The sequence below is a fragment of the Terrapene carolina genome, unplaced genomic scaffold (assembly GCF_002925995.2).
Source record: "Terrapene carolina triunguis isolate 2854851 unplaced genomic scaffold, T_m_triunguis-2.0 Scaffold714, whole genome shotgun sequence".
In the NCBI taxonomy this organism is placed as follows: Eukaryota; Metazoa; Chordata; order Testudines; family Emydidae; genus Terrapene; species Terrapene triunguis.
The window spans coordinates 16,392,866-16,531,284 of NW_020665065.1; the positions used below are offsets into that span (position 1 = coordinate 16,392,866).

Here is a 138,419-nt window from a genome sequence, read left to right on the forward strand (position 1 = left end):
GGGTTGGGGGGAGGGGTGTGTGTGATTATTTAATGCTTTTTTAAAAACTAACGATCCATAGGTTAAATCCATTTAATCACATCAGCTGAAGATTTCCTCCAACCCAGTCCCTTTAACCCACAACAAAAGCCTTTTTAACTATCTCCTCTTTGCAGTTACTCTTGATATTTATCAAACATGTTCTCTCCCTCTTGGTTTGATTTTCTCCCCTCCTCCCCCCATGGGGAATTTTAGCCCCTGTGTTGTAAGCACCCATCTTCCCACCTCATGTGGGTCAGTCCAGGGGTTGGCACTCTTGCTGGGAATGTAGGGGTACTTGCATTTTGGATGGGGTAACTTGCAGGGAGAATTTGAATGATGTGGGGAAGCTGTGTATCTCTTGCAAGCACACAAGCAAACTCCTCTTTCCCAAAGGTGGAGGAGAGACCAAGCCAACCTGCCTTTGAACATGAGCCCCTCCCTTGTTATGGCTACTTTGGATTTGAGGACAGAAGTTCAAACCTGTCCTGAAAATGAATCCCCCATTAGTGACCTAGATTAGGCCCCTTCTTGACTCAAATGAGCTCACCTTCTTTGGAGGTGTGGGGGTCTTCTCTCTCCTAAAAGAAAAGTGGGGAGAGGGGAATTCATGCACTGCGAAAAAAGCTGGCTGGGATCTTTTGAGCACCCACGTTTTGCTTGGTTCCTTCTTTATTTGGGGAAAGGGAAGTCCTTTGAGGGTGGAAGGGAGGGAAGTCTGGATATTCCCTAGACCAACAGAAGAAAAATAAGCCTCTCAAATGTTCTATAGGAAGGATTTCAATGTCAAACTTACCTTGGTCACTAACAGAACTCTTTCCCCCTAAAAAAAACCCCCCAGCCCCTTAGTTTTACTGTCATGTGAGTGAATGTGCTTTGCTGGGAAGTGGGGTACGTGATCCATTTATTACATGTGCAGGCAGACATTGATGTTAGAGAGGAAGAGGCTCTGCTTTTATCACGAAAGAGAAATCGTGATCTTTATTTGAAAGACCGTCCCTCTCTGGCTGGGATGCCATTAGAGGAGCCCAGCTTCCTGAAAGAAATGTACTGGCATTGGAAGCGGGGAGCTTCCCCCGAATTCTTCAGCTAGAGAGAAAACATAATGCTACACTTATTTGCAGTGCTGTAGCCTTGTTGGACCCAGGGTGTGAGACAAGGTGGGGTGAGGTAATATCTGTTATTGGACCAACTTCAGTGGGTGAAAGAGCCAAGCTTTGGAGCTCCATAGACGGGTGGAGCTGGAAGGCTTGTCTCTTTTACCCACAGAAGCTGATCCAGTAACAGATGGGTAAGAGGGAAGATCTTGCCCATGCTCCCTGTCTGGTATTGGCCTTGCTCTCTGTCTGGGAAGTGTGTGGGGCAGGGGGCTGCATTAGGGGATGTTATTACAGGGCAAGGGGATTATTTGTTTGGAGAGACACACTGTTAAGCGTTTTGAGGTTCCCGCCTTGTCTCTGGCAGTGGCAAATTAATCTGGGGGGTGGGGGAAGGAGAGGAGGCAGGCAGTGCACATGCCCAGTTGCTCCCAACCCTTTTTTCTTTCCCTCCCATCTCCCCAGGACGTGGGGGAAGCCCTGCTACTGTAGCAGGGGTCGGGCAGGCACTGCGCATGTGTGTGTTCGTGGTGTTTCCCCTCCCCAGGATGCAAGGGAAGCCCTACTCCCTTGTAAAGGCAGAAGCAGGAGAGAGGTTGTTGCGCATGCCCAGTGTGTTCTCTCCCTTCCCCCTCCTGTCTCACCAGCAGGTGGGGAAGCCCTGCTTGTATAAGGGGCAGAGGCAGCAGAGAACTTGATTAGCATTGTTGCCAGCCACACTTCTCTTTTTGTCTTTTGTCTGGGGCAGACCTGTTTGCAAGGAGAGAGGCAGGGAGCTGGAAAGGGCACAGAGCTGTTGTGGATCCCTAATTAAAATGGTCTGACTAATTAGAAAGCTCCTGACTTTTGCAACCCCCCAAGCATCTGGAATAAGCTGAGCTGTTCTGCTGAAGCAAGCACTGATCTTAAGAAACATTTGTAATCTTCTCTCGCAAGAAACAGCATGTGAAAAACCACTGAAGTCATGACTCCTCCATGCTGCGTGGATTAGGCTGAGTGGCCTGCGTTATAGTGATCAGTTTTATAGAACAGCCAGAGTTTGCTTGGCGCAGAATAAATAAGATGCAGTCCCTGTCCCCAAGAGTTTACAATCTGAACCATGCGGGTGGACCCTTGTGCCCACGTGCAGCTCCATTGAAGGCTGTGAGCATAAGAATCCACCTGTGCTGACCCAGATGCATGACTGAGACTTAAGGTTAAAAAAAAAAAGAGCGAGAAAGACAAGGGGAAAGGGGATTGGCGCAACAAAATGGAGAGTAATTTGAATAATGTTAATGTGGTTACTTAGGCTTGTTATGAAAGGATCTTGGCAGTTTCTGTTTTAGTTACTGTACATTTTTGTTTGCAGTTATGAGCAGAATCTTCCTTACCCCTGGGATCTTGATAGAAACAGCATGTCTCCCATGAGGCTGTTCAGTAAGCAAAACCTTAAACACATGACTGACTTGTTAACATTGCTTCTGCAACTGCGTTTAGCCTCTTCATGATGTTGCATTTTCATTTTTATGGGGGGGCGGGGAAGGGTCCCATGTTCTGGACTGCCATCTGTGCAGGTGGCTGGTGCCAGCTACAATGTTAAAGACGTTGGTAATAGCAGAAGTGTCGGAGACGCCATGAACAGTCGGTCTGGGTTTTGTTTGCTTCCCTTCGACTGACCAGTTAAGCGTGGAAGTGTTTAAAGTATTTGTTGGTCTAGTAGATTTTCTCCTCGTAGAACAGAAGCACGTGCCAGACTGAAAGGTTAGTACAGTGCAGACTATTTTAAACCTCCGAAGACCATCCATGACAAAACTTCAGAAGAATATTCAAAACTGCCTCCAGTCTAAGCCTTTGGGTTGTCATGAGGCATCTATTTAAACTTCCAAACATGCAGGAAAACTGGGGCTTTGGATCTGCAGGTGCTTGGCTTCTCTGAAAATTTGGCCTAAAGTCTCCGCAGATGCCATGATGCAAAGGCCAAACTTGGCCAGTGGGTCTTTGATTTTCCCCGTGGTAATCATGCTCTAACTTGTTTGGATCTTGTGGATAAAGCCAGCTTTCAGTGTTCGACTTGTGGGGAAGGGAGTAAGCAACGGGGAATGGTTTTACTTAAAAACAAGCAATGGAAAATGTTTTGCTCATTCCTTTTGAAGTAAAAGTTGCTTCTGCATTGTCATGGCTTGGTGACTTCTTGTCTTGTATGTTAGGAGCCTTGGAAAGGGTGGGACCCATCCTACAAACACCTTCAGCCTGCTTTGCCAGTAAGGTCTAAGCTTTGCTGTTGCACGCACGTGTAAGTCTATGATCTTTGCCTGAGCTGACGGAATGTGTTGTAACAGTCCCTTTGCTCTGATCAAGCAAGTGATGTTGGTCATTTAGTGGGGATGCAAGCTCAATGCTGCAGTGAGATCACACAGCGCTGTAGTGTAACTTGTGCATTCAGGGGGTTCGTGAACTCTGGGATGAACCCACAACATAAGCCAGATTTATTTACTTGCCCTGTTTTGTTGCTGATTGCAATAATACACTCGCTAATGGACAAGCACCTTTAACACCCTTTCCTTGTCTAAAAGATGCAGCCTCTCAAGTGAGTCTGTTAAAAGGTTGAACATCAACCTTTCAAACATCTTTTTTTCCCTTAAGATACAATTCCAAAGTAATTTTACCCTGGAAATCCCATTTTGCTGATTGAAGAAGGCTCCGTATTTCTCCCCACCCCCCCTTCCATCACATCCTTCTTAGCACAAATTACGTGACTAGGATCTAAGTAGGCAGCAAAGATCCAAAGAGTGGGCTTAGGTTAGCGTACAGGGAAGACTTCTTTTATTGCTAAGTAAATCTTTGGTATGGTCTTTTAACCTGGACAATACTGAACGTTCTGGGCTTGGCAGCTTCCCTCCAGGGAAATTTGACTCCACTTCCAATGGGTTGAATAGCTGTAGCTTGTTTTTGCTGCATTGATGTATTCTTCCCATAGCCATTGTACGGCATCTTGTCATCGTGCCTGTCCTCGCAAAAGAAAAGAAAAAATCCAGACCAAATATTATTAATCCCAACTTTATTAATAAAGATGACAGTTAACTCTGAAAACGTGTCCAGTTTCCCAAGCCAATGCATCAGCTGTGAGAAGCATCTGTAATTACTGCAGTGTATTACATTTAAAATAACTCTTTTATTAGCATGATTCCAATTGCCCTATTTCTAAAGTAGCTGCAGTGTCTAGATTCTGATTGTGTGATGGAGCAGAATATCTTGGTATCTGAATAAATAAATGGAGATATACCTATCTCATAGAGCTGGAAGGGACCCTGAAAGGTCATCGAGTCCAGCCCCCTACCTTCACTAGCAGGACCAAGTACTGATTTTGCCCCAGATCCCTAAGTGGCCCCCTCAAGGATTGAACTCACAACCCTGGGTTTAGCAGGCCAATGCTCAAACCACTGAACTATCCCTCTCCTCTGAGTGATGTGCTAGCCACGTCATTCAGTACCATACCGTATCTCCATCGTTCTCAGATGTGGTAGCGCATCAAATACTCAATTGATTTGAGTAGACGTCCTATGGGAAACAGCTGCTAGAAAACAAGTTTTTCTCCTTTTCTCTATTTCCTGATCCGTTAGGCAGACCAGGAAGTTGTAGGAGTAAAGTCAGTTTAACCTACAGAGGGGTTTGCCTCAGGAAGCAGTTCCTTTTTCTTAAGACAGATGCTTTGATGTAACATGTATCCCGGAAGCTTAGGCTCTGGAGTCCCTGCTGCAGAACTAAAATTCGTGGCCTATCAGTTAAAAGAAAGAGGAGACAGAGAAAACTGGGCGTGATCTGAAATAGTCGGAGCATTTGAAAGGCTTGTGGTTCTAAGCGCTCTGATAAAGATCTTTACATAATTTAAATGGAGTTTAGGTGGCCTTCTTGTCAGATTCTTGTGCTGTTTCTCTTCCCTTTCACAGGTATCTGTGTAAACTGAACACTCCCTCCCCTACCAGCTGTTTGTAACAGAACTTATGCTGTAATGTTGGCTTTTAGCTGTGTACTTGGGAGCAAAACCAAATGGAAACACGATTTCCCCAGCCTTGTAAAAGTCAGAGGCCATCCTTTGAAGCGTTCTCTTGTGTGCCATGCTATTTTAGTTTGTAAGTTGCCAACCAAAGGTCAGAGTGGCGTCTTCTGCGGTTTTATATTATCAGTGATTACAAACATAATGGCTGGGATGTTCAAAGGAGCCTTAAGGAGTTAAGCCCCCAGCTCCTATTGTATTTCAAGGCTGGTTAGGTGTCTTAAATACCTTAGCTCCTTTGAAAATCCCAACCAATCACTTAAATTTAAGCTCTAGAATTCTTGTTCCCACTCTTATTTTTTTAAACCTTCTTAACGTGGGTAAGTTCAGCCCTGTGGAGTGGGGGATTCATTCGCCTTTGTGAGCAGCCCACGGACAGCATTGCAGGATGGATGATGCTGGCTTTTGTTTTCTGAGCTGTGTGCACGTTTGGTGCAGAAAGGGCTGGATTTTTCAGAGGTGCTGAGTACCCACCTCTTCCATAGGCTGCAGCTGGAGACATGTAGGCCCCGTGCTTGAGAAAATCAGGCCCACAACTTTGAATCTGGCTATGCTATGTCAGCTGTAAAGGGTCCGATTTTTAAGAGTCTGGGAACTGGAGAGTCTCTGTTCCTCAAGGAACGTGAGGCTCTGAAAACACTCAGTTGGTCCTTTAGTTGCCGATTGGTTCAGAATAAGTGATCTGGCTAGAAAGCCTGCTTTCTTGCCTTTGGGGGCTGCCAGGAAGTGCTGTGGGGCGCGAATGGTGTTCCTGAGAGCAGGAGTGCTGTGTGGTGATGCCTCGGAGTGGGGGTGAGATGGCGGTGGGCTCTGAAGGGCGTCCCATCTTGACTAGTAGGATGATGGTCACAGTGGTAGGCCTTGCTTTGGGAGAAGAAGGGCTAAAGTGTAGTGGGCTGCCAGAATAAAGGGGGGTGAAGGGAAAAGGTCCCCGACGTTAATGAAGGTTTGAATCCTGTGCAAGGTGTATTTGATTCAACTCTTTGAACAATTGAAATCTTCAGCCTTAAGGAGCTAATATGTACAGTACAGGGTGTTACATCTGCTGTATCCTAATGTCTCTAGCCATCACCTTTCTAATGGCCATTCAGTTTTAGGTTTTTTTTTTTTTTTTTTAAACTGTAGGCCACTTTTATTGGCGTTTATCCTCTCTCAGTACTATGAATGTAACTTGCAAATACCTCTACTGATCGGTAGTTGCTGCAATGCATTTGGTGCTAATCTTCACCAGATTTTGTAAAAGAAAAATCAGTCTAAGAATAAACACTAGGTATAATTGTGGTGCTACACGCCACCATGATAGTGCGTGCAATAAAACACTCCGCGGTTGCCAGGAGCATCTAAATGACCAGTAGCAATACTAACAAACTGTTCGGTTTCATGCCGCCTCCTCTCCCTGTGTGCCGAAGTAATTGCAGAACACTTGCAGTTCCTGTTTCCCTTTCCTGTGTGCTGAGCTGATTGTTTCTTTTTACACCTGGCAGAAACTCGAAGGGTCCAAGTGCAAGGGGCAGCTTCTGATATTTGGAGCAACCAACTGGGACCTGATTGGCCGTAAAGAAGTGCCAAAGCAGCAAGGTAGGAGAAGCTAAGCAATTGATGCGTCTGAGTGGCCCATTGTGGATAAAATGACAGTATTAATGATATGTCTGCACTGCAGTCAGGAGGTGTGATTGCGGCTGGTGTAAGCATAGCTGAGCTGGCTTTGATCTCATGATACGGTCTCGCATGATATTCTTATCGACAAACTAGGCAAATACAATTTAGATGGGGCTACTATAAGGTGGGTGCATAACTGGCTGGATAACCGTACTCAGAGAGTTGTTATTAATGGTTCCCAATCCTGCTGGAAAGGCATAACGAGTGGGGTTCCGCAGGGGTCTGTTTTGGGACCGGCTCTGTTCAATATCTTCATTAACGACGTAGATATTGGTATAGAAAGTACGATTATTAAGTTTGCGGATGATACCAAACTGGGAGGGATTGCAACTGCTTTGGAGGACAGGGTCATAATTCAAAATGATCTGGACAAATTGGAGAAATGGTCTGAGTTAAACAGGATGAAGTTTAACAAAGACAAATGCAAAGTGCTCCACTTAGGAAGAAAAAATCAGTTTCACACATACAGAATGGGAAGAGACTGTCTAGGAAGGAGTACGGCAGAAAGGGATCTAGGGGTTATAGTGGACCACAAGCTAAATATGAGTCAACAGTGTGATGCTGTTGCAAAAAAAGCAAACGTGATTCTGGGATGTATTAACAGGTGTGTTGTGAGCAAGACACGAGAAGTCATTCTTCCGCTCTACTCTGCTCTGGTTAGGCCTCAGCTGGAGTATTGTGTCCAGTTCTGGGCACCGCATTTCAAGAAAGATGTGGAGAAATTGGAAAGGGTCCAGAGAAGAGCAACAAGAATGATTAAAGGTCTTGAGAACATGACCTATGAAGCAAGGCTGAAAGAATTGGGTTTGTTTAGTTTGGAAAAGAGAAGACTGAGAGGGGACATGATAGCAGTTTTCAGGTATCTAAAAGGGTGTCATAAGGAGGAGGGAGAAAACTTGTTCACCTTAGCCTCTGAGGATAGAACAAGAAGCAATGGGCTTAAACTGCAGCAAGGGAGGTCTAGGTTGGACATTAGGAAAAAGTTCCTAACTGTCAGGGTGGTTAAACACTGGAATAAATTGCCTAGGGAGGTTGTGGAATCTCCATCTCTGGAGATATTTAAGAGTAGGTTAGATAAATGTCTATCAGGGATGGTCTAGACAGTATTTGGTCCTGCCATGCGGGCAGGGGACTGGACTCGATGACCTCTCGAGGTCCCTTCCAGTCCTAGAATCTATGAATCTATGAATCTATGAATCTGCAGCATCGCCTCCTGATGGCAGTGTAGACATACCCTTTAGGTGACCAGCCTGATGTCTGTTGCTTGTCTCTTTTTCTACCGTCCCCATACCAAAAACAGTCAGTCACACTCTGAACATCTTTTCCATAGTCAGGACTAACCCCTCTGAAAGGAGGAAGCTGCAGTCTTAAAACTGACATTCTTAGGATAGCCACATGACCTGCAAAGGAATTAAAATTCCAAACCAGTATCCGTGAGAATTGTGGTTTGCAGAAAGGCATTGTCCAAGCTAGAATCTGCCTATCGCCAAACTGTCGGCGTGCAATGAGATCGTTAATCACCAGCAGTAGACGTCATCACAGTGTTGTCTCATCTGAAAGGGGGCGCCATGAGCGGTATATTCCCCCATTGTACCATGCTGCGGGTAGTTGTTCAGTGCCAGCTCAGAGGGAAGCGTGCCGCTGACATCCCTTCCTTGGAGATCTCCTGGTCCGATTTTCGACAAGCTCAACCATGCGGACTCTTAACAAGCGTCTCTGCCGAAGACACAGTGACCACAGCTTAACATCTGTGGGATCTGTGAGGATGGCGGCCTATGGTGTTCCCTCTAATTTTTCCCATCCATGTGTGGAATGAATTTTGTTATGTGCACCAATGTGGAGGTAATTGTGACGTGGTGGGGGTGGGGCCGAGGGGTTCGGCGTGTGGGATGCGGCTCAGGGCTGGGGCAGAGGGTTGGGGTGCAGGGATGTTAGGGCTCCAGCTGGGGTTGCAGGCTCTGGGGTGGGGCCAGGAATGAGGGGTTCAGGGCTGGGGCAGGGGGTTGGGGTGAGGACTCCGGCTGGAGGTGCAGGCTCTGGGGTGGGGCCAGGGATGAGGGGTTTGGGGTGCAGGAGGGTGCTCCAGGGCTACAGCGGAGAGAGAGGACTCCCCCCCAGCTCTCTCTCCCTGTAGCAGCTCCGGGACTGGGGCTGCAGGATAGGTGCTCCTCCCCCGGCCCCGCAGGTCTAGGTCGTGCCTGGGGGAGGGCCAGGCTGGCCGTGCCTGGGGGAGGGGTGCCCCAGCTGTGGCAGGTTGGAGACTTGGCTAGCTTGGGGCTGGGGGAGGCGCGTCTCTCCCCTGGCCACGGCAGGTCCCCGAGCAGGTTCCCTGAGTGCCTGCATGGCACTAAATAGGCTGCTGCGCGGCCGCGCAGCTTACAGGGAACTTAGGCGACCTAGAATATTTCATGGATGCCAAACAGCTTTCACTTTGGCACTTGTTAGAAAGTTAGGACAAAGCTCCTGGAACACAGCTCTGCTTTAATGCACATTCCCACCTTTTGCTTTCCACCGTAGCATGTGGGGCAATGCTGAGTGGAAACTTTTCAAGTCCTAAAAGTTCAAGGGCCGGTCGAGGAGTGAGTGGGGCAGAGGGGGCCTATCTGAGTGGTGCGTCAGTGCCAACTATTCACAGAGAGGTTCGCTTCCCTTTTCTCCAGTCTGTACAATGTGCCTATTCTCAGCCAGCAGCAAGTGGGCCTGATCCTACTATTGCAGTGGTTCTTAACCTTTACTGCAGCCTGCACCTCTTTGGGTCTCAAAATATCTTCTCGCACCCTGTCAAGGCTCCTTCCCCACTCTGAACTTTAGGGTACAGATGTGGGGGCCTGCATGAAAACTTCTAAGCTTAACTACTAGCTTAGATCTGGTCCGCTGCCACCACTCCCAATGTGCTAATTCCCTTCCCTGGGTAGCCTTGAGAGACTCTTCACCAATTCCCTGGTGAATACAGCTCCAAACCCCTTGGATCTTAAAACAAGGAGAAATTAACCATTCCCCCCTCCTCTCTCCCACCAACTCCTGGTGAATCAAGATCCAACCCCCTTGGATCTAAAAAAACAGGGAAAATCAATCAGGTTCTTAAAAAGAAGGCTTTTAATTAAAGAAAAAAGTAAAAATCATCTCTGTAAAATCAGGATGGAAAATAACTTTACAGGGTAATCAAACTTAAAGAGCCCAGAGGACCCCCCTCTAGCCTTAGGTTCAAAGTTACAGCAAACAGAGGTAAACACCCTAGTAAAAGGTACATTTACAAGTTGAGAAAACAAAGATAAAACTAACACGCCTTGCCTGGCTGTTTACTTACAAATTTGAAATACGAGAGACTTGTTCAGAAAGATTTGGAGAGCATGAATTGATGTCTGGTCCCTCTCAGTCCCAAGAGCGAACTCCCCCCAAAAACAAAGAGCACAAACAAAAGCCTTCCCCCCACCAAGATTTGAAAGTATCTTGTCCCCTTATTGGTCCTTTGGGTCAGGTGTCAACCAGGTTACCTGAGCTTCTTAACCCTTTACAGGTAAAAGGATTTTGGAGTCTCTGGCCAGGAGGGATTTTATAGTATTGTACACAGGAAGGCTGTTGCCCTTCCCTTTATAGTTATGACACACCCCTTCTCAAAAATCGTTGAAGTAGGTCAGTTCTTTAAACCTAGATATAGCATAACTATAGAACGAGAGAGAATTTGTTTGTATATTACAGTAATCGTTAAAAAATGTATAAGGTTAATAAATACATAGGTTTGATGAAACAAAATAGTTGTACTTACGTGCCTGTGCTTAATTTGTTTTTTCGATGATTTACCTTCTAAAAAAATCTGGCATGTCTCGCACCCCCAGAAAGGGCATCTCGCACCCCCAGCGGGTGTGTGCACCCCAGGTTACGAACCACTGTACTATTGGATACTGGGATCACTGTATCTTGTAAAACTGTCAGGTGGACAGGCACTCCTACTGACTCCAAAAATTCATATCCATGATCAGTATCTAATCACAGAATCACAGAATATCAGGGTTGGAAGGGACCTCAGGAGGTCATCTAGTCCAACCCCCTGCTCAAAGCAGGATCAATCCCCATACAGATTTTTGTCCCAGATCCCTAAATGGCCCCCTCAAGGATTGAACTCACAACCCTGGGTTTAGCAGGCCAATGCTCAAACCACTGAGCTATCCCTCCCCCCATCTAGCCCGAGAGCTATTTGAAGCCAAATCTACGACATCAGTGCTTTGCTGGGCAGCTCTCTGTTATTGTGGTTAGATGACTTAGAGGGCTCCTGTGGGGCTTCTTGCTTCTTCATGTGAAGTTATTGAATTTTAGGTGTCTGTATTTGCAGCATAGCAGATCCGTGGCCACTTATTTGTGAAACACCGTTTGATTTTTAACAGCCTCTGAATGTTGTCAGTATATAGCTGTGTGTATCGCTTATTGGCATGCCTTAGGAAAGAAGAACAAGTGATGAACAAGAGCTTAAAATATTTCTGGTACTTAGAGTTGTTTTGGGCGTGAAATGATAGGAAGGCAACAAGAGCAAGGTGATTAGACGAAGAAACAGTGGCTGAGGACTTACCCTGGTTTGACCATCTGGGGGGAAACTTGTTTTCTAAAATGTTACAAAAAATAGCTGGCGGGGGGAGGGGGGGAGAAATGTGTGCTTTCCTTAATTATAAAATGTTTAGACTTAATTATGTAACCTTGTCGATATGTGGAAGAGGCCACGCTTTCTATGAAAGACAACGCCAGGGTCCATCTATGTACTGATGGCCTGATTTCCAAAGTTGTTTAGCACTTCTGAATATCAGACCAGGCATTCGTTGAAATAGTCTCTTTAAAGACTTGTGGAATTGGGTTCTCAGTATCACGTGAGACTGAAGGACAAAGACACCTTCTCCACTGACCTTGAGAACTCGTAGCCTGTCTGTTATCAGAGGCTGCCCCCTTGTCTCTACTCAGACAGCTGCTCTTTGTTTGGCCTCTCTCTTAAAGGCAAACTGCACCTATTGTGTTCAGCCCAGGAGTCTAAATGTTCAAAGGAAAAAGCATTTCTTGCTCTGGAAAATGAGGAACTGTGTGGATTTTTTTAAAATCTGTAATTCGTTAGCGTTTCTGAACCTTGTACTGAAGACAGCCACTAGCCTAGGACTTGAGAGACCGGGGTTTGAGTCCCTGCTGTGCCACAGACTACCTGTGACACCTTAGACAAGTCACTTAATCTCTCCGGGCCTCAGTTCTGTGTCTGTACAATGGGGATGAAAGCCCTGCCCTTCCTTATGTGGGGGGGGTGGGGTTGTGAGGATAAATGCATTAAACATTGGGATGCACTCAGATGCTGTGATAACAGGGGCCATAAAGTGCCCCAGAATAGCTAGATCAGAGGTGGGCAAACTACGGCCCGTTGGCCACATTGGGCCTGCAGGACCGTCCTGCTGCTCTGAGCAGAATGGTAAGAGGGCGCGGGGGTTGGATAGGAGATTCTGGGGGGCGGTCGGGGGACAGGGAGGATGGGGCGGAGGTTCTGGGCGGGGGCAGTCAGGAGATGGGTAACAGAGTGTTGGATAGGCGTGGGAGTCCCGGGGGGCCTGTCGGGGCGGAGGTGCAGATAGGGGTCAGGGCAGTCAGGGGACAGGGAGCAGGGGGGAGTTGGATGGGGGTGGGGTCCTGGGGGGTCCCGGGAGGGGGCGGTCAGGGGACAAGGAGCCGGGGGGGAGGTTGGATGGGTTGGGGGTTCTGAGGGGGGCAGTCAGGGGGTAGGAAGTGGGAGGGGGCAGATAGGGGGTGGGGGCCAGGCTGTTTGGGGAGAGACAGGCTTCCCTACCCGGCCCTCCATACAGTTTTGGAACCCCGATGTGGCCCTCAGGCCAAAAAGTTTGCCCACCCCTGAGGTAGATCCTGCTGATGTTCAGTGATGCTGACGGCGTGGAGAGCTGTCTGTGGGTTAGACTTTCCAACAATGGCTTGCCAGACCATGAGAACTCTGCTATTCAAACAAATGACTGATTTTTCTGACTGCTAAACGAACATGAAAATGGGTTTATAGTCTTTGGAGTATGGGGATCTGCAAAGCAAAGGTCACATGACAGCACCTTTCAGCAAGGTGGCTGCCTCCAGTAGGCTCAAAAATGACAATTGTTGCTAATCATTTATAATATTAATAATACCTCGCTTTTATCTCATCCCTGTACCTCACAGTCCTTACAAAGGAGGTCAGGATCATTACCCCCATTTTACAGATGGGGAAACCGAGGCATGGAGAGGGGAACGTGACCTGCCCAATGCCACCCAGCAGGTCAATGGAAGAGTCAGGAATAAGATCTGGGTTCTCCTGAGTCCCAGTCCAGTGTGTCCACAGTGTAACTTCTCCCGCCATTGAGTCCTGGTAACAAGTGATTCTTACCTTTTGGAGTCAGACTGTTGGACTGAGGAAAATCAGCATCACTTTCTGTTGTTGTTTATTTCATGGTAGTGCCTAGTGGATCCAACCAAGATCACAGCCCCATTTTGCTAGGTGCTGTACAGACACCTAGTACGAGACGTCTCTGCCCTGAAGAGCTTACAGTCTAAATGGAGGAGACAGACAAAGGATGGAAAGGGAAATAGGGGCAGAGGGAGATGAAGCAACCCTTGCCCAAAGACACACAGCACATCAGCGGCAGAGCTAGCAATGGAACCCAGATCATCTTAGGTCCTAGCCTAACGCTTCTCCATCTAGACCATGCTGCCTTGGTTATAAATCTTTTGTTATCATTTTGACTACTGTACTGTCTCTAGAGCCTCCAAATTGAGTCCGGTTGAGATGTTCAAAGTCAGTTAGGGCAGGGTTTCTCAATCTGTGTGTCGGGACCCAAAATCGGGTCACCAAAATGCTTCACAGGGTCGCTTGGCAGCTCCTTTGGCTCCTGTCCCATGAGGGTGGCTGGGCTCGCCTCCTTGCTCCAGGCAGCACAGCCCCTGGGGTCCAAGCGCCACTCAGGTTTGGCCCAGCTGTCGTGATGATGGAATCCGGATAGGCCAAATTGGAGTGAGTGGCACTGCAACCCCACGAGCCAGGTCACAACCGGGGCCAAACCTGAGCGGCGCTGCAACTCCAGAGGTTGCAACACCCGGGGCAGAGAGCCAAGTCGAGCCAGCCCCACGGCACAGGAGCCACCACTATGGGGTGAGTGCCAGGCAGGACCCAACCCCCTGTGGGGGCAGGATCTGACAAAAACCACCCCAGGGCCTAGCCCCCCCCCCCCCCCCCGACTATTTACTCGGTTGTGATAGACCATAACCATTTACAAATGGGTCCTGAGCTCAAAAAAGTTGAGAACCCCTAAGTTAGGGGATTTAGGCACACAGCTCCCACCAAATTTAACTGGAGTTGCGTAGTTAAATGCACTAGTTGGCTCTGTGAATTTCGAGTGCAGCAATTAACAGACTTCCTCCATCCCAGCTAGTCAGGACAGTTAGTGCAATTCAGTAGACACTGACAGATGTAAGCCATACCAGAGGGAATTAAAAACCACAGTTACACTGCATTCCAGAGTTGTTAGCAGATACACCCTTTTTCAATGGGGTAAAATAGACCAGTCCTGCTTGATTTCTGTCATCCGAGATAAGCACGTACAAACCACTCCTGTTGTTTCTCCTCTCCACGTTTGTAACACACTGGCCGTTGCTGCATATGTCTAGTTTCACTACCCCAGTGGTAAACGGCATCTTGAAATAGAGACGATTCCTCAAATAATTAAAATGGGGAAAAGTGCTTACCTCCGTAATCTCAGTCATTCAACTTCTTCTTTGCGTTAATCCAGTCTGCTCTGAGTCCTCTTCCTCCAAAGTGCTCTGTTCAGTGGCATATCCTCTATCACGCCACGTGCTAGCCTGTTCCCTTACGGCATCCCACCCCTTTTCTTTGTCGGCCTCTGTCTTTTTTCCTTCAATCTTGATCTGTTGGACTCTAATAGCCACAGGTTATTAGGAATGCACTTTACCTGACCAAACCATCTGAGCTTGCAGTCCCTCATTTTTTCTTTGCTGAGTGTTACTTTTAGCATGTCTCTACCATGCACATTCCTCCCGTGGTCTTTCTTGCTTACACCACTTATCCATCTTAACTTCTTGTGGAACAGATTGTTTGCTCATGTTTCTTCTGTTGCGTAACACTTCGTGCCAGACATTTAAAACTGGATGAACCACCGTTTTTAAGGCTTTCCCTTTAATCTTCCTGTCACATACGACACCACTTATCTCTCTCCATTTGAGCTGTGGTTTATTATCTACCTCTAATTTTGTCCTCCGTTTTCCCATTTTCCCAGAAGCTGGAACCCAGATACTTGAAACTTTGCATTTTTGAGATTGTCTGCCCATCTGGTTTCAAGGATAATTCTTCAGTGTTCATATTATTGAAATCACATACCATATATTCTGTTTTTCCTCTGTTAATTTTGAGCCCCTGTCTCTCAAACATCTCTGTATTCATCAATATCCTCTTCTGTGCAGTGAAGAGAAAGATCGTTTAGAATATCATCCGCAAACAAGGTGAACCAAGGTGCCTCTTTCTGCGGGTATCCAGGACAAGTATAGACAGCAGCAGCAGCATTCAACGTTTGTAGCTAAAACAAACAGACATAATAATTGGTAGCTGCCATTATTGCAAACTGCCAGCCTCTAACTAACTCCTCTGTGGTATTCAGTCCCATTTCACACACAGACTGCAGAGTTTGTGACTAGGAAGCCCAACAACAAACTGCCAAGTTCTGCCGTGCTTTGCACACTTACAATGCTGTCAACTAATGAATTAAGCCTCATAATACCCCTGTGATGTGGTGGAAGTGTTTAAAAAAAAAATACAATGACAAAGCATTTAAAAGTGCATGGAATTGCTTGGAGCCCACTTATTGTAAATCTAAATAATACAGTGTCGTAACTACAGTGCTCTGTGGTGGTAGATCATTGGCAAAGAAGGCTAAAGGCATAAAGGAAGATGGATCGAACAAACAAGATCTAATATGCATAGAGTGGAGTGTGTCCATCAGAACTCCGTTTGTAGGTAGTGCACTTCATCAGTCGGAGGCTCTCATTCCTGATGCTGAATGCCTCAGCTATCATTGAAGTCGGTGGGTGCTGGATACGTCGCAGGATTTAACCCTTTGTTCCTTATGTGTAAAATTGGACAATCTGGAGGTATCCAGCAGGGTGCCGTGAAGCTAAACTCACTGATGTTTGCAAAGCACTTTGAGATCCCCGGATAGAGATGCTGTATTACAGCCCCGTTATACTTATGGGGAAAATTAAGTCATGAAGGATCAATTGACTCCTGAAGTCATTTAGGTCACTCAGTATTTTCAAGCCTCATTTTGTGGTATGGTCAAAGCCACCTAAGTAGGATGCAGGTAATTGGAACAGTGACTTTAATTGGTTCACTGAGGTCCCCCATTCTTTCTCTAGCTCTCTCGCTTTGTCACGGTGCCTGTAATTTCTGGGACTGCTTTGTTGGGTGGCTTTTGGTCTAATTAACCTCTCAATAGAAATCAGCAGTGTTAATATGACTCTGAAAGGTCACAAATCTCCTGCGGTCCTTTCCCTCTTCCTGTCTCATGTTGACCACCAAGAATATCCTGTAGCGTGACAGAACAGTGAGGTGAACGTAAGATGTCAGTGGGCAACTGAAAACTATTTTGGATTTCTGTAATAGCAGTTACATAAAATAGAACCACAAATCAGCTGAATGAGGTGAGTTGCAGGAACTGCGTAGGACAACCTTAATTTTGGATAAACTCTCGGACAAAACTGAATCCACAAACCTGTCCCTATTTAAATGGGTTTTCTGTGTGGACAGTGACTTGTTAGAGATGATTTTAGTGCACTTGCTGCTGACTTCATGTAAGACTTGTCTGTATTCCGCTTTCTCTACAGTGGCTTACCGTAACCTGGGCCAGAACTTGTGGGGGCCTCACAGGTATGGGTGTCTCTCAGGGATTCAGGTACGGACTGTGGTTTCGGGACCATGTGCAGCTCATAGTCTGCTCATCACCACAGAGGGGAAGCTCTGGAGCTGGGGTGAGTAGTAGGCATAAACAGTATGTATCAGTAGCCCTTAGATAATGAATCAAGTAAAGATATGGCTGGCATAAAGGAAGGCAGTGGTCTCTGCCCAGCTCTGAATTGCAGCAGACTCCTAAGATTATCAGCTGTCTGTATCAGAAGTGCTGAAAACTTGGTTCCCTGGCTTTTGCCCTAGTTGAAACAGTTCAGTGGGGGCGGATTAGATCTTTGACAGCTAGTGGGTGACTTGCCCCTTGCTGTATCTTTGTGAATCTCAAGGAGACTAGTTCAGATGCACTATGCACTAGAATGGTGGTTCTCCACCTTTTCCGTATCACGGCTCCCACGCTACAACTGGCAACGCTTGAAGGCAGCCATAAGGAAAGGGAGCATGGTCACGACCCGTTGAGACCTGTTGCTCTCCCCGGGTTAGGAACTTGTACACTAGGCAAGCTCTGCTTGGGAAGGATGGAGGAGTCGATCAAGTTCAAAGGGTGGTTTCTCCTAGTGTGAGGTCTTTCACAACTGAGAAGGAGCACAGTGCAATGAGCAGGAAAAGGGATCTGAGTCTCTGTAGTATGGTGGTCACTGGGTCATGCGTGTTTCTGTGCACGCTTCTCTCTAGGTCGTAACGAGAAAGGGCAGCTGGGGCATGGAGATACCAAGCGCGTGGAGGCTCCCAAACTCATTGAAGTTCTCAGCAACGAGGTGATCGCATCAGCAGCTTGTGGGCGGAACCACACGCTCGCTCTGACAGGTAGGGGAGGCTGCTGGGAAGGAGGAATTGGGCTTGGGCTATCGATCTCCCTACAGGACACTGCAGAATACTGGGGCATACAGGGAACTGGTGCATCAAATACTGATCCTCAGGAAACGCACAATGCACCTGGGAATGAGAGAGAGAACCTCGGGCTAGGTGGTGATGGAGGATGGAGTCTTTCGGTGCTATCCTGGCCCCATTGAAGGTAATGCATGTTTTTGTTTCAATGGGGCTGGGATTTCACCCTTACTCTTTTGCTCCCGAGGCTAACAGAAGCTGATAGGGTCTTGGAAGCAGCACATTCAGCCCCTGGTGGGTAGCGAATGCCTTGGCTTGTGAAGATATGCAAAGGGAGTCCTTGGCAGAGAGCTCTGTTGCAGGGTCTTGTAGTCGAAGGGACCCTAAGGAATATGAAGTTTATTGAAGATGGTCTCAGTCTTACTCCACTTCTGAAACTTCCATCACTGGGCACGAAGGGAAAAAGCGAATTTAGGTTTGTCTGCATGGCGCTGCACTCTGGACTATGGGCGTGTGAATTGTAGAGGGCTCTAAGGGCCCTTTGTAGAGCCTGCTGGCACAAACTAAAAGATAACTAGTGCGCATTAATGTTTCAAATGGGACTACGCTAGTGCCTTTTAGTTCATGCCAGCGGTGTCTCCATGGGGCAGTTAGAGTGAGCCATATGAGAGTGCTCTACGTTTCATACCACTGTATAATGTAAACAAGCCCTTTGTCTTGCTATTTAGGACGTAAGACATGGCCACCTATGCATAGTCCTCTCCAGGAGATGACTGTCTCGATAGCAGTGCTATAAAATGGTGATTATGCTGCCTTGTTGCTAATTTCTCTTACTGCAATACATTCCTTCTCCGGGCTGGTCTGTACTACAAAGTTCTGTCTGCTTAACTACATTGCTCAAGGCTGAGAGAAATTTCACGCCCTGTGTGATGTAATGAAGCCAACTTTAGCCCTGGTGTAGATGCGGCTAGGTCAACAGAGTTCTTCCGTCAGCCTCGCTACTGCCTCAGAGAGGTGGATTTGCTACAGTGACCGAAGAGCCCCTTCCGTCGCTGGCGTCAGTGTGTGTGCTGCTGTAGCCTTCCTAGTGGAGACATACCCTGAGATTCTGGATGGCTTAAAGCTTGTCTATGTGGGGGCCTGGCCTTCACTTAAAAGTTAGGCTGACATGGGTCAGGGCTGTGAAAAATCCATACCCATGTCCAGAATTTGGTGACCCGACCCCCACAGTAGATGCAGCTGTGTTGATGGAAGAATGTTTCTGTAGATGTGTTTGGGGAGGTTGTGTTCCTACACTGATGGGGGGGAAAACCTATTGTGGCAGCGTAGGCTGTGTCTACACTATAGGGTTAGGGCAGCACTATGCTACAGAAGCACCCGGGAAAGTTAATCCAAATTAACTAAAACTGTGAATTTAAAGTGGATTTGTTAAACTGCATTAAACTGCTGTGTGGAGGCTCTTATTCAAAATTAAAGTGGCCTTAGAAGGGAATTAAGATAAACCAAATTAAGGCCATGTTAATTCCAAATAAGAGTGTCCACCCGGGTTTAATACGATTTAGCTAATCCACATTAAAATTCACACCTTTAATGAATTTCAAATAACTTTCTTGAGTGTCCCTCTGTAGACAACTCTAATGTTTAAGTTATAGCACTTGGGGCAATATGCTTTAATTTAGCATGGTGCATTGCCATGATCATCTCAAGTCTGTATTAATGGTTTTCCAGCAACTCTGCATTAACATGGAGGTTTAAACTTCTCCCTTCACTGCCCCACCTCCTCCTTCCCCCTGCATTTGTTTCCCTCTTGTTCCAGAGAGTGGCTCTGTATTTGCATTTGGAGAGAATAAGATGGGACAGCTTGGTCTCGGCAATCAGACGGATGCAGTTCCGAGTCCCACTCAGGTACTTCTAATGCTCTTCTTTGGGTTTCCTCTGTCCGTCAACGGGTTCCTTAATTTCTCACGTCCTGGCTACTGCACTGGTGACCATTTTGGGGCCATATCAGTCCTTAAAACCAAATTGCTTGGACGTGGTTCCAATAAGAGGAGTGAAGGGTGGGGGGAGACATGGAATCTTCATCCAGAAAAAAAATTTCTGCTGTATATTTTCTTCTGTTTGTTATTTACTGACTTGGAAAATAAATAGCATCACATCGTGTATTTTGTCTAGTTGCTGGACAAGTGGAAAAGCCCTATCCAAACTGAAGATTATACAATATTACCTGAGTCAGTTTAAATCTGATGTCAGACGTATAGCTGGCCAATATGGATGGTCCAAACAGTTTTAAAGCCTCTCTACGTAGTCTAGAACATACATTTTAAAGCCAGAAGAGGCCGGTGTGATCATCTAGATCTGGGTGGGCAAACGTTTTGTCCCGAGGGCCACATCTGGGAATAGAAATTGTATGGTGGGCCATGAATGGTCACAAAATTGGGGTTGGGGTACGGGAGGGGGTGAGTGCTCTGGCTGGGGGTGTGGACTCCGGGGTGGAGCCAGAAATGAGGAGTTCAGGGTGTGGGAGGGGGCTCCGGGCTGGGGCAGAGGGTTAGGGTTGGGGTTGGGAAGGGGTGCAGGCTCCAGCTATGGGTGCAGGCTCTGGGGTGGGGCTGGGGATGAGGGGTTTGGGGTGCAGGAGGGTGCTCCAGGCTGGGATTGAGGGGTTTGGAGGCCGGGAGGGGGATCAGGGCTGGGGCAGGGGTTGGGGCGTGGGGAGAGGCTCAAGGTGCAGGCTCTGAGTGCTGCTTACCTCAAGCAGCTCCTGGAAGCAGGGGCATGTCCCTTCTCCAGCTCCTACGCGGAAGCGCGGCCAGGCGGCTCTGCACACTGCCCCGTCTGCAGGCAGCGCCCCTGGAGCTCCCAGTGGAGCGGGGCCATTGGAGTGCATAGGAGCCGAGCAGGGGCCGTAGTTTGCCCCACCCCTGATCTAGATCCTCCCGTAACTTTTAAGCGTGGTTTTAAAGTGTTGTTTTCCCCTCAATGGCCAGGCAATCCAGTGTTCAAACAGCTCCGCTATTAGATTGGTCCCTGGTGTGGCTGGGGGCTGAAAGCATCCCATGTGAGTTTTTGGACCACCATAAGTTGAATTTTTGGTAGACAGGCTCTCAATTTTTCATATCACAAAGTCAAAACAATGGTCAGACTGGTTGCCTGTGGAGGAGATTACCTGTTTCTTAGCCATCCCACTCTTGTCTTGGAAAACAAAATGGATCAGAGAGGAGAGTTTTCACACCTTGGACTGGAGATTAAACCGAGCCCGCCGCTGCCTTATAATCACTGGGATCCATTCTCTTATGGGTCTGGGCTGAAGACGCAAGAGCCAAAGGGTGGCAAAATATTGCCCCAGTGCATGAAGTAAGTGAAGAGAACGTCTAGCTGAGGGCAGAGTGGAAGTTTAGCCGAGGAGCTGTCCTAAGAAACGCTTACAGTCTGTCTACACAGGAGCTGGCGGTGCAGTTTCCAGCTCGAGTAGATATAACCTACTCTAACTGTGATGGAGCTGGTGTGCTAAAATACAAGTGTAGCCCCCGTGGTGCAACCTAGCCACCTGAGAACGTACCTAGCAGCTCAGATGGGATTGTACTCGAGGCAGCTAGCCTCTCCCACCAGCTGGCCGCACGTCTGGTTTTAGCATGCTGGCTTGATCAGCGCTAGCGTGGGATGTCTCCTCAAGCCAGAACTTACACCCCCCAGCTCCAATGTAGACACACCCTCAGTTCCTATTTTCTCCTTCTCCCTTCATATTTTTGTGGGTTACTTAGTGAATTGACCATTTCCCAAACCCCCTTTTCCCCAATATTGGGGCAGTTATTTAAACAACAGGCCAGGTTTCTTCGGTTAGGTTTGCACAATTTTGCATGTAAATTAGTACCCACTGAACATAGCCACTTGGTGGATGCAAACGTACTGCTTAACTGTACATGCAAATCCCTGATTTGCCTAGGTAATTTGGGCCTGGTATTTGCACACGTGTCGGAAAACAACTGTGCGCTCCTTGAAAGCCTAGCCATATATTTGCTCTGGGAGTCTGGCAGTGCTCACTGGCAGCCTAGAAGGGGCACTTGGGTCACTCTGTTTCATCTGTTGCCAAATGCTACTGTTGTCTCCTTCCTTTGTAGATAATGTACAATGGCCAACCTATTACCAAAATGGCCTGTGGGGCTGAATTCAGCATGATAATGGACTGCAAAGGAAACCTCTATTCCTTTGGGTGCCCTGAATATGGACAGCTGGGTATGATGGTTTATTTTTTAAAGGACTATCTAGTTTTAATGACAGCGGACTTCAAATCCAGCCTGAGACAGCCACCAAGCTTTTTGTAGACTGGCATATTGGTATAATCTAAACAATAATGGGGGGGCACATCTTATCTCAGTCCCCTTCCAGAGGGGATGGTGGCCTTGTGTTTAAAGCCTATGATCTGGCTTCTCTTCTCTCTGCTCTGTTTGTATGACATTGGTCAATATGCCTCTCCTTTCTATGCCTCAGTTTCCCCAGGTATACAGTGAGTGCTTCTAGACTGCCTCACATGTGGGTGGTGAGGCTTAATTTGCCAATATTCGTAAAGTGCTTTTGAGATCTTCTGATTGAAAGGGAGAGAGAAGTGTGAGGCGGCGGTGTTACAATCAAACAAAAGCTGTTGCCCCTGGAGTGTCCATAACACCCCCGCCCCCCATTTGGAATGCTAGACTGTGTAGCCTGTCAGTGCCGCAGAAATGACAATCTGCCACTGTGCATCCAGGCAGCGTGTTCAATTATGCATGAGCTGTACTTTATCTGGTTAATGTCTAGTAGCTGTGATCTACAGAGCAGGGAGTGCGCATGCTTTCCTGCGGGAGAAGCTTTGATGCAGCCCCGGGGTGCCTCTTCTCGGAGGGTGGTGAGGATTTCCTGAGCAGGTTGGAAGGGTCTCGGAGAGTATGTCTGCACTGCAAGAAAAGACCCCTGCCTGGCCCAGGTTAGCTGACTCCAGCTTCCGGGGTTATAAAATTGCAGTGTAGACACTCAGGCTGGAGGGTGGGGGAAAGTCTCAGAGACCGGGCTCCAGCCCGGGCCCAAATGTCTACACTACAATGTTTAGCCCCATGAGCCCAAGTCAGTTGACCTTGGCTCAGGGACTTGGTGCCGTGGGTTTTTTATCGCAGAATAGACATACCGTGACGTGCCGGAGGTGCCGTTTCCTGACAAAATGGGGAATGACATTAAATTGCCTGTAGGGGAAATCAGGTGGAAATTCTTTATAAATGGGAAAAGTTCCAGGAGTAGCTGCAAAGAATTCCTCCTCCTTTGCCCTTAATGAGAGGGGAAGCTCTTTGGGGAGGATCTGTCTCTTTGTTCTGTGTTTGTACTGTGCCTAGCCCAGTGGGGGCCCGGGCCACACTAGGACTCCTAGGTGCTACTGCAGTACTCATAATAATGGCTGTGTGTAGTTAGAAGTATTCCACGCCGCCCTCTTCAGCAGGAATATAAGGTTAGCACAGAAACCGTTACCCTGATGCGTGTAGTAATTTAGAGTGGTGCTCCTTATCCCATGGGTCATGGGATATCTGTTCAAGAGAGTTCCTGCTGAGTTACTGGGTGGCGTGGGCCAGGGTAGCCGGCCACGCAGAGTTCCTTTTCACATCTCCGTCTGCCCTACAACAGGACACAATTCCGATGGGAAGTTCATCGCCCGTGCTCAGAGGATAGAGTACGACTGTGAGCTGGTGCCCCGTCGCGTTGCCATCTTCATCGAAAAGACAAAAGATGGGCAGATCCTTCCTGTCCCTAACGTGGTCGTGCGAGATGTGGCCTGCGGTGCTAACCACACGGTAAGGCGGGGATTTCACCTGGCAGTCTGAAGCACTGCCCGCAGCAGTGCTCCGCAAAGAAACCAATTCCCTATCTAGCATTGCTCAGCGGCAGTCATTGGGATTCTGCTGGGGGCTGACAGAAATTGATTTGATGAGTCCCCCTCAATTTGCTGTACGTTCCACATGCAGTTAATTCACTCCTGGTGACTGGCAGTTACGTCGTCTCTTTACAAATGACTTTGATTCGTGCTGGATTCTCAGTAATAGTGACAGAGCTGCACTGAACAGATCTGTTCCAGTGCCAAGAATTTTCAGAGTTCCAGGAGTTTTGGATTCGGAATCTTGGTTTGTCCCATCTCTAGCCAGAAGTTATACTAGACCTAGTTGAAAACTTTCCCGCATGTTTATCCTCTAAGGCGTTAAAGCCTTCGGTGCTCTCTCTTCGCTTCTTTCCATCAGCTATAACTAAGGGTATACCGACGCTTGGGCCAGGGGTCTGATTCCCGGCTTGAGGAGACATACTCACGCTAGCTGTGATTGAGCTGGTGCATTAAAAATAGTGTCGCTGCAGCAGTGTGGGCGGCGGGGCAGCTGGCTGCCCTGAGTAATGTGCCTGTGGTCTCGGATCGGCACATACTCAGGGGTGCTAGCGCATTCTTCTGCTTGTCCTGCTGCAGCTACGCTCTGCTTTTGGCGTGCTAGCTAGGAGCTGGGGGGGGGAGAGTCCAAGTGCAGACGTACCCCGAAAGTATGTTGATTCCAGCCTTAAGGCTGTAATCCCGTGTCTGTGGACCATTTGCAAGATTTTAACCCATGGTGTAAAGGTTTGATCACAACTTTGTCTCGGTGCATGTTGAAACTTCTCTAGGGACAGTTGGAGTCAGACACCTTTTCTCAGAATAGGTAATTCACGCAGTGGAAGGTCGGGAAATGTGCTGTCCGCTGACACAAATCTGTAATACAGGCCGTCATTTGCACAAACCTTCTGTTTCTCCCTGCCCTGCTTAGGTTTTGAGTCCAGTCTTGGCGTAATCAGATTACGACTTTAGTTTGCGTGGGAGGTGTCCTAATCCAATTTGAGTAGTTTGATCCCTTAACATTTAGGGGTTTGAAATGTGTAATAATAGATTAAAAATAAACCCCCTCCAAACCTGAAAATCCACTCGGTAATAGCTTGCTGAGAGACAGACAGGCTTGTTAAGCAAATAATGGAGGGAAAGATGAATGTGTACCCACAGGATACCTGAAGTATAAATGGCTTTTCCAGTTAAGCAAATAATGGAGGGAAAGGTACATGTGTACCCACAGGATGCCTGAAGTATAAATGTCTTTTCCAGTTATTGTTACTGAGATGTTTTATCTGACTGAAGCTGCCATGTGACTTAACTCCTCTAGTACTGGAGGCCACATCATGGGTGGCAGCTAATTTCTAATTGTTGTGTAAATGCACCAGGCAAAGTCTTGGTATTTTATTGCCCATTGTTGAGTAGCTCTGTGTAGAGCAGCACAAAAGCTCTGAGCGGGAATCCTGGGGGAGGTGGCGGGGTCCTCATCTTGTTTGCTCTTTCTCCAGTTTAATCAATATCGGAGTATGAAATTGACAGAATTACCCAGCTGTCTAGACACCTAGCCCTTTTTGCTTCTGGCTTTATTACTGGAGGAGAGGAGTGGGAAGACATGTGACTTAACAACAATTAAGATAAGAGTGGAAAAATGGAATAGTTGGCAGAGACAATAGTGGAATGTCCTTGTATTACGTGCATCATCTCAATGGTTGCAGCCCCTGCAGCATAGAATTTGCCATAGATTATCTTTAAGCCTCTGACACAGCTGCATTTGGTCGTCTGCCAAGATCTGTAGAGCAGAACCAATAATCCATTCTGCAAATAGCTGCATGGTGGGGAGACGTCTTCCTGTGTCTAAACCCAAGTCCATGTCACCATCTGTCCCTTTGCAGCTTGTTTTAGACTCCCAGAAGCGTGTGTTCTCCTGGGGCTTTGGTGGGTACGGCCGGCTGGGCCATGCCGAGCAGAAGGACGAGATGGTGCCACGGCTGGTCAAGCTCTTTGACTTCCCGGGCCGTGGGGCGGCTCAGATCTATGCCGGCTACACCTGCTCCTTTGCTGTCAGCGAAACAGGTCAGTTGCCCCGTCTTTCTTTGCAGATGGGTCTTGGCACAAAGCCATCATTCTGCACAACGTCTGTTTTGTGAGAGCCACGCTCCAATAGACAGCCTTTGTCTCCATTCAGAGAGAGCTCACTTATGAATCCTCCCAGTATCTTTAAAATAAACCCTGGAGTGATCGACCAGCATGTGTTACATCGTCTCTGCAGATCCTTTTCATAGCGTCCGTGCATGTGCGTTTCAAACGGATTTCTGTATCCGAGAATATCTCAGAGCCTGATGTTGGTTTGTTTGCTCTGTTTTGCAGGTGGTCTGTTTTTCTGGGGAGCCACAAACACCTCCCGTGAGTCAACCATGTACCCCAAAGCAGTGCAGGACCTCTGTGGCTGGAAAATCCGCAGCTTGGCCTGTGGGTAAGTGACCGCTTTTGCTCCCAGAACTGGGGAGGTGGGAACCGTTGCCCACAGCTTGCCTAAATGATGTCGTAGAAGTAGTGCTGTTAGCTGGCAGATCCAAATACAGAAGGGACTGATAGTAGGAGCAGTGAATCTGGCCCCATGAAATGGCTCCTACTGACTAGTTATATTTACATACACCGAGATCTGATTCGATTATCCAGGCCTGGGGTCCAGCTCTGCTTGGTGGATCCAGGCAGTGGTGTTGAGTTGGTTTGCTTTTTGACCCTGTGGTAGGGGGAAAGCTTCTGGATACATAGGGTGGGTATTCTTAATAGCACTAGAGAAGGGAGGGAGGCCTGAGTCCTGGTTAAAGCAAGGGCGGAGGGAAATGGCCCATGATAAATGACTGTCTGGGTGCAAATCTCTCCTCCTAGAAAGGTTTGTTGCCTTGTCCTGTGCTGGGAGGGAGCAAACATCTTTGTTTAGATTCATGATGGAGAGTGGAGAATCCATCATGGGATGTCTGATCTTCCAGTTCCCGCTGTGGGGTTGGGATGATGGGTTTCGTGGTGAGGTTGCGTGATTTGCTGCAGTCAGCTGGGCGTGGGGGAGAAACTGTCGAATCTTTAAAAGAGACCAGGTGGGTGAGGTAGTGTCTTTTATTGGGCCATCTTCTGTTGGTGAGAGAGACCAGCTGTGGAGCTTACACAGAGCTTGTCTCTCTCACCAACAGAAGTTGGCTCTATAAAGATATGAGCTCCCCACCTGGTCTCTCTAATATCCTGGGACAGCTCCAACGCTGCATACAAATCTTTAAAACCTCTTTAATGATCACTTGATTTGATCAGAGTATTCTAAAATCTCAACCATTCTCCAGCACTGATTGTAGCACTCCACTGTGTGTGTGTGGTGGGGAGGGGGTGCTATTCAGTGTTTCTAGGTTGCTTAGAGGATGCTTCTGCTTGTATTAATGGGAGATTTGTGAACAGCTTGAGCCTTTGGCTAGAGGTCCATGAGAAATAGAATAATTTCATCTCCTCCTCACTTTTTTAAAACCTTCTTTCTCCAGGAATCCTTCCTCCTTGGTCTCCTATCCTCTTCACCCTCTCCCTTATCTGGCCTGTTGTCTCATGCCACACCTATCTTTGTCTTGTCTCTCTTTGACTGCAAGCTCTTCAGAGTGGGGAACTTCAGGATCTGTTTGAAAAGTCCCCCCGTAAATCAACTGTAACTAATTTTACTATGCTGCAATGAAGAAACCTAACACATGACCTCCAAGGGCTCTGCAAACTTGTAGAGTAAATCTTTACACTAGGACTTAAAGATTTCTTTCCTCACTCTCTCGACCCAGGCATTCCCCTGCATGTTCTGTCGCTAAAAAGCAAGCAACTTCTGATACGTGGGCATTCATTCAAATGAACATTGATCTCTGACTTGCCTGATTGCCGTTTGAGTAGGAGCATTGTATTAGTGGACATGGGAAGGGAATCCCTTTAAGACCTAATGTTTGTTCAACCTCTCCTTGATTTTCTGTTAAAGGTTTTTATCTTGAGTATGTTACAGGGCTTCTCTCGACAAATTTATTGGTGGCCTCAGAGTGCGGCCACCAACTCTTGCTGGTGGCGGCTCTGACAAACCTGGCTCTCTATCCCTGCCTCCCGTGCCCTTCAGTGAGAGCCCGGCCCAGGGAAGGCGGGTCAGGAACTCTCTCATGCCCTAGCCAGGTGGGAGCCGGGGAGCTGCCCTGGGGACTGAATGCCCTGGCAAGAGCCACCTCCAGCGCTGTGCACACCGGCCCCATACATCTCGAGAGGCGCTGCCCAGAGCCTCTGAGGAGGCTGCGTGGTGCAGGGTGCCGATCCCCGCTAGCAGTGCCAGCGCAAACGCCAAGGCAGCGCTTCTCGCTGCCCCTGGTTACAGCTATTCAGGAGCAATAGCTGGGCGCTGCAGGGGGGGGCGCTGCTTTGCCCCCGATCTCTGCCAATGCTTTGGAGCCACACAAAAATCCGCTGGTGGCCGCATTTGAGAAATGCTGCTTTAGGGAATGAATGATTATGGGGATCCATTTAGGGGCGGGCCTCTGACTTCAGTGAGGCTCCACAAGGATCCACCCACCCACCCAGGCAGCAGGATCATGCCTTGCAGCACTTTGGGAAGCAGCTGGACCAGGGTTTGCCCCTGAGCAAGAAAGCATCCAAAAATACTTGGGGAAATTCTCTTGTGGTACCAAGCAGCCAGTTGGCACGGGAAATGTAACTAGCTGGTGGGGCTGCTGGGGGCGGGCGTGAAGGCAGATCGTGTAGCAGTAACAGCCTGTGTACCTGTTTCAGGAAGAGCAGTATTATAGTGGCTGCAGATGAGAGCACAATCAGCTGGGGCCCATCTCCGACCTTCGGTGAACTGGTAAGAAGGCAGCTGGGGACTGGCACAGAAACCCTAGCCAGGCTGGTCCGGTACCAGAGAAGATAAGATTGCAAGCAAAGAGATGGGTGAAAAACAGCTTTGCAAGCGGACTGTTGTAACCCTGTGATCGCGAAATTAGTGGGGTGTTATATTTTTAAATGATCACTGTCCTGCTTCATTTAGTTACTGAAGGGAATTTTTTTTCCCGTTGCACGTGTTGAAAGGTTCGCTTGGAAGATGCAATGATAGGTAATTTACACAGAGATGAAGTGTTACACAGAAACGCACCTTTCTACTCACTCCTACACACACAACTACGCCGAGTTTTCTCCCAGAGAAAATGACCAAAATATTCCTAAGTGAATTTTTCTGGAAACAGGGAGCTTGTATCGGAGGGAAGGGGAGGAGAGGGTGGATGCATGGATGCACTTAACTCATAAACCGAAGTGAGTTCTGTATTTTGGTGAGAACTGGCTTCCCACATAGCTGGAAACATTCAGTGTTGCCTTGTGCCTAACAACCTCTACAAGGCAATTGGCTTCACCCTAATGCACCTTCTTGTGTCTAATTATCGAATGTTTTATCTCACCACAAGTGTAACAGCTCTTCCATCTCCTTCCTTAAGAGCTATTCGAGTGCTGGGGTAATGTGACATAACTATCTAATATGCCCCATTTTCCCAGGGAAATCATAGCTTTAGTTGAGGACATCCATACATTTTTATGATGATCTCAAACTATTTTGATATGACACACTGAATTATACAGTCCCAGTCTGTCTCCCCAGATTACTAAAGTATTTGACTACTTCTGCTATGCCGGGGTGGCCAAATTGAAGCTCGTGAGCCACCTGCGGCTCTTTTACCATTAAAGTGCGGCTCACGGAGCCCCCATGTTCTTCACCTGCTAGACTGGGAGCGGGGGAAGCTCAGGACCTCTGCCTTGTGGAAGGGGCTTCTGCCCAGTGGGGAGGGGGGGATCTTGGGCTTTCAGCCCTGCGGGGTGCACCTGCCAGAACTCGGGGCTTCAGCAAGAATCCCGGCTCCCGGCAGCTGTGCCGCCGCTCACAAACTTCTGACGAGTGTCGTATGTGGCTCGTGCTATACCTTTGTATGGTGACTTATATCTGCCTCCTTGGTTCTAATTCTCAGTGTCCCGAGTGATTGGGGTGGAGCTGGAGCTAGCGCTAGCCTGCTTGTGGCTCTGGATTTCTCTGTGCCTGCATTTCAGTGTTTTGAATTTTCAGTGGTTTTCAAGGTTCAGTCACCGTATTGGCTTTTTTGTTTCATACTGATTTAGATACTCTGATCTTTTTTTTTTCTTCTTTCCCTTGACCTATCAATTAGCTGCCTTACCAAAGTCCCATTGCTCGTCACATTTGACTGTTACTCTTAGAAGTTTGGAAAACGAAGTTTCTTTGGCCTGCCTACCCCTCTTCCAAATGAAGCTGAAGATAGCCTGTTGGTGAGGTGTCCTTTCCCTTCCTCATGCCCCAGCATCAGTGCCCCACACACATGCTGGCAGTCCCGCTTTGGGGATAACATTTTGTTTTCCTCTGCGGAACCATTTTTGTAGGACCAACAAAAAACCCAAGGATTTTATAAAATACAAACTAGAAGCCAGAGCCTTTTTCCTCTCGGTCTTCGGGAAATCTTTTTTGTAATTGCTAGTTCTTCCTGTGTCTCTGCTGCCCTTGCAGGCAGTTAAACCTTCCCAGGAAAGCCGCTGACCCTCTGTACCTTTGGTTATTCCATGGGGCTACTTCAGAAGCCACTGCAAGCCAAGGGAATAGGTTAAATAGCACAATCTTGGACAATGGTTAGATGGTGGTTTACCCTCTGATCTTACAAGTTCCCTTCTGCATTTCTCTTCACAGGGCTATGGAGACCATAAACCCAAGTCCTCTACTGCAGCCCAAGAGGTGAAAACACTAGATGGAATTTATCCAGAGCAGGTGAGAGCAGACCCAGCAAATAAAAATGCAAACCGTTAGCACAGCAGGCTGGATTGCACTCATTTCACATCTCATGCTTCCAAAAATCATCGCCCTATTCATAATCCCATTCCTCATAATAGTCTGTCTTGATGCTTTAAAGCGTGGCAGCCAGATCCCTGTTTATCCTCAGGATACTGGGTAATGGGATTGTCGTATGCAAAATACACCAGCAATTGGAGACTGAGAGAAGCGTGGGGGAGCCTGTTTTCCATAGGTAATGGAAAGGCATCTGCACCATTGCTGCTCTCAGAGAGGACTGCACAAGTAGAAACCTGGCTCAGACAGATTGTTTCTGGGGTGGGTATGTGCCATGCGTATGCACATCAAGTGGGGAGGAGGGTTGTGAAATGGAGTAAAATCCCCCTAGGTGTAGGGTAGATGCTAATCCTGTTAATGTTCATTAATCCGTTCATCTTTAATCAGCATAGAAATTGACCGGACTCCCTACCCTCTCCCTTATGGGGATGCCTGAGCAGGGAGATGGTGTCCATCAGACGTGTTGCCGTGGCGCCCAGGATAGATGCAATGAATGTGGTGTGTCTGCAAACCTCTCATGAGGAGTTAGAGGAGCGTAGGGATGGGGCGTAGTTTAAATCAAGACTGGATGTTGTTCTAAACGAGATGCTCTAGGAACTATTTTGGGGAAGGTGGTCAGACTAGATGATCACAATGGTCTCTTCAGGCTTTGGCATCTATGAATTGTGCGCTCTGCTAGTCCTTGCACTCTGTTCCTCCGAAGGTGAGTTGTAAGAAGCCATTGATCGTAAAAAGACTTGTGATTTCCCTAGCTCTTACATAGCGCTTTTCATCAGTAGAACTCCGTGTGCCTTACAGTCTGGTCAGTATCATCACCTCCGTTTTATACCTGGGGAAACTGAGGCACAGTCAGACGGCAGAGCCGGGAATAGAACCCAGGTCTCCTGAGTCGCAGGCCAGTGCTCTACCCACTAGACCTCCCGACGCAGCAGTTTGTTAGCAATGAAATCCAGTATAACCTTTAGGGTGGCAAATGCTTTGTTCTGTCTACTCAGGTGGCGATGGGCTATGCCCATTCTTTGGTGATAGCCAGGGACGAAAGCGAAGTGGAGAAAGAGAAGCTAAAGAAGCTGCCCGAATACAACCCGCGCACCCTCTGATAAGGCCAGGGCCCCCGCGCCCCTGCCATGGCAGCTGTCCTTTCCAATGTGCACTGGGACCGAAAGAGATTGCAGACCGGCATCGAGACCTGACCGAAGCTTGTTGTTAGACTTTCCGAGGTTCAATTTTATAAGCGATTCGCAGTTTTAACTACCTGTTACTGTATCATTTCCAAAGTGTTCGGTTCTTTTAAACATTTGACATTTGCTCCTGGCTCACGAGCTCCCATTCCGATGAAAATGGCAGGACCTTTTGGCATATAAACCCCACGTACTTTGTTTGGTGAGCAGCGGAACAGCCGCTGACGCGTAAGAATGGCCACATGGCGCTTGTTGCATTGAATTGAGGAGAATCCCAGCTGTCATTAAGAGCTTGGGGGAAGATTTGGAGAGGCACAAATGGCACGTGAGCACCCAATTCCCATTGCCTTTCAATGGAAGTTTAGACCCCTAATAACCCTGTGTGCCTCTGAAAATCTACCCTGAGAGTCTATGGGGCCATCTCTTTGGTGAAGTCAACTGCTGAGATCTCTCTCCAGAAGCAAATTTACATTCTCATCTCTCTAGTTTTAATGTGCTGGTCCCTGTTCTGGGTGAGGAGCGCCCCAAGGAGCGGGTATCCAGCTGTGTAACCTCTTGGTAGATTAAGCTGCAGGACTCTGGCTGCCACCTATTTCATGGCTGTTTCATAAGCATTGACCTTTTTGTGTGATTTTAAATTGTTTCCATTCAGATTAAAAACCTCCATCGAGACAAAATCTAGGTCAACGCGTTCAAATAGCCCCTGGTGCCTCGGTAGATGGGTACCCCAAAATCTGACACACTTTGGGGCTCATTTTTCAGCAGAACGAGCACTCACAGCTCCAGTTGAAAACAGGATCTGCAGGTGCTCACCCACTCTGAAAAATGAGGCCCTAGGTGTATGTCAAGTCGGGCATAAAAACTTGCGGTCACTTATGAAAAGGCTGGCACAAACGGTGCTCCTGAGCGTTCATTGTAAATGAGGTTGATTCTAAATGAGGTTGATTCCAAGGGTAGTTGTGTTTGTGTGAGGTTTTCATCGCAATTTGCCCAGCTGACGTTTTCTTTGAGAGTCTGAAATCTTCAGAGATGGGCCTAAATGAAAACCCAGGATCCAAACACCGCTGAATTTGTTGGGGATGGGAGGGTTCGATCAGAACGTTGTAGCCCAGGCCTCTCCCTTTGGTCGGTGAGATATGGACCTTGATCAAACTAGTCTTATTTGCCTGCTTAATACATACTATATATAAGAAGTCCCACTGCAGTCAGTGGGCTGCGCTGAGCGCATAGCTGAGCATGTGCGTAAGTCTTTGGAGGATCAGGGCCTCAGACAGTAGGAGGGTTGGAATTAGTCAGAAAACAACCCCTCAACACTGACATTTCAATAAATGTCTTTTCCCCTAAAAACTTGCGGTTTTTGACCAGATCCCTGCAGGCATTCGCTTGGGGATCCTTTGTCTTCCTGCCCTTGGAAATTACTGCCTCCTGCTGACCCGCAAACCCTGTCTATACAGTCACATCCGATTCCTCCAAACTGGGTGTTGGAGCAGGTGCTGGGCCAGACTCTGCTGGTGAAAATGGGCAGCAGTTCCACCAGCAGGGACTTGGCCCTCGACTTGACTCTTGCGCAGCTGTTGAACCAAATTGGTTTTACTGGCGGAGAGATGCAAAGAGCTCCCAGCCCTGGACGGTTCGGAGGTTTATTATTTTTCGATTGCGATCAGATACCCGCCAAACGTTTCTTCCGTTCCAGTACTCTGCTCTGTGCTGGAGAAACAAAGGTGCCTTTTAACAGAGTGCTCTGCTCTGTCTCCACACAAACATGAGCGTGGCTTTTCCTTTCTCGTTACCCTAGCAAGTTGCACTGTTCTCTAGAGGCAACGTTTGCTGGCATCCTGTTACACTGCAGTTCTGGAATTCTTGCAGTACTTGCTGCAAAAAAATTTTTTTTATTGTGTTAGAGTAAAAAATTCCTCGAACATGGAGAGCAGCTGGGTGGAGAAGTTCTGCAATTGAGTCTTTGCTGTGCTAGTTTAATAACGTCAGTCAGCCTTTCCTGTTTACAGTATTGAGTAAAGCCAGTGGCCTCAATCTTAACTATCTTCCCCCCTCCTCTGGCCAGGTATCTCGGGCCCATTTGAAAACCCATTGAATTTAATAGGAGTTTTTTCTATTGACTTCTGTGATTCCCTAGACTTTGGATCAGGTGGATTTCCAGAAAAGTGGGATTTCCCTTGTCAAACCACAGGTGTAGCCATCTGCAGCGTCTGCACCTGGTTAATTCTGCATGGAGCAGCATTGAGTGTTTAATGAAACTGAACTGAACTCCTGTTCAACCAGGTGCCTACGTGTGCCGTTGTTGTTATAAATCACCTTCAAGCAGTACGGCCGCAATTTTTCCAAAAGATCCGACTAATTTTGAGTGTCTGTTTATGGGAGGCTAATTTTAGCCACCTGGAATTTCTTTTGCTTTGTTTTTTTCTCCGCAGATGCACTAGGCACCCGGAGCTCCCATTTGAAATCAATTGTTGTCATGGGCACTCAGTGCCTCTGCCAATGGGCCCCCCAGTGTCTTAAATTGAACCCCTTAAATTAGTCAGCCTGAAAGTAAGAGAGAATTGTCCTGAGAATTGAAATCCAGGCCAGAGGTTCTGCTACAATCAAACTCACCTGAGCCTTTTCACCCAAAACCTTTTCACCGAGCTACAGCTGCGGCCTGTCTGTGTCTCTTCTCTCTGTAATGCTTGACTCCAGAACAAAAATCTCCCTTCAGGCTGTGTCCTTGGCTCGCACACTAGCCCATTAACAGATGCAGGACGTGGGCAGACAGAGGTTTGACTTGCCCGTGACCTGTTCCCAAGACATTGGGCTGCAGCACTGGAAATCTTCACTCTTACTGACCCTTTCTGGGGTTGGGGATTTGCATGCCAGAGGGCCGTGTGCTAACAGTTGCCGACTCTCCATCTGACCTAGGATTAAGCTGAGTTTCAGCTATAATTTTTCCTTAGATTTTTTTTTTTTTTTTTAAGTAATCCATTTATTCTCAAACTAGAAAAATTCTCCAGGAAGATGGTTTTGAGAAAACGGCAAAATCTATCATTCACCTTCACCCCAAAATTTTTCAAACCAAAAGGGGCTGAACCTCCCCAGGTAGGCAGAGTCCTGCCTGTGGTAGTTAGAAATTAAACATTATTCACGCTCCTCATTAACTTCTCCCCCAGCTGCCTTCTTCTTGCTCTTACCTTGGGAGAGTGAAGGAGAGTCTGAGAAAAAGGATCTTGGAGCAGTTTTTGATTTAGACGAGATGAAAGGTTCCTGGGTTAGTGCTGTATTTGTATTTTCATGTTTTTTTATATTTCTTGGAGTAAATGTTTAAATAAACAACGTCATTGTGTACACCCTTTGGTTTACAGGCCTCTGTTGATAGCCTGGAAGTGAGCACGCTCCCCTCAGTGAATTTACTTGTGAAAAAGGTGCCATGCTGACAGGAAACCCTTCAAAGTTAATCTTCCTTGCTTGCACCCCTCTCTTGACTTAGAGCAGTGGCTCTCAAACTTGTTTGATCACGGCCCCCCCCCTTCTTTGTGGCTGTGTTTGTGTAGGCCCCTCCCTCTCCTGCCACACAAGTACATACACCGTTCTATGTGCACAGCGTCATCTGAGGAGCTGGTTGTCTGTAGGAATCAGCTTTGCTAGTTATTCACTGCTGTGGGTAAAATGTGTGCAGTAAGGGGTCCCCCACCCCCCGCCAAGCTTCTCACACCCCCTTGGAATACATTCTGTACCCCCCACCCTGAGAGGGGCTCACCTGCTAGTTTGAGAACCTTTGACCTAGAGGAACCACTTCCAATCAGAGCTCGGTCTCCTTGGCCCAATCAATCCCTGGCCTCTGCTGAAACTAACAAGGGTGCCAACCGCCAAAATGTTTGCGTTATTCCTGCTCTCTAGAAACTCAGCTGTGACCACCAACTTGTTCCACCTAGGCCACCAAACTGCAGTTCGATCAGGCCTTTTCGTTCACTGCTGACCGTAGCCTGACTTTTGGCATGGCAACGTAGTAGCTTTTAATGGCTTGGGCCGTTTTGTGCCTTCTTCCTGCTGGATTAGCACAGTATTTCATTGGCACGGAATAGTTAAACATCGGACCAATGTCTTTGCGCTTTACTAGCACTTCTTGCACTGCTGCTCGTGCGCCAAACGGCGTCTGTAGAGGGCAGGGAAAGCAATGCCTGGGTTGTAGAAGTGCTTAGGGGCCCCCATCATGGACAGGGCCCCATGGTGCTAGGCGCTGTATAAACAGAACAAAAAGGCAAATCCCAAAGAGCTGACAGTCCTAAGCCTCTTGGGCTTCCCGTCATTGTGATGTAAAAAGGTTCTGCGTTACAGGGTGATCAATCCGGCAGGCTTATGGGAGTTTTCTGTTCTCCCTGCTCTCAACCCCTCTTCTTAGTTCAGCTGCAGCTTGATAGAGGTCTCTCTTAAAAAGATGGTTTGTCTAGTCGGAGCTGGGAGAGGGTTGTGATCCTACATCTGAGCAGGGAATTTCAAGAGCAATACTCAGACTTCACCTGCCCTGCTCGGTGCCTCCCTTCTTGAAGTGCAGTTGCTCTCTGAGAAGTGACCCCAGAAGTGGCAGGGCAAGGTTCCACAGTTGCATCCCCCACAGCAGCTGGCTCAGTTTACAAGTAAAAACCATGGGGGAGAAGGTTTTCCTAGTTGCCACTGCTGCAAACTCCTCCAGGGTTCTGAGGTGTAAGCTGGGTTCTTTCCTCCCCCTGAACAGTGACCTACAGTTCTGTTGATGGTAGCATAGAGTCTAGGTCCCTCTCCCAGGGCTGCCCTGGCTCTGCAGGGGTAACGATTAAAAAGCCGTGTCGCTGTGCTTTGGGCACGATAGTCATTGTACCTCTGCTGAGTCATGCTTGGAATAGCATCTGCTGAGTAAGAAGTGGCCATGGAGTATTGCCAGCTGTTCCCACCATCACAGCACTTGAAGATTTCTTCCCTGATGTCTTAAATTGATGCCTCAAGCACTGTATTACCACCCAAACTGCTCCTTTCATGATAGTTCTTTCCTTACTTTATTCCCTCACCCTTTCTCTTCAGCTCCCCAGAACGAATGACTTGTTCCAGTCGGCACATAGGGTGGACGGTGAGAGGAGACTGCCCTCTTACATAGAGAAACCAAGGGGTTAAAAAAAAAAACGGTGCACCTCTAAAACCAAAGGCCTCTAGGAACCCTTAGGAGCAATACCGAAAATCTGCTTGGTACAGAAGTCTCTTGGGGGCCGTTACCGCTTGCAGTCCGCTCAATAGAACGGGTTTATTAGATCAGAAAGTCTCTCGTCTCTAGGATCCTGTGTTCTTACTGCTTCACCCAATTAAACATGCTAAAGCACTTCAGTATTAAGACTCTAGGTTAGAAAACTGGTTAAATTGTCAAGACAATATGAGTTAACCCTTTCACCGCCTCTCCCCTGGTACTCTGTGGGATTATGAACCGTAGAGGGTTGTTAGCCATGTCTTGTAATTTCCTAATCTCAAAAAGAGGCTTAATATACAAAATATATCGGGAATATAAACTCCCATGCTCCAGCCCCTAACTACCAGGGGCAAGGAAGGAATTTCCCCCTTGCATAGGTTCTGTTTTAGTTGCCCACTGCAGGGTGTCATGCTCTTCCTGTGACCCATTTAATACTGACCAGTAGGGTTGCCAGCTTTCTAATCACAAAACCGAACACCCTTGTCCTGCCCCTGCCCTGCTCCCGAGGCCCAACCCCTTCTGAGGACCTACCCTCCACTCACTCCATCTGCGCCCCCCCCCCCGTTGCTCGCTCTCCCCCACCCTCACTTGCAGGGGGTTGGGGTGCGGGCTCTGTGGTGGAGCCAGAAATGAGGTTCTGGGAGTGGGCTCAGGGCAGGGGTGGGAGGTTGGGGTATGGGCTCTGGCTGGGGGTGCAAGCTCTGGGGTGGGGCTGGGGATGAGGGGTTGGGGTGCACGAGGGGGCTCAGGGCTGGGGCAGGGGGTTGGGGTTCAGGCTCTGTGGTGGAGTCAGAAATGAAGTTCTGGGAGTGGGCTCAGGGCTGGGGTGGGAGGTTGGGGTATGGGAGGGGGTATGGGCTCTGGCTGGGGGTGTAAGCTCTGGGGTGGGGATGAGGGGTTGGGGTGCGGGAGGGGGCTCGGCTGGGGCAGGGGGTTGGGGTGCAGGCTCTGGGTGGGAGTTAGGGTGTAGGAGGGGGTTCTGGCCAGGGTGTAGGTGGGGGTTCAGGCTCCAGTCAGGCGGCGCTTACCTCGGGCGCTTGGCGGCGCAGCAGGGCTAAGGCAGGCTCCCAGAGCCAGCCGGTACCTTTGCCTCCTAGGCCGGTACCTTTGCCTCCATGCTACCCATGTCCGCAGGCACCGCCCCTGCAGCTCCTATTGGCCACGGTTCCCGGCCAATGGGAGCTGTGTGGTGGGGGCAGCTTGGGGAGCCTCCCTATCGCACCTGCGCCTAGCGGCCACAGGGACATGCCAACTGCTTCTGGGAGCCACGCAGAGTCAGGGCAGGCAGGGAGCCGGCCTTAGCCCCGCTGCGGTGCTGACCGGAGCCGCCAGGGTCCCTTTTCAACCAGGCGTCCCGGTTGAAAACTGGTCGCCTGGCAACCCTACCGGCCAGTGTCCCAGACAGAACCGGGGACTATATGGATCCCGGGTCTGACCCATCTTGGCAGCTCCTATGATCGTGTTCCTACAGCACGGGAAGTGTGCTAGGCCTTCTGTGAACCAGTCCGGCACGGTTCCAGCCCAAAGAGCTGATTTTAGAGATGGGCAGTAGCAACAGCCAAGACTGAGAGAGGATGAAGGTTACCAGAACATTATGTGGCTACGTAAACTGGGTGTGCACATGTTGGAGCATGTCTCTGTGTGTATGTGGGGGGGAGGGGGCTTTGGGTTGTGGATCTAAGGCATGGGAGGAGAGGCTGGGTTGGGGGAGGTGAGGGATGGGCAATGTGAAGGTGGTGGTTTCCAGCAGCATGAATGTAGGTAGTGGGGTGAGCCAAGGCGGGGAGGTAAAATCAGCCGAGGAGCAGTGGAATGGATTAAAGCAAATGGCAGGTGGGTCCCTAGTGTTGGCCCCAGGCTGCAGTCAAGTGGCTGGATCCCTCAGTGAAGGGAAAAAGTGAGCGGCAATGCAAATGCTCCTCTGATCCCCGGCAGCAGCTGTATCAGGGGTGTGGGGCAGGGGGATGCCATCGCACACCCAGTAATGCATATCCAGCCACTTTGGTCCAGTGGCAGACAGGGATGGAGAGCAGCCAGTCGCGGAGTGGGGCAGGCGGCTGCTCCTGAAGGGCTGTTGTAGGAGGTGTCCGTGGAGGAGGGCGGGTGATGGGAGCAGGGGCGGCTCTATGTATTTTGCTGCCCCAAGCCCGGCAGTCAGGTGGCTTTCAGTGGCGTGCCTGCGGGAGGTCCGCTGGTAACGCGGATTCGGCGACATGCCTGCGGGAGGTCCGCCGGTCCCGCGGCTTCAGCGTACCCGCTACCGAAGCCGCGGGACCGGCGGACCTCCCACAGGCATGCCGCCGAACGCAGCCTGACTGCCACCCTCACAGCGACCGGCAGGCCACCCCCCGCGGCTTGCCGCCCCAGGCACGCGCTTGGTGCGCTGGTGCCTGGAGCCATCCCTGGATGGGAGCGGGAGCAGATTTCCAGATTGACGCAGAGAGGGGGGGCAGGCGTGCTAGTTCCTGGCTGCAGTGGGACGTCGCCAATATTCTGGGCATTCTGCCTTTCTAGGGCTGGACTGTTCTGCTGCCCCTAACGACCAGGAGGAATAAGGAATCCGGACATAATCCCCAATTTGCATCTTCTGCTTTAACCAAAGGACAAAAGTCCATGCTGGATCAGCCAGTAGAGGGCAGTAGCACCTCACCAAGAACATCCTAGCACAGTCTACTGGTGGATCGGTTCTCTTCCAAGCCATGTGAAGTTGGTAAGCCAGGAATGCAATAGGCCCAGTTCTCTTCTCCCACGGCTGTAAGTCAGGATGGACCCTACTGGAAATCAAAGGAGCTGAATCTGTGTGAAAACCGACAGAGAAGCAATGGGCCCAATGCACTTACTCTTTAGATCTGCACCGGGGTATAGAAGAAGACGCTTTTGGAAGAGTTTATCCAAAGTGGATCTTGCACTGCCGTTCGGACTGCGACGGCGTTGGATAGCTCTTAAATTAAATAGCTCGTTCGGACGCACGCTGGCTCACAAACAGCTGTGTGAGAAAAATGCTGCATGTTTAATTCTGCCCTTTCTTCTCCTCCACTGAGATCTTTTAAAAAACTGATTGTACCCTAGGTTCCCTCATAGTCTTTACCTCAACCTGCACCACAGGTGAAAGCTACCAACTGCTTTGTCTTCACTAGGATATTGTATCTTAATAACAGTCATGTTGTGTCCGACCAATGGCCCATGTAGCCCAGTATCCTGTCTCTGACCCAGACCTTCGGGGGCAGTGTATAGAACAAACGGGGCAATTTTGGAAAGATCCACCACTGTCCTCCTCTCCCATCTTCTGGCAGTCAGAAGCTAAGGGGCATCCTTGACCACTTGCCTAGTCCGCATTGCTGGACCTTTCCTAGTGGCGTCGTGATATTTTTCTTATTTTCTATCCCTTTCCTAATCGTGAATCCTAACATTCTGTTCGCGTTTTGATGGCTGCTGTGCATTGCGCTGAGGTTTTCAGAGAACTAGCCACAGTGACTAAGATTTCTTTCTTGAATGGTAACAGATAATTAAGTGATCACGTTAGCCACCGCAGGGTAAGAACACACATGTTGTTTTGCCCTCGCAAAGAGATTTTACAAGGAGCTTAAGGGTATGACTACAGAATACACTACGCCCAGACTCTGACTCAGTATCTATTGCCCTGCCATAAGAAGAGTTCACTTTGTATGTAAAACCTATATGCCCCGTGCATCTGTGAACTCTCAGACTTCACATAACACAGCATGCTGGTCAACTTCCAGTTGGTCAGAACTTTATTATCCAGTCAGGTGTTTTCTCCAAACTCAGGCCGTCTGGCCATTGATGTGCTCTGTGAGAAATATTACCGTGCCTGGTCTGAAAGTTGAATGGTTGGAGTGGAAGTGATGAAAAGTTACTTTTCACCCTCCAAACGGAAAAAGCTACAGCCCTGCAGGCTGCTTGCCTTCTTGTAAGACAATAAGGTGTGGTTGTGAGGAGGCCCCTGTGCTTAAGTACTCAAAGAACTTCTTTAAAGCAGTGGCTCTCAACTTTTCCAGACGACTGTACCCCTTTCCGGAGTCTGATTTGTCTTGTCTACCCCAAGTTTCACCTCACTTAACTAGTTGCTTACAAAATCAGGCCTAAAATGCAAGTGTCACAGCACACTACTACTGAAAAAATTGCTGACTTGCTCATTTTTACCCTATAATTCTAAAATAAATCAACTGGAATATAAATATTGTACTTACATTTCAGTGTATAGCATAAAGAGCAGTATGAACAAGTCATTGTATGACATTTTAGTTTGTACCGACTTCGCTAGTGCTTTTTATGTAGCCTGTTGTAAAATTAGGCAAATAGCTAGATGAGTTGATGTACCCCCGGAAGACTTTTGCGTATCCCCAGGGATCCACATACCCCTGGTTGAGAACCACTGCCTTAAATGACAAACCAACCAAAAAACAAACAAACCATCTTACATAGAAAATTGCAGCTCCCCCAGTGAATGCGTAGAGGAGCGAGCTCGAGAAGACCGGTTCAGATTTCGCTACTCTCCCTAACTTGTAGCTTTTGCTTTCTGTAGCAGAAGTGGGGCCCATACTTAAAGCTGGAGTTGGCTTTTTTCAACAAAATATGTAGTTTCATCAGCGCTGAACCGGGGAGGAGGGAGAGAAGACCCTGTAGCCCGGCGGTTAGGGAACGGGCTTGGAATGTGGGAGACCCCGGTTTACACCCTGAATCAGAGTGAGCTGAGATTAAACCAGTCTGCTTCGAATGAGGCCGAACAGAAACTTGTCTTCTGCATCCCAGCTCAATGCCCTCCCCACTGCCTGCCTGCCTGCCTTCAAAATCTTGAAAGTTGCCGTGCGAGGGAATTGTCATCCTCCAGTCAGCTGTAGTTAAGGCTCAGAACTGGGACACTAGACTATTCTGTTCCTGGCTCTGCTACAGTCTTCCTATGTGACCTTGGCCATGTCACTTAACCGCTCTGTGCCTCAGTTTCCCCATCTGTAAAATGGGGCTGATAATACTTCTCTACCGCACAGATGAGGATAAATACATGGTGATTGGGGGCCTTATAGGTACCTAGGTAGCTATAATAAATTAGGTGACACACACATTTTTAAGGTCCTATATTTGATGAGCGGCAAGAAACAGTGGTGGGGATTACAGTCCCAGCAAACTGTCCGACTCGTGCGGCAGAGGAGGGGATGGGGTAGCTAGCGATTTCACATGCAGGTTAGTAAGGGGTTTTTTTAGAAAGTATTGTTTTTATTGACGTTACAAATTCAGTGGTGGGTGAAGTGAACCCCAGGAAACTGTAGGTCACATTCAGCTTTAGTTCCCTCCTCTTGAAAAAAGCAGTGAGCTTTATTTCACCCCCTCTGCTCAGGGGATCATGTTCCACCACTTGAAGGAGAAGGGTTTCCTGCGGACGTTGGTGCCGCAATGGACCTCCCCTAATAGGGTGTGGTAGGTGAAAAAGTCATTGATGAAGGTGCAAGTCAGGCCCAGCGGCTCCAGCAGCGAGCGAACGTTCTCTTCCAGGCAGCACTGCCCGTTGACGAGCGGCCCAAACGGCTTCGGGATGCCCAGGTGTTTCCCCAAGACGATCATGTTCACCTGCAGCCAGGAGAGGAAGGACAGGATGGGAGCACTGAATATACTAACAACAGCCAGACGCATTCCTTTAAGGATTTCACTGCAGTGTCTTCTGCATAACTCCAGTGTGATGCCAAGAAAGAGATTGCATAGCCCAGTGTGGGGGATACAGTGAGGACTCAGCCTAGAAACTACAGAGTGCAGATGGACGCCCGGCACAAAACTCAGCTGCAGATCCAGATTCCAGACACCCCAAAGTTTGGCATAAACCCCTCTGCTACTGAGATTTTTTTTTAACAAGGCGTCGTAAATTGACTTCTTGTTATACTGACCCTGGCAGGCAGTGCACTGATGAGTCCCACCCAGAATTTGAGGGTTGCTGAATATTTCTGAGCTGAGGATGTCTACGTCGGGCCAAAGCTTAATGCTGAAATTCTCATAGGCACTAGCTCCCTCTCCTGTTTGTGACTGGGAGAACACTTCCCTTCCCATGCGTACTTGTGTACGGCAGGAGAGAGGGTCCATGCCACCGCCCAACATCCCCATGGCACCTAGAGCAATTGCCCTCCTGGACAAGGACAATAGGGAAATCAAGGCAGCTGAGCTGTTCCTAAATACAATCTAGCAGCTGGAAATGGGAAGGAGCCAGAAACATGGGATCAGTGTTCCATTCTATGCATCCGATGAAGTGGGCTGGAGCCCACGAAAGCTTATGCTCAAATAAATGTGTTAGTCTCTAAGGTGCCACAAGTCCTCCTGTTCTGAGTGTAATTTCTACAGTTCCTAACTGATGGATAAAAGAGTTTTGAGTCACATGGCCTTGCCTGAGCCAACTGGATTGTGTTTAGCCATCAAGTAGCAGAGATGGTCTCCATTCTTATAGAAAATATTGTACAGTTAATGGAAAGCGACTCCCACGGGTATCCCTGGCCTTGCTGCAACCAGGGTTAGCTAGTCTCTACTGAGGTCTCCTTGGCTATGCCTACGCTGCAATAAAAACCCGTAGCGCCGAGTCTCAGAGCCTGGGTCAGCTGACTCGGGCTGCAGGGCTAAAACTAGCCGTGTAGATGTTTGGGCTTGGGCAGGAGCCTGGGCTCTGAGACTCTCCCGCCTCGCAGGGGTTCAAGCCCAAATGTCTACACTGCTATTTTATAGCCCGGTAGCCTGAACCACGTATGCCCAAGTCCGCTGACCCAGGTCAGCCACGGCCCTGCCTCGGCTCTCATTGCAGCGTAAATGTACCTTCCGGGTGTGACTGTGCTAGAGCTGGAGGTGGAATTTCCAGCTTGCGGAGACGTACCCACTCTAGCGCTGATAGAGCTAGTGCACTAAAAATAGAAGCGTCGCTGAAATCCAAGGCACGTGTTCGGGGTGGCTGCCCCGTCCTGCTTCTATTTTTAGCAGGCTGGCTCGATCAGAACTAGCGTGGGTACCTCCTTCTAGCTCCAGCGTGGACATCCCCAGCGTGGCAGAAGAGAATGATTTTGCTGCTCTGCATAGACAGGAGGCAACGCTTCTCAGGCAAACTCTAATGCACCGTTTCAGGATCCACTTTTATTTTCAGCTGTTTTTCATTATGAATCACCGATTATCATGGCGGTGCCTGGGGGCTAAGAGCAGGACCCCACTGTGTCTGAACACAGCCCCTACTCTGATGCACTCCTGACAAAGGGCCCGACCTGAAGTCAATGGGAAGGTTCCCGGTGACTTTAAATGAGCTTTGGCGTGGGCCCAGAAGACGGCCGGGCACCTAAACGAGGCAGCGTTGTCTAGTGGAAAAAGCAACTATACTGGGACTCAGGAGACCTGGCTTCTATTCCCAGTTCCACCCCTCGCTTGCTTGGTGACCCTGAGCAAGTCTCTTCCCTACTCTGTGTCTTCCTTTTCCCCATCTGTAAAGTGGGTGTAATGATACTGGCCTCCTTTGTAAAGTGCTTTGCGATCTCCTGATGAAACGCGCTAGGTATTGTTAATTAAAGCACCATTGCCAACCCTAAGATGAGTCAGCACACGGACTCCCCTCCCCCCCAAAAAACCCCAAATCCCATCACACTGGCTTAAAAATCATGCAATTTTTTGAAATAAAAAATGTTGACTTTTTTTGGATTTGCCTCTGTCTTCCAAGCCATTAGGGGACTTCACATGTTCAGCTTTCCTTCACAACCATGAAGGTTACGAAGTGAAAAAGCAGAGATTCTCATGCGGTCACTTGACTCCAGTGGTTGGCGCTTTAAGGAAAAACAGCTGCCCCAGAAGAGACCGTGCTACTCGCGGTAAAATCGTGAGTCGGCAACAGTGATCCCAATAACATTGCAAGAGCTGACAACGCTGTGAAGGAGGCTGGACTCTGAATGGGCTGTCCGAGGAGGAGGCCTTGTAATGAAGGTTAGCCTTGTACTCAGCAAGGTTTGAACGTTTTCAGCGAAACCCAGTCCCCGGAGAAGAATCCAGTAGAACTGGATGACATTTTTCAGGTGAAACTGTTTTTTTGGTGAAAAATTTAGATTTGGTAACACTGAAATTTTTGTGAATTCTGGTTGGTTTGGCCAAATTGGAGAAACAAAACAAAAGTCTGCAGAAACTCTGTGTGTTTTGTTTTGACATTTTTTAAATGTTTTGATTTTTTCACTTCAAAGTGACTTTGTTGCAAGATTTCCTTTAGTTTTGCGTTTTTAAATCAGAACTATTTAAAAATAGTCTAAAATGAAACATTTCAGCTGAGCCAAAACCTATTTAAGCCCCAGAAATGCAAGAAAACGGAACAGGCCCTTATTCCCACGACTCTTACCATGTCTGGGAAGAAAGCACTGGCTTCCTTGTCGATTACCGTGAAGAGCTGGGGGAGGTCGATGATGTCTTTCTCGCTCAGGCCCAGCTCCCGTTTCAGGATGTCTCTGTTCCAGTCGATGCAGCTCTGGGGTGGAAGGACAAGATCTCAAAACTGTTCCTGCTACAGGCAGCCCTGAGAGGAGCAGACTGGAGAGGCAGCGTTTTTGCTGACAGTTCAGTAAGAGATGACGTGGGATGGAAGTAAATTGGGAATCGAAATGGAGAAAGAACCTCGCCTGGAGGGACGGTTGTGGCGGCATGTGAAACCCAAAACCCAGCCATGAACCCAACTCTCCTTGCTAGGGCCTCATATCAGATCTGAGATAAATCGAGGCAGTCTTCCCTGGCTACTTCACTGGTTCTCCGGCTCCACCGTGAATCTGGACACACTCGGCGCTTCCCATGCTCTCTCTCCCCTGTCCCGAGGGTTGCAGTGCAGTAGCCTTGACCTGCTCATTGTCAAACACAGCCATTTCTGCTACTTTGGCCACAAAGCCACCTCCTCTTCCCTTCAGAAATGACCCATTTTTTACTCAGTACTTCATCCCCTTGGAGCTAGATCATGCCCCGTTGTGAGTAAAAACGGGACAGTCTGAGTGCAAGAATCTCAAAGAAGTCAGATTTTCTTAGCAGTGGCAAAATCCCATTTTCACTGTGGCTGCGTGTATTTTGAGCAGCCCCCTTACAGCAGCCTCTCTAGGCCACATCTCCAGTCTGCCACGAACTGCTTCCAACCAGGCATTTTCAGTAAGGTTCTCACATGCAACAGTGATCGGTTCTTACACCGGCACCTAGCTGGACAGAAGGGTCAATCGGGTTACCGGAGTCCTGCATCCAATATTGCTGAGTTATTGCTCTGTCTCCTGTCCCTACCTGAACATAGTCGTTCTCCCTCCTCAGGTTTTCATTGGCCAGAATCTCATCTATTGTTGTTGTGGTGACTGTCTCTAACTCTGCAAGAAGAAAGAAATTTAACAGATGAATGAAAATTCATGCGCTAAGCAGGGATGTACATGTAACCCACGTGCATCTGTAGATAGATCTAAGAGCCTCGTATCAGCTGGTCAGAAAATGGTTTCTTTTTCTCAGGGGAAGTTGTGACAAAGTGTCATTTATGTCAAAATTTTTGACGTGGAAAATTTGAATACCAAAAAATTAAAACTCAAAAAATATATGCTGCTGTCCTGCCTCATGGTGGTTGTAATTCAGGTGCCTCAAACTCTCATTCTCCTCAACTGATTAGGTACCTTGGAAGGACTACATGTCCCATGATGCACTACGGTCTCCCCTCTTGGAGAGGGGAGGCAGTGCATCATGGGAACCCCTGGCCATGGTGTAGCCTGGGAGATGTAGTTTATTCCAGGAGCCTAGTCTAAGAGAAGATTTGGACATGAGGCACCACACAGCACAACCAAATAGAAATTTTACCTTTGTCTGGGGGCATGGGGGGGAATGAAAAAATCAAAGTTTTCCGTGGATAAACTTTTTCCTCAACAAAATTTCTTGTAATTGACGACTTTCTGTTAAAACAGTTTTGACAGGAAGTTTTTGAGCAGCTCTTTGCTGAGCTGTCCTGTGCCTGTAGAACAGCTTGTTGAGGCAGGTCTGTTCACCACAGGCGGAAACTTCCGGATGGTTTGTTCTAATGTGTGAAGTGGTGCGGGAGAGGAAATAAAGCCGAGCTATCCTACCTTCAAACAGCCTAGCTTCTCCATAGCCCTCTTCCTGCTTCTCTCTGAAGAGCTTGTAACAGGCACTGAGGCTGGCTAAGAGCAGCCGGAAACCCTGTCAAGAGACAAACCAGTTCAGTGACAGATCTTTGCCATTCACTCACATTGCACATACAGACCCTCTGCCCAGGGGGTTCAGTCTACAAGGAGCAGTTGCAATAGTCTGGATCAACAGGTGTGGCACCCACGCTCCTTACACTCTCCCTGGAGTGAGGTAAATTCATCTCGGAAAAGAGGGATCTTGCAGAGGAGAGTTCCACGTGTTTTTACCTCCCTAAAATGTACAGGTGTCTAGAAAGCACATGGCAGTGCTGGAGCAGACGTGTGCTCTGGGGCCTTGAGGATGGAACTGGAATTCAGGAACTTCAAACTGGACACTGACTTCTTCTTTGGCATGTGAGTAAGTTACAGTTTATGCCTCAGTTTTCTTACTGGTAAGAGTATTTGCCTGCGTAGTTCACAAGCTGTTGTGAGGCTTCAGCACATCGTCAGCCAGATCCTCAGCTAGTGTAAATCAACAGAGCTCCACTGAGTTCAGCCTGATCTTCTCCAAGGCTTTATAACCACCACCCCTAGCCCCCAAGCAGCCTCTCACACCCCTTCCCCCTGAGTGCTTGTTCAAGGGGAGGGTGAAGCAGAGGCTAAGTCCTTGTTTGCTGGGGCCCAGCTGGGCCCCTGTGTTCACACACGCACTGTGCACGTGGACACGTTCTGAATCATGAGGCCGTTGATAGCACCATGTCGATGTTGTTACCATCCCAGACACGGTTATGCCTGGTTTGGTGCTAGACACGTTCTAGGGAAACTCGGTCTCATGGAAAAGAAGAGCCAGCCGGTCTGAGACGTCTCGCCCAGCACGCGGCACCTGCCTGCCCGGGGCTAGCCCCAGACGTCTCGCCGAGCGCGCGGTGCCCGCCTGCCCGGGGCCGGCCCCAGACGTCTTCCCCCAGCGAGCGGTACCTGTCTGCCCGGAGCTGGGACAAAGCTGAGGAATTCATCGACGTGACCCACACACAACCAGTCGACGTAGAGCTCCACGGGGGGCTGCACTTTCTGGGCATAGAGGAAGTCCCTGACGGCCTTTGTCATCCTCCTGCCACCAACCCTAGAGGCCAAAGGGAAGCAAGAGAAGAGCCAGACACATTCTTCAGTTAAGAACAGAATCGGGACGCAAGGTGGACAGGGCCAAATTAAGGCATAAATGTCACAGGCTCGTGGCTAGGCCCCCCACCTCCCCGGGAAGTCAGATGAAAGTAAGTTTCTAAGCTCTCACGGCTGCAGAGGAAAGCTTGAAAACATGAGGCGAGTGTAACTCATGCAGGGACGTCTGCCTGAGTTTGCCGAGAACCTGAAACGACTGCTCTGAGAAGAACAGCCCCGTGCATCTCAGTGAGGAGCTAACTCCATGACCGGCTGATCTGGGGGCCCCGCCCAGCCAACGACCCTGAGTGTGGCAAGAGGAGAAGAGTGCAGCAGTTCTGGCCTAGTCACATACCCAACAGCTCCTGGGGTAAGTACTGGGGTGGGGCGGGGGAGGTAGTTAGGAGAGGGTTACTCTTTCCCTGCCTCTGCGGGAGGGCAGGGCAGGCCACCCTCACTCCAAGCAGGGAGCAACACCATGAAATGGAGATGGGATACGGGCCCCCTTGTCATGGGGTGCCTGTGACCCCAGATTCCCTTCATCTAGTACTAAAGGCCGATAAACTCTAGATCAGTGGTAGGTGTGTCATTGCTAACCTGACCGCCCCATGCAAACTGTAAACACTACTTCGTGGTTTACATAATACATTGCCAGGAAGCTGAGGCCAACAACTCGAATCATCCTGAAATCGTCTCAGCTGCACCTTGTCTAATGTGTGCCTAGAATCCGCCTCCATTAGGCCAGGGTTCCTGGTGATGCTGCTTTACTTCCCTGCTTCCGCCGAGGGCTTGCAGCCTGTCTTTTCATTAGCGATGTCTGTGCAGCGGCCAGCACGAGACTTAATCTCTAGGTGTGCCTAATCTTGCCTTAGCGCAGGGGGGTGGACTAGATGACCTCAGAGGTCCCTTTCAGCCCCGCATGTCTATGGTTCTACCATGGTTGTATGCAGTGTTGTTGTAGTCGTGTTGGTCTCCGGCTATTAGAGCGACAAGGCGGGTGAAGTAATGTCTTTGATCTCTTCCTCAAGCTCTGTGTATGGTCGATTGGGCCCTCCAGGTTCTCCCAGCACATCCTCCTCACCTCAGCAGAAAGTGCTGCCCCTGTGTATGGCCGAAAGCGTCTCTCTCTCACTGGGGAACCCACCAGGACCCTTGGTAAAGTGTTCTCATGGTTAATGACGCTCACTGTTAAAAACTTATCCCTCATTTCCAGTCTGAATGTCTGTGGCAGCCCCAGCACCTGCGTTGCAAGGACACACACAAAACCCCTAGGCCAAATATGGAGCAAATATGTTTTTTAAGTGATCCGCCATCTCAATGTGGCCGGATCATAGACTTGTGTCACGGTAGAAGCCTGGACATAATTATTGCTTGACCACACTCTGATTAGCTCATCAGATGCTTCTGGGTAGCTTTATTGGATACTAGTTGCCGGACATTAGGCATCAAATAAGGGATGTCCGTTAAAAGGTAGACCCAGTGGTTAAAATACTTGGACATCCCTGTGGTGCATGGCATGCCATGAGGTACTTCTGTCAGCTTTTTGGGGCAGAGACCAGCTTTTTGTTCGCTGTTTGTACAGCACCTAGCACATTGGGATCCTGGCCCAAGACTGGGGCTCCTGCATCCTACCACAATGCAAATAATAAATTATAATCCTGATTAGTAGGTGCTCCACCAGTGTAAGACAGTTCTGTGATGAATTAAGCCAAGGACTGCAGCAGTAGGCCTGGAGGAATTCGCTAGTTCCTGCCGCCGACTGTCTGCATATGAACGAGCAATTCAGTCGTTAAATATCCGTCTTGCGGTGGGATGGGAGTAGGTTGTACCCCTTTCTCTGTGTGTCTATATCCAGAGCTGCCACTTTCCCTACTGCCGTGTTTCCCTTCATCCTCTGCTCCCCTGGCACTGCTATTCCACTGGTGCACCTGGAAAGCTGTAGCACTTGTGGCAACAAGACAAAGTTACAACTACTCCTATTGAGCTCAGCTGGGAGAAGATGCTGGCCTGGTCCCCCTAGGCGCATGCGGTCCCGAACCACACTCATGCCTCTCACCTGGGGAAGCTGCTGCCAATGAGGATCCTCCCCAGGGGATACTCCTTCCTTCTGACAGTCACTGGAGGGCTGACTTCCAGGTTCCCAAAAGAGTCGAGGCCGGAGACCGTTTCATTATAAGGTTCTCGGGTCACGTAGCCAAAATCGGGGCCCTTCCAGGGAACAAGAGGACAATGAAATTGAGAGCAGTGAATTGCGTAACTCAGACAAGGTGAGGCCCAGGCCTTAAATGGGTATGCGGCACAAAATACATTGCACCCTGCTGCGACTGAAGCAGTTAAAGTCGCAGCCTCATGGGGCTGGTGTTGGTGCTAAAAGCTCTGTCTGGAGTGGCCAAATAAAGAGGCACCATGGTCCAGTGGACTGGGTACAGCATGGCAAGTCAAACTTACATTATTCTATTCCCAGCTCTGCCACCAACTCCCTGTAAGACCTTGGTTGAGCCACTTTGTCTCTGGGCCTCAGTTTCCCAATATGTAAAATGAAGGCATGCTCCCCTCACCCTTTGCAAACGACTTGAGGTCTGTGGATGGAAAACCCTACAGAGGCCTACGCTTAGTATTTTGAATACAAGTTAACAGGACTGCACATGTGGCTGTGAAGAACAGAATCTGAGTCCGTCCTACAGCCCTCCAAGGAGTCAGAATTCCATCGCAGGGGCACGGACCTGGACGGAAACGAGATTTTCTATTTCACCAAAAATAACACACTTCAACACTTTCTGCTAAACAAAATGACCCCAAAAAGTTTGTTTCGGGTCGATCAAAACATTTTGATAAAATCCCCAACATTTCATGTTGATTTTGACCTTTAACTTTAAACAAAAATTATACACCTCTACCCCGATAGAACACTGTCCTCGGGAGCCAAAAAATCTTACCGCATTATAGGTGAAACCGCATAATATCGAACTTGCTGTGATCCGCTGGAGTGCGCAGCCCCGCCCCCCGGAGCACTGCTTTACCGCGTTGTATCCGAATTAGTGTTATATAGGGGCAGAGGCGTATTTAAAAAAAAAAAAATGAATTTAGTCTTGGAAAGTTCTTTCAAAATGAAAAATCGAAATGTTCCATTCTGAAAAACACTCCATTCCATTTTTTAAATGAAATCTAGTCAAAATCGATGCATTTTTCAAAATGTCTCAGTAGCTCGAAAAATGCATTTCCTGTCCACAAAACCCAAAGCCTTTCAACACAAACTTTCCAACGAGTTGGTGTTAAATTGAGTGCTGGCACCGCTAGACAGCGTCACGTACCAAGATGCTCTTAAAAGGGAAGTCCTGCAGCTCTCGGTCCCTGGGCGAGTCGAAGACCACCGGAAACGTTTTATGGGGAGCCTGCACGTAGCCAAACTCCATCTCGTCCTGTTAGAGGGGACAAAGAGAATGGCAAATAAACAGCCAGCCAATACGGGGCTTGAACCAGAACCTGCAGAATTGATTGCTGTCGATTTGGATGGGCTTTGGATCAAGCCCACGTGGGATTGCTGTTGTTCCACTGCCGAACAGACCCTTTTGCGGCAGCTTAGAGACCAGGCATGTTCTTCGCTTCGTCCCAGTGTGTTCTTGGAGCTTCCTCTTTAGAGTGTTCACTCCACTCCTCCAGCTTTGAACCTCTCTGGTTTCATCCAGGGACGCTTGTGATGCAGCAGGATGTGTCCGCGCTTTATGACCTGCTTCCCCCACTGCTCTGCACTGAGTGACTGACAGCCGTGTCACAAGGGCACGAAACGCCACCCGGCAGCCGTCAATGACTCCGCCAGGCAGCAGAGACGCAGGGCCCGTGCATTTGGCTTTCCCGCTCCCGGCAGTCTGACCTGGATCCAGCGGTCGTTCCGGTTCTCCACCTCCGGGCAGATGGTCAGCTTGCAGCGGGCTTTCCTGGCGAGTTCGCTCACGGCTTCCACAAAGTCGGCGTTGTCGCTTACGCTGGGAATGAAACGGGGGAGGAGAGTGAGGCCTAAACTAGGGGACAGACACACACTCTCCCGCCACCCCAAAGAAAGCCCGTCACTGGGGAGATCCCAGAAGGCCCAGGTCAAACAACAGTGGGGAATGGATTGGGCGACCGTTATTTATCCAACAGGGGATTTAGTACGTTAACGAGGCGCTAATCGGCTTGGTGCCTGAGAGTAGCCGAGCCCCTTTTCTGGGTCTCAAGAGGGAATTTTTCACCCATCAGTCTCACGGCCACCACTTGGGGCTTTTGGCCCAGGTGTTCTTGCCCTCCCATGGCACAAGGGCGTGTTGACGGAAACGGTCCAAGCGATTCCAGGCATGACAGGACCAGGGACAGTTGTAAGGTCTCCACAGTCTGACTTCCCCACGCACCCAAAGAGACCCATCCTAATATGGGCTGGGTCCCGAGTAGAGGTCTTTGGGGGCAGCCTCTTCCAACCTGGCTTGCTCTTAAATCCCAGTTAGGCCCTGGGGGCTTGATCCAAAGCCCATCGAAGTCAACGGGGCTACGCACGTGTTTGATGTTACGCATGTGCTGAAGGGCTGCGCTGGACCGGGGGCAGAGGGCTCAGCACCTTGCAGGATCAAGCCCCTGGGTAGAAAACGACAGCTCGGCCCATTTCCCCATGGCAACTGACCCATCCGGGCCTTACCTGCAGACAAAGACCTCCAGAGGCCGCTGAGTGTTGGGGGTCATTATCCAGGGAGCCATGTGGAAAACCACCGTGTCTGTGAAAATCGGGTTCTCGGGAAGATTCTACGGGGGGAAAAAAACCAAGGGGTGATTGACGGATCTTAGTCCAACTTCGAAGTCCTCTTTGGAGGGCAAAGTGACGCCTTTTATCCGTCCCTTTGCTGTGCCCATGCATTTTGGCCCTTTTCCCACTGTCATTCAAGCCTCTCACGTGGACATTCAGCGCCTCTGCCCAGAGGAAGGGGAGGCTCAGGCCTGGCTCAAATGGCAGGAGACCTCGATTTAGTTGCTATCCAAAAGCAGTTTCCTCCTGTTAAGTGTTTAGCATCAAAACCCTGGGCTCAGCTGGGGTAGCCCCTCATCCAGCCAGGACATTTTTGCCTTCCCCTACCAGTGTTATGGCCCCCAGCATGGGTCAAACCAACGACCTTTGCTGCTAAAGCCTGCTATCACTTCAGCTAAAGAAGCAACTCCGTTAGTTGGCGGCAGTTGTAGGTAGTTATCCCCTAGTGAACTGGGTACTAGTTGTGGCCATGGCACACACTCTTTGCCAGCGTGTTTCGTTAGTACCGAGGAGGTTGGCACAGAGATCTCCATAGCAACAGTTACGGACCAAGCTGCCCACTGGGAGAGCATACCACTCATTTACCCCGTTGGGCTTTGGAGACGGCGGCCGGCCCTGCTGGTTTTAGGGGCGGTGGGATGGGCTATTCCGATGCTGTTCAGTTTCGATTCCCTCTCCCCAAGCCCTCCAACAAGCCTGTCTAGAAGCAGCTTTTCCTTTGGACGACCCACCAGAGACATCAATTCTGCAAAGGCTAATCCTGCAGGCTAGCAGCCAGCGGCCTGGCACCAGCTGCAGGACTCCAAAGCTGAACCGTTCCATGATTGAAACACCCAGCTCAGGAGCCCTTCAGTCCCCATGCCTGGATCTCCTACACCCACGCTGTGCGGTGCTCTGGCCTCCTCCAGTGATGGTCATGCCACGTGCAGTGGCTGACAGGCCTACCTCAGCCATGGCTGAACCTTCGTAGAGATTCAGGCTTTAAGATCCAGCGGGCCGAGGCTCAGCCCTTGCTGCTGCTGCGCCCCCGAGGGGTGTGGTGGACAGGCAGCACTCCCGCTAGAGAAGCCGCTCTGCGGCGCTTTTGTTCTCTCCAGCCCAGATAGGCGCAGGCCAAGTGAGCCCAGCGGCTTATTGTACCTCAACCGGGGCATCCAGCAGCGTGACGTGGAAGGCAATCAGCCCTGAGAAGTCAGCGTCCGGGAAGGCCAAACCCTCCACATAGAAGGTGTCCTCTTCTTGTCCGCTGGGACGGTCCACTACGTAGGAGAGCTCATCTGACCCCAGCACGTGCTCGTACTGGTGGAGAACGTCATCGCCTACGAATGTAGAGGAGTTTACTGACATGTCGGGGGAACCACACTGAGCACAATGGAGCGAGCAGAGGTAGCACGGCTGTTTCCAGCTCCTGGGGATCAAGCTTCCAGACGTGACAGGAAGTGCATTGTTGGACGGTTGGACTAGACCTTGTGTAGGGCCTTGTCTACATGGAGAATTAGCCCCAGCAGTGTAGCTGCACCGGTGGAAACCCCTCATGGAGACAGGCGAAGCCATGATTTGCACCAGTGGACCGAATTCCTCGCGCAGGCGTTAAATCCACCAGTGTAAATTGCAGCCTACACTGGTGCAAATACACCAATGCTAGCAACTGGGGCCAGTTTTCATGATAGAAAAGGCCAGAGGGATTAGACTTAAAGTCTGATGACTTCAATCACATGAGAGGTGCTTTACCGGCCTGGAAGCGGTCTTGCTGGCTCCGCATCAGCCTCTAGTTGGGACTGGAATTTACAAGAGGAAAGGCCGGTGGTTAGAGGTGATGTTACCCAAAGGCCTGAAAACAGCTTCGTAATCTTTTAGAGCTAGACAGAGAGCACCCAGTCAATGGTAGCCTTGGGATTTCAGGGGTGAACCAGCCCCATCAGCTGCCCAATGTATTGGGTTGGATGAGTAGTTTTCCGGTGATGGGTTTGAGAACTGAACATAGAGTGCTGGGTCACGTTATTGAATCTGCTCCTGGACTGGATAACTGAAACAGGAGCCTAGCTCATGACAAACAGTGGGCCGTGCATTTCAGCTCTGAATTCATGACACTTTCAGGATGGGTGAAGCATTTCAAAGCCCCCCAGGAGTCACTGAATGTTCACAATGAATAGTCTGACCCTACAAACAGCAGCAGGACAGATTGGAGGGGTTTATTCACCATTGATTTCCCAACCTGCTGTCTCCCCCCCCCCCCCCTAATTCAGCAAGACCCCAGGGGCAGCCCCAGTTTTGATCATTTTATCCATTTACACAGCCCGGGGTGCTGACGATATTTAAGAGGCATCACCCAAACTGAGCTGGGCCATCTCCTTTTAACTCCCCAGCTCAGTTTGGGGCTGACCAGGAAGGAGACAGAGCTCTACCTCCCCCCTCTCCCCCCATGGTGAGGGAAGCCTGGTTAGAGCCAGGAGCCTGGGACAGCTTGTGGACAGGACGACTGGACCCAGGGAGTCCGGTTTGAACACAGGCCCTAAACAGAAAGGTCGGGTGCCAAAGCCTCATCGGCCAACCCTATGTTGACTTCTTGCTTTTCTCTTACTTTGGGGACTTGTATAAGTAGGGGCATTGGCAGCAGATCGAGGGACGTGATCATTCCCCTCTATTGGACATTGGTGAGGCCTCATCTGGGGTACTGTGTCCAGTTTGGGGCCCCACACTCCAAGGAGGATGTGGAAAAATTGGGAAGAGTCCAGCGGAGGGTAACAAAAATGATTAGGGGGCTGGAGCACATGACTTATGAGGAGAGGCTGAGGGAACTGGGATTGTTCAGTCTGCAGAAGAGAAGAATGAGGGGGGATTTGATAGCTGCTTTCAACTACCTGAAAGGGGGTTCCAAAGAGGATGGATCTAGACTGTTCTCAGTGGTACCTGATGACAGAACAAGGAGTAATGGTCTCAAGTTGCAGTGGGGGAGGTTTAGGTTGGATATTAGGAAAAACTTTTTCCCTAGGAGGGTGGTGAAGCACTGGAATGGGTTACCTAGGGAGGTGGTGGAATCTCCATCCTTAGAGGTTTTTAAGGCCCGGCTTGACAAAGCCCTGGCTGGGATGATTTAGTTGGGATTAGGTCCTGCTTTGAGCAGGGGGTTGGACTAGATGACCTCCTGAGGTCCCTTCCAACCCTGAGATTCTATGACTTCAGTACCTAGGTCCTGACACCACCCCTACTAGTGTGCCAGATGCCCCACAACTGAGGCAAGTGCCGCAGGTGATTCAGCTGCCAAGTCTCTATGTGTACCTAGAAGGGGCGGGACTCAAGCCTTCCTTAGCCAGCGGGCTAAAGCACCACTGCATCAGACCCTACAAGAGGGGGTGACCGACACTTGGCGATCCCACGGCAGGGCCACAAAGGGGCTTTGCGCAGACAAGTCCTGGCAAAGGATCCTACCAGTCAGTTCTGGTTTGGAATTCATTTGACCTCCACTCGGCTCCGTAATCCAGCTTGGAAAGGTTCGATTTTTATGGGTAAGTGTCGATTTCAGCGTACACATGCAAACCAACCACTAAATATTTTCACCGACAATAATTGAAATTTACAGATTGGCAAAGTGAGAAAAATGCTGCGTAAGACCCTATTAGCGTCAAACTCCAGTGATTTAGGGTTTTGAATTAGGCTTGTTACAAATGCACTAGCGAACAGATACTAAAAACAGGTCCGAGGTGTTGATTCAAGGGTATTTGCCGTACTTTCTATATTGTGACTTGTGATGTTGAATGGTTTATGAAGCTTTAGCTCCAAGTCTCAGCATCTGCTGTCACTAAGTCATTGTTTGATAACCCCCCCACCACCACCACAATTCCCAGCAACTGTGAAAATATTATTGGTCGAAATTATAAAAATCAGATTCTGCCAAGCCTAGGCGTAAGGCACTGAGCTCCACACCCAGCAGCCTCAAGCACCGAACACAATCTCCTTCTCTCAAACCCTCCCCATCCTTGCGGAGTTTTTAAGTCTGAGGCAGGTCAGTTACCTCAAACTCTCCCACAAGCCGTGTCGTTCTTTGCCTGGAGCCCAGTGCCGCTTAGAAAGGGGTGAAATTCTCTCTCTCTCTGCCTTTGAAAACCATCAAAGGAATTGCTTCCACTCTGATCCTGCCAGCCAGCCGCCCCGCTCATCCATGTACCTGAAGATCACTAAGACTGAATTCCCCCTGTGCATCTGATGTTTCCTCCTCACCGACCCCCAGGAGCCCCACGGGACTCTCTGGATTTTCACTTCCCAGACTGGAAGAGAAGCAGGAGCAGTCGGTCTCCAGGTGCATTGCCCCTTCCCTAGAACACAGCACCTCCGTCCTTCCCCAGCAACTAGGTTTTAACATCCTTTAGGAGAGCCAAGCAGACACTCTGCATTTACCTGCTGCCCCACTTCTGGAACTGGTCTCAGTAACTTACTAGGGCAATACTCTCCTTTTCTCACTGCATCAGTAGCTGATATCACATCTTCACTTCCACTCCCCTAACCCCAGTGCACTAAACACTTATCATTCAGATCTTCCCCAAGTTAAGATACTGTTCCGTAAAACAATCACCCCCTGTGATGAATCACCTGAGCAGTAGCAGGTCGGCAGAGGGCATGTGGTGGATCTACTGGGAGCAGGTCAGCAGCGGGCAGTGTGCTGGGTTTAGTGGGAGCAGGTCACCAGGGGGAATGTAGTGGATCGTGGGAACATGTCAACAGGGGCAGGTGTTGGATCTGGTGGAAGTGGGTCTCTTCTTCCAGCTGGGGAAGACCCTGGCAGGAGGGCACTTCGATGTTGGGAAGGGTGGGGCGCCGAGTGGCCCTGGAAGGAGGGTGGTGTTGGGGGCAGTTGGCAGAGCACACATGGGAGGCCCCCAGGTATGAAGGCACATAGAGACTTGGTAGCTGAATCACCTGCGGCACTTGCCTCAGCTGTGGGGCATCTGGCACACTAGCATGGGTGGTGTCAGGACAAAGGCTGGCCCGGCAGCACTGCAGACACCCATAACGGGCAGCAGTGACACTTGCTTACACTAGGATGTTGCACTAAAAGGATGTTAAGGTGGCACGGAGGAGTACTCAATAAAAAAAGCAGAGAAGTGCAACAGTTAAGGTCGACCAGATACCCTTAACTCTGTCCCCTTCTGTATCATCATTGTGATACAGTATAATTATGGCACTGCACTCTGGCCATGAGCCTCCAGTGCTGCTCAGGAGCGTCCTGGAGTGCAAAGAGGGGCTGTGAGTTCCCCCACTCCAGGGCTAGACCACTGTGTCTCAAACAATACAATAGAAAACCCCAACTGTGCAAACATCCAGGCACAAGTTAAAGCACCTGAATGGTCCCACTTGAGCCAATGGAAGTATTCACTCGCTTAGAGCTGAGCCTGAGAGTAATAGGGTGGTCTGCCTCTTTAAGGGCCGGGGCCCTGGGACCTCCCACCCCCAGCCCTGTTTGGGGATGGAGTCTTTTTCCAAACAGGGAGGGGGATGAGCAGACCCAGCTGGGAAGCGGGCAGGAGATTCCTTGTCCTGTCCAGGCCTGAGCACTGCTGGAGGGATGCCGACAGGCCCTGGAGTAGGAGGGAAGACACGGCGGAAAGCCACTGAAGCCTGCTTTGGCTGGGGGAATAGCTTTGTTTTGATATGCTGCGGGGTTTGTGCCTGAAGAATAAAACCATGCCCTGCAGGACGGCCCGGACCAGCTTTGGGGCCTGTCGTTGGTCTTCCCTGAGCTAGGGAGCCAGGCCAGCAGTGTGCCGTATGTGGAAGTGTTTGCGAGACCGGGGAGAAAGTGTGGAGGTAAATGGACATGGATGCAGAGAGCGGCCTTCCTGAGGGGAACAGCTAGAGAACAGCTAACCGAAGGGCAGATTTAGAACTCCCCTTTAAGTCAGTAGCAAAACTCCCACGTGCTTCACAGGGAGCAGGAGCAGGTCCTTGGATGGATTCAATATTCCAGCCAATTTTTACTACCTCCCTCTTCCGCTTGCTGTGTAGCAGGCTGATGAAGTGTTACCGCTCTCCAGAGTAGGTTATTGGGTCATGCAAGACTGCAGTGTAACGCAGCGGCACACAGGCAGAGAGAATTCTAGACCGGGGTCGGCAACCTTTCAGAAGTGGTGTGCCGAGTCTTCATTTATTCACTCTAATTTAAGGGTTTGTGTGCCAGTCATACATTTTAACGTTTTTAGAAGGTCTCGTTCTATAAGTGGTTTGAGCATTGGCCTGCTAAACCCAGGGTTGTGAGTTCAATCCTTGAGGGGGCCACTTAGGGATCTGGGGCAAAATCAGTACTTGGTCCTGCTAGTGAAGGCAGAGGGCTGGACTCTATGACCTTTCAGGGTCCCTTCCAGTTCTAGGAGATAGGTATATCTCCATATATTATTATTATTAAAAATTAAATTAAAATGCAGAGACCCCCGGACCGGTGGCCAGGACCTGGGCAGTGGGAGTGCCATAGGTTGCCTACCCCTGTTCTAGACACTCAGCATGTCTCGGCCCGGAGCTGTAATTCCAAGCCCGCAGCAGCCAGAAGGCCAGATACTCACCCCGAGCGTGGAAAACTCCCACTTTCTCTGCGTCTGATACGGAAATGTGAAGAACCAACTTGTGGTCATCAAAGATTGCATCGGGGCCTTGAGTTCTCAAGATCATACATGACATATCCCGAAGGTCTGAGGGTAAGAGGAGACCAAAAGAGAAAAGAGTGGGGCTTATTAAAGTCATCACGTCTCTGGAACCTAACGTTCAGCCACTGCCTATCAGCCTAGCCCCACCGATGTCACTGGATCTAAGCCAACGTACACCCACTGAGTATCTGGTCCATAGTGTATATGATCCCCCTTTAGAAACTCTACCTCTCAGGTGATGCTATGTCTGATAGGACCCTTGTATATATACACCGAGTGTATCAAAGAGGGATGGGGAAATCACTTCTTCTGGGCTGGTGCTAAAGGAGGAAATTGCAGCTCATTCTGAAGCTATGAGGTTAGAGCATTGGAACACAGGACCCCTGTGCTTTGCCCACCCCATCGGTTTTCGTTCCTTTTTTCAGGTGTGGGTTAGGGAAGGCTGTAAGCTCTATTGTCAAGCCAGGTGTCTCTTCTTTAGCGTTGGAGAGAGAGAGGTGACCCCCCAAAAATCAAAACTAGAAGTGGTTGGGTACCCAAGAGAGAGAAGAAGAGATATGCCCCCTTGGCTATTCCGTTCAACAGGGTTATTTTTAAGAGACTTGCGCCTTAAAGTCAGTAGCATCACAATGTAAAATAACCCCCCCTGGTTATCTTGAACATGCTCTTCTATAAGAGGCACCCAACATCTAGGCTTCCCTAGAAAGTAGACCAGCTATGGGTTGAAAATTGGCCTAAGCTCGAGCTGTCTCACTACACGACCAGTCACATGGCTCAGTTAGAGGGTTACACTTCTTACACAGCCACTTCACAAACATTTTTGCAGTTCTTATGATCTCAGCGAGATACCTTGGATGTGCCTGGAGCCGTGTTCGGAATAAGCAAGACCTCCTGATAAGCGGCGGTTACAGTGGACTACCTGGGCATTTTCCAGGGTACATGTTTAATAGCTCTACTGGTAGCAATTCACGGATGTGGGCCATGAAATTCCAGGCCTAGCTCTGATGAGTGGAGCCCATGACCACTCCTTGGGCTAGTGTCCAGTGTTCATACCCTCACTACTCCCTTTTATAGAGGTGTAGTTGCTTCTTAGGACTCAGCTAACATCTTGCATTCTGGCCTGGCCTGACCTGGCTGGAATTTCAAACATTCTGCATCATCTGATTAATGCCCATTCCAAAAGCAGTGCTCCATTCCCAGCCAGTACCTGCGTACGATCGCACACAGAAATCCATGTTGTCCATATCCGAGGACTTTGGGTCGTCCCTATCACAGTTCACTAGCAGGATAGCTCCTTGCCCATCTGGGCCCCACGTCCACTCTCTCTGCAGAGGCAGGACAAAGACAGGCTTGGTACGGAAACAATGAACAAGGCCAGAGAGCTGGAACCCAATTCTTTTCACTACCAGAGTAATAAAAGCCGAGAGGACAGGCATGTGACATAGGGGCTAGCACAACAGGAAGCAGCTATGGAAACTGTTTCCCTCCCAGCTGTTCTCCATGTTATCCAGTCCCAACTCAGAAATATATGAACTTCACACACATACACTGTTGTAAGGCAAGCGCTGAGGTTTGAGCATAGGACTGGGAGCCAGGGTCCTCCTGATACAGCTGGGTGGAGGACTGTCTTCCCATCCCAGGAAAATTTCTGAGAGATCAACAATGTTTGTGTCAATTGAAACACTTCAATCATTTAGAAACATTTTGGTTATTCCTTTTACTAGAATTAGCTTAAATTTCTACATGAAACCCAGAAAACGAATATTTTTCCATCTTGGAAATGTCAAAACCAAATGTTAACAAATCTCCAAACTTTTCAGACTTTTTTCCAAGGCAAAAAAATTGTCAAAACTGACCCTTTCCTGTGAAAAGTTTGTTTTGATGAACTGACATTTTCCAACAACACCAACAAAAAAGCACTTGGGGCTTGTCTACACAGGGACACTCAGGAAAATTTAATCCAAATTAACTAAAGGTGTGAATTTTAAAATCGATTAGTTAAATGCATTAAACCCCTTTGTAGAACCTCTTATCCCTAATTAATTCAGTTTTGTTTAATTAACTTCCAAAGTGAATTAATAAATTGAATTAAGGCCACTTTAATTCTGAATGAGCGTGTTCACACAGGGGTTTAATGTCATTTAACTAATCCACTTAAACTTCACACCTTTAATTAATTCAGATTAATTTTCCTGAGCCTCCCCATGTAGACAAACCCCTAAATAACACTGTTGTGGCTTCTTTAATGCTCCCTGCAGGTCACCAGCTGGTGCTCTAGGCTGCAGCCCACAGTACTAGATAAACCATGATCCATAGCATGTCTCCTTTACACTTGATACTTTGCTGGGGAGCTCTGGGATGTTCAGCTCAGAATTTACTCAGCCTACTGGTCTCCCTTATTGGGTACAAAGATGCATCATACTTACCTTATCTGTTGTTTTCCTCTTCACCGCCCCACTGCGAGTTGTATCAGCATCCAGGGAGATGTCTGCAATGGCACAGGAGAAGGAGACAACCCATCAGGCTGGAAGGCACTGAGAACCAATGAACTGGACTTGACCATGTTCTAGCCAGGCTTGGGATCTTCAGTACCAAAAGCAGAGACGGAGGGGGATCCTTCGGTGGGTATGTGTCATTATAGGCTTCTTTAAAAGTGGACAACCCCCATAGCCACAGGGCAAAACAAGGCCTGGACTGAACACAGCTCAATGGGGAGAGGTGTGAGTGACAAGGGAACCGGTCTATGTTAAAGCATGGGGCTCAGATTAGCTAGCCTGTCCCTATAAGCAGGGCTGCTTAAAAATTTCCATCAAAACTGTCTTTGACTAAATAAAAGTATTCACGAAAAGCATTTGCTTTCCACCGAACATTTTGATTTTTTCGTTGAAAAACAGAACACCCAAAAACTGAAACATTTCCAATCTGTGGGAATGCTGCCATGGTGCCTTATGGGAGTTGTAGTCCAAGTGCCTCTTATCCCCATTATCCCTTGTGGTCCAGGCTCCTGGCTGGACTACATCTCCCAGGATGCACCATTGCCAGCGACAGCCATAATGCACCAGCCCCCTCCCCAAGGGGGACACAGTGGTGCTTCCTGGGAGATGTAGTTTAACCAGAGATCCTAGCCTACAGAAGAGAATGAGAGCATGAGGCACCCAAACTATAACTCCCATGAGTCACTGTTGCAGCATTTCCAAATGGAAATATTTTGGCTTTTGAATTTCCACGGAAAAATTGAAATTTCTGTGCCCCACTTCCACCCTCCCCTACTCATATTTTTGCCAGTGTACCCAGAAACCAGCATAGAAAACGTGTCCTCCCACCCTCCTACCCAGTGAAGGGAGTGGTACTTTGGGGCTGAGTTCATTGAACAGATGGATTCTTAGGTTCTACTTACCAACACAGGTAAGGTAGAGCATGGCTCTGTGTACAGGAGTCCCCCCATCTTGCCCATAGTATGAAATCCTAACCTGCAAAGACACCACAATCAGCACTACCACTTTCAGGACACCATCGCCTGTAGCGAAGCTAAGAGTAAAACAGATACAGCCTGGGGACAGAACGCTGCCACGGATGAGACCAGAGTGTGAGTCTTGCACATGGTCTTCCACTTTCTACGCTGGGAGCAACTGGGAGTGCTTTGCAGATGACTCCTTCATTAAAATTCACTATTTTAAGACAGAGAGGATGGTCAGGTGGCTTGGGACCTGGACCGGGACTCAGGAGGTCTGGGCTCAATTCGTGGCTCCGTGCCATCAGGCAGTCCCTTATTCTCTCTGTCCCTGTTCCCCATCTGTGAAATGAGGATTATACTTCCTTTAGCCCACTGCCTGTCTTCTCCATTTAGACCAGTGGTTTTCAACCTGTGGTCCGCAGACCCCTAGGGGTCGGCAGATGATGTCTAAGATTTCCAAAGGGGTCTGCACCTCCATTCAAAATTTTTGAGGGGTCTGCAAATGGAAAAAAAATCTTGAAAACCACTAATTGAGGCAGCTCTGGTGGGCAGGGACAGTCTCTCACTGTGTTCGTACAGCACCTCGCACAAGGCAGCCTGTCGGTGCTACTGTAATACAAATACTAATGCAGATTAGAGTCGTGTTGCTCCCTTGTGGAAATGCACAACAGGATAATGAGGCTAAATAATAAACAACCCATCAGCATGTAAGACCAAAGCAACAGGTCCAGGCTGCTGAAATGAAGCGGTTTTACAACTGGGCTGTTCTCTCGGTCAGTGAAGTGACGAAAGACCCGTACGGAAACGCATCGCCCAGGGATTCATGGGATACCCCGCTCAATCTAACGCCCAGGACATGGGCACCCTTAGCGAGCAGACATCTCACCAGCCAAGGCACAGTGTCTGCTGACCAACTTCAAACACCCTTTTGCCTTGTCCAAGTCCCAAGTAACAGCTCTTTGCTCCTGTGCTAGTGGAAGTTTGACATTGTGTTTTCCAAGGATGCATTTCCCCCTCCATGACAAACTCACCTTGTTATCATTGACAGCATTGCTTGGTGCCTTCATAGTCACCACCACCTCCACCCCGGCATCCAGGGGCCATCTGGGCACACACGTCGGTACCTTGGCAACCTGAGGGTTGTGGACAATATAGACGTCAACACCAGGGGTGCCACGGACATCGAACGACGTGGCGTCCTTCGGGGCTGATCTGAGGCAGAGGATGACATTCGGTTACCGTCGCAGCTGGAAATCCCGTCCGCTCCTGACTTCAGCTCCGTGAAGACGCTACGGAGCCAGACAACTACACTGTGGTCATGTGACCGCTCCTGTTCTAAGGCGAGGGAATTCCGCGGTAAAGGCAAAGACTGGGGGTGCAGTAGGTGGCACCCACGGAAGCTTCTGCTGTAAACTGCAGGAGTCCGTACTCCATGATGCAGGAGACATGCTGTAGGTAGGCAGTTTTTATTCAGTATTTTGGTGTGGGCAAGTACAGCTGAGATCTGGTGTCAAAAGCTGCACAAAGGAACCTGATTACAGCAGCAGTTCTCAACCAGGGGTACACGTACCCTTGGGGGTACGCAGAGATCTTCCAGGGGTGCAACTCATCTAGATATTTGCCTAGTTTTACAACAGGCTACATAAAAAGCACCAGCGAAGTCAATGCAAACTAAAATTTCATATAGTGACTTGTTTATACTGCTCGATATACCATACACAGAAATGTCAGTGCAATATTTATATTCCAATTGATTTATTTTATAATTATATGGTTAAAAATGAGACAATAAGCAACTCTTCAGTAACAGTGTGCTGTGAGACTTTTGTCTTTTGATGTCTGATTTTGTCAGCAAGTCGTTTTTAAGTGAAGTGAAACATGGGGGTGCACAAGACAAATCGGACTCCTGAAAGGGGTACAGTCGTCTGGAAAGGTTGAGAGCCACTGCTTTACAGTGCACAAGTAGTCTTACTGGTCCTACAAAACCCAGGGACTACGCTACATATCCATGAGCGCCATTAACTATGTACACATATTCACTCATGTAATATTTCCCCAATTTAGATCAAGTTTTTGACCCACAATTGGGGCGTGGGGGGAGTGGGTGGTAGGGACAACCAGTTCATTTACACCCGAAGAAAAATACTTAGAGACTTTACCAATCATCTCTGTGACAGACATGGCAATTTCCTGCAATAGTCTTGGGAAACCTTACTGAATTAAGTTTGTGTGTTTGGGGCCCATTGTATTAAATGTATTTTTCCATGTGGTTTATGTATTATTGTGGGTTGGGATTGTATGGAGCCTCTCCCTGGGAAGCAGAGGGGGCTTGAACCCCGGGAAGTGTTATGAACTTCAAAGGACTGTAATGAACAACGTGCCAGACAAGAATGGGCTTTGGGGACAAATAATGTCAAGTGGAATCTCTACGGGGAGTTGAATGCAAATTCCCACCTCTGGTTATGCAAAGACCCCGCCTTTGGAAGTTGTGTCCTGAGAAGGAGATCGCTGTCTGGTGATTGCCTGTCCTTGGAATCTCAAGGTCAAAGGCCCATGCGGTATAAAGGAAAGATTAACGCTATGTCTGCACGGCTTCATTTACAGCAGCGCCAGCTGCACCGATGTCATGCTTCTGGTGAAGACACTCTAAGCCGACGGGAGAGAGCTCTTCCATTGGCTTACTAACGCCTGCCTTCACGAGAGGCGGTAGCTACGTCTGCGGGAGAAGCTCTCCAACTGCCATGGCACTGTCTACACGGACGCTTAGTCAGTGTAACTTGCGTCGCTCAGGAGCATCGATTATTCACACCCCTGAGCAATGTAAGTTGCACCAAAGTGATTTGTAGTGTGGACGTAGCCTGAGCTATTCATGGTGGTGTTAATTCTGAGCTAAGGCTGTTATGTAACCACACCATGGGGTGGAGTTTGAAGGACTGCCTCCTACCAGAGCCCCTGCCGGAGTTGGGGGGTGATCTCTGGTAGGCTTATTAGCACACGTGCAGGATCTTTATTATTTTAATATGTTTTCTCTGTAATGCTTTTACCTTAAGAATGAAGATGCTTGCTTAGGAAGGACTGTGTGGTAACTTGAGACTGCTGGTAGTTACATTGTTCCTAGCCTTCTAAGAGAAAGCAAAGTGCAGACGCTGGCCCGTTTAAGCAATCTGGCTTGCTGGGGATATCACAGTATAGGCAGGGAATTCTGCAGCCTGGAAAAACCCCAATCAGGAGGAAGAGAGACACTGGTCTCTGCCCAAGAAAGATGATGGCTGAGGAGCCAGGAGTGGGTGCCCTCGAGGGACCTCAGGGGGGGAACAGAGGTGCAGTTGCCTTAACTTGTGACAACTTTGTTCCCCATTTCTCTGGGTACAGTTGTGGCAGCTTGTAGGAATAGACGTTGGTAATACCACATTGGAGAGTGGTAATAAATCTGCCTATAAAGGAAGGCATCGGGTTTGTGGTTGGAATTAGCAATGCTTTCTTATGCTCTGTAAATGCCTTATTCCATGTGGTGGTTTCCTGAACAAGGTTAGAGGACTGGAGGTGTGCAGGGGTGCATATAGGAATACGTGGGTCTTTATCAATCTAAGGGATTTCTATGGCTGACATTGCTGTAGTATCTGAGCATCTCAGACGTTAATGTACAGCTGTGGAACTGAGGCACAGAGAGATGAAGGGTCTCAGAGACACTGAGGCTTAAGTGATTTAGGAGCCTAAGTCTCATTAAAAATCACCAGGACCTAGGAGTAAAGCTGGGAGAGATATCTCTGACAAATAGTTATTTGAGGAAAAATTAAGATTTGGTCAACTGGAAAGTGTTGACAAATTTGACATGACTAGCTTGAGCCATTCACAAAGTGGCCAGACGAGGAGGAGGCGGTAGCGGTGGTAGAAGGCCGCTCAGTGGTCTTAGCTCAGTGGTGAGGGCCCTCACCTAGGATGTGGGAGACCCACGTTCCAAATCCCTGCTCTGGAACAAGCCTGCAATGAACTTTTTCAATTCAAGGAAAAATCTGAAACCTTTCAGATGCAGTTCGACTCAAACCATTTTTTTTCAGAACTGCCAACGCACCGAAAATCAGTTATTTGCCCAGCTCTGCATCAGAGTCTAAGTGACATGAGCACTTTTAAAATGATCCCCTAAGTGACTTGCCTATGATTACACAGGAAGTCTGTGGCAGAGAAAGGAATTGAACCTGGGATCAGAAAAAGCTTGCTGCATCTTTCACAGGTCTAGATCATAGAATTGGAAGGAACCTCGAGAGGTCATCTAGTCCAGTCCCCTGCACTCATGGTAGGACTAAGTATTATCTAGACCATCCCTGACAGGTGTTTGTCCAACCTGCTCTTAAAAATCTCCAATGATGGTGATTCCACAACATCCCTAGGCAATTTATTCCAGTGGTTAACTACCCTGGCAGGAAGTTTTTCCTAATGTCCAACCTAAACCTCCCTTGCTGCAATTTAAGCCCATTGCTTCTTGTCCTGTCCTCAGAGGTTAACAAGAACAATTTTTCTCCCTCCTCCTTGTAACAACCTTCTATGTACTTGAAAACTATTATCATGTCCCCTCTCAGTCTTCTCTTCTCCAGACTAAACAAACCCAGTTTTTTCAATCTTCCCTCACAGGTCATGTTTTCTAGACCTTTAATCATTTTTGTTGCTCTTCTCTGGACTTTCTCCAATTTGTCCACATCTTTCCTGAAATGTGGCATCCAGAACTGGACACAATACTCCAGTTGAGGCTTAATCAGGGCAGAGTAGAGCGGAAGAATTACTTCTCGTGTCTTGCTTACAACACTCCTGCTAATACATCCCAGAATGATGTTTGCTTTTTTTGCAACAGTGTTACACTGTTGACTCATATTTAGCTTGTGAGCCACTATGACCCCAGATCCCTTTCCGCAGGACTCCTTCCTAGGCAGTCATTTCCCATTGTGTATGTTTGCAACTGATTGGTCCTTCCTAAGTGGAGTACTTTGCATTTGTCCTTAGTGAATTTCATCCTATTTACTTCAGACCATTTCTCCAGTTTGTCCAGATCATTTTGAATTTTAATCCTGTCCTCCAAAGCACTTGCAACCCCTCCCACCTTCGTATCATCCACAAACTTTATAAGTGTATTCTCTATGCCACTCTCTAAATCATTGATGAAAATATTGAACAGAACTGGACCCAGAACCGATCCCTGCGGGACCCCCCTCATTACGCCCTTCCAGCATGACTGTGAACTACTGATAACTACTCTCTGGGAACGGTTTCCCAACCAGTTATGCACCCACCTTATAGTAGCGCCATCTAAGTTGTATTTTCCTAAGTTTATGAGAAGGTCACGTGAGACAGTATCAAAAGCTTTACTAAAGTCAAGATATACCATATCTACTACTTCCCCTCATCCACAAGGTTTGTTATCCTGTCAAAGAAAGCTATTAGGTTGGGTGTGACACCATTTCTTCTTGACAAATCCATGCTGACTATTATTTATCACCTTATTATCTTCTCGGTGTTTGCAAATTGATTGCTTAATTATTTGCTCCATTATCTTTCCGGGTACTGAAGTTAAGCTGACTGGTCTGTAATTCCCCGGGTTGTCCTTATTCCCTTTTTTATAGATGGGCACTAGATTTGCCCTTTTCCAGTCCTCTGGAGTCCCTCCTGTCTTCCATGGCTTTTCAAAGATCATCACTAATGGCTCAGCTATCTCCTCAGTCGGCTCCTTGAGTATTCTAGGATGTATTTCATCAGGCCCTGGTGACTTGAAGACGTGCCATAAAGCAGAGCCCTTCTGGTTGACCGGAGACAATCCGGTCCATGTGGAAAGGGACAGCTATGCATTCAATTCAATCATTCAGATACATGTTTTCAACCCCCTTCCTAACCAGTGACAGCGGAATGGCCCCTTGGAGCCATCAGTGGCAGAGGACACCTGTCACAGTTGGGAGCCCTAGCTTGTCATTCAGAATCTACCTTTCCTGTTAACTCCCATGAGTCACGGTCTTAGCACGGTCTCCATGCTTAGGGTGAAGAGCCTTCCTGTGGCAGCCATGCAAACCTCTTTGAGAGAAAACATTAGTCACACCTGGCCAGAAGCTGACCCAGGAAACAAACTGTTTCCAAACAGGTGGAGTTAAGATTTCCTGCTAATCAATAAAGCAGAGAGAACAAGCTTCTCCCAGCCCTCCTCCACGGATGGAAGAACCTGCCTGCTTGCTGGCAGGCCCCAGCTTGTGCTGGCATTTGGCAGTGTAGGGTCAGGAAGGAGACAGGCGTTCCAAAGGCACAGTTCTCCCAGCCCGTCCTCCTCACCTCAGCAGAAAGTGCTGCCCCTGCCCCGGTCATGGGCGACCATCTGCATGAGGTGACAATGGCCAGTAGCCCTACCTGGTTCCCAGCAAACCAGGGGTTAAACACAGCTCAGTTTTCCCCTTGTCTGGCGCAGAGGCCGGGGGATGCCTTGGAAGGTCGGAATCCGTTCCCAAAGCTCGCAGGCCTGAGCCGAGTCCCGGCCTCGGAGGCTGTTTCCTTCACTTTTTATTACACCTCTATCCCGATATAACACTACCCGATAGAACAGGAGGGGGGGGGGAGGGGGGGAAGGGGGGCGGGGGGGGGGGGGGGGGGGGCTGCGCACTCTGGCAGATCAAAGCAAGTTTGGTATAACGCGGTTTCACCTATAACGCCGTAAGATTTTTTGGCTCCCGAGGACAGCGTTATAGCGAGGTAGAGGTGTATTTATTACTTGTGTTACCACAGCCCCTAGGAGCCCCAGGCATGGACTGGGCACCTGGTGCTGGACAAATCCAGAACAAAAAGACTGCCTCTGCCCCAAGGGGCTTACAAACCAGCAGACGGATACAGACAGGGGCGTACAAGGAAACGCCGAGACAGTACAGGTCAGCACGTTGGCAGTGATCCCAGCACAGCAGCGGCCTAACCCTTGTCCAGGTTTTTGTGGGCATCGCAGCAAAGGCGAGTCTGGCGGAGGGGCTGTCTCCTTGTTATAAGGATCATCCCTAGAGGAAAAGCCTGGCTGAGTGCAACTGCTTTTTCCTGCCAATTCACGCTGCTCGGTTAGCGAGGACGGCCGGTTCTGTGGTTGAGGCTCATGACAGACTCATGTCAGCCCACTGCTTTTCCAGCTGACCGGGAGACAGGTTCCATTGCACCGAGGGAGCAGCCAAGCGTTAGTCACCAAGCACCGAGCAAATGAGATCACATCGCAAAAATCTGTGACTAGTATGTCGCTGCCTACGTAGATACGGATTAGCAAAGCTTTCCCCACCTTGCAGCACCAGCCCCAGCGACTGGGTATTAACTGTTACTCAGAGACTCACAAAGAGCTGGGGCACAAAGATGATTAAAGACAGGAGAGCCAAGATGTGAGGCGGGTCTGGCAGGGATGGAGTCAAGTCTGGCAGGCAAAGAATGCAGCTACCACCCTCAGCCCCTACCTCTGGGTATTTTCCAGGAAGTTCCCTGCTCTTTTTTGGGACATGATGCTTCTAGCAAAGGCACCATAGTTGGCAACGTTGCCAACCCCAAGTGCTTAAAAACTCATGAGCCAGCCCCCAAAAAACTCATAAAAATCACAAGAGAGAAAAAAAAATACACTGGGGATTCTTAATCTTGGATATCTGGTTTCCGAGCCGTTTTCCGAATGAACCGTTTTGCCATTTTGTTTTGAAATAAACCAGGTTCTTTTGAATTGTTTTGCAATTCATTTTGTTTTGGATTTGTTTTTAGAGAAGCCGGGTCCTTTCGCATTGCCATTTTCTAACGGCATTGCGAAATGTTTCCTTCTACCCGAACAAAGTATTTTTTCGGTTGTTTTGTTTCAGCAAGAAAAAACAAACCAAGACAAGCGTTCGGTTTCAGTTTGAAACGCAAACCAATTGCAGTTGGGATGTTTCAGTTGGGTCACGGAACAGAAAAGCCAGTGATTCACTCAGCTCCAATTGGGTGCATTCCTCATCAGCTGGTGCTTGATTTCTTCAGTTTGGCAATCCTGCCACATGCCAGTCATGCCCAGAACCGCCCCCTGTGTCCCCCTCCTCCAGGCCTGGTGGTGGCTGGCCCACCAAGCAGCCGGATGCAGTTACACAACAGCGACGCTTCCCTCCCTTCCTCTGATTCCAAGGACAGCCTGAGCTCTAAATTTACGATATGAATCACTGACACTCCAGGCCATTCTCTGAGCCAACTGTAAAACTATTAGTCCATCTACTTCCCTGCTGTACAACTGTGAGGTAGCACAGGGAAAAGGAAACCCAAGGGCAACTCAAACCCTTTGGCCTCTCTTCCCCTAACACAGACAGGGCTCCCCTTCTGCATTTAACTCCAAATAGCTGCCTGAAGGGAATTAGCATCTGCAGCATGTATAGGGTGACCAGACAGCAAGTGTGAAAAATCGGGACGGGGGTGGGGAGGTAATAGGAATCTATATAAGAAAAAGACCCAAAAATCGAGACAGTCCCTATAAAATTGGGACATTTGATCACCCGAACCATGTAGCATAGAGAGCTTTGAGGAAGCCAGGGTCCTGAGCAACTGGACTGTCTGTGGAGGAGCTGTTGTATTATTTAGATGGAATATATGGGCCAAAAGGTGTTAACATCCTCCAGTCACTGGCCAACGTTAAGCAGTGTTAGACAAGGTTCGGAGTTTGGTATACAGAGACCTCGGTCTGCTTAGTACCACGGCAAACACACTATTAGAAATCCTTTTAACCCTTTATTAAGGATACAGGAAAAGGACAGTTAAAGCATCCGAAATATACTGTATTAAATAAACCTCTCTTTTTAACAACATCCCTTCTTCCCTTTCCTTGAGCTGGAGGGAGTTTTTAGAAAGAAAAAAACCCTTGTTGGACAGTCTCTCAGCTAATATCAGAGATGATCATTACTGTCCTTTGGGGCAAAAGAGAAGTTAGCTGAGATAGGTTGGAGGTGCTGCTGTTGTTAAAGTCTGATCTTGTTTCATCCCAGCAGGGGCGGCTCCAGGCACCAGCACAGCAAGCACGTGCCTGGGGCGGCAAGCCGCGGGGGGCGGCCTCCTGGTCGCCGTGAGGGCAGCAGTCAGGCTGCCTTCGGCGGCACGTCTGTGGGAGGTCCGCTGGTCCCGCGGATTCGACGGCAATTCGGCGGCGGGTATGCGGAAGGCGCGGGACCGGCAGATCACCCGCAGAAACGCCACCGAATCCGCGTCACCAGCAGCCGCCTGACTGCCGTGCTTGGGGCGGCAAAAAACAGAGCCGCCCCTGCATCCCAGGGGGTGTTTGGAATTCAGCTGGAGCTGGTGGAGGGAGCCATGTCATCTGGGTCCCTCTTGCTGGTCCAGTCCAGTCAGGCCATCTCTCAAGATCAGGATGACAAAGGCGCGGGGGTCCCAGGAGATGGTGGGGGAGGCAGCCATGATGGTGCAGCTTGCTCCAGTAGCCAATCTCTCTCCCAAAGTCTCTTTTCTGAAGGTCCCACAAAGGGAGTGGTGGGCGGAGTGGCCCATCTCATCATTATCTGGTCCACCATTTAGGCCTCATTTCCGACACACCACATTTGGTTCACTGATTTTTGGTTCCACCCTCTTCTTGTTTACCAGACATGATCCTAACACAGTCCTAGAGTTATAGCAATCGGCCTTTTTGTTTGGACCAATCCAGTCTGTCTCCCTTTCCCCATCCCCATCTGTTGTTGGAGGTGATTGTGACATCTTATGACCTGACACTGACTTTTGGCAGTTGAGCTCACAGTGAGGGTAAATTGGTAGGCCCGGTGACCACAAGAGAACCGGGGAGCTGCTGCTGTCAGAAGAGGGATGGAAATAGAGACGGGCCAAGTAGCTCTAGTGTTCAAGATTATGGCACTATGTTCATGATTATGCTTTAATTTGGGGTCCTGAGAGACAGGTGAGCCTACAGAGGTTGTGGGGAGAAGACCTGGGAGAGGCGGAGTAGGAAAAAGCCCAGGGAAGCAGCAGCAGCGTGTGGGACTGAGCAGATCGGGGCTACTGGTTATAGGATCCCCAGGCTGGAACCTGGTGTAGTGGGAGGGCCTGCATTTCCCTACCAGCCACTGGGAGGGTGACACAGGCTGAACAAGGGGACACAGGATGACTGGAACCCCTGAGCGTAGGGCGTGCAAGGACCACGGGGCCCAGAATTGGGGCCGGAGACCTGATATAACAACCTTGAACTTCTGTTGGTGGGACTTTGTTACTCCAGAAGGAGTGGACGAAATTCTGACATGGCTGGAAGGCCCAATCGTCGGAAGAGGCAGACCACCAGAGAGGCTGTCAGCATGGGAAACTAGATGAGGAGAGCCACTATGCCACGCCTGGCCCCGCAGAGCCCCTCTAGCGGTGAGTGCACTCCCTTCATAGGGGCCCCAGTCTCAACTGGGCCCACTAGGGGCTACTGTAATATACATGATGAAGGTCAGGGACTGGACTGTGGCCCAGCAGGATGAGAATGGGGAAGGAAAGCAGGAACTGATTCGTTCCCAGAGCGGATGCATCACAGGCAGCAACGGGGTGAACTGCCCGTACACGGCCCTGCCAACATGCATCAGCACTGTCCTGGGGAGACCCTACGGGCAAGAGGAGATGGAGTTCAGTGACCATGGCCCATTCAGGCCCTGGCCTGTCCACTGAGAAAGCTAACAAGGGTGCCCGTGTTGGCAGACCCCTGTCTCCTATGAACTGTGCTCAATTCAAATAGGCCACCAAACAGCCATCAGATGTGTAATGGTCCCCTCCCGCCCCCAAAGGGTGTCTGTAGAGACTGAACCCCACAGCTTTAGATCCAAGACATTGGTCTCTGCCACGTGAGCTAAAGGAGTAACTCCACTGTGTGGTAGCAGTAGAAGGCTTTTATCTCTATGGATCAGGCACTGGAGGAAGACAACACACTTAGCCAGCATGTTACCCATACTAACAACTGCTAATCTTCTTTGACTGGATTTGAAACAGTGACAGTCAAGCTGTCTGGAGTGGCTCCACGCAGCACAAGGGCCAACTCAGGGCAGATTGTTGAGCAGGGCACACAGCACAAATTGGCTATGAGTTCTATACTTAGATTTCACCAATCAAGTGTGAGCTCCTCAGGCATTACAACAGCCTTAACTTAGGGTACGTCTACACTACGAGATTAATTCGAATTTAGATAATTCGAATTTGGGAAACAGATTGTATAAATTCGATTGTGCGCGGCCACACTAAGCACATTAATTCGGTTTTTAACCACATTAATTCAGTGGTGTGCGGCCACACTACCCCTAATTCGAATTAACAAAATCGATTTTGGTGCTACTCCGCTCGTCGGGGTGGAGTACAGAAATCGATTTTAAGTGCCCTTTAATTCGAAGTAACTGGCTCCGTTGTGTGGACGGGTTAAGGATTAATTCGGATTAACGCAGCTAAATCCGAATTAAAGTCGTAGTGTAGACCAGGCCTTAGAGTCACAGACTGTCCCCTTGGGGACTTTTATCTATCTTGCTACCCAGGTAAACCTACCTTTGTAATACATGATCCCTTACACCAAAAATCACAACAATATTCAGGTTACTCCCAGTCCCAAAGGACCGATCATTTACTCCAGTTCAGTTGCACCTTAGATCCTACTCCAAAGTCAACACTTGTAGCCAATCCTATAATAAACTATGTGAAGATCGATTAACTAAGAAAAAGAAATGAGTTCTTTAACCTTGTAAATACGATAAACATACACATACCAATGAGTTCCAGCCTTAGGGTTCAAAAGGGGATGGAAGCTGCTGTAATATGCAAGCTCTATAAGTCCTCTAAGGCTAACCCAGGCCAAGCACTGGGGAATCCCTTGCTTATGCTTAGAAATCTTTGCCCCTCAGAGTCCAAGCATCATAAAGACCCAGTTTCTTCCTGCCAGGGGTTTTTATTCCCTTCCCCCAGAGTTCAAGCTGATGGGACAATTACTCATGCACTTTCATGGGTGTGGAGCGAGCAATCCACAGTCTTTTGTCCTCCGATGTCTCACAATGGTTTGTGTGGTGTCGATGGGCCTTCTTTTGTTGGGCAGGACATAACGCCTCGTGGGGCAAACTGGTATATCACACTTGGTAATGCTCCTCTCCTGACTGGGGGGGGGGAGGGGGTTTCCAGTTTCAGAGCAAACACTTAACTATTACCTTATAACTAAGCTACGTTTTAGTCACAGGTATTTTTAGTAAAAGTCACGGACAGGTCATGGGCAATAAACAAAAATTCACGGCCCCGACCTGTCTGTGACTTTTACTAAAAACGCCAGTGAATAAAACTTGGGGGAGGGTGTCCCGGCTGCTCGGGGGAGGGTGAAGGGGGGGGGGCGCAGGGAGCGGTGAGGAGGGGCGGGGGGTGTGGCATGGGACGGGGTGGGGGGGGCTCCCTGGAAGCAGCGACAGCCCCCTCGCTCAGCTGCTGGGCGGAGGGGCGGCCAGGCAGCTCTGCGTGCAGGCATGGCCCCCACAGCTCCCATTGGCTGCAGTTCCCAGCCAATGGGAGCTGTGAAGCCAGCGCTCTGGGTGGAGACAGCCCGCAGAGCTCCCTGGCCACGCCTCCACCTAGCAGCTGAGCGAGGGGATGTCGCCACTCTCGGGGAGCCCCCCAGCTAAGCACCATCCAGAGCCCGCCTCACCCCGTCTGGTGCCCCCACGCCCTGCCCCCTCCCACAGCCAAACTCTGGTGCTGGGGAGGGGCGGGGGGGCCCCGAGACTGCCCCAGCAGCTGCCGGTGCTCCTGGCGCAGGGGCTGCCTGAGCTGCCCCTGAGTCAGGTGCACCGGCCGCTGCGGAAGTCACGGAGATCACGGAAAGTCACGGAGTCCGTGACCTCGGGGACAAACTCGCAGCCTTACTTATCCCATGGGATACGGACATTATAAGTGAGATTAATGCAGGCAGCAACTTACAAGCACTTCATAGAGTCTAAACACTAAACACGTTTATCACTCTAATGCCTAGTTTAACAACGCTAACACAGGTGAGCCAGACTGGTTACCAGCTATGCATTTGTCAGTGTTCAGGTGAGGCCTAAGGGCCTTGACCTGAGCTGGCACCTGGTCTGCCAGCATCGCAGTGACCGAGAGATACCAGGCTCTGTATCCCATCCCGGGAGCCACCCAGAAGCAAAGAGCTGCCCTTGGAGCTCTGCATGAGGCTGGGGAGCTGGGTAGACCCTCTATGTGACTGCAAGTGGCAGCAAGACGTTGCATCAGACAGAATGTCTGGCTTCCTGCCAGGCAGCTGGTGTTGAATAATCGCTGCCAGAGCTCTGGGTGAGGTCTGGGATAACTCAGGTCACCTGCTCCCTGATAATGACTAGTCACAGCTGAAGAGAAGTGTGATACAACAGAGATCTTTTCTGTTCCCCGCTGGGAGAGAAACACAACTGCAAATGGGCCTTGCACAGGGAAGCCTGGAGTTGAGCTGCAGTTGCAACATGCAACTACAAATGTTCAGACTTCTAGGGAGAAGAGGGAGGGACATTACAGGAGAACAGATAAAGACAGGTGGATCTGTCGATAGGGAGGCGAACCTGGAGCTCTGCACGCTGATCTCACCCCAACTTCAATCCCAATGTATTCTTTGCAACTTCAGCCCTGGGTATCAAACAGGAATAATTCCCCCTTCCTTCCCGACCCCAGGGGCTACCATAATACAAATAATAACAAAATGGCGCTGCTAGAGATGCTGTGGATTCAGGTCATTTATTAAGTATTTGTATTACAGTAGCATGCAGAGGCCCTAGTCTGGGTTCGGTGCCCCACTGTGCTAGGGGCTGTACATACACATAAGAAGAGAGAGCTCCTACCCTAAAGATCTTACACGTACAATCCAAGGTGATGGTAAAGAGTTCCCTGGAAGAAGCGGCTTCCCTGCCTGAGCTGCAGAGTTGCCATTCTAACGCCTGACTTTGCCACTAGCCTGCTCCACAGCTCTGAGCAAGTCACTTAACCAGTCTGCCTCTGAACTTTCCCCTCTTCCCTTAGTGTCAGTAAATTAACTCTGTGAACTTCTTCCCTCCAGACAAAGTAGGGTGCTGGGGTGAGGAAGCCGCATGATATCCCAGAAAGCTGGAGCAAAATCTCCCCTCCCTCGATCGCGGCCTCGGCGCCACTGCCGCCGCCGGTATGAAAAGCCACGCGCTGCCAGCGGAGAGCTGGGCATCGAAAAGAATGTCCGCGTTCTGCAGCCAAGCAGTTCATCCCTAACGATAACGCATGCACAAACACTGTGCGTGCAGAGCATACCAAACAGAGCCCCAGCTGGGATAGATCAGCATGGCTCTACTGCCTTCAGGGGAGCCGGGCCACTTTGCACCAGTGAGGATCTGGCCCTTCATTTTAGACACGTAGCCCAGTAGAAACTGCCGCTTCCCTTATCTGTTCAGTAGTTCCCAGGCTGATATGTGGCTGCTGGCACCCAGAGTATAATTTTCAATTGACAACAACATATTTCTAGCTGAGTTCATTCCGAGTTACTTTTAGCATCGCTGTGCCCCCTACCTTCCCCAGCCCAGGGAACAGTAGCCGTTTAAAGCGGACACCAGTAAAGATCCACGTGATCAGAGAACCGCCAGCTATTAAAGCTCCCATTTCTTACCCATGTATGTCAATGGAGATTTCTGTGCCCAGCACACAGACAGTGCTAGTGTGCTGCTGCAAGGAGAGCCGGATGGTTCTTTGCTGGGACATGTTTGTACCCTTCTCTCAGCTGCTCTGTTTACAGTGGCTGAGCCAGCATGATCAGATTAAAAGGCATGGGCCAAGTGTCCCACCCCTCCTCTCTCTCCACGATGGGCTGTGATTAGCTGGAGATAGATGTAATCCCACCTCCAGGATCTCTGCCTGGTGATTGGAGGGGCAGGTTGTGAAAGCAGAACTCTGCTTGCTGTGATCAGCTGTTTAGAGGTCATCAGCACCAGCAGGAGGTGAAAGAATGGGAGGAAAGCGAGACAGGTTATCTTGGGGAAACACAAATGATCTAAGGTGCTGCTGATCTCCAGGGCGGGGAGCAGATCAGCATCCTCCCCTGGTGCCTGCGTGTCCCTGTACTGTAGGGTTCTTTTACATACCTGCACACCAAGGAAACAGAAACTGCAGATGTAAGAAGAGCCAGCGTCTTAAAATATTTAGCATGACTCTGGAACAAACTTGATCACTCACCACCGTGGAGGGGGCATCTGTATATGTTTGCACATGTCTACGATCTTGCCTATAAAGCTGTAACAACAATAACTCTCAGCAGTCATGTAGTGCTTTACATCTTCTACTAAGCCTCAATACTTCTGGGAGGTAGTTGAGGGAGCGCTGTTATCTCTATTTTACAGATGGAGAAACTGAGGCACAGAGCGGCTTAGGCCTACGTTTTCACTAATTTTGGGTGCCCAGTCTGAGCCACTTGATTTCGAGAGTTCGTGGGCCCATGCTCAAATCCATTAGGGTGCCCACTGTTCCTCATTTCTCGTGCACCTGAGCTTTCAGATTAAGGCCAGCGTGGCTTGGTTTTTCTTGCCTTGTCTTAATTAAATTGCAAATTCTTCAGGATAGGGAACATATCTCACCTGCATTTGTAAAGCACCAAGTACATTCAGTGTGTGTGTGTGTGTGTGTGTGAGTGCGCGCACGCGCACGCTACAATAATGTCTTACCTATGGTGCACTGGTGTTTTGGGGAGCAAAGCATAGGGCTGAATTTGTACCGAACTAAAAGAGAGCCTCAGGTTCCAAGTTCTTTGGTTTATACTTTTTATTGTTGGGAAATGACCTTGTCCAAAGCCACTGCCTCACAATGGGGGTTGATCCCTGGCAAAATAACCCCAGCTGCAATTAATTATGGCTAGCTCACGGGCTGGCCTTAACGATGCTTTCAAGTTTAAAGCAGTAACAGCATGAGAGTTTAGCACACTGCCCAAAACAGGAGACCCTGGCATAGCATTCTATAGCGACGGCATTTAGGATGAAGTTTTCAAAGGCACCAAAGTGTTTTAGGCTCCTGAGTGCCCAAGACAATTTTGAAAATAGGGCCTAAGTCTCATTGTGGGTTAATGGGACCTGGGCTAGTGCAGGGGCGGGCAAACTTTTTGGCCTGAGGGCCGCATCGGGTTTTGGAAATTGTATGGAGGGCCAGTTAGGAGAGGGGGGCGTGCCCCCCCCCCGCTTCTCCCCCCCCGACAGCCCACCCCGGGACTCCTGTCCCATCCAATCCCCCCCATTCCCTGACAGCCCCCTGGGACCCCTGCCCCATCCACACACCCCCCGCTCCCTGTCCCCTGACTGCCCCCGGAACCCCCGCCCCTGACTGCCCCCCACCGCCCCATCCACCCCCCCCTTCCTGACTGCCCCCCTGGAATCCTGCCCCCATTCAACCCCCATTCCCTGCCCTCTGACCGCCCCGACCCCTATCCACACCCCCGTCCCCTGACCATCACCCCAAACTCCCCTGCTCCCTGCCCCCTTACCGCGCTGCCTGGAGCACCAGTGGCTGGAGCTCGCAGCCCCGCCGCCCAGAGCATTGCGCCGGCGGCAAAGCTAGCTTAGGCTGCGGGGGAGGGGGAACAGCAGCGGGGGGGCCGGGGGCTAGCCTCCTGGGCCAGGAGCTCAGGGGCCGGGCAGGAGGGTCCCGCAGGCCGTAGTTTGCCCACCTCTGAGCTAGTGCCTAAATATCTCGGAGGATCTGGGCCCACATGCATAAGTCAGGACTTAAGTGCTTTGAAAACTGCCTATAGTGAGATCTCAGGCTCGGCTCTGGTCCACCACGCTCAAGCTCAGCCAGTTTGTCCAGAGTCCTTCAGTCTTGGCTCAATTCTCTAAGCCCCCCTCACACTGCACCAGGGACCAGGGACATGGAATTGCGCCATGGGCGGCAGGTATCGCAGGCCAGGGGCTAGCTGAGCCTCACCAAACAGCCAGGCATAGCCCTGCCCACGCTCTGCCCCGAGGCCCCCTGTTGCTGCTTGCTCTTCCCCCATAGCCCCAGCCTGGGCTGCTCCTCGTCCCCAAAGGGGGCTGGGGCTGGGGGCAGGGCTATGGCAGGCCGCGGCCCGGGTCTCAGGGTGCTGGGGCCACCTGGCACTGGGGCCCACCCAGCGCTCCGGGGCTGGAGGGGCTGGAGCCACCCACCCAGCATTGAGGGTGCTGGGGCTGCCTGCCAGGTGCACCAGGGCTGGGGGCACTGCTAATCTAAAGTAACTCCACTGGATAGCTAAAGTGGAAAGACTAATTAGGGTGTGGCTCCCGAAAGAGCGTCCTGGAAATGGTAGGCATTTTTCCATTGGAAAACTGGATACCGAAATTCCAGGGGTTCTGAAAGGCCCAGCACAAATCGTCCTGAACGACATCTTCATTGTGAGGATTGTATCCAGGTCAGTTAAATCAGCAGCACCTCGTTCTCCTGGGGAAATGGCATGAAAGCAATTGACTTGGACAACGATCAGGGTTGCAATTCCGCCCCCTGCATGATGTTGCTAAGGGCTAGGGTGACCAGATGTCCCAATTTTATAGGAACAGTCCCAATTTTGGGGTCTTTTTCTTATATAGGCTCCTATTACCCCCCACCCCCTGTCCTGATTTTTCACACTTGCTGTCTGGTCACCCTACTAAGGGCGGACCAGTCTCTGTCGGGGAGCAAGAGTTCTCTCTCCTGAGGCTGCCTGGGAATGGAGATGATTTAATAAAGGCAGAGAAATGGCTTGAAGCACACGGTGCATCCAGTGATTAAGGGCCCATTGAGTGGGAAGGAGACTATAACACCCTGCTGGATCTTGCTGTTAAATGAGCGTTGTCCCCCAGCAGCCAGTCCTGGTAGGTCCATTTTCACTTCCTCCCTTGAGCACCACGTGAACCGGAGTGCAGCTCTCCTGCAGAGAGCCGTGTGTCACGCTGGCTGGGCGCGTCCTGCTCCTCTCTAGTGGCGCAGCAACCTAGAGGATAACTGACCCAGGGAGCCCCACTGGCAGAGGGCCCAGCACCCCATAACTCTCATCGGGCCTGCCACATTCATTGCCCAGTTCGCCGTTGTCATCATCCGAATCTAAAAGGTGTCGTATGATGTGTCGTAGGCGGCCTGGTAACGCGCTGGCCATTCATACTATTGTGTGATGTGTGTCTGGGCGCCACATAGCGAATTAGAGAGGCGGGCTGGAAATCCATTCCGCAGATATGTTTGACAGATGGGGCCTAAGCCCAGCGTGCCCTAGCCCAAGGAATGCTGTTTCACAGGTTCTGTGTCTCCAATGTAAACTAAGCCAAGGGGAACCTGGGACAATGAAAAGCACGTTTGCATGCAAGGTAAACAAAGCCATCAGGGGAGCAAGTGGGGGAAGGTGACCATGGAGCACCCCCCAACGGGGGATGGAGGTGGCACCCCCAGGAACAACTGAGGTTTGTGGTGGAGGAAAACTAGCAACCATCCAACGTTCCCTCTATTTTTTCCATCCATGTGCGGAATGAATTTTGCTATGTGCACCAATATGGAGGTGATGCGTGGTAGGAGTGTGGCTGTGGGAGGGGGCTCAGGGCTGGGGCAGAGTGTTGAGGTGCCCCCTCGGGCTCTGGCTGGGGGTTCAGGCTCTGGGGTGGGCCCAGGAATGAAGGGTTCAGGATGCGGGAAGGGGCTCAGGCCTGGGGCAGAGGATTGGGGGGGGGGGGGGGGCCCCCAGCTGGGGGGGGGGGGTCTGAGGGGGGGCGGGGGGTGAGGGGTTTGGGGTGCAGGCTGCCCCGGGGCTACGGCAGAGAGAGAGGACTCCCCCCAGCCCTCTCTCCCTGTAGTAGCACCTGGGCTGGGGGAGAGCGTCTCTCCCCGCCGCAGCCCCAGAGCTGTGAGGAAGAGGCGTGTCTCTTTGCCACGCCACAGCCCCGGGGCTGGGGGAGTTAAATGTGCGGCCCTTGGTGGCCTCCTGCACAGTCGCGCGCCTTAGAGGGAACTTAGGTGGTGACTATTAAAACGCAAAGCAACAACTAAACTTTGGGAAGATATAAGCGGAGGCAAAAGCCATTTTGTCACCATGACTGAGGGGACGCGACGGGTGCGACACCCTTCGAGCCGGTTAGAGTTGGTACCCCTAGTCTGGAGGACCAGGGATGCTGAGAACTTGAGGTAGGTGAGGAAACTGCGTAGGCCAAGACTGTAACTTGCTACGTTTTACTTGCCGGGAAGTGTGTTTCGTTTGTAACCTTCCCTATCTCTTTCACTCGCGCTCATCATCGCTTACGCCTGTGTTCTTTGTTAATAAACTTACTTCTGTTTTATTACAAAACCAGCTCAGAGCTGTGTCTTAGTGTGAGTCCTCAGCCAAACTAACAGGCTGGGGTGGGCTCTGTCTCTTTGAAGACAGCGAACTTGAGAACTGTTGTGCGGGTCCAGGCAGAGGACTGGACTCTGTAGGGGAGATGGTTTTGGGGAGACTCGGGACTGGAAGGTTTGTTGGAGTCACTCTGCTAGGAGGACCCAGGCTGGGAGAAGCCCTGGTGAGGTTGCAGTGTGGCTGGGGTCAGGGCTTTGACCCAAAGTAGCACAGCAAAGAGGCACCCAGGGTTTCAGAGAGGCTGGTGACACAACCCCTTACTGGTGTGGGTGAACACCCAAAGTGTCACACTACTGCTATCAGCTGATGGAGCTCATACTGTGGTTCAAGTGGGCGAGACTTCTGCTTTGCAATTGAAGGTCTTGAGTTTGAATCCTGCTGATCATCCACACTGTGCCTCAATAAGGTGCAAATACACTCAAGGCAAGTTAGTAATTAATAAATTAGCTCTTACCAACAATTTACAACATCCAAAATTCAACATGGAAGAATACATGGGAAACGGGAGACATTTGGAGAAAGCCCTGGCAGCTAGTTGAAATGCCCTCATCCTGACTGCGCAGTCATGTACTGTGTTGCCCTAAGCAGTCCTTCTGCAACACCAGTGTAAACTCTTAATGAGATTTTATGACAGCTAAAAATCACTGCCCTGCCAGGGAAGTTAGGGGGAAAGATGTTTTCTCCTTGGCTCTCAGGATATATAGTTTCAAAATAATACTTTGCATGACCATTGAGCTTCTCAGCCCTGGATCTCAAAGCACCGTATGAAGGCGGGGAAGTATTTTACAGCCGGACACACAGAGAGGAAATGACTTGGCCGTGATCAAACAGCAGGCCACGTGTAGCGCTGGGAATGAGACCTGGCTCCCTAGTTCGGGCTCCCTAATCAGGGACCATAATACTGGAACGACGTCAGTAGGTTTTGAAACGGATACAGAGGTAGGCACTGTGTGGGGGAGGGGAGACCAGGCTTATGGTTAAAACACCAAGCTCTGAAGCAGGATCCACTGGAGGTGCTGAGTTTGTGATGGATATTAAAATGCAAAGTAATAATTGGGCCGTGCAGCTGTGCATTATGTACCACTTTGTATGTGTAGCTGTGATTAACATGCACCTCTAAATAGCACCTGAGCGGTAACTGCAGTGGGAGGAACAGGTGTGTGAGAGTAATGAAGGCATGGCATGCTAGAAAGAGCTTCTAGCTTAGGGTCTAGGTCTTCCTTGGATGGTGTTCTCTTTATTTACAAAACTTCTTAGATTGCCAGATTCCAGGAGTCCTTGTCCAGAGTTTGTTAGCATCAACTTGGTCCCACGTTCCCTTGTTTGGCAAAAGTGCTGAGCAGGGGGTTGGGGTTTCACCCCCTCTGCTCAGGGGATCATGTTCCACCACTTGAAGGAGAAGGGTTTCCTGATGACGTTGGTGCCGCAATGGATCTCCCCGGATAGGGTGTGGTAGGAGAAAAAGTCATTGATGAAGATGCAGACCAGGCCCAGCGGCTCCAGCAGGGAGCGAACGTTCTCTTCCAGGCAGCACTGCCCGTCAACGATCGGCCCAAACGGCTTCGGGATGCCCAGGTGTTTCCCCAAGACGATCATGTTCACCTGCAGCCAGGAGAAAAGGGACAGATGGACAACAGCCAGACATGGTCCCACGAGAGCATCTCCAGTGTTTTTACATGTAACCACCGCTTGTGTCCTATCCTCTTAGCTAGAGCTGGGCTCAATTATTCAATCAAAACTTTTTTTTTTTAACTAAAAAATGCAGATTCAGTGACACTGAAATGTTTATGAATTTGTGTTGATTTCATAGAATTGTTCATTAAAAAAAAAAATCTTTAATCCCCCCAAAATCAAAACTTTTCATTTTGCTATTTTCCTCATGGAAATGTTTCCATTTTTCATTCTGAAACAACTCTTTGCTTTGAAATTTCCTGTCATTTTATTTTAAAGTTGTTTTTCAAAAATTAAAAAATGATCCGAATCAAAATGAAACGTTTCGAGTGGAACAAAACGTTTCCTTCAACCCCTCAACCATTGTATTTTACTCGGTGCTGAAAACGTCAATCGTTTTCTTTTTGGTCCGACCCCAAATGGTTTCCCCCCTGACTTTTCTAAATCACCACAGAACTGAAAAATCTGTCATTTGCTCAGCTCTCCTTTCAACCTTCCTGCATTTAGTGGGGAGGTCTCGCTTAGGGTGACCAGATGTCCCGATTTTATAGGGACAGTCCCGATTTTGGGGTCTTTTTCTTATATAGGCTCCTATTACCCCCCACCCCCGTACCGATTTTTCACACTTGCTGTCTGGTCACCCTAGTTTTGCTTTCTGTCTGAGACCCATTCTCTGAGGGCATGGGAGCTGAAGGAGTTCAGGAGGTCACCAGACAGAAGGAGAAAGAGCGGGAAATTATGGAAGATAAGGACCGAGTGCTTGGCAGGGGGGAGCAACGTGGGGAAGAGGAGTCTGATGGGCAGTGCAGAGGATGGAACAGAAATGAGAAGCAACTGCACGAGCAGGACGGTCCCCTCACCATGTCTGGGAAGAAAGCGTCCGCTCGAGAACTGTTCAACACGAACAGCTGAGGGATATCAATGATGTCTTGCTCAGTCAGTCCCAACTCCTCCTTAAGGGTATGTCGATTCCAGTCAATGCAGCTCTGGGGAAAGAAAGGATTGGAGAGGAGGGAGGCGACTATGGGCCAGTTGGGAAGCGTGGAGCGAAAGCGCTGTATTTCTGCTGCTCGTGATTTGCAGCGACAGACGTGCAGGTAACCCCGGAGTCTGTATGTGGAGTTTTATTGGGATACGTTAATGTCCCAGGGCAAATATTCTACCCCTTCTAGATGTTGTCAGGAGTCACTGTACTGTCCATCCCTGTTATCAGCTTGAAGCAAGAGGCCACAACAGCAACGCCATGAGGCACCTGATTGAAAGCCCATTGTGTTCAATGGAAAGTTTCCCGTTCAGATCAATGAGCTTTGACCCCTGAAGCCTCTCATTCTCCCCTGTCCGCACCGGGCCCCCCCCCCACCTGAATGTTGTTGCACATGGCCCCCTGACACCAGATACCATGTTCTCCGCTGCTTTTGTACCATTAGACGCTTTAAACCACTGCTCCATTGCAGCTGGTCTTTCCTGTGCTTTTCTGCTCTCCTTTCTACGCAGCACCTGGTCTGGAGCCGCTGTCACAGCACTGAAGGTTGTAACTTGCTATCCACTAGAAATCCCCCCTTGCTTTGCTATAAAAGATGCCCTCCCTCAGACATGTCGCATATGTAGTCTTTAGGTAGAGGATGTGATGCTGTATGGCCATTTATAATATTATTGATACCAATATTACAAAATTGCCACGATCTTACAAGGTACGCCATGTAAGGTATCAGAGGAAAAGTTATGGTTTTCTAAGTATGATCATCTTGTTTATCGGTATGTATCATCTTTGTATCGTGAGTTATAAATACGTGTGATATAGCTGTATCTCAAACTTGTGCTGTGCTTCGGGGTGACACCCCCCAGACAGATTGGCATCAGCACTATCTACCCTGTTGGATGGCCCATCAAGGACCATCAGCTTTACAAGGAGCCCATTGAGAGAAGCCAGGGGCTACACCTATGAGTCAGCAGGACATGCAGGGACGAGGACACGCCTGTGGACAGGGACACCGAGACCTTTTCCATGCCCATGTGCTGTGAGTTTGTGTTTGGGACAAAGGATTTTCAAGCCACATGGCAAAGGATATAAAAAGGCAGCTGCATCTTCTCCATTTTATCTTCACTCCTGCTTCTCACCTCTGGAGTAACTTCTCTACAATCTGAAGCGTTGAACAAAGGACTGATAGACCCATCCAAGCTTTGGGTGTGTTCCAGAGGGACTTTACAAGCCAGCTAACTCACCAATGCTGCTATGAACCTGATATACAGACTCTGAAGTCATATTATGTATCTGATAGCTTTGACCATTTAACAACTCTCTTCTCTTTTCCTTTCTTTTATAATAAACGTTTAGTTTTAGATACAAAAGGATTGGCTGGCACCATGGTATCTTGGATAAGATCCAAACTAGAATTGATCTGGTAATGTGGCTGGCCCTTTGGGGATCAGAAGAACATTTTGTATACTGAGTAGAGTTTTAAATAACTTCTCACTTTACTGGATCTATTTGCTGATTGGGAACCTGAGACTGGAATGCAAGAAAAGGGGCTGTGTGATTTCTTTTTGGTTGGCTTCTTGATAAGCAGTGTGGGGGATCAGGAGCACAGTTTGTGACTGGTTGGTGAGTCTAACTACAGTGTTAACCACCAGTTTTGGGAGCAGCCTGCCCTGACTTTGGCATTTTCACTGTGGGCTACCCTAGGCACAGAGGAGGTGGGGAATTTTGAGGTTAATTTGAGAAGATGGACCTAATCTGACCATCCAACTACAACATCTTCAGGATTTAGCTAGAGATCGACCAGGATGGTCTTGATCTGCAAGGAGACTACCTCCTTTTGGGGTGTGCCGTGATGATGATGAAGAGCATTACTCAGTATGGGTAGCTGACCCTCTGCACCTGGTGGAATTCATGAACTTCACCCCCCCGGTCAGACCTCAGCCTCTTCATGGATCACATCCAAGGTGACTCTGGGACAAAGCCCATGAGCTGATCTGCTCAAGCTGCAGGAGGATGCATGCTCCTTCAATAGGGGGGAGCCATAGGACTTCTAGGGTGCTGCATTTGGTATTGCTGGGGTCTTTTCAGGCCTTCCCTCTTCCCCACTCCTACCTGCACGTATTCACTGTCACTCCTCAGGGCCTCATCAGCCAGCATCTTGTCTATTGTTATGGTCTGCACGTTCTCCAGCCCTGGGAGGAAAGGAATACAGCAAGTGAGACCCACCGGCCGGCCTCTGTGAGTGCCAAAGGCGTCCTGACTGAGCCACTCACCGGCAAACTGGGCCGCGTTGCCGTGCCCCTCTCTTTGTTTCTCCTTGAACAGCTTGTAGCAGGCATCGGGGCTGGCCAAGAGCAGCCGGAAACCCTTAACGGAGAGAGTCAGTCAGTGTCTGGCCTTGTCTCCATTAGACTTCTCCCTCCGAGATCTCCCATCTCCCTGGTTCAGCCTCACTGGTGACACAATGGTGGGAGAGCTCATGCAGCCGAGGCACTGGTGTTCACTGGCACTTGATGCGTTCCTTCACGCAGACCTGCTCTGAGCATGCTCTCAGCCACCAGTGGCTGCCGGAATCCTGTCTACACTAGAGTGCCCCCTGTTGCTATCTCTGGGGGAGCGGAACCAACGGAAGCAGCAGTGGGGAAATTGGGGCCAAAAAAGACCCTCACAGGCGGCTGTTTGGTCTAGTACAGCCAGGCAATGGACCAGGCAGGGGCCTAGGAATCAGCAGACGTGGGTTCTAGCCCCAGCTCTGCCTGTTCCACCCCACCTGCCTTATCTAAATTGCAAATGATTTGGGGCCGGGCTATCTATCACTTTGTGCTGGTACAGCTGGCCCTCAATTACAGCACTACTAGAATCATAGAATATCAGGGTTGGATGTGACCTCAGGAGGTCATCTAGTCCAACCCCCTGCTCAAAGCAGGACTAATCCCCAGACAGATTTTTGCCCCAGATACCTAAATGGCCCCTTTAAGGATTGAACTCACAACCCACGGCTTCACAGGCCAATGCTCAAACCACTGAGCTGAAATATACATTACAATTAAAACCATGTGCATCTGACCCAAACTTCCTAGAACATTCCTCTTCATTTCATATGATTTCTCCCCCTCAAAATGATGAGTGATGGTGGAATTTCAGGGAATTGGAAGCTTTTTCCCCCATGGAAGCATGAGAAAAATGAAAGGCAATTGCGGCTGAAAATCTGCATTTGGAACCAGAAGTGTAACGAGCCTGGTTCTGCTGAGTGGGGTGATCGCAGAATCAGGATGCAGGCATGTGCTTGGAGCTGTACAAGGTCCCAAAGAGAATCGGGTAACAGAGGCAAAGAGACTTTCTGTTAAAAATAGATGTTATTATTATTACATGATGCTGGCCCTTGAGGTAAGTCAGTGTGTCATCTCAGCCAAGTCACTTCCTCTGCCTCGGTTTCCCTAACCTGTAAAATGGCAACGCTATTTCCCAATCCTAACAGATGGGTTGCGGAGCTTATTTGATGTTTGCAGAGAGTCTCAGGTGAAAGTCACTAGAGGAATTCAAAGTATGGAACACAGCCAAATGTACATCCATGTGGCTTACAGACTAAGTTGCTGGAAGAGTGTAACTATTATAGACACATATTCTGCGACTTCTCCCCCTCTAAAAGGAGGCAGTACAGTCTAGTAGGTAGGGCACCAAGCTGGGAAGTAGGAGATGCATTTTCTATTCCCAGCTCTGCCACAGACTCACCGTTTGACCTCGGGCAAGTCACTTTCCCCTCCCCTCTGCCTCGATTTCCCCATCAATCAAATGGGAGGAATGCTCCCCAACCTCTGTAAATTGGTTCCAGAGACGCAGATGAAGAATGCTTTCCAAGCGCCAAGCCTGACTGGAAGGGAGGGAAGGGCTGGTTAGAAACATCACCTGGTGAGTGGTACCTTCCTATCGGGGGCTGGAACAAAGCTCAGGAATTCATCGACGTGACCCACACTCAGCCAGTCAGAGTAGAGCTCCACGGGGGGCTGCACCTTCTGGGCATAGAGAAAGTCCCGGACGGCCTTTGTCATCCTCCTGCCGCTCGACCTGGGAACTCAGATGGAGGGGAGAACATAGGAGTTGGTAGAAGTCCCAGAAGTCCCGACTCCCAATCCTCCCTTGTATCTAGCTTTGTCTTGATAAAAATAGCCAATACCCTGCTATGCTGAAACAAAGCCTTTGTTTGACCTTTCCAAATGCCTGAGTTTGTTCTTTTAATGCGATTCCATTGAATGTCCCACGTAAACGCCACGCCAGATTCATGGGGGCGGGAGGGGAGAGTGTTTATCTCAGTGAACAGCCTTCTTTGTAAAGCAGGGTTCTTTATTACACAAAGCACATCTCAGTCCTCTTGTTTTAGCTGAACCACCTCGTACGGGCTGCCCGGAACAGCTGCCGAGTTCCAGTCACCAGCCTTTCGGAGCAGAGCAAACCAGCCTCCACTCACTCCAGGCGTTTAACCTTTTCTGAGCCTGCCTCTCCCTTGCCCTGCTGTCTGTGGGGTCAGTCCCACCAGTGCAAAATGGCTGTAGACATCAGAATGGTAGCAGCTTGTACACATGCGCTGGGGGGAAATGCTACTGCATGGGGTGCAAGCCAATGGGGACTCAAGCCCGTAAACGCTATATTTTAATTTTGATCTCTAACAGGTTGACATGCACAGTGGAGTTCGAATGACTTTATTATATGGGGAATTTAGGTCCCACTCTTAACCCACTGAGTAGCACTAATCCATGCTAGCGGTCCCACTCGGAGCAGTGCGACTCAGAGCAAGGAAGGGTCGCAGAGCAATCAGATTTCCATTGCTCGAACTGGGAAATGGGCCCAAGCTGCAGAACTCGGATCCAAATGTCTCCATCGGTTGGTGGTGTCCCAATCCGGGGGGTTGGGTTAAGCCATTCTAAAGTCACAGAGGTCAACTCCAACTCCAAGTGTGGGGATATTAACAACCAGACTTCCACTCTGGTCCTTCCTCTAGCCGAACATCATGGCTGGTGAATTCTTCCGCAGCAAGAAGCAGGATTGTTCTTCCAGACCCTGGTACTGACACTGTCACCAGGATCTAGTGGTACTGCAGAGCTCCAGCTTGGTGAGAATCTCCCAGCAGATTTGAAGCAGAATGCTTTCTTGGTAGGATAACAGGTGTCTCCTAGGTCGGCGGACAGGGATCCCACTCTCTGTCCATATAACGAAAGTAAGTGGAATCACTTCTTCCTCCGCTTACGCTTCACTATCCACCAGCCCGCACTGTAAGTATATTACCTTGCTACACAGGCTGGTAACAGTGGAGGTGGTGAGATGAGCCGTGACCTGCTTCCTTGGACAGAACACCTGTAGGTGGTGCTTGGAGATACACGTCTCTGAGCAAACGTGACCCCAGGAGCTTGTTAAATAAGAACGCTCCAGGAGACTTCCTATTCCTGTAACTCAGGGCGGTTGGATTAGATAAGGCTCTTCCCCTGCTGCTACCATGTTCTATCAAACTGCACTCCAGTGTCATCAAGTCTATTCGCTCTGGGGATGGCTGGCGCCTAAGGTTGTGTGTTCAAACTGCAAGCCACTGAAGTGTGCTCCACTGAAACGAGGGGCAATCCTGGCCAACGGGGCAGGATGGCCTGGTGGTTCAGATGCCAGCCTGGGCTGACCAGCCTTTAGCTTCCTGCTCTGCCACAATCATCCCCTGTGACCCTGGGCAAGTCACCTTGGCTCTCCCTGCCTCAGTTCTCCTTCTGTAAAATGGGGCCATAGCATGGCCCCATCTCCCAGCGGCGTTGTGAGGAGAAATACATCAAAGACTGTGAGATGCTCAGATACTGTGGTGACGGGAGCCATATAAGCGTGGTATCTAGCTAGAAACAGCAGGGTGTGATCTTGTTGCCCATCCCCTCCCATTGCATGATAAAGACTTTGCCTTTTAGAGGCAGTTGGGGTGTGTGTAAGTTCCTCTGATTTCATTAACGTCTCTGTGCAGAAGGGGGCTCAGACGCTGCATCTCCACGTGGTTAAAAAAACCCGCTTCCATGTTAAGGAGATGACAGACCTGAAGTGACAGATAGCAGAGGGAACGTGAACATTCTCTCTGCTGTTTTCGAGGCTCCAGCAGCAATTCAGCAGAAAGCTGACAGTGTTGGTTGTAGGGGACGGTCGCACCACTGCAGACATTAGTAGTGAGCTAGTAACCTACCTGCACCTGCAAATTTCCCCTCCATCTCCCCACGTGGGAGCTTTCCCCCCGGGGCCTTTATTCCACTAGCTGCACCTTTAATCCTCTCTCACACCAAGACCTCATGCGCCTCCCTCACCTGGGCAAGCTGCTTCCAATGAGGATCCTTCCCAGCGGGTACGTCTTCCCTTGGACCGTCACCGGAGGGCTGACGTCCAGATTGCCAAAGGAGTCGAGGCTGGAGACGTGTCCGTGAGGAGGTACTCGGGTCACGTAGCCAAAATCAGGGCCCTTTCGGGGACGAGAACAACACAACGCACCGTCCAGTTAGGCGCGCTGTTCATTGCGGTGAGGAGCTGCGGTCAGAGCATGTGCTAAAGGCCTGACCTGCCCGTCTAAAATAATCCTTACCCAGGCTGGGTATGGGGAAGAGCAGAGGAGCCAACCTTCCAGGCAAGGAAATCCCCTCCTCTCCTGACCCTGCCAGGAGGGGGCGCTGTTCCTTTCAACCAATAGTTCCTCACCCCAATAAAACCTATCAGTGGAGAGTAAGCATTCAACCTCCTTCGCGAAACCAACTAATACTAGCTCTAGATCACACTTGGGCACCTCCCTGAAGTGGCAGAACATGCACCACCCATTCCCAGGTGTTCTTGGCTTTTGTTCCCAGCTGGGAAGAGGTGTAAGGCAACAAGAAGCAATCAGAGAGAGAGCTGGGCTGGGCGAGTTTAAGCCCCACTGGTCCAGCATGGCTCTCTGACTCCCTCTGGTGACTAGCCCGAGAAGGGGTTATGAGTACAGCTACGCAGACGATGGATTTTTCAGTTCGCTGGCGATTCCAAAGAAAATTGAAAAAGGGGCTGTTTCGGGTTGAACTGAAAATGAAGATTTTTCGGTGAATCGAAAAGTCAAAACATTGTGAGCGGGGTCGAGTGATGCGTTTCCTTTGACCTGACTCCAATTTTCATTCCATTTGGGGCATTTTAACAAGAAGCCAAGATTCACAAAATACAGAGGAGCAGCTTGTCTCCTTATAACTCTCAGCCCAGGACCTGAGAAACCTAGGTTTAGTGCCCTGCTGAAGAGAGAGGATTTGAACTCAGATCTCTCATATTGCTAAAGGGCAGCCTAGCTACTGAGCCACAGGGACAGTTTTCATTCTTGCTCATTCCCCCCCTACTTTTCCACTCTGTAGAACTAATTAAATGTGTCATCAGAACAGGGCTCTAAACTTGCATCTCCCTCACCCTCCGGAGGTGCCCCACACACCAGGCTGTAGAGTTGCTCTCACGCTTTCATTGCCCCATGACTGACAGCAAATAATTGATACACACACACACACACACAAAATTCATCACACACTTCTCCCCTGCTCCAATCTGAACTAACACTTGCACTAGCTTGATGTACCTAGCTGTTGGAGATCAGTTTTATAGTCCCTTGACTCCACCCCCTTTTTAGTTTCATCCAATCATCCCTCTCCAATGGAACTTCCCCCACTCCGGGACCCCCTCCCCCACCTTTTTTTTAAGAAGTGTTTTTGTTTTAGCCATCAAAGCAAGCGGCCCCCTTAGCGTCCCCAGGCGAGGACGGAATATGGAGCCCCCAGCACCAACCGCCCATGTACCCTCGAAGACAACAGCCAAGAATATGAGGCCAAGCGACTGTGGGGCAGGTTCAGTGGGAGGCTGTGGTGCTGTTCCTGGCACAGGTGGTGCTGTGTGGGAGGGTATAAAGATCCGTAGTCACAAGCCCCCTTCCTCCCATCACAGGACGTAGAAAGTTAGTATAGTCTCCGCTCGCAAAATGCGCCTGGGTCTGGAGGCATCACAGGCAAACGCGCACAAACACCCCGCTCAGGTAAGAAGGGCCAGACCTCTGCTTTGTGTAACGTAACTGCGAAAGGAAAGAGCAAAGCGAGTCTGCTTCTAACTTTGCACAGGGCTTGGGCTTGTGTTCAGTGAAGTGTTGTTTGGATTAATCCTTGAACAGCCGGGCTCTCTAGCCCTTTCTGGAGGATGGCTCTGTTGCAGTAAGTGAGAGATTTCTTTTCCAGCGAGAAGTCTCTGCAGAAAGGCTTGGGGGGACGGGACATAGTGGTTGATGGTTGGCATTGCTTAGAACCAGCCTGTGACGAAGTGGGACTGTTCTTAATGTTTCCTCTGAAGACTGTGTGGGTGCCTCAGTTTCCCCTATGCATTTCTTAAGTCTCCAGTGTGCATAAATGGCCGACACTCTGTCTCCTGGCAACAAATGGCCAGGGCCCTTCCCCCCTGCAAGGGGATAGCTAAAGGTGAACAAAGAGGCCCGGGAGAGAGACAAAGGGCAGAAAGGAGGGGCTGGAGGGGGTTTCAGTTTGGAGCTCGCTGGAGACAGGAAGTGAGGGCAGACGGGGTTGTCTGCCTCGCTGGGCCCCAGAATGGACCTGGCTGAGGGGTCCCGTTCTCTGTACCTACAAACTCTGTTTTAGACCGTGTTCCTGTCATCTAATAAACCTGGGAGTGATCCCGCTGAAGTGAGTGGGGTTGTGGCCTTGTACAATGGAGGTAAGCCAAAGGAGACTGCTGCCCTGTGTTTGATTGTCTGACCCATCTATTGCAAGCAGTAGGGTTTTTCTGAGGGTTAGCGCAGTGGGCCTTTAATGGATGCTAGTTGCTTCTCGGACGTGTGCTGTAATTAATGTGTGCTGAATGGTGCTTCTGCATTTAGAACTTCTAATCTGCACATGGACACCCGATGAGTAAACTCACCAAAGTCAGAAGGAACCCTCCAAGCAGACCCCAAATGAGCAACATCCCCTCTCCAGGGCGGTGAGTTCCAGGAGCCTGGATGACACCGAGCGGCCAAACCTCACCCCGCCCCCAGGATCAGGAACCCCCTGGAGAGAGTCTGTTCTCGGCCACTTCAAAAAATAGTTACAAACCAGAATCCTTCGAAAAGCAAAATCCTTCAGGCCTCTGTCCCGGGGGGAGTCGAAGACCACGGGGAACGTCTTGTGGGGAGCCTCCACGTAGCCAAACTCTATCTCGTCCTGTTGTGGGGAGAAAGCGGAGAGGGGGTCTCCTACAGCAGCAGCACTATCAGTCGCTGACTAGTGGGAACGTGTGGTGTGGGCTGAGCGTGCGTGTGGGGTGTTTGGGTGATGGCTGCCCTGGTGGTGGACACGCCGGGGATTGAACTGCCGGTTGCACACATAGCTGGGGGTGGCAACAACTCCAGGGGGGCCTATAATACCCACTCACCAGTGGCTTACACTTGTATATGCCAAACCTTGTTCTCTCCTCCTTCAATCCCATCCTTGATACATGCTATTCCTGCAGGGCCTATGAACCCTCGTCCTTCCCCTTCAGGCTGCGTTAATTAAGCGGAGGATCACAAATATGAAATAGACCCCACATGACAAGAGAGCGTGGTTTTCCTTTCTCCCCCAGTGCCTGGAAAATGATGCCTTGGGTAATGCCAGCTGAGAGAGTCATTGCTGACAGCGAAGGGGTGGCTGGCAGGGTCCAGCTACCTATCTGGCGTCATTTGTATAGTCCTGATTGACGTAGTATCCAACCGCTGATCAAAACGCCATCTACCGCTGAATGTCGCCAGTTTTTATTTATTTGATTCTGGCCCCAGATAAGGCTCCTAATCCCTGTTGGCTTGGTTTGGGTTTTGAGGAAGCAGTGGTGATACGCTACTCTGAGTGGCAGTGTGATCTAGTGGCCAGAGCACTAGCCTGGGATTTGGAAGACCTGGGTTTATCCCTGGCCTGTTGGGTGAGCTTGGTTTTTGCCGCTCCGTGCCTCAGTTTCCCCATCTGTAAAATGGAGATCGTGATAAAGCACTTTGGGATCTACTGATGAAAAGTGCTAGGTAAGAGTCATGTATTATTACCTGGATCCAGCGGTCGTGCTGGTTTTCAACCTCAGGGCAGATGGTCAGCTTGCAGTTGGCTTTCCTCACCAGGGCTCTCATAGCCTCCAAAAAGTCCGCATTAGAGTTGGAGTCTCTCTCCATGCTGGAAGGAAAATGAGTAAAGAGAGGAACCTACATGGAGCAGAGGGGTCAATGCGTTACGGGGAATGGGTCACAGGGACCCAGCCAGAATCCAAACTGGGCCCTGCGCTCCCCATTCACAGGCTGCTCCGTTTGTTAAATGTTGTGAGTTTAGCTCCTGTGGAAGGAGGAACTTTGCAAAACGGCGGCATGACAAATGGGGGGGCCTTGATCCTCATCCTATTTCAATGGATGCCAATGGCAGCAGGTCCAGGTTCTTCAACATTTGGATTGGGGAGAACAGGAGAGCGAGCCTGCAACACGTTTTCCCCTGCAGACGGGGCTAGATTGTCCAGGAGGGATGCGGGGGTGGAGGACAATACTCAAGGAGAATCTTTGGCTGTGTAGTACACACACCTGTGCTACTTGAACTAAAGGAGCAAGTCTGTTAGTTGGCAGCAGTAGAAGGTTGTTCTCCTGCATACGGGCCATTGTACCGGGATGCGTAACACACTGTGTGAGTGTGATACACATGTTCCCTCTGTGCTCCTCTGAGCTGCGGACTCCACCCCACCCCAATATGGACTGGTGACTGAAACGATCAGTCGTATCGCTCTCACCTGCAGACAAAAACCTCCAAAGGCTGCAGGGTGTTGGGCGTCATTATCCACGGGGCCACCCGGAAGACCACGGTGTCTGTGAAAACGGGGGTGTCTGGTGCGTTCTATAGGCAACAAGAGATGAAAATCACTGAGCCCCGAGCAAAAGCAAAACCCGGTCTTTGAAGGCTCCGAAATGAAGGACTCAGAAGCCAGCTGTGCACTACTCTCCACTAGGGGGCACCGCAGCAGTGACAGAACTTACGGGAACCGAACGGTAGAGCAAGCTGAGCAGAAGACGGAGCGCTCCTGGCAAGAAACGCCCTTGAATTGCAAGTGTGCCGCTAAGGAGGGTCACCCGATAGTTGGTTTGCCACTTCGCTTAGGAGGCCATCTCCACGCAGGGTGCAGGGGGCGCTGGCCATTCTCATGGCTTTTTCATGACCCTTTCTTTTCCCCACCGGCAGGGAGCGGTCTTCTCCAGGGCCACTCCAAGCCCCTTCCCATGGGAAAATAGGCTGCAACCACAGGCTGAGTTTTGGAAGGGCTCGCCAGGGAGAGCTGAGTTGGTTTAACCTCTGCTGTATGTGTGTCCTCTCTGCTGGGGGGCCTGGCTAACCTAATGACATAGACGTGCTCAGGAGGTCCTGTCTTCACTGCACAGTAACCGACACTTGGTCCTGGTGTAACTGAGCTCCTCTCTAGCCCTGGCAACGTCGAACCACGAATGTGGGTAGGGGCAGGGCCTTAACTGCCGCGTGGGTAGCTGGGAACCCTCCAGCGCATCTAAGGCTACGGTTTAGTCACGGGTATTTTTAGCAAAAGTCATGGACCGGTCACGGGCAAGAAACAAAAAAATCACAGCCCGTGACCTGTCCATGACATATACCATAAATACCCCTGATTGAATCTTGTGGGTGGGGAGCGTGGCACCAGCTGCAGGGAGGGAGCCCTGTGGGGGCCTGCGACACCAGCTGTGCGGCGGAAGCCCCACTGCTGCTCCAGCCTCCAGGAGGGGAAAGCCCTGGGGGCCTCGCTGCCACTCCAGCCACCACCGAGCAGGGAAGTCCCTGGGGCGGGCCAGCCACTGCTCCAGCTGCCCTGGGATTGGTGCCGGGAGCCACCGAGCTGCGGTCACTCCCGTGACTAACACGACCTCTGTGACGTCCTGCGACCTCCGTGACAAACACGGATCCCTAATCACATCACAAGCTGGCAACAAGCACAATCAAACATTGTAGTGTTTACGGCCCTTTAAAATGATGGTCATTCAGACTCGGGGTTCAGCCAGCAGCCCCCTCCTTTCAGCCAGAACAGGGCTCGAGGGGAGAGCCATGGAAAACACCAAACTGTCCAGGGGAAAGTTATTGATTGGGGTTAGAGCAGGTTCTCCTCACGGAGATCCCGGTGGGTGCCAGATTTGGCTGCAGGGGGTAGATGGGTGTTACAGGCCAGCCCACCTCATAGGGCATCTGGGAGAGGCTGGTTGAATTGACCTTATTCTGTTTTATGCTTCCTGATGTGCTCAAAAAGTGCTCCCGAGGGAAGGCTCCTCTCTGAGCAACTGACCAGAAGCTCAGGTTCTGGGAACCCCTGTTCAACGCAATGAAAGTCCTGGCCAGAGTTGGGAGGCTGGAAATTCAGGGTTGTTTCTAATTTGTCTGAGCCTTTTGGTCTTTCCGAAACCCTCCTCCTGGGGAAGGGGACTGCGTTGGCCTGGCCAGTGTCCTTGATCCTTGCCTCCCTACGTGATCATCCTTCCACTGGCTGAAAGGCGCTGCAGCTAGAAGCATCTCTCTCTACTGCCCAGAGTCCAAGAGTGTATCGTACCTTATCGGAGACCTCTAGCAGGGTGACGCTGAAGGAAACCAGCCCTGAGAAGTCAGCGTCCGGGAAGGCCAATCCCTCGACATAGAAGGTGTCCTCTTCTTCTCCGCTGGGACGATCCACGACGTAGGAGCGTTTATGCGACCCCAGCACATGCTTGTACTGGGCGAGTGAGCCACTGCCTAGGGACAGGAAGGAATACACACCACAGTGTGAACGGGACACTTCCCGGGGTGGACGGGGCGGCCAGGGGAAGGTGGGAAGAAGGTGGTGTATACCAAAGGAGAGCGTCTCCTGCATTATCCAGTGGATACAGTTAATATTCCTTTGGACCCCCTGGAGCCAAAATTTTCAAGTGTGAGTTGTCTAAAGTTGGCCTCATTTTGGATGGGAGCTGCAGGGACTCAGCACTCAGCCATGGATTTAGGTGTTGAAATAAGAATCTGTTTGCCCAGCGAGGTGCCCAGCTTTGATCTAAGTGTCGTGCCCAAGTTCATAGAATCATAGAAGATCAGGGTTGGAAGGGACCTCAGGAGGTCATCTAGTCCAACCCCCTGCTCAAAGCAGGACCAATTCCCAACTAAATCATCCCAGCCAGGGCTTTGTCAAGCCTGACCTTAAAAACCTCTAAGGAAGGAGATTCCACCACCTCCCTAGGGAACCCATTCCAGTGCTTCACCACCCTCCTAGTGAAAACGTTTTCTGTAATATCTAAGTTCAGGCAATGAGTCAGTGGCAGTGCCAGGATTAGAACATGGGCCATCCTGGATACCAGCCGTGTATTTGTTCCCCTGAGTCACAATGCCCACCTCTGAAGTTTGTCCTGCAAAAACTGACTTGCATCATGATTTGATGGGGTGGGTGGGCTGGCAATCGTGTAGCAGAGCAATGCTCACCACTCGTATGTATCTGGGCTCTGTAGGCAGTCAGGCCTGCGCCAGGCGAGCTTAGAAATGCCTAATGGAACGTCAAACCCAGTTAATCGTCAGAGATGAGCTGGTGTAAGAAGCAGACCTTGCCCTCTGAAATTTCAGCAGGCTGCTTCAAACAAAGTATTATTCTTTTTTTTTAATAACCCAAACTGTCTTGTAACCCAATCTTCTAAAAGGGCTAATGCAAGAGAATGCAGAGATGCTCAGAGGACAGGAAATACCTTTGAAATCAGAGGACATCAAATTGTACAGGAAAAATGAGTCGAAGGAACAGGAAAGTAAAATGACACGAAACGCCTAAATTATCAAGAAAAATTACAAAGCCAGAGAAACCAGATGTAGAATGATATTGGCTGTTGAGAGCTGTAGAGTCATGGGCCGAATGTATTGTCAGATCACTGGACTTCAAGAGACTGCCATGGAGGAAGGATGGTCTTGGAGTTAAGGCTCCGGAGAGATGGATTCTGTTTCTGGCTCGACCACAGGGTACGTTTACACTAGGCGGTAGGGGTGTGATTCCCAGCTCATGTAGAAATATTTGTGCTAACTCTCATCTGAGCTAGCACGCTAAAAGACAGTAGTGTAGCCACGGCGGCTGGGAGGAGCTGCCCCATGTATGTTCCTACGGGTTTGTACTTAGGCGAGTAGCCCATGCTTCTGCAGCTACACTGCTCTACTCACAGACTCCTTGTCCCTGAGCGAGGCAGTGGGGCCAGATTTAAACTGCTTGCTCACACTGCCGATCAGTTATTCACCAAGGAGGGGGACTGTTGGCAGCGTAAAGCATTTCTCTGTCTGGTCCTTAATTTCTAAGCACCTCCATTGGGGTTGGTACGTTCCTGCTTCGTGTGGTATTGGAGACAGATGGCGGAACAATGTCTTAGTTCTGGTCTACCCCGGGGGGGGAGGGGGGGATCGACCTAAGATATGCAACTTCAGCTACGAGAATAGCGACGTATCTTAGGTTGACTTACCTTAGGTCCTCACTGCCGCCACTCCCCCGTCGACTCTGCTTCCGCCTCTCGCCGCGGTGGAGTATAGGAGTCAACGGCGGAGCAATCGGGGATCGATTTATCGTGTCTACACTAGACGCGATAAATTGATCTCTGATAGATTGATCACTACCCGCCGATCCGGCGGGTAGTGTAGACGTACCCTTAGAAGTAGAACTGGGGTACGTTTTTGGGGAAAAACTTTTTTCCAGCAAAAAATCCAGATTGGGCGACACCGAAGCATGTTGCCGATTTGTGTCAATTTTCACTGAATTGTTTCAGTCAAAAAAAAATCCACAGTTCTGGATTTTGACCTTTTCAAAATGAAACTTTTCAGTTTTCTGATTCAAAATGACTTTTCCGGTTTGAAATGTCCTTTAATTTTATTTCCAAGTTTTTCCAAAAGTTAGAAAATGTTCAAAAATGAAAGAAACATTTTATTTGGGGTTGAATGAAACATTTCATTTGACCCAAAACTTTTTTTTTTATGTTTAGAAATTTTCAGCAAATCAAAACATCTGTTTTTTGTCTAGTTCTGCTTAGCCATCCGAGCCTTGTTGACTTTCATGGATCTAGTTCATTTAGGCACTCAAGCGAATTCCACCTAAACTCATTAATATATGTGAGTGGCTCAGATATTCTGGTGATGGGGCCACCCAAGCCCCTAGATAGACAGGAAGGCTAAATACTCACCACTGGCATGGAAAACTCTCACTTTATCCACATCGGACACGGAAACATGAAGAACCAACTTGTAGTCAGCAAAGATGGCATTGGGGCCTTGGCGCCTCAGGATCATAAGTGACATGTCTTCAAGATCTTGGAAAGAGAAGAGATAGGCATTAGCCACTATTATTATTTGTATTATCATAATGCCTAGAAGGCCCAGTCATGGACCATTGTGCTAGGAGCTGTACAAACACAGAACAAAGAGACAAAGCTCCCTGTCCCCCAAAGAACTCATAGTCTAAGTATGAGACAAGAGACCACAGTAAGACGGGGGAATACAAGGAAACAATGAAACAACACTGGTCATCGTGACAGGCAGTGGTCTCAGAATACCAGCAGCCCACCCGTTGTCCAGTTTTCTGTAGGCTTTCTGGCAGAGGGGAGTTTTAAGGAGGGTTTGAAGCAGGAGAATGAGTTAGTTTTGCAGATGTCTATGAGGAGCTTCTCTCAAGCGTGACGGGCAGCCTGGGAGAAAGCATGAAGGTGCTGGTTTGAAAATTTTGCAGGTGGGCAAAGGAGGCTGCCATCATGGGCTGATTGGAGGTGGGAGTCAACCTTTTGATGTTGAATGAGAGATGATTGGGGGGGAGTGGGAGGAATATGTTGTGAAAGGCCTTGAAAGTGAAGACAAGTAGCTTATCACAGTGACCTGTGGAGGTTTTCAATCTCAAGCCTTGAAACTTTGACTTTCCCAATTAATCGCACTGTTAAACAATCATAGAATACTATTTATATACATATTTTTGGGTGTTTTCCACATTTTCAAATATACTGATTTCAATTACAACATGGAATACAACGTGTAGAGTGCTCACTTTATATTTATTTTTTATTATACAGTAAAAGCTATTTTATCTGGCACTTCACCAACTGGAAAGGTCTATAAACCAGCATTTCAGATCTTCGTTGAAAGTCCGGTTGGCGCAGGATTGGCAGGGGGTTAGGGCACAGGCATAGGCGGCGACTCCGTGGGTGCCTCCGGGGCTGGAGCACCCAGGGGGAAAAATTAGTGGGTGCTCTGCACCCACCGGCAGCTCCCCACCCCACCCCCTACCCCAGCTCCTCCCCCCCCGAGTGAGCCGCGTCCCTGCTCCTCTGCCTACCTCCCACAGTGCTTCCTGCCGCCAAACAGCTGTTTGGCGGGGCTTAAGACTTTCCAGGGCGCACTCAGGGGAGGAGGCGGAGAAGAGGCGGGGCAGGGGCGGGGACTTGGAGGGGGCGTGGAAAGGCCCAGGGCGAGGGTAGGGCAGGGGCGGGGCCAGGGGCAGGGGTGGGGTCGAGCACCCACTAGGAACAGTGGAAGTTGGAGCCTATGGGCATGGGAGGGGGTATGGGGCGCAGGCTCTGGGAGGGAGTTTGGGTGCAGGAGGGGGCTTGGGGCAGCGGGTTGGTGCACGGGAGGGGGTGTGGGGTGCCGGATTCAGGGGACGCTCACTTCAGGCAGCTCCCCGCAAGCGGCAACCTCGCCCAGCTGCTCCTAGGCGGAGGTGCAGCAGGCAGCTTTGCACACTGCCCCCATCCCACCCCGAGTGCTAACTCCATGGCTCCCATTGGCTGGGAACCACAGCCAATGGGAGCTGCGGGGGCGGTGCCTGTGGGCAAAGGCAGCGTGCAGAGCCGCCTGCCGCGCCTCTGCCTAGGAGCAGCAGGGGCGGGTCACTGCTTGCATGGGTCAAAGGTTGAAAATTGGAGCCTCTTTTGAAGCCATGAGGTTAAGATATTAGACTCCCACTTCTGTGTGTCTACTCCGTTTGTTTTCCCAGCCAGGATAGCATCTAACGGCTTGTCTACATGGGGAAAAAGTCCCCCCTAATTAGTGCAGAATAGCCAAATAGCGGTTCCAGACGAGTTTCCTGTGTGGACACGCCGATTCCACACACTGAGTGCCTTTGTGCAGATTAGGTCAGTACACTTCCAAAGTGGATTAAGCCACACTGCATAAAAGGCACTGTTCGTGAGGAAAGGAGCACCTACATGGGGAGTTAGTGCCGAATACCCACTGCACTTAAATTCATACTCGCACTAGCTGTTTTTCACTCACTTCCCTGTGTAGATGAGCACTAAGGGGGGAGGGGAGATGTGCAGAGAAAGGGGGACACCCCCCCCCCCTAACAAAAGACAAGTAGCCGTGGTTGGAGACATGAGTCGAGGGACTGTCCGATCCCATCGCCGGGTGTTACACACTGAAACTCACTTCACCTGCGCTGGAATCGTCGTGGTAGCACGTGACAGAGTTGGCCCATGAAATATCAATCTAGTTCTGGCCTGGCCTGGCTCATGTTCAGACTTCCCCCTGCACCGGTCTAACGCTTGGCCCAGAGCAGAGGTCTGTTCCCAGTGAGTACCTGCATAGGACTGCACATACTGGTAAGCACTGTCCATATCCTTGGCACCCGGGCTGTCCCTGTCGCAGTTCACTAGCAGCACGGCTCCCTGCCCGTCAGGGCCCCACGTCCATTGCGTCTGTAGAGGAAACACAAAGGGATCTGGAACAAAAACGGACCAGGCCAGTGAGCCTGAATTCCCTCTTCCTCCTCACCCGGAATCTACCCTTCCTCTCCTCCCTCCTAACAGCCCTGGCAATGCTCAGGGCGAGTGGCCACGCCTGTGATGGGGTGCGTGTGGTCAGGCGTGTACAACAGATGTGCTGGATCAGCACATCCAGAGAGCAGCCTCCAGCGACGGGTCCGTCTCCAACGCGTGGGGAAGGTGATTGCAGCACGAGGAGACGTTCCTGAGAGCAAAGCTAGCTCAAGCAACAATAGCTGTGAAGTCGCAGCAGCATGGCTGGCTGCATGGACTAGCCCAGGACTCTCGGTGGCCACTCACGTATGGGGGTCCTGGGTGGGCGGGGCTAGCAATCAAACCTCCCAATTGCAGTGCAGACATACTCTAAGGGTGCCCCTGGCTGGCAAAAACCCAGAGCCATGTCTACACTAGGAAAATAGATGTTAACATGTTAACGAACTAATGTGCTAAAACCCTAATGTAGACAAGGGAGTTAGTTGTAGTTTTAACACATGATCTCAGCCCCGTATTAAACTCGTATGAAAACGACAACTGCCGACACTAGCATTTCAACCCAAATTAGGCCATGTCTACACTAGAGAGCTTACAGCGGCACAGCTGTACTGATGCGGCTGCGCCGCTGTAAGATCTCCCGCGGAGCCGCTCTGTGCCGATGGGACAGACTCTCCTGTCAACATAATCAAACCACTCCGGCCGAGTTGCAGTAGCTATGTCGGCGGGAGAGCGTCTCCCACCAACATAGTGCTGTCCACACCGGCGCTTCTGTCGGTGAAACTATGTCACTCGCGGGGGAGGGGACGTTCACACCCCTGAGCAACATAAGTTGTACCAACAAAAGTGCTAGTGTAGACATAACCTCAGTTAACCCATGGTTGTTTTTTTTCTAGTGTAGACATGGTTTGAAGGAAAGCGGAAGCTACTTGCCCTCCCCGGGGAGAGTCCCTACAGGAGAGCAGCCGGGGTGAATCTATCCCTGTATTGTTCCATGAACAAACATTCACTGGGAACTTGGGCATCCGACTCTTTAACCTAGGCATGGAGCAAGCTGGCGCCCGCAGCAAATACACCGATCCAGGGGTAGTTTCTTTCTTTTTGCACAACCCTGTTGACGGATGGAGTCCCTAGCAAATCTCAAGCCTGATGGAAAAAGATAGGGAGCCAAATTATTTTCTCTAACGCTACTTCCGCTCTCCTGACCCCGGACTCTGCACTGGAGTAGCAGGGAGGAGAATTTTGCACAGGGCCAATGCCATGGTTTCATACTGGTAGGGCACGGAAAAACAATACTGGGACTAGGTTGGCTTCTTCAGAGATCCAGAAAACAGCCTGTCTCCACACACAGCCTTTGTCACTGTCAGCTTCTGGTTGCTGGTGCCTGTTGGGAACGGGAATGGAAGTGGATCCACCCAGAGTGTTTCCATGCCGAATGCTTTACCTTGCTCCTCGCTTACAACTATGAAATAAGTCTCATTACCTTGTTGGTTCCATTGCTCTTCACCATCCCGCTGCGGTCCGTGTCGGCATCCAGAGAGACATCTGAAATCACAAAGGCAGACGGAAGCCCCGGTCCCAGATGGCAGGAGAATGAGCACACTCAAAGCATTGATTTCTTGGGTGCTTCCTTAATGCTATCCATCCATATCTGGACAGCACCAACTCCCCCACCCTCGACACACACAACAGGACAGGGCTGTGTGAACAGGACTCCCCAGGTCTCCATTCAGAATCTGTATCTTCCAGCCTTTTCCTGCCACTTCCTATGATTTTCATCTCTCTACTCCCATCTTTGGTCCCTTGAGCAGGAAAGCACGGGTGGAAATAATTTCATGGATGCAATGATTCTTTGACCCGTTTCTTTGATATCTGCCTTTTGTTGTTGAATGAAGATTAAGTACAGTGAAAGCAAGAAGAAATGTTTCCAGAATATGGGCATGTAAACACCAAAATATTTGCCTGCAGTGATGAAATATTTTAAAGGGGCCCTTCTTCAGCGAATGCTCCTTCCCTCCCCCTCCCCCCAGATTTCTGACCATATGCTCCTTACTGGACCCCTAGTCAATAGTAGACATTAGGTCTAACCAAATGGTGGTTCTCTGTCGGGTAGTCCACTGAGCTGATCAAAAAAAGATAGTGGGAGAAACGAAGTGAGCATCATTCAGAGGGCATGGGAATGGAGGAGGAAGTGGCTACTTCCTGATCCTGCTTGCAGGCTCAGAGGATCTTCAGGGAAGCCTGCAACCTGGTCTTTCAGCAGTCAGTCTGCAGAGAGCCACCCTAAAGTAAGATGGGATGAGTTGTGCCTCGCTGTTTTTAGGGAGCAGCCTGCTTTGTCTAACTCTGGTTTGGGGTTCTTGTGTGTTAGGGTTCTGAATGCTAAGATAGAAAGTAGTGTTACAGTGCAGCCTTCCAGAAAGAGAGTGCTGTGTTTTTTATCTAACTTCTCTCTGTGAGTGTGCTGTGAACATTACACGGAGAAGCTGAATCACTTTATGTACTCTGGTGGAATTGGAGACTGAGGGAGTGCCCATATATGCCCAGAGTTTGAGCCCAGGACAAACATTTGGTTGAGAAGCCAGTGTCCATCACCCTAACTTCAGAGGGCCATAGCAGGTGGGAAAATGTCAGCTTCCTAGGGTGGGATTTTCAAATGTACAGTAGAATCTCAGAGTTACGAACACCTCGGGAATGGAAGTTGTTCGTAACTCTGAAATGTTCGTAACTCTGAACAAAACATTAGGGCCATTCTTTTAAAAGTTTTCAACTGAACATTGACTTAATTCAGCTTTGAAATTTTATTAAGCAGAAGAAAAATGCTGCTTTCCCTTATTTTTTTTTAGTAGTTTAGGTTTAACACAGCACTGTCCTGTATCTGGTTTTTTTTGGTCTCTGCTGCTCCCTGATTGTGTACTTCCGGTTCCCAATGAGGGGTGTGGTTGACTGGTCAGTTTGTGACTCTGGTGTTCGTAACTCTGAGGTTCTGCTGTATGCGCCTTTTTTGAAAATCCCACACCCAGTTTCTTTGGGACCCTTGCTAGCCAGCCAGATAGTCATATTGTTGATAGGAAAGGGGTGTAGAACACCAGGTGGGTAGGGACATGACGCAGCAGATGGATTTGGTGGGGTGGGCGAGATTAACATGCTAACATTCTATTTCTTGCATTCATCCACTTAATTATAAGCTGTTTAAAGGGAAGAGAGAAACGTACAAACCTCCCTGCATGAAATATGTATATGGTGAGGGTGGGGGTGTATAATATGTTTATATAAGTGGTTTTCAACCTTTTCTCATTTGCAGACCCCAATAAAACATTGAATGGATGTGCGGACCCCTTTGGAAATCTTGGACAAAGTCTGCGGACCCCCAGAGGTCTGTGGCCCACAGGTTGAAAACCACTGGTTTCTATTATATACACTGCATATATATTAAATATACACATAAACACAAACGTCTCCCTTTTATTTATTTGAAAGGAATGTTTGTACATATTATATTTAATATATATACATACACATATCTTATATATATTTAATGAAGGGAGGCTTATCCATTGCTCTCTTCCCTTTGAATAGTTTATAATGAAGTGGATGGAAAAATAGAACCTGTTACAGTATTTATAGACGCACACAAACTAATTCCCATTTGCTGAATAGGTTGCGTGTCTCAAGTGTATTTAGCCAATTGTTTTTACAATACTTACTGACACAGGTGAGGTACAGCCAAGCCCCCTCTATAGGTGCATTCTCTTTCTGTCCATAGTACGAAATCCTAACCTGTGAAGACATTGCCTGGTCACGATCCATTCCAGCAAAGGTCCATATCATGCCATGCTCCCGTTGTCGAATGTGATCTCTTCACTGCCCTCAGAGAGGCGTGATGCCCGATATCTGCTGAGGTTGGGTGCTGGGGGTATGGAGACCACCCTCAATAAATCAACTGTAGGACCATCCTGCATGCTCATGGCAGTTGATGATTCAGTTGGTGAGTCATTCATCCAACAGGCCTAATTCACGCTAAGGGGAGTTGGGAAAGGCCTTGGCGATGGATTTATAACCCCAGGCAATTTACCGATGGAACAGGCGGTGGGGAAGCCCATTGCGTGGAATTTTCTGTGTCATTTCTGGGCTACTCAGCTCATGGCAGCGAGCCTCCCGGCCTGGGTTAACAGACGGGGGCTCGCAGGGCTTGCGTTCGCTCTCTAAACATAGCTGTGTGTTCAGTGCTTTGAAGTTGTGGCTTGGCCTGGAGCTGGTGTTCTGAAGCCAACTGCTATTTTTAGAGAATCTGTCGAGCCGGGCTGAGAGGCTCTCTGCCCCGGGCTAGGCAGACCAGTGGTGCGCAAGCTTTTCCAGTTACAACCCCCCCCCCCCCCCCTCCCCAGCCCCATAATTTGTCCCCGCCCCCACACACCCCCCCCCCATGACTTGTAATTTGAAGTAATCCCTTGCTTCTGTGCTGCTGCTCGTGGCGACGCTGCCTTCAGAGCTGGGTGGCCAGAGAGCAGCGGCTGCTGGAGAGGGCATTCATGGGACCCACGGGATCCCAGTTTCTTTGCGCCTCCCTCAAAAAACCTCTTGTGCACCCCCTGGAGAGCGCCCCCCCAGTTTGCGCACCTCTCATCTAGAGTGACAATGCCTATGCACAGTTAATCTCCAAGTTAAAGCCAAGGTGAAAGAAGAGTTTTCTCTTCTCTTGCACCAGCTCCTGGGCGTCTGCCACCAGACTTTTCAATCATTGAATTTCCAGCATGTTAACCCTTCCTCTCTCCATTATTTGAGCAACCTCTCTCCCCTTCACACACACCCTTACTCGCTTCTATGTCTTTTTGTGGCTGTTAACGACACAGATTTAGCTAGGATTCTATTCTTTAGAAGTTGGGTGATCGCTGTGCTTCTGACATACAAACACTCTGCAACTGTGCCACATCCCGTAGTTAAAATAGCCCCTTTCTTCTGATCCTGCAAAGATTGACCCCATGTTTCTAGGCATGATCATGTGATTCTTTCAAAGCCCAGCAATCCACGCACCTTGCTATCATTGACAGTACTGCTTGGGATGTCCATGGACACTATGACCTCCACCTGAGAATTGAGGGTCCATTTCGATGTACCAGCAGGTTTCTTCACAGCATTAGGGTTGTAGACAACATAGACCCTCACTCCAGAGGTACCACGGGCATCAAATGACGTGGCACCACTTGGTATGGATCTGGGACAGAAAGGAGCGCTTGGTTACCGTCAGAGTTGTCCCTCTCACTGTCTATGTATACGCATAAAAGCACTAAAGATCCCCATAGACTCAGGAAATTCTCATAGGTGCTGTGAGTCATTGGTGAAATCGGCGCAAGTTCATTCACGTAACATCTTGATGTTGCCAAATCTGCATTTTTTATTATTTTTTTTGCGTTGACTCTGAACATTTCCCCCCAGATCTAATCCTGACCAAATGGGATTTTTATGACGCTAAATTAATGATTGAGGTTCTCAGCTAAAAGGTGGCATTTAAATGGACTGGATTTTGCATCTGCAAGCAATAATTATTCTTTGCACTCAGCATGTACGGCACTTCACACTTTCAAAGCACCCTGCAAACTTTAATTAACCTATTAACACCTAAATGTGCTATGGGGAGGCATTTTTGTCTTGCATGTGATTTGCATTTCTCCTGTAAACGTTAACCATAAGAAAAATATTTCAGGGATTTATTCCCTGTTTCCCTTTACATGAGTATGTCAGTGCCTGAAGCAACTCGTAAAGAGAGAGATTAATCTGTCAGCACTCAGCTTCCTCTAGAATTTTAAATCTACCTGTAAACCTGTCTAATAGCTTCTTCGCTTCTGGTGGGTACCGCTGAAGTGTTAATGTCAGATTTATCACATGCTGCCAGAACTAGTACATGGCTTCTGGGGCCAATTTTGGAAGACTGGCGAAGTGCGCGTGTGTTTATAGGCATGAAGAGAACAGCCATAGACTGTGTGAATTACTTCCAGGCGGGGTCCTTATGTGGTCCCTGCCATTGTCGGATCTGGGCGTCTCACAATCTTGAATTGACTGAGCAAAGTGGAGTCTAATGTTCAACTCAATGGTGTTTGTCTAGAACGTGCTAACTTTGGGACGCTGCATCCCATCAGCCCCCCAAGTTTCAGGGGACATTCTAGGCAGCAATGGGTATGCGCAGGCCCGGCTCTAACTTTTTTGCCACCCAAAAAAAAAAAAAAAAAAAAACGCCACGCCGTAACACACACCCCGAGCGCCGCCCTGCCGAACCCAAAACAACCCCCCCAGCACCGCCCCGCCGAACCAAAAACAAAAATAACCCCCCAGAGCGCCACCCCGCCGAACCCAAAACAACAACAACAAAAAACCCAGCGCCGCCCCGCCAAACCAAAAACAAACAAACAAACAAAAACCCAGCGCCGCCCCGCCGAAACAAAACCAACCCCACCCCAAGCGCCGCCCCGCCGAACCAAAAACAAAGAAACAAAACCCCAGTGCCACCCCGCCGAACCAAAAACAACCCCCCCCCCGAGCGCCACCCCGCCGAACCAAAAACACCCCCCCCCGAGTGCCACCCCGCCGAACCAAAAACAAACCAACAAAAAAACCCGAGTGTCGCCCCGCCACCCCAAGATTGGCCGCCCCTTACAAGGTGCCGCCCCAAGCACGTGCTTGGTCGGCTGGTGCCTGGAGCTGGCCCTGGGCATGCGCCTACTGATTTTAGTTTAAATGGGAACACTGATTCACAGGAAAATCGGGGCCTCCAGACTGCCTTGTCTGGCCAGCAGAGAAATCTTTCTGCAGCCTCCTACTGCTGTCAACCTATATCAGAGGCAGCAACTTAATTTGCTGCATGGAGACATTGTCTGTTGCCTGGACTCTAACAGACCTAAGAGAAAAAAGGAGGAGTACTTGTGGCATCTTAGAGACTAACACATTTATTTGAGCATAAGCTTTCGTGGGCTTATGCTCAAATAAATGTGTTAGTCTCTAAGGTGCCACAAGTACTCCTGTTCTTTTTGCTGATACAGACTAACACGGCTACCCCTCTGAGACCAAAGAGAGCCTTATAAGGAGGATTTGTAGTGGCAGAAGTGGGGACCTGATGGGGGGGCAAGCGGAGTGAGAAGAATAGGGAGGCTGGGGCAGGAGCGCCGCCAGCTTTTCTGCCGCCCTAGGCGGCGGAAGGTCCCGCCCCGAAATGCCGCTCCCCACAGAGGCGGCGGAAGGTCCCGCCGCCGAAATACCGCCGCAGTCGCCACCCACAAATTGTAGCGCCCTAGGCAACTGCCTAGGTCGCCTAATGGGTTGCACCGGCCCTGGGCTGGGGGTGGGGGAGTGGACTTGGCAAGGATGGACAGGGAGCAGGGACCTGCAAAGGAATGGGGGCGTAATGGTGAAAAAAGCAGGAACCCAGAGGGGCATAGGTGTAGTTTCACTTCTCTATTTGGGGGGGCAGCTCCAGTCAGGCCAACAGGGCTGCATGGAGGGGGGGGACAAATTCCATGCCTGACAATAGGGGCACCATTTCAGATTGGGGGGGGGCAACTTTAACTGTAATTGCAGGGGCTACTTAGGCAACTGAAAACTCCGGTGTTTTTTGCAGATAATAACTTAGAAATATCTGACAGGAGCACCGTATCTAATTCCTATATCAAGAAAGAACATTACATAAATATTAGACCCACTCAGCTCAATACTAACATGTTCTGACATCTTGTGGCAAGTCACTTAAGGGACACTGGTTAGTTTAAAATTGTAATGTCTATTCTTACTAGGATACTCCTATTAAAGTAAGAAGGGACCATCATGATCATCTAGTCTGACCTCCTGCACATGGCAGGCCAGAGAACCTCACCCACCCACTCCTCCTGTGATAGACCCCTAAGCTCTGGCTGAGTTACTGGAGTCCTCAAATCATGGTTTAAAGACTTCAAGTTACAGAGAATCCACCATTTACACTAGTTTAAACCTGCAAGTGACCCGTGCCCCATGTTGCAGAAGAAGGTGAAAACCCCCCAGGGTCTCTGCCAATCTGACCCGGGGGGAAATTCCTTCCTGACCCCAAATATGATCAGTTAGACCCTGAGCACATGGGCAAGACCCACCAGGCAGATACTACAGAGAATTCTTTCCCAGGTAACTCACAGCCTTCTCATCTAGTGTCTTGTCTCCAGCCGTTGGGGATTTTTGCTACAGGCAGTTGCCGATGGGCCACACACCATTGTAGGCAGTCCTGTCATACCATCCCCTCCATAAACTTATCAAGCTCAGTTTTGAAGCCAGTTAGGGGTTTTTTTTTTGCCCCCATTGCTCTCCTTGGAAGCCTGTTCCAGTACATCACTCCTCTGATAGTTAGAAACCTTGATCTAATTTCAAGCCTAAACTTGTTGATGGCCAGTTTATATCCATTTGTTCTGGGGTCCACATTGGTGCTTAACTTAACTCCTCTCCCTCCCTGGTATTTATCCCTCTGATGTATTTATACAGAGTAATCATATCTCCCCTCAGCCTTCTATTGGTTAGACTAAAGAAGCCAAGCTCTTTGAGTCTCATCTCATAAAGTAGTTTTCCATTCCTCAGATCATCCTACCAGCCCTTCTCTGGACCTGTTCCAGTTTGAATTCATCTTCCTTAAACACGGGAGACCAGAATTGCACACAATATTCCAGATGAGGTCTCACCAGTGCCTTGCATAATGGTACTAACATTTCTCTGTCTCTACTGGAAATACCTCACCTGATACATCCCAGGACTGCATTAGCTTTTTTTCACAGCCGCATCAAGTTGACGGCTCATAGCTATCCTGTGATCAACCAATACACCCAGCTCTTTCTCCTCCACTCTCACTTCCAACTGATAAGTCCCCCAGTTATAGCAAAAATTCTTATTGTTAGTCGCTAAATGCAGGACCTTGCACTTTGCACTATTAAATATCATCCCATTTCTATTACTCCAGTTTACAAGGCCATCCAGATCTTCTTGTATGATATTCCGGTCCTCCTCGGGACTGGCAATACCTCCCAACTTCATGTCATCTGCAAATTTTATTAACACCCTCCCACTTTTTGTGCCAAGGTCAGTAATAAAATGTTAAACAAGGTTGGTCCCAAGACTGAGGAACTCCACTAGTAACTTCCCTCCAGCCTGACAGTTCACCTTTCAGTATGACCCGTTGTAGTCTTCTTTTTAACCAGTTCCTTATCTACCTTTCAGTTCTCATATTAATTCCCATCTTCTCCAATTTAACTAATAATTTCTCATGTGGAACTGTATCAAATGCCTTCCTGATGTCCAGGTAGATTAGATCTACTGCATTTCCTTTGTTTTCTAAACAATCAGTTATCAGCTCAAAGAAAGGTAAATTCGTTACTACCTCTTGAATACAACAATTGTAAGCTGCTTACTTTTTGCAGTTCACCAAGCTTGGAACAGCTCATTTAACTTTAGGAAACACCCTCACAGCCTTTTCTTATCTTAATCACCAGTTAATCACTCTATTTATAAACAAAATTCTGACTCCCTGCCCCAGGGGCATAAGCTGGGAGCAGCACGTGACAAATCTTTTGTCTCCTCTGCAGAACTCTCAGGCCTTGGCTACACTCGGGAATTCACAGCGCTGCCGTGGCAGCGCTGTGAAGCGCGAGTGTCGCCGCGCCGCCAGCGCTGCGAGCGAGCTCTCGCAGCGCTGTATGTACTCCACCTCTCCGAGGGGAGTAGCATGCAGTGCTGCGAGCGAGTGTGCAGCGCTGCAGGCTCTGATTACACGGGCGCTTTACAGCGCTGCACTCGCTGCGCTGGGGGGGGCGTTTTCACACCCCTGAGCGCAGCAAGTTGCAGCGCTGTACAGCGCCAGTGTAGCCAAGGCCTTACTTTGCACCCTCAGGCTGCCTGCCTGAGGCTTGCAGTTCGGGGGGGGGTGGACAGTGCCCTCCTGTGCCCCCCCCCCCAAACTCTACCTATGGGGGCGAATTGGGTGGATGGGCAGGCATGAAAGCGGAGACCTAGAGTGAGGGAGGGGAAAGCCCCCTGCAGGGAAAGAGGATGGGAAAGTGGGATTGCATCCTATGACATCTTAGTCAAACTGGTTGAAATGTTTTGTTTGAAGCAATTTTTCAGCAAAATATGGCCCTTTCCCCAGACCGAAAGCATTAAACCAAATTTCACGAATGTGCTAGATTTTTGTCAAAACTCAAAATTTAAAATGACCTGCCTTTGATTTTTTTACCTTTCCTTTTTTTTTTCTTTTATTCCTTTCCCAAGGTTAGAGAAAGTGTGAAAAGTTACAGAGTAGCAAAAGGAAAAGGGAATGAAAAAATGGAAGAAAGAATCGTGGATGTCATTCATTTAATTGCATTCAACAGCACCAATGAGGAAGGGAGGGCCTGGGAGATACATTTTAAAACATCTAAACATTTTGAAGAAGTTTCACGATTTTGGGGGGGAAGGAAAAATAGTTCCATTTTGAAGCCCGCGAAGCAGAAACACTGTAGAACATACCAAATTGTTCGGGACATCTTTTCCATTTTTCTGCCAGCTCTACATTTTGGGCCACTACATCAGCTGCTGCAAATGATCATAGTTCCTTTACAGTCATGAGGATCTGGCCTTTTATGTATTCAAAGCTGTATCCTTATAGGTTTGGGGCAGATGCTTTACTGAAACTAACAAATGGTTTCATAATTTCTTAGAGGAGGTGGGGAAATTCCCCTCAAGTTAAGATGCATGATGAGATGACCAGGGTAGGGGACAGAAAGAGAGAGATCCTGGAGCACTGGGTCTGGTGCAAGACCTGAGGTCTAGACCAGAGGCCCTGCCCCAAAGTGAGACCATGTATTCAAGTAGATGCTCACAAATTCATGCTCTTGGCAAAAGTATTGCTACTGTTGCTAAAACACAGGCACTCCTGAGAAGCAACAGATACTGGGTATGTGTGATTAACCCAGGGACCTTGTAGCGCGGCGAGCACCCCGCTCCGGAGAGAAAGGGGTTAAAACCAGCTCTGGGAAAGGGCTGCCCCGAGGACCCAATCAGGGGAAGGCAGGTAGCAGCCAATCCGGGCCCGGTAGGGCTGGTATAAAGAGGGCTGTGAGGTAGGAGTCAGGCAGTCTCACTCCAGCCTTGAGGTGGGAAGGACTGGGCTGCCTGGGTGCACAGGGTACCTTCAACAGAGCGGTGTTGGGGAAGGGGCAGGCTGAGCTGGGGAACTCAGGCCTGGCGACCTCCCAGGCTGAGGCCTGACAGGAAGGCCTAAGGAGGTACTGGGGCTGCAGGGAAACGCAAGAGGTCCAACCCCCTAGCCAGTGATGAGTGGCCACTTCAGACTGCAGTTTGCCCCTGAGGGATGGGGCTAGATGAAGACTGGCAGTGGGCTCAGAGGTGTGGGGTTCCCTGGGTGAGGGGCAGCACCCCAAGGCAAGGGGCACCATGGTCTGGGAGGGACTTGGGGCCTATACGTGGTGGACATAAAGAGACTGCAGAGGGATAGGCAACAGAGGGCGAGACACTGGCCCACAGAGGGCGCTCCAGGGCTGAGAGAGCTAATTCCCAGATGACCAGCAGGAGGCGTTCCAGCCAGGGAGTGGGGTCGGGGGCTTGCCTCACTCCACGCGTGCTGTGGCTCTGCGCGGCTCCCAGAAGCAGCGGCATGTCCCCCCTCCAGATCCTATGTGTAGGGGCCCCGTGTGCTGCCCCTGCCCCAAGCGCCGGCTCTGCAGCTCCCATTGGCTGGGAACCGTGGCCAATGGAAGCTGCAGGGGCGGCACCTACGGAGGGGGCAGCACGCAGAGCCACCTAGCCAGTGCCATACCTCTGCGTAGGAGTCAGAGGGGGGACATGCCGCTGCTCCGGGAGCTGCTTGAGGTAAGTGCTGCCTGGAGACTGCACCCCTGGCACCCTCCTGGGCTCCAACCCCCTTCCCCAGCCCTGATCCCCCTCCCACCCTCCGAACCCCTTGGTCCCAGCCCAGAGCACCCTCCTGCAACCCTAATCCCCAGCCCCAGCCCCTTCCTGCACCCAAACCCCTCATCCCTGGCCCCACCCCAGAGCCCTCCCTCCCTCCCGCACCCCAACACCCAATTTCGTGAGCATTCATAGCCCACCATACAGTCCATACGCAGTTGTGGCCCTCAGGCCAAAAAGTTTGCCCAACTCTGCTTTAAGAGGTGATTCTCAGACCAGTATGTTGCTCATGTTCCCTTAGTCATATGTTCTCAATGTAAATAATCCTGATTGGTTTACATGAGGTAGTAGCCATGACAATGACTCAAGGGAATGGGGCAAGGGAGGAGGAGGGTGACTCCAGTAAGGTTGCGTGGTTACACGGGTAACTGCGTCCACCACTGGATGGTTCCGAGTTGTTCTATTATTTTTTTAATTCCGTCCTGAAGTCTGAGGCCGTGGCTGCCAAAGGAAGTGGATGGAGATGGAAGAGAGGACTCGAGGCTTGGTGCCAGATGTGCGTGTGTTCTCCTGGGTTTATTGTACGTGCTTGGGGGAGAAGGAAGTCGTCTATTTACTCAGGCCTAGATCCTCCAACACAGCGAGGTGCCTAACCCCTGTTGACTTCCATGGCTCTGGGCCGTAGCGCCTGTCAGGCAGCAGGACTGAACGCTGCCATGATTGTGAAAGCCAGAAAAGGGCTGCTAGTGAGGGTGGAAGCTCCCAGCCAGCCAGGACCTGGCGCCCCACCCATGCTCAATCTTCATAGCCAAAAACCCTCAACCTCCACCCTTACCCCCAACCCTGCAGCACCTGCAGTCAAATTCTCACCACACCAGTCTGGGCTCCTCCACCACCATTGCTCTTGTGTAACAATAAGGCAACAACAGGTTAATGTTGACCTTTAAATGTCGACCATTGTGTTACCTAGATGGCGAGCGCTTTAGAACAGGAACAATCTTTTTGTACAGCGCCTAGCACGGTGGGGGTCCCAGTCCAAGACTAGGGCTCCAATCCTAGAAATACTTTTAATAATCATGTGTAGAACAACATCTAGCAAAACAGGTTCCCAGCTTGGTTTGCCTGTAGGCACTATTTCGGTACAAACGTTATTAAATCGTCATAATGGAACAGCATTAGCAAATACAACCTCGTTTCTGGCACAATAAAGTAACTCTTGGTCTTCGCATCGGAAAAATCTTCTTTTCCTTAGGTTACCCCTTAAAACGTACTCTGGCATATTCATGTACTTTTATGTGCTTAGAAGAAGGCATATTTATTCTTTCTTTACAAGTTACTCCCACAGCGCGGTTGCTGCCTAGCACTCTGATGGCCAGAAATAGCATCCATTGAGCAGGGGTGTGCACTGGCTTTAGTATCTGCAGTTGCCTCAGCTATCTGTGTTTGAATCTGCATTTCAGAACTGGTTTAATACCTCACATAGGCTACGTCTTCACTACCCGCCTGAATCGGCGGGTAGAAATCGATCTCTCGGGGATCGAATTATCGCGTCTCGTCGGGACGCGACAGTCGATCCCCGAATCGATGCTTGTACTCCACCAGCGCAGGTAGGCGTAAGCGCTGTCGACGGGGGAGCCGTGGAGGTCGATTTGCCGCTGTCCTCACAGCGGGGTAAGTCGGCTCGGATACGTCGAATTCAGCTACGCTATTCGCATATCTTTTAACGCTTTCCCCCCCCCCCCCCCAGTGAAGACGTAGCCATAGCCATTTAGGGACAAGGTGATACCAGGCCATGGTCTCCTTCCAGCAGTGGAAATAATGCAAGGAGACCAAGGGAAAATTTCCAAAAGTGCCTAAGTCCCATTTTCAAAAGTGACCTAGTCACTTCCCTTTAGGGTGACCAGAGAGCAAGCGTGAAAAATCGGGACAGGGGCTGGGGGGTAATAGGCACCCATAGAAGACAAAGCCTCAAATATCAGGACTGTCGCTATAAAATCGGGACATCTGGTCACCCTCCTTCCCTTGAGTTTCAGTAAGTGTCTGATTCCCTTTTGAAAATGGGAGCATTTCACCCCAGATCTCACATTATGCTAACACTGCCTAGGAAATTGGGATGGAGGGCCAGAGACGGGATGCAAGTTTCAGCGAGGGAGTTTAGATCCATGTTTTTCGTTTGGGCTCATCTGTAAAATAACCACGAAATACTAGAGGCCGCTCCCCACCCTATTGGCCTCGGACAGTCTAAACGGATTAGAGAAAGTGACAAAGATCAGCAAATCTCCCGGTATGAAAAATGAATGTCTTACCCAGAGATGTCTATAGAGACCTCTGTGCCCAGCACACAGACGGCGTAGCTGGGGCTCTCGGTGGACACCCGGACTCTCCGCTGCATCATGGTTGGCCTCGGCCCATAAACGTGTGCGAAGTGAGCAGCTGTGCTCCTCTGCTGTGCTGTTTTTTTACAGGCAAACCAGCATGACTGGATTACAAGGCATAGAAAATTTGCTCCACCCTCCTCCCTTCCCTATCTGAACTGACTAGCTGGAGGCTCAGGCCCTTCCCCCTCCAAGGTCTCTACCTACTTCTGTTTTGGTTTTAGATGAGGGGGTGGAGGAAGAAAGGGCAGAAGCTGGGTTGACCCAATCATAGAATCAGAGAATATCAGGGTTGGAAGGGACCTCAGGAGGTCATCTAGTCCAACCCCCTGCTCAAAGCAGGATCAATCCACAACTAAATCATCCCAGCCAGGGCTTTGTCAAGCCTGACCTTAAAAACCTCTAAGGAAGGAGATTCCACCACCTCCCTAGGGAACCCATTCCAGTGCTTCACCACCCTCCTAGTGAAATAGTGTTTCCTAATAGCCAACCTAGACCTCCCCCACTGCAACTTGAGACCATTACTCCTAGTTCTGTCATCACGTACCACTGAGAACAGTCTAGATCCATCCTCTTTGGAAACCCCTTTCAGGCAATTGAAAGCAGCTATCCAATCCCCCCTCATTCTTCTCTTCTGCAGACTAAACAATCCCAGTTCCCTCAGTCTCTCCTCATAAGTCATGTGCTCCAGCCCCCTAATCATTTTTGTTGCCCTCCGCTGGACTCTTTCCAATTTTTCCACATCCTTCTTGTAGTGTGGGCTCGGTTGGAGTGTGTCACTTCCAAGCGTTGCCTGCATGGTCATTCCAAATGCGGAGACTGGCTCACGGCAAACTCAGGTGTGGAAGATCGGAAAGTCCTGGGCGTTTGCTCAATGTGCTGCTCCTGGGGATGGTCAGATGGAGCGCTTCACCCGGGCTAGGGGCTTTACAAGGTTATTTGAGGCTTAAAAACCCGCCTTGGGGTAGGCAAACGGGAGTGTTCTAGGAGGTGGTGTTCAGACCCAGCTCGGGGTTACGTTCTGGGTTCAGGTTCAGGGCTGAATCGAGGCTATGGGTAGGATCAAATGGTGGCGAAATCCCAGGAGATTTTTGGCTTCATCTGAGCAGGGCCGGCCTTAGGAAAATTGGCACCCTGGGCCAACTTGTATATTGACACCCCAGCTCCCACTCTTCCCCACCCATCCCCCCATTGTCCCTGGCCCCCGCTGCCTCCCCCTCCATGGCCTCATACCGCAGGCCCGCCCTGCTCTGCTCCTTGCATCTTGACTATGGAGCCTCCCCTGACCACGGCGGTCACCCATGTCATCCACCCGTACGGCTAGCCCTGCATCTGAGGATAGTCCTTCTTGGGTCTTGCTCTGTGACTAGGGTCCCTAGGCACCACCACAATACAAATAATAAATAATATTGACAGGCTCCTTCTGCTGACCCCCGGCATGGGGTAGAGTCCATCCTGTCTGACGTTGCACCAGAGGGGAGAAAAGAGAGTCCTTTTTGCTTTGCACAGTGACTCTGGATCTCTGACCCCAACTGAGGTGGCTCTGTTATACCCAGTGAAAATATCTAACTTGGACTGGGGAGAAAATGTCTTCCCAACAGTCTAGAATGAATCAAAACAAGTGCTGGGTACCAAAAAGGAGCCGACATACTCATGGACTTTAGGATTAGAAGAGACCATCAAGGTCATCTAGTCTGACCTCCTGCACGTCGCAGGCCACCGAACCTCACCCACCCACTCCTGCAATAGACCTAGAACCTCTGGCTGAGCTACTGAAGTCCTCAAATCATGGTTTAAAGACTTCAAGTTACAGAGAATCCACCATTGACACTAGTTTAAACCTGCAAGTGACCCGTGCCCCATGCGGCAGAGGAAGACGAAACCCCCCCAGGAACTCTGCCAATCTGACCTGGGGGGAAATTCCTTCCTGACCCCAAATAAGGCAGTCCGTTGGACCCTGAGCATGTGGGTGGAGACTCAGCAGCCAGACACCTGGGAAAGAATTCACTGTAGTAACTCAGAGCCCTCCCGAACTGGTGTCCCATCTCTGGCTGTTGGAGATATTTTGAACCATGGATCAGCTACATGCCGTTGCAGGCAGTCTCATCCTACCAGCCCCTCCATAAAGTTATCAAGCCCAGCCTTGGAGCAAATTTGAGGAGCTTAACAAAGCTTGTTCCAGAATCACTGGCCTTTTGCTGACAACTGGCAAACCTTCCTAGTGGAGATGCAACTTGTACTGGCATAAAAGTGCTTCTGCCAGTATAGCTGATACCTGTTCCCTGGGAGACATAAGCTATACCAGCAGAAGAACTTGTATGCCTCTAAGTGTTTAGGGCTTATACCGGCACAACCATATGTTGGTTAAAAAAAATCACACTTGTACCTGACATAGTAATACCAGTATAAGTTTTAAGTGAATACCGGCCATAGTAAATTTGGTTGAAGGTTCTTTGTTCGGGAGTGTAATCGTTAGATGGGTTTCATTGTCACCCCTATTATAATCCCTGTGTTTTCCGATTGCCTTTTCTTTTCATTCTAGAGCCACTTCGTAGATACATTTTCTTCAGAGTTGGTCAGTTGCACCTCTGCCTGCTTCAGTAGCACTGTGGCGTAGACGCTTTCTACATCGACGGAAGAGGGTTTTCCATCAATGCAGGTCATCCGCCTTTCTGAGAGACAGAAGAATTCTTCTGTCAACCTACCTGTGTCCACGGTGGGGCTTAGGTTGACCCAAGTATGTCACACTAGGTGCAAAATTTTTCACAGCCCTGAGCGGCGTAGCTAGGGTGACCTATGTTTTAGGCGTAGACCAGGCCAAAGGCACCTTTTTACCCAAAGAACGCCACCCAAAGAACTCCATCCACACCATATAGGGGGCTGTGCGGCTTTAATTACGCTGGTAAAGTGGTACAACTTCTGTATGTAGACAAGCCCTTAATGCCCGTGAAGGAGTTGGTCATGGGAAGCTAGGACAGAAAAACTGCTCACAGCCATTTAATATTTAATTGTTTAAACCCCTTTAAAAACCTGCAATTCGCCGGGTCTGATCCTGCCCCGTTGAAGTTCCAGGCAAAACTCCCATTGACTTCAGTGAGATTAGGGTCAGGGTTGTAAAGAACCAAATTTCATGGAGGAGTGGTACTGGGGGCTGCACCTTTAAGAGTCTGGGTGAGGTGCTGGGATAGCTCTTGTTATGCACAGCATGGAGTCTTGTCTACACAAACACATTATACAGCTTTGACTGTATATACACTGGTATACTTTAAACAGTACAACCACCCCAGTGTGGACACAGTTGTAATAATACTGTACCTACTTCACAGGGCAGCTATGAGAAGGAATTCGTATTTGTTATCTGTCGTGAGATCTGTGGCTGGAAAGTGCTATGTATCCGTGCAAGTGACATTGTCACTGCTTACCAGTGAGCTCCTGGTTCGAGCTGGGCATAGTGCTAACTTCCTCAGGTAGTTCTGGCATCTGCAGACCAGTTAGGGTGAGCAGATAGCAGTGTGAAAAATCAGGACAGGGAATGGGGGGTAATAGGTGACTATATAAGAAAAAGCCCCAAATATCGGGACTGTCCCTCTCAAAACGGGACATCTGGTCACCCTAAGACCAGTCCAGAGCTGCCCACTGCCCCGATAAGTCGCCTTGTTCCTCTCCCACAGCGCCCTGCCATTCCAGTCCACACGCTGCAGTGAGAAATGAACCAAGACAGAGAACCTCGTCAGGATGTCGAGGCCCATGGTGTAGAATTTGCTCCCGTGTGCCGTGGGAGCTCCAACGTTTCTGTGGCTTGATCTCCGTTTAAAATGGATACCAGCATCTCACACACACACACCCCGGCGACATAGCTATGCCAACGAAACCCCCAGAGTAGACGCAGCCATGCCAACAGCTAACGACATTCGGCGAGGTGGGGTTCCGATGCCAGCAGAAGGAGTTTTTCTGCGTCCATGCTAGGGGCTACGCCAGCATAGACTCTGTAGTGTCAGAGTCTGTTCTCACAAGCAGGAGCTCCTCCTCCTTCCCCGAACCCAGAGTAGCAGTTCTGCAATGTATAAGCCCAAGATCCTTGCTCTGCTGGGGCAGAGGAGGAGAGATGGAAAAGTACCATTGCCTGTGGGTACTGTAGCTGGGCCCCTGTTCGTTTATGGCTCTCTGTGTCACTAGCAGCTATATTATTCCTCCTGTTAACACACACGACGTTCCTTGCTCGGGAGCTACACCCGTCTCTTTCTCCTCCATCTGTCGGGGCTAGCGCGTGGCTCTTATCTGCCCACCCAGCCGCAGGGGTGCTTCGAACTTTAAATCGTATATTCCGTCAGGGCTGAGCGTTTTCTCATAATTACACCTTGTACCGCAGGCTGCTTATTAAAAGCTTGGAAGACACCCAGCTAGGGGTGGGTGGAGGAATCTGGACCACAGAGAGATTGGTCAACTCCCCGATGAGCTCCCCCGGAGTATAAAGCTCTCCTGTGGCTATTCGTCTCCTGTGGCCCTATACTCCTGACCTTTTGATGTCTGCAGCCTGTGACTGACATGTCCCAGTGCCTCGACACGCCGCGGAGATGCACGTATCTATCTGGTGGTAGGGTTATTTCTCGCCCGTGTCAAATTGAATTTGCTGAGCTGGGGTGGGGCTTGCCAGACAAAGGAGCTGGTTTGGTCGGGCTTGTTTTTCAGCCTGACTCGTTCCCCTGGCTCTGATTTCAGCACTGGCCACCCAGGGAAGATTCTCTGCCCCTCCATAGTTTCATCTCCTGTGCCGTCCTGTTTGAAATGGCTCCTGGACTCAGCCAGGCCTGTGCCAAGAACAAGCCACTGCTCCAACCACTCGGTGCATCAGCAGCTCTCAGAGAGATAAGCAGGTTTTTTTAAAGAGACGCAAGAGGCTACGTTAGCCACCTGTGCAGCCTTCCTCTGTCTAGGGAGGCACTCGGGAAGCCCTGTGACTGGAAGGACCTCTTCTTGGAAGCCGAGGTTGTAGGAAAATACCGGGGTAGCCCTAAGGCGATGATCTTGCTCTATTGGGAGAGAGGGTAGGAGGTTGGGGGGAGACAAACAGGAACCTGAGGAACAGGGAAGGGCAAGAGGTGGAAAATCTACTCTGCTGACTTTGGGACGGCCAGAAAAATTCTTCAAGGGCATCAGCGCAGTTGGGTGCCAGCACTGGGCATGCCTGAGAGAACAAAAGTCGTTCTCCATGAGAGAGAGCACACCGTGCATCTCCTCTGAACCGGGCTGCAACTGACCTGGACCCAAAATGGCAGCCACCTCCGCCAGACCCCGGAGCACTGAAAAGTGCAATACACACACACACAGCAAACAAATTATAGGCTGCCCCGCTGCTTGTGACACAGAATTGATTCACAGTAGAGCTCCGTGCTGATTAATCCTGGAGCAAAGGAGAGGGAACGCTCTCTCCGAATGTTTTGTTGAAAATTCATCCCATGTGGTCCATTTAAATATTGCTGTAATTATCATCATTATTTGTGTTCCTAGAAGGACCCTATTGTGCTAGGCACTGTACAATCACAGAGCAAAAAGATGCCCCTGCCCCCCCCCAAATACTGTTTACTTTGATCCTGCTACACAAATCTCTCGCAAGGGGAAAATATACTATTTATAACTTTCTAAGCCGTATTGCACAAATGGGTGTTGTGAAACTAACGTCACCCTGAAAATCGTGCAGCAGAGCCTGCAGAAATAGAAACGACTGTGTGACTGTACTCTAACAAGGGGAGCGAGCTGCAGACACGTCAGACCTGATTCTTTAATACCCTGGGCCTTGTGGAATCGCTATCAACTATGCAAACCGCCTTCTGACTTGTTAGCACTTGCACGGGTGTTGGCGACGCCACACTGCGCATGGGGATCGGGCCCATTTTTTCTCTGGAAGTGACTCATTCAGACCCAGGAAATATGATCAGCTGAAGCTGTGATGGGGAGGTCATCGGAGGAGAGCTGCCTTCTGGAGAAGCCAATTCCAGAAATAATCCCATGCCTGTTTGGAGTAGCTCGCGTGTAATTTTTTCATACCCACCAGTCTGGCAAACGGTGTGTAACTTAATCCTGATCCACCCCAGGGTCCTGCGTGGTGGATCATTAGCCAGGCTAGTGTTGGTAGAACCCAAACCTGTGACATACCAAGAGAGGTCCCAATACAGGCACTCACTGATATGACTTGGGCAACTTCCTGCCCCCACTGTATTTGGAGGGTCCCAGATACAGCGTCAACGCTGGGCTGTGCAGTGGGACAGGCTTTGGAGGGTCTGCTCAAGGGGAGTGAACGCGGCATTGTGTGCTATGACCCCCAGAAATCAGGGCTGCTGCGGATGGTGGATCTGGGGATGCATGGATCCACTGGCCGTATTGCCATCCGCGGCGGAGAGCTGCAGAGTCTACTGTGTCTGGAATAGTAGCCAAGGAGCTAAGTTTCTGGTTCCATGGCCCAGGAAGGAGGCTTTCTCCTCACCCACCTAGGGCTCCCCAGCTCCCGGCCCAGTTACTCATGCTGACAACAGGGTTTGACATGGAAATGTGCATGCACTTATAAGCCCCCGACACAGTCTCTGTTAAATGTTTCCCTTATGGCGGTAGTTCTGCCTTTTCCCTACTAGAACCCATCTCCTAGCCAGGATCTAGCAATCTCCCATTTAGCAGCGTGGGTGGGGCAGGGTGGTTACAATCCCTTGATACCTATACATGCCCCCTATTGAGTTGTGACCCCCTAGGTAAACAAACCCCTCCCTTATGGAGAAGTGAGTCAGAGCTAACCTGACCCCTTGCTGGGCATTTTAATCGGCCTCATAACGACATCGTAGCAGGAAAAGGTTGACGATCTCCCCGAGCCGATAATTGCACATTATTTATTCCTTCATGTGCGTAACTGAAGGTGGTAATTTCAATAGCCTTGTTGGCTAATTACCTGCAATAAAGAGAGGCATTAAACCAGTCGTCGCTTGCCGTTCTTGTTTGCATACGGATTTATTTAATTAGCTGGGCGGCTGTACCATAAGAAAAGCCTATCTAATGAGTGCAGAGCCTCCTGCCAAGTTTAGCAAAATTGTCCTACATGCTTGTGCTTAATGGGCTGGGAGTGTTAATGTCGAGGTGGTCCTGAGAACCTGTCTTCCTATATGTTGGTAACACGCCTGGCAGAATGGGGCCCCGATCCTGGCTGGGGCTACCCCGATACAAACCATTGATCATCATCCTGGCCTGATTCAGCATCTGCCCCTTGCTGGCAGAGCTCGGAAGGGCTTTTAAAGCGGCTCTCCTGGTGAAGGTCGGTGCCAGTGTCTACAATGGATAGAATCTGTGAGGAGCAGATGGCCTGTGGTATATGGAGATTATTGGACCTCGGTGCAGGATCTGGCTCCTCCCTGGCATGGAATCACACCAATTCCTCTATGTCTAGGTCTTTCCATGAGCCTCAAGTAGACCGGAAGATCTGGCTTCTCGGTGGACTTGTCCAGCTTCCCTGTGTTTAATCTATTCTGCTTAGATTCTTGCCACCATCCTTCCCAACTATCAACTTCTTGCCTGTCCTAAGGGAGGGCAACCAAATGTCTGGTGCTGCTGCCCATGAGAGCAAAAGCTGGGACTTTTTAAGTCGCATAGGAACCACATATCAAACCACCCCATGGAGCCTCCACTCACACACCTATGGCAAGAAAACAGCTTTGAACATAGCACAAGGGCCTGCAAGATCAAGGTTTAAGAACTACCTGCTGTTGGGCTGTGCTGGACCCCAAGCCACAGGGAGATAAGATATAAAGGCAATGATATCTCCGTGGCGCCTTTTGGTTTAGCCGGATGTTTCCTAATTCTTTCTCTCTCTGTGGTGCTTGCTTGGCTCACCTATGGAGGTTTCCAACCGGAAGTGTTGGCCTTTGTGTGTCTTTGGAGCGTGACTCTGATCAAAGCACGTTATGTTCTCGCCCTTGCTGGCAGTCTCCAGGTGTGACACACTTTGGGATTTCAGTTGTTGTTTAGCTAAAATTTGGACAAAAACCGATTGCCAGTTGAAATTCAGGTAAATCCAGTTGCTTTTCTCATCCTATGGGTGTCACTCTCCCGGCACCTTATACCAACGGCTACACCTTGGTTGGCTATGCATGTACGCCCATTTTCCCATTCTGAGTACCAAGGTCGGCTAATGGAAACGCTGTATGTGTCCGTATCATTTCCCAATCTGCTTTCTCTTGCACTCCCTCGTGACAGGAGTTCGTTGTGGGCCTAGATATCCTGCGTGTCATTCAGTGACGTGAGAGCACAGACACACAAAGGCAGGCCAGTTTAAAGTCAGACGGTCCTGGCTTTAAATGGTTTGTCCTGTGTCCAACACTGAGACAAAACTGGATATGGGTTTGTCCGGTATCGCGGCCGGGCGACACTATTTTGAAGAGCGCACCGCGGCACCCCTGCCGGTGTGACCTCGCACGCTCATGCCGGTGGAGATGCAGTCGTGCCAGCAGGGGCAGCCCCAGACCATTCCCAGCAGTCTCGCAATGCACAATATTCTGGGGATGCGGCGTGAGTGGCCACCTTGGAAGCACAGTATCAGCTCACCAAGCAACGCTTGTGTCTCACAAGTAACCCACGGGAGCTAATTCAGCAAGCAACTGCTGCTGAGCCAGTATTTCATACTGACCACGCCATAACTAAGTTCAACCTCCTCGGGGGAAGTAGCGTACCAACCAGTGACAGAGTGACACTAAACTTTAAAAAGGGAGATTTCAGAAATGAGCGAGGATGGGGGACTTGGCAAACTTCAAACAGCAATTGAACATTTCTCATGCTTGTGAAGGGGGTAAAGGATGTGTAAGTTTGGGGATTTACTAGCCCGTTTATCACTGGCCTTGTAAAACGCCATGTGCCCACTGGACTAACTTTGAGGTTCTTTTCATTGCCATCTGAGTGGGAGATAGGGGTGCCATTTGGAGGGGTGGAGGGGGCTCCTGCCCTTCCCCCCGCCAAGTTTCCTACCAGAGGTCTTGGCCCTAGCCCCAGAAGGAATGTGATGAGTTCTGTGCTGCTCCCAGCTTCCGTCCTAAGGGCAGGGAGTTTGTTTATAAACAGAGGCAAGGGGATTAAGATAACAAAAGGCTTGTCATTAAATTAAATTAAATAAATTATGGATCCTTAGATGATCCTGGAAGCATTGAGAGGCACTCCAGTTAAAAGACAGGAAACAAAGGGTAGGAATAAATGGTCAGTTTTCAGAATGGAGAGAGGTAAGTAGTGGTGTCCCCCAGAGGTCTGATCTGGGACCAGTCCTATTCAACATATTCATAAGTGACCTGCAAAAAGGGGTAAACAGTGAGGTGGCAAAATTTGCAGATGATACAAAACTATTCCAAAGCTGACTGCAAAGAGTTACAAAGGGATCTCACCAAACAGGGTGACTGGGCAACAAAACAGCAGACGAAATTCAATGTTGATAAATGCAAAGTAATGCACATTGGAAAACATCATCCCAACTATACGTACAAAATGATGGGGTCTAAATTAGCTGTTACCACTCAAGAAGGAGATCTTGGAGTCATCGTGGATAGTTCCCTGAAAACATCTGCTCGATGTGCGGCGGCAGGCAAAAAAAGCAAACTGAATGTTGAGAATCATTAAGAAAGGGATAGATAATAAGACAGAAAATATCATGTTGCCTCTGTATGAATCCATGGTACGTCCACATCTTGAATACTGTATGCAGTTCCGGTTGCCCCATCTCAAAAAAGAGATATTAGAATTGGAAAAGGACCAGAGAAGGTCAACAGAAATGATTTGGGGTATGGAACAGCTGCCATATGAAGAGAGATTAATAAGACTGGGTCTTTTCATCTTGGAAAAGAGACAACTAAGGGGGGATATGATAGAGGTCTACAAAATCATGAATGGTGTGGAGAAAGTGAATAAGGAAATGTTATTTACTCCTTCACATAACACAAGAACTAGGGGTCACGCAATGAAATTAATAGGCAGCAGATTTAAAACAACCAAAAGAAAGTACTTCTTCACAGTCAACCTGTGGAACTCATTGCCAGGGGATGTTGTGAAAGCCAAAACTATAACAGGGTTCAAAAAAGAACTAGATAAGTTCATAGAAGATAGGTCCATCAAGGGCTATTAGCCAGGATGGGCAGGGATGCAACATCATGTTCTGCATGTCCCTAGCCTCTGTTTGCCAGAAGCTAGGAGTGGACGACAGGGGATGGATCCCTTGATGATTGCCTGTTCCGTTCATTCCCTCTGAGGCACCTGGCATTGGTCACTGTCAGAAGCCAGGATACTGGGCTAGATGGACCTTTGGTCTTACTCAGTATGACCGTTCTTATGTTCTGATATATAACCCAGATGTATCTGCCCCCTACTGTAACCCGCTAGACCCCACTCCCCTCCCAGAGCCGAGGTAGAACCCAGGAATCCTGACGGGGTATCTCCCTCTGCAGAGTTAGGAACAAAGTAGGAATAGACGTTACAATTTTAAACATAACCAGGGTCCCTTAAGTGACTTGCCACAAGATGTCGGAACATGTTAGTATTAGAGCTGAGTGGATCAAATATTGATTTAATTTTCTTTCTTTTATATAGGAATTAGATACAGTGCTCCTGTCAGCTAACTGCTAAGTTATCTGCCAACAAACAAAAAAAAATAGAGTTTTCAGGTGCCTATGTAGCCCCTCCAAAATCCGAAGTGGCGTCCCTGGCGGGAGAGTAGGTTTTGTTCCTGTACATGCATGTGACGACCTTTCTAGGCTTTCTGAGTCCCCAGTCCCATCCACCTGCTGTGGGGCCATTTGAGAAGAAAGGTTCCGACTTGGCGAAGTTATTTTAAATTGTGAAAAATCCCTCATGTTTCTATGTTTCCATGCTTGTGAGAGGAGCCGTGGTGAAGGGCCCAAAGTCGGTAAATCCGGACATCTGCATAGAGGGAAGTTTTGTCATTCCTCTCTTCTACCTCTTATTCCTTTGATTTTGGTGTTGTGTGTCCTGATTTTTCTACTGATCATTCAGGGTGGACCTGTCCCACTACAAATGGGCCAGCAGAGGGGCCTTTGCTTCACTGAAGTCCCAACTAAGCCCCGTTTTGAGCTCGTGCTAACCCCCTGCCTGGGGTGAGTCTGGTCCCAGGGTCGCACCCATGAAACTCAACGGCACTGTGGCTCGACCACTTGCGCTGCTGAAAAGGGCTGTTGAGGTGCCATGGAGACCAACAGTGTAGCCGGTCACCCCTGGCTGGCTCTCCAACATCCCGGCCGCGTCCTGTCTGTACGTGCTTGGCAGGTCCCGCAGGAGCCAAGAAGAGAAGTGCTTGTACGTTCAATACCAAGAATAACGATCCCACTTGGTAACTTCTTGGCTACCTCATGTAAAGGAGGGGTTGAGCTCAGGGCGCGGAGCTGGTTTGTTTAGCAACTGGTTGGTTTGGTTTCGCGTGCCACCTGCTTGGAGGTTCTGCAGGGGGGCGGGGCTGAACTTGTTGATTTAGGGGGTTGATTGGGGGGGGAGGGATAGCTCAGTGGTTTGAGCATTGGTCTGCTAAACGCAGGGTTGTGAGTTCAATCCTTGAGGGGGCCATTTAGGGATCTGAGGCAAAAATCTGTCTGGGGATTGGTCCTGCTTTGAGCAGGTGGTGGGGCTAGATACCTCCTGAGGTCCCTTCCAACCCTGACAGTCTATGATTCTATTGTCCCCCTGGTTTCCTGATGGATGCCCAAGCTGGGCAGATCAGGGGCGAGGGGGGACACAGAAGAGCGTGACAGCTGGCTCCATGATGTGCTCCCCCGTTCCTTCTGATCCCCCCCCCCCCAGTCCGTGCCCTGTGGGGACTGGGCTCTGAGTTGGGAATGGGGTAGGTTTTGGAGAACAGCTGCTCCCCATTGACTCTGCCAGGGCTTTTCTGGGCAAGGATCAAAGATCTTGATGATGCTTTGGGGTTCTTGCATAGGCTCCCCTTTCTCTGAGAGAAGCCACCCGGGACTGCCTGGGAGCTCACTTCCTGACAAGCCACGCTGTTGTTTATGCTTAGGGTTGCCAATTTTGGTTGGACATATTCCTGGAGGTTTCATCACATGACATGATCTTTAGTTCAAGCCTCCAGAACAATCCTGGAGGGTTGGCATTTGGCAACCTAGTTAGGGCTTGGGGGAGACATGGGGCCTGTGTGCTGATGGCTTCCCCTTCCCAACGTGTCCCAAGCTCCACAGATGAAGCAGATTGAACCCCATCCTAACCCCTATTCCATGAAGGCAGCGGGGGGGGGAGGCGGAGCTGTGTCTCACCTCCCCACAGTCAATGAGAATGCTTCCGTGGAAACGCCTTGCGACAAAATGAGACGTGTTTCTCACCCCCTCTGTGGGCTGTTGCTGCCTATAGGAGAATGGGGCCCGTGGGCACAACGGTGTCTGGGTGTCCTTGGGCGAAACTGTCAATGCTGTACTCAGCTGGGTGAACCAGCCATCCCGTACTCTCTACGTGCCATTGGTGGTGTGGGGGCTCCAGGTTACTAGGTGTCAGTCGACCCGATCGTCCTGGAACTTGGTGTCCGTATAGACACCGTGGCTTTCAGAGGGGTTTAAATACACTCTGACTCTTGGCTGAAGGATCCTTACTCTGTGACCCACCGTAATGACCCAGTTATGAGAGAGAATCAGAGAATCAGAGAATATCAGGGTTGGAAGGGACCTCAGGAGGTATCTAGTCCAACCCCCTGCTCAAAGCAGGACCAACCCCAACTAAATCATCCCAGCCAGAGCTTTGTCAAGCCTGACCTTAAAAACCTCTAAGGAAGGAGATTCCACCACCTTCCTAGGTAACCCATTCCAGTGCTTCACCACCCTCCTAGTGAAAAAGTTTTTCCTAATATCCAACCTAGACCTCCCCCACTACAACTTGAGACCATTACTCCTTGTTCTGTCATCTGCCACCACTGAGAACAGTCTAGATCCATCCTCTTTGGAACCCCCTTTCACGTAGTTGAAAGCAGCTATCAAATCCCCCCTCATTCTTCTCTTCTGCAGACTAAACAATCCCAGTTCCCTCAGCCTCTCCTCATAAGTCATGTGCTCCAGCCCCCCCTTGTATTGCATGGGTTCTCTCCTTCACGGCTGGGCACAATGGGTTGGGGTACAAGGTGCTGACACCCCGAACTGCCGCTGAAGTCACTAGCAACTGCGGGGACTCAGCACCTCTGGGAAAAATCAGGCCAGGCCTCTTTACCTCCGCCTGAAATACAGGGATGATTCCGAAAATATCAAGGGAGGACCCATTAGTGAGTATAAGTGGCAGCATTCCTGCTGAGGTTAGCAAGGAGCGGCAGAGCGTGACTGAAGATGGCTTTGAAGAGTGATGCCTTACCTAAGATAAAGTGTGCAGTTAAGTGCTAATGATCAGTAAGAAGAGTATTTCCCAGCATTACATGAACATTAATTAAAGCACTTTATATAAATGACCCAAATGGGGGAGTTGGTGGCCTTAAAGCAAAGCCTGGTGGGTCCTTTTAGCCTGGGCTTGCCTTCCCATCTCTGCCACTTTTCCATGGTGCAACCATGGGCAGGTCATTTAACTTCTCCAAGCCTTTGTGTCCTCTGTGTAAAACAGGGATGTTGATAACAGAGGCGTGTTCTCACACAGTACAATGTAGGTGACTGAGCCCAGCAGTGGGTGTGAGGGAATCCTGGGATCTCTTCACCGCTCTTGCTTACTGACTAGAGCTGGCTGGGAATTTTTCTACTCCGTTTTTTTTTATTAGTAAATGCAAATTTGTGAAACCGGAAGCTTTACATGGGAAAGGGCCAGTTTCAATGAATTTCCTGTTTCGCAAAAAATTTTGGAAAAAAGTTTTGAAATTGTTGAAACGTCCCATTTTAACATATTTTCTAAACAAAAGTGCTCCCTTTTTTCGTTAAAAACAACTTTTTCTTTTGGGATTAAGTTAATTTAGAGTGTTTGAAAAAAATAAAGAGGTGAAATTGAAACAAAACGTTTTGATTGCACCGATCCAAAAAACGTTTGGATTTTCAGTTTGCAAAAATTTTTCAAGATTTCCACTTATCTCCCCAATTTGGATGGGAAAACTATTTCAAAATCTTAAAAATTCTTGTGGGACATAACATTGTTTCCTGCCCAGCTATACTACTGACTGATCTTGATCAAGTCGTTTTCCCATCTGCACAGTTGATTGATTATTTTAGCACTAGTGCAAATGTGAGCTGCTTTTCTGTCTCAACCTGACTTCCAGAACGCCTGGGAACATCCTAAATAGCTCTCCTGTATCGAGAGAGGGGCCCACACCAGGACCATTTGTTAGTGGCTGAAATTCGGTGGCCTGGGTGATGCAGGAGGTCAGGTGAGACTATCAGAATGGTCCTTTGGGACCTGGAAATCTATGAATCACTTTATACCTCAAAATGTTGCAAGTCCCCCCTTAGTAAAAATGAGACCCCCCTTCAGACCGTCTCTGCACTGAAGTAGAGTCTTGCAGCTGCCAAACCTGACTGAGGAGGTTTTGCAGAAACAACGTCATTGTGATTATTGGTGAGGCCTCATCTGGAGTACTGTGTCCAGTTTTGGGCCCCACACTACAAGAAGGATGTGGAAAAATTGGAAAGAGTTCAGCGGAGAGCAACAAAAATGATTAGGGGGCTGGAGCACATGACTTATGAGGCGAGGCTGAGGGAACTGGGATTGTTTAGTCTGCAGAAGAGAAGAATGAGGGGGGATTTGATAGCCGCTCTCAACTACCTGAAAGGGGGTTCCAAAGAGGATGGATCTAGACTGTTCTCAGTGGTAGCAGATGACAGAACAAGGAGTAATGGTCTCAAGTTGCAGTGGAGGAGGTCTAGGTTGGATATTAGGAAAAACTTTTTCACTAGGAGGGTGGTGAAGCACTGGAATGGTTACCTAGAGAGGTGGTGGAATCTCCTTCCTTAGAGGTTTTTAAGGTGAGGCTTGATAAAGCCGTGGCTGGGATGATTTAGTTGCGGATTGGTCCTGCTTTGAGCAGGGAGTTGGACACTAGATACCTCCTGAGGTCCCTTCCAACCCTGATATTCTATGATTCTATGATCCCTCTTCCAGAGTAAAGGGCCACTCCTGTAAGAGACCAAACTGGAATGGGCTGGCGCCCAGACCAAGGCAGTGATGAGAATCGTTGTGCATTTGTGCTTTGCCTACCAGCCGACGCCGACATTTTGAAAAGCTGCGTCTCATTCGGGGGGGTCTATCCTGAGACTCTTTGGACCTTATTTTTTCAGAGGTGCTGAGCACCCACAGCTTGCACTAACGTCACCTGTGGTTTGAACTGGCCAGTCTTTTTAATTCCCCATGAAATATGTGACTGAAAACCAACAAAACCCTTAGCTTTTCATTCAAAAACTGAAAACTCTTTGTTTTCCAGCTGCAGAAAACCAAAAACAAAACAACACCCATCCCCGTCTATTTTGGGGTTTCTGATTTTTCAACAATAACCTGAACATTTTTGATGGGAATTTTTTGAGGAAAACGTCCATTTGGTCGAAAAGCTCATTTTCACTTAATTTTCTTTCAACCATCTCCAGTGCTTGGCTCCTCAGAAAGCCAGGCCCCTGCCTGTCTCTAGCTGACTGTCCCAAAATGCAGGCCCTGAAAATCGGAGGCTGCTTTTGTACTCGTCATCATTTTGCCTTTGAAAAATGTAGCCAAAGGATGTGTTCCTAGAATCATAGAATATCAGGGTTGGAAGGGACCTCAGGAGGTATCTAGTCCAACCCCCTGCTCAAAGCAGGACCAATTCCCAACTAAATCATCCCAGCCAGGGCTTTGTCAAGCCTGACCTTAAAAACCTCTAAGGATGGAGATTTCGGAGAGGTTTCGTGAGGGATGGAAGAAGCAAGGAGACCTTGGTGGAGAATCTAACCTCAGTGGAGGCTGGGTAGTGGACCTTGTGATGAATGACTCCAGCCTTACCCCAGTGTAGCCCCCATTAGAGTTGATGGAGTTCTACTAACACAAAGCTGGTGTAGTGTGTTGGAGAATCAGGGCTTGGCAGTGGAATGGCTTGGTCCGGCTAGCAGCAAAATCCTTGCTACCATGTGTGACTGGTACTAAGCATTCAGAAAGGATCCTGGCTCAGACCTCACCTGGATAACATCTCCACGAGGTGCCGGGGCGGGGCGGGGGGGAATTAATCCTCCCTGGTTGCATCTACATTGAGACATTTCTGAATATTCTCCCACCATCGGTCTAGTAGAAGTGCAGATTCTCAGGTGGTAGCAACAGCAGGGATGCACGTGTATAGCAAGTGCTGGTGTTTCCAACACCTGGGTTGTCTAACCCTGCTTAGAACAGATCTAGATCTAGATGGCATGGTGATAAAAGTACTGCTGGCCAGTCTACTCTAGAGCTCCTGCCAGTTTTTGGGGTGTTATGGTAGCGCCTAGAGCAGGGGTGGGCAAACTTTTTGGGCCGAGGGCCACATCTGGGTGGGGAAATTGTATGCAGGGTCGGGGCAGGGGGTTGGGATGCAGGAGGGAGTGTGGGGTGTGGGAGGGGGTGCGGTGTGCAGGAAGGGGCTCAGGGCAGGGGGTTGGGGTGCAGGAGGGGTGCAGGGTGCAGCAGGAGGCTTAGGGCAGGGAGTTGGGGGGCAGGGTGCAGGAGGGGTTCGGGCTCCGGCCCAGCGCCACTTATCTAAGTGGCTCCGGGGTGGCAGCAGCATGTACCAGGGCCAGGGCACGATTTCTGCACGCCTGTCCTGTCCCCGGCCCCGCGCCGCTCCAGGAAGCGCTGCGGCCCCTAGGGGGCAGGTGGAGAGCTCCGTGTGGTTCCCCGTTCCTGGCCAATGGGAGCTGCGGGGGGCGGTGCCTGGAGGCAAGGGCAACGCACGGAGCCCTCTGCCCCCCCCCACCTGGGGGCCATAGGGACGTGGTGCCGGCCGCTTCTGAGAGCGGCGCAGGGCCCGCAGCGCCACAGGGGGCAATCCCGTGGGCCGGATCCAAAGCCCTGAGGGGCCGGATCCGGCCTGCAGGCTGTAGTTTGCCCATCCCCAGCCTAGAGGCTCTGAGATCAGAGCCCTATTTCATTAGGCACTGCACATGGAGACAGAGACCTCAAAGAGCTTACAGTCGAAATGGAGATGACAGACAAATCAGGTGTAGGGCCCATCTCCCTATACAGGAGGGGTTTATCTGTGTGATTCACGGGGACCAGAGCAGCATTGAGAGAGTAATTTGCCCAACGTCATGCAGAGGGTCTTTATTCCAACCTGTGACTAATCACGAGATCAACCACCTTCTCGGGGGTGGGGGGATTTCAGGAGAAGTCTCAGGGCAGCCAGAGCCCAAGCAGAGCTGGTTTGTGGGGAAATTTCACAATTTTTTTTTTCAAATTCCTCCCCTCGCCCCCCGTTTTAGTTTTGAAAGATAAAAATCTTGTGCCCAGCTCCAGCCCCAGGAACCAGCCCCTCCTAATGGATGGCGCCAACTTGAAAAAAAGGGGCGCCCGAGAGGTGCCGTCTGGGACACATCCTGGCAGGTTCGGCCTCGCTCGTAAAATCAGCAATGAAACCGATTTGAACAGCAGGCGTTCTCCCCGGATTGGTCCACTGCAAGAGCTGTGCTGGGGGAGCTTTCGGCCAGCACCAGAGGCTGATATAACAATGTCAGAGCTGAGCGAGGTTTTGGCGAGCTTTTCAAACCGTGGATGAAACACGCGCCTGAGCCGATGTGAGTTTAGCACCCAGTCAAACGGGTGCTCAGAGCCCTCGAGGCCAGGAGCTAGCTTAGCAGGGAGACAGACAGGACCCTGAGACCGAAGCCTTCGAGGGCAGGTGGAGACAATGTCTTGGACCAGCATCACTTTGGTCGTGCCAGGACCCAGCTGCAGCCAGGGGCTCTTCACCCAAGAACCGACTTCCTGTGGCCATTCTAGTAGCGACCACGGTTACGTTAGCTGGGAATAAAGTGTACGGCTTAGTGGTGTTAGCATCCTATCAGCAGCTGAGCCTGGGGGTCTAAAATAGACAGTTGGAGGCAGGGTGGGGGTTATGGTTCATTTTACCATATAATATATGGTGATGCACTCTCAGCAAAGGGTGGGGTCTGGACAGCGGACAAGCAGTAGGAATCCCACATCTGAATCTATCAATCACCCTCTTCCTTCCCCCACCAGACCTGGTAACCCCCTCCTCTGCGGACCCCCTAGCCGTGTCCTGATCCCCAGCAGTTCCCAGTCCCTAAAGCTCTCCCCGCTCCCCTCCTTCACCCTGCAGCAAAGGGCCTGGGGACACCTTCCTGACCGGCTGGGCAGCAAATAGAGAATTCAGTTCTCCCATCTGAATTGTTCCACATCCCAGCTGGTGCTGAACAGCTGTGATGTGGTGCCCAGGCGACACCTACTGGCCACTGGGAGCTGGTGGCATTGCTTGCAGCGTGTTACCCTGAACTGTGCATGCTGGGAATTTCTCAACCTGGGAAAGGCTATTGTCAGGTGTCCCCCACCCAATCCGTTGATCCCCTGGTGTCCTCCTCCCCCCCGCAAATCTGTTGACCCCAGGAATATGTGCTCCATCTCAGCCAGGAGCATACACAATGGGGGGCTCTTAGCGCCGGATGCAGGAACTCTGTGTATTGAGCGGCTAGGAGATCGTTTTATCCTCCCCCATGTTCTGGGTTACCATTTTCTCTTTTATAATCCCAGCTTCCTCCTGGCACACACACACACGGAGCAGCCCTAACCCAGCGGGGGGCTCGTACACCCCCTCGCCGGGTTGGCCTCCGACGTAGTCCGAGGCGGAGGGGGTCGGTTGGAATTAAGACAGCCAAATAACCTCTTTCAAGACAAAGGATTCACAGTGTTGACAGTTGTGAAGACTCTGAGCTGCCCATTCGATTTTAAGATTGTTCAGAGGGTGTTTAAACCCATTCAAACTGTTCCAACAATACTAGATCCAATGAGAGAGCCCCGGGACGCTCCTTCCAGCCTTGAAGAGGAGACAATAGGAAGTATGTTGGGCCAGATTTATCCCTTGGGTAACGCGGCCAATTAAAACACATCAGCCCCACAATTCAGGCCTCCCTGGATTTTCCAGCAGCGAGATTCCTCCCCTCAGTCAGAGAATCGCTCCTAGCTGTAAAAGTTCATTAGAGGAACACAATCTCCTGGGTCATTGTACTGGAACTGAATGTGGTGATGAAGAGGTTGGCCCACCAAGCACTACGCCCACCCCTAAGAAGGGGCAGGCAAACACAAGGGAACTGGATGGGGACACCAAGCGGAGAACCCCGGAGCGCACCTGCTGCTCCATGAAAGAGTCCACGGAGTCAATGGATGCTGCCCAGAGCCAGTGAGGGACCAGAAGTGGACCTGACAGTAGCACAGAACGTCTCTGGAGGACTTTTGCCTCCTGGATTGGTAGATGGCATCCTGGCCAGTACCAGGAAGAGGTTGGCGAAGAGGCCTATGGGCTCTGTGGAGCTCCAGATGGGGGGCGTGTTCAGGAAAAGCAGAGAGAGAACCTCAGCATCAGGTTCTGGAGGACCTGGAAGAGGGGCTGCGACCTGGCACACTGAGGGTAGGGCACTAGGATCTCCACGCTGCAGGACAGCCAGGTGCCTGGAGCCTGTGCTCCAGAACCATGCCCGTGCTCATGGCTCCAGGACAGTAGCAGTCAGATCTCCCCACCAATGAACCTCAGCCGTGGCCACCAGTGCAAGAGAGGGCAGCTTGGTCTGCACTGCCCTTCAGTTCTTAACCAGGCTGCAGGAGCTGCCATTTAATGGGGTGCTGACCTGATATCTGTTCAACTAGCAACAGGACCCATTGGCCACTCTCCACCCATTCAGCCTGGTAATTAACGTTTGGTCCTTCCCGAACTAGGCTGGATTTAAACCAGCCCCTTCGAACTGACAGGCTTCACCGCTCAGCGCTGGTCACATGAATCACCAGCTGTTCAACTGGGAGGTTTCTTTAGCCACTTCTGCTTTTGCGGCATCTGAAGAGGAAATAACTCATCAGGCCTCATTCCCATAGACGGGCACCTGCCAGCTACGCAGCTTGAAAGACTTACCCTGCTGCAGGGACGTTCTGTTAGAGTCGTCCCCTGGATTAGGGGGTCCTGAGGCTGCTCCCCAGCCACTTACAAAGACCACAGCTTGAAAGTTAAGAAAGGAAGAGTCTAGCCAGTAGTTAGCTGGGACACCTCCTAGAAAAACCCAGCAGCTACAAGGGCAGAGGGTCGTGGTTCAGTAGATGGCATTCTTCTTCTTCACGTGATGGTCCTTATTGTATTCCACTGAGAGTTATGTACATGCGCTATGCGCCGCAAGTCTGAGCTTTTGAAATGGGGTAATGAAAGATCCCATGGCCCTCTCCACAAGGGTGGGGCTGTTAGCCTTAGAGAGATTGGCCTGTGTAGACCATGTCAAGCTATGGCTGCAATCTAAAAGAATCTCTTCTAGCGCTCAAGTGGAGCTGTGTTTTCAGAGTGGAAGATCACAAGTTCAGTTCCTGCTCCATTGACCTCTAGGCTATTAATTGGCCAGTGTTCCCTGCATACCTATGCAGCCATGGATTGTAAAATGGATCCAGTATGTCACGCCTGTTTCTAGCCAGGGCTATCAGTCTCTCACTGTGAAATCTTGAATTCTGCCTCTTGTTAGAGAACAAATGTCTCAGGGTTGAATTTGTAAGACATGCGTCTCCCCTGTAAATATATGTATACTTTGACTATGCTGTTCAGACATTGTATGTCTCTGTGAGCTTTATAGAATTTCCAGCAGGGTGGCATCCCTGGTAAACAAGAGAGACAAAGCTGGGATGCAAGCTGTGTGGAAACCTATTTGTTTGTGTCTAGAGTTTGTAATTTTATTTACCAAATGCCTCTTGTTTAAGACTCACTAATTTCATATTTCATAATGTTCCTGTAGTAAGATGAGGCCCTGAAACATAAGTCCTTGTATCAGAGGCCTGGTATGAAGCCTAAGACCTGAACTAAGTAATGGTCAAGACTTTGCTAACATAAAGAAAAGTTAAGCTGTGAGCCAGAGGCAGTGTTACCCGGGATTCTTTCAACCCAAAGCTCTTGGTAACTTTTACTCTGTGCGAGGAGGTGTCAGGAAATAAATCAGGGGAGATACGGCCGTCCGATCAATAGATGGCTGGCACAAACAGGACAACACAAGAGTGCTTTCACTTAAAGCTAAACTTTACTTAGACTCAAGCACTTACACACGTCCGCAACAAGATTAGTAAAACACCCCCAACCCTTGATAATTACCGAAGCTGAGTGTGGCTCTCGAGTGGCACAGTGGCAGCCCGTCTGCCGGTGGGGAACACAAGATGCATCCAGAGGGAGAGACCAGTCCCCAAACGAGTCCCCTTATTTATACATTAATAATAGAATGACATGTCCCTTAAAGTATCAGAGGGGTAGCCGTGTTAGTCTGAATCTGTAAAAAGCAACAGAGGGTCCTGTGGCACCTTTAAGACTAACAGAAGTATTGGGAGCATAAGCTTTCGTGGGTAAGAACCTCACTTCTTGCATCTGAAGAAGTGAGGTTCTTACCCACGAAAGCTTATGCT

The 138,419-nt window shown here is 49.8% G+C and overlaps 3 protein-coding genes across 3 annotated transcripts in view; 1 reads left to right on the forward strand and 2 right to left on the reverse strand.

Annotated features, from left to right (window-relative positions):
* Positions 1-34,858, forward strand: part of RCC2 (regulator of chromosome condensation 2) — a 37,503-nt gene extending 2,645 nt beyond the window's left edge. Inside the window, exons 4-14 of the mRNA XM_026659889.1 lie at positions 6,633-6,726; positions 16,699-16,842; positions 17,453-17,584; positions 19,422-19,510; positions 21,724-21,838; positions 23,249-23,415; positions 25,355-25,535; positions 25,830-25,935; positions 28,251-28,323; positions 30,199-30,276; positions 31,350-34,858. Coding sequence (XP_026515674.1) covers positions 6,633-6,726; positions 16,699-16,842; positions 17,453-17,584; positions 19,422-19,510; positions 21,724-21,838; positions 23,249-23,415; positions 25,355-25,535; positions 25,830-25,935; positions 28,251-28,323; positions 30,199-30,276; positions 31,350-31,454 — 1,284 coding nt within the window. The 3' untranslated portion in view covers positions 31,455-34,858. The remainder of the gene's footprint in view (positions 1-6,632; positions 6,727-16,698; positions 16,843-17,452; positions 17,585-19,421; positions 19,511-21,723; positions 21,839-23,248; positions 23,416-25,354; positions 25,536-25,829; positions 25,936-28,250; positions 28,324-30,198; positions 30,277-31,349) is intronic.
* Positions 34,859-41,839: 6,981 nt separating this feature from the next.
* On the reverse strand, positions 41,840-77,553 carry LOC112116570 (protein-arginine deiminase type-3-like). The gene is made up of 16 exons (XM_024214161.1): positions 77,462-77,553; positions 63,888-64,068; positions 62,800-62,872; positions 61,829-61,890; positions 60,610-60,727; positions 59,322-59,447; positions 53,911-54,089; positions 52,666-52,769; positions 51,871-51,982; positions 51,311-51,418; positions 50,056-50,207; positions 47,820-47,964; positions 46,821-46,914; positions 46,003-46,082; positions 45,089-45,214; positions 41,840-42,321 (listed from the first exon to the last, which is right to left on the reverse strand). The coding sequence occupies exons 1-16, from the start codon at positions 77,551-77,553 to the stop codon at positions 42,088-42,090; spliced, it is 1,986 nt and encodes a 661-aa protein (XP_024069929.1). The 3' UTR covers positions 41,840-42,087.
* Positions 77,554-83,530: 5,977 nt separating this feature from the next.
* LOC112116572 (protein-arginine deiminase type-1-like) lies at positions 83,531-116,875 on the reverse strand. The gene is made up of 16 exons (XM_026660064.1): positions 116,787-116,875; positions 107,611-107,791; positions 106,284-106,356; positions 104,060-104,121; positions 102,402-102,519; positions 100,021-100,146; positions 97,407-97,585; positions 95,598-95,701; positions 94,876-94,999; positions 93,917-94,024; positions 91,133-91,284; positions 88,733-88,877; positions 87,086-87,179; positions 86,925-87,004; positions 84,694-84,819; positions 83,531-83,764 (listed from the first exon to the last, which is right to left on the reverse strand). The coding sequence occupies exons 1-16, from the start codon at positions 116,873-116,875 to the stop codon at positions 83,531-83,533; spliced, it is 1,995 nt and encodes a 664-aa protein (XP_026515849.1).
* Positions 116,876-138,419: the final 21,544 nt, after the last annotated feature.

Excerpts from the sequence above, each read along its gene's own strand:
- LOC112116570 (XM_024214161.1), bottom strand. The coding sequence starts at position 77,553 with ATGTCCCAGCAAAGAACCATCCGGCTCTCCTTGCAGCAGCACACTAGC. Across the intron at positions 51,983-52,665 it reads CTGGAGGTCTTTGTCTGCAG|CGTAAGCGACAACGCCGACT; the intron begins GTAAGGCCCGGA and ends TTTCATTCCCAG. Across the intron at positions 45,215-46,002 it reads GGGAGAACGACTATGTTCAG|AGCTGCATCGACTGGAACAG; the intron begins GTAGGGACAGGA and ends CTTCCACCCCAG.
- LOC112116572 (XM_026660064.1), bottom strand. The coding sequence starts at position 116,875 with ATGATGCAGCGGAGAGTCCGGGTGTCCACCGAGAGCCCCAGCTACGCC. Across the intron at positions 104,122-106,283 it reads GCTGTACCTCACCTGTGTCA|ATGTCTCTCTGGATGCCGAC; the intron begins GTAAGTATTGTA and ends TTGTGATTTCAG. Across the intron at positions 88,878-91,132 it reads ATTGGAAGCAGCTTGCCCAG|GTCGAGCGGCAGGAGGATGA; the intron begins GTGAGGGAGGCG and ends CTGAGTTCCCAG.